Raw genomic sequence first — 144,179 nt, forward strand, 5'->3', positions numbered from 1 at the left:
GCATCTTTGTGATTAGCATGTTGATTTGGGTTAGCATTTCTAACTGTAAACATCAGTTTCTGATTATATATTACTTTGCGAATATGGATCTTTTCTTTTACTGTGATAATTTCAAAAGCCTACTAGTATTTCCAAATCCAGTGTGTGATATAACTGCTGGAGGTTAAATAAAATAAAATAATGAAACTTTATTGATCTCACAATGGAGAAATTCACTTCTGCATCTTAACCCATCCCCTAGGGGAGCAGTGGGCTGCCACTGTGCGCCACCAGGGGAGCAATCAGGGGTTAAGGGTCTTGCTCAGGGACCCAGAGTGCCGTGACTGGGGATCGAACCGGTTACTTGCATCCTTCCTTAGAGCAGCGCGCTTACACTCGGCCACAATACAGCAACTTTCAGACTTCTCTTTGTCGGCTGTCACTTCCTGGTTAAAACTACCAGGTTTAATGATCAAACTATATGCATCTGTAGAAAATACATTGCATTTTAAATAGCTTTCTCCTGTTTTTAATTTTTAAACATCTTGTTGATCCTGAGAAGGGTTAAAGAGTCCACTGATCAGATTTGATTAGCTAGTTATGGACCAGAGCCCTGAAAACTGTCTGATTCGGGCACATATCTGCACTACCAGTGCGTTTTCCTCATCTTAAAATCTTTATCAAATCCTGTTTTTATAAGCAGCAATTTCCTCGTTGCATTGAGTGATGAAGTAATGGGGGGGGGGGGGGACTTGTGACACTGAAAGCTTCTTATAACTGGCAGACCTTAAGTGTGCTCCTGTGTCACTGATATCTATGTCTTAGTGATGAGATCTGCCAGCACATGCATCATACAGTATCAGTGTGCCTCTGTGTGTGGCGTCCTCGGTTATGCCTGGCTAGTTGCCTTCTTCACTTCTCAGCTGTAATTAGTGTGATTGGGGAGCGAGGGATGGGTAGCAACCCAGGAAGAGATGGTGCTGATGAGGCTATTCACCCCGCTGCGTAGCCTGGCTGGCGCCGCTCCTCAGCAACAATCTGCCATATTTTGTCTTCATCGCTACTTCTCTCATCAGCGACGACTGGGTGAGAGTGCGTGTTTGTGTGCTCGAGAGGCAGAAAAGGACCCTCATGTAAGAAGCACTCATTGGAACAAAGTTGATTACACATTCATTAAAGCTCCAGTCCCTCTTTCACCCACTCCACTCGACCTGTCCATGGTGTAGGAGCACAGTCTGCAGTAAGGAGGCAGACTGAGAATCATTCCTGGCTTTCTGGTTATGATAAGGTTATAGTAAGGTGATGAGGTTACTTTCTGCAGTGCACGTTTGCAGTGTTCACTCCACTCCTACATTCCTCTCTGGCTCACCCAGCTGTAAATGATACTGTGAGTGGGTTATCTCATAGCAGGCCTATCACTGACTCCCACATTTGGTGGTCTTTTTCTGGTTGTCTAAGTCATATATCTGTCTCAGAAAAATTACTGTGTGGATAAGTTTCCCACAGCTTGTGGGCTTGTAATGAAATTAACCGTAACACAAGGCTTATAGTTTAGAAGCAAGAACAGCTACAATGGGCTCTAAAAACTGGTTATTATTAGGGGTGGGAGGTGGCTGGTTGAGTTTTTTTTCTGAAGTTTTGTTCCCCTAAGCGACCTCTGCAGTAAGATACTCAGGAATAACGAATTGTCCTTTTCATTCCAAAGGTCAATGCGCCTTTAAATTACCTGGTGTCTCAATAGACGTTTATCTTAGTGAATATATGCATTAGAATAAACTAACAAGAGAGTCAGATATGGTATTTCAGTATCAGATCAGTGGCTTGCCACTGAAGCTAGGGAAGATTTAACTCCTTATCTGAAGCCATTTGCATTTGAGACTGAAACAGGAGAGTGAAGAATCTTAAGTAGGGGAGAAAGTGCTAAGAAGGTTTAATGCTTGGATACATTTAAGCCATTTGACATGGAGCTGCCTGTCAAACAATCTAGTAACCGACCAATCACTGATAGCAATTTGTCCCAAAACGTCTCTTACCTGCGGGAGCTGCAGACCCTTTAGCTCTGACAACATTGCCGGAATGTTATATTGTGATCAGAGGGATTCTGTTAAAAAACATTGGTTTAAATGGTTCACTTCAGTGGGGAAAATACTACAATTCAGACACACGTTATCACAAATGTTTAGAGGGTGTTTACTCCTTACCCAAAACCTAAAATGAGTTTTGAAAAGTGTAAAAGATGGATATGCTGCAGATTTCATGAGCGGAACAGTGATCGACTGTAAATTAATTCTTCTGTATGAAAAATAATGGAAGATAGTTATTGTACATCTTACTGTACAATTTATTTATATAACACTTTTCAGTAACAAGACGATTCAAAGTGCTTAAGGGAAGAGTTGATATAATACTGTAACAGTAATATTAAGACCCAAATGTAGGTTGGGCATTTTATTCTATTTGAATACTGTTTAGCAGCATGGATTGTTTTATTTTATTCCATATGTGGATGAGATGCAAACACCATCAGACAAACAACAACTGAACATTTTCACTTATCCATTTGTAGCTTTGACATCCTTCAGCTTGGACTACAAAATCCCTACAAGAAATAAAAAGTGGGGATTCACGTAATTGGTAAACTGGAAGTCCATGACCTTTTTTAGCAGCTCTGCAGCAAATACTGTGATGTCATTGCAATAATGGAGAATAGAGAAAACTGAACCACTTGGAAAATAAAATCTCTGCACTCACAAAATGTATTTAAGGTCTAAAAAAGTGAATTTTACATTTTAGTCTAATTAGATTTGAGTCAGTGTTTGTCAGTTGTGGTTTATTAGGTATTATATCGATATTATAATATAGGTACAAAATATTTTAAATAGCACAATCTCATATGTAAAGCTAATAAATATAACAAACAGATTTAAAATTAGAAGCTCCATTTTATGATTATTTTAAGTTTCATCTACTGTATATTGATTTCTTGCCTCAGCAAATGTTAATAAGATGCATTCTGCACAACCATTGTAGTTTACCTACTGAAATAATTACATTAAAAGATTATGTATTTTCCCTTGCAGTTCCCTGACTGCAGATTATCCTAATGGGCTGGGGAAACAGATTGGTTTTGAGAATAAATAGCTTACGATGCTTGCTCTCTTTCCTGGCACAGACAATGTGCCCCTGGGCAAGGCACTTAACCCCAAATTGCCTTGCGAGCTGCGTCTCGGTGTATGGGTGTTGGCCTAGTGGTTAGAGCAGCGCGTTTGCACTCAGAGATGGAGGCAAGTACCCGGTTTGATCCCCAGCGCCGGCACTCTGGGTCCCTGAGCAAGACCCTTAACCCCAGAATGCTTCCCGGGCGCCGCACATGGCAGCCCACTGCGCCCCTAGGGGATGGGTTAAAAGCAGAGAACAAATTTCGTTGTAATGTATGTTTCAATGACAATAAAGATGATATTACTATTACAAGTCTAGGTGCTTAAATTGTAATAATGTTGAGCTTCAAGTCCTGTAGATGTTTTGAATCCCACCAATGCACAATAACTTTTATTTAAGAAAAAGTTCCAATATTATTGTTTCTGTTGAACAGAGCATGTCTATATTTCTTTAATTTTCATTATTTAATGTTTGAAGTCGGCTGGTCGCAGGTGAAAAAACTTAACTGTGAAGCACTTTCTGACGTCAAGGATGGAAACAGGTGAAGCAAATCAACGCAACTGCATAGAAGCAGGTGACGGATGTTTTCAAATGCTATGTTTCTTCTGAACAAAGCAAATTCAGCGAGATTATATTTTAGTATAACTTTCTTTTCATGCTGAGCTGTAGTGCATTAGAACGCTTGATAATACCATACCACCTCGTCTGTCATATATTATAGATTCTATCAAGGGCTTTACCCCCTTCTGTGGAAACAAGTGGGCGTCTTGGTGGAGTTTCTGCAAATACAACATACTGTTCCCTTGTGGTCTTTAATCAGCTAATATTTCTGGCAAGACAGCCATGCGTTTACCAGTGAATTAGACAGAATTGTTATGATAGGGACTCATTACAAGGCATAGAAATAAGATATTTTTAGAATATCATTGCACAAGAAAATGTTGTTTTACCATCCTTTTGTGATTTACATCTCGTCAAATAATTCAACAGGTGGGTTTGAGGAAGAATGCAAGTACTGTGCAAAACAACTAACAGAAAGTGTATCTCTTTACTTGTCGACTGGTTTTGTTAGGGTGTTCATAAGCATTTATCAGTATAATAACACTTAATGACATCCTTGAGACAAGTCTAAATTGTGGTATTGTAACTAAGGCAAGGAAGATATTGCACTAAGAATAATTGTTATTAAAGCATTTGTCAGTATAATAACACTTCATCTTTGCAACTAGTCCTACGTGTATAACTTTACTTGAGGTAAAGGTAAACATTAATGACTCTGTTATTAAAGCAATCCCCCAGTATAACAACTCTTAATGACATCTTTACAACTAGTCCTAGATGTTCCACTTTACTTGAGGTAAGGGGAAATATTAATGACACAGTTAAAATGTTCTCATGACAGCTAAAGTCAAGACCAATCACAAATGAGAGTGCAATATGATGTTAACACATACATCTAAATATCCTTTTAAAGGTTTATAATTTGACCTGTGATGGCATATTTATTATGGGTTATGATTTCTTGCTTAATGCCAAGATGTCAATACAGTTTTGCTTCTGTTAATGTCAAGCTGTCATAACGAAGACATTTCAAACAACGGCAACTTTGCAACAAAAGTGTCATATTTTATTGAATGACACTTGAGCTCGGACATAAACATTCATAAAGACTCCTTCGTGTTCATGACACGGGTTATGTCATTTTTCTGTGTAATGTCTTATGCACACCACTTCAAATAGAGTTCCACTGTATTTTGAAAATTCATGAAATCTGTGTACTTTTAATGATTAGCAAAACCCCAGAGTGGAAACTGACTAATGAAAGTAATTTACCATCCAGTGCTTCCACATGTCCTCAAGTCACCTTCATGTAGTTGAAGATACCCAAAGACAAGCTAAGCTTACTGTGATTTCAATAAAGTTGTACTGGCTTATAACTGTTTCATGACAATTATCATTCATTTATATGATGACTGCATTTTGGAAAAAGGGGAAAAAAATTTTTCTGTAGGTTTTATATACACATGCCTAACCAGAATGGCAGTGACATATTTTTGGAGCAGAATGATCATCAAGTCCTTATCTTAGCACTACAGCAAGCTGTGCAGCATGAAACTAGCGACTTTTACTTATGAATTTATCGTAGACTGCAGATGAGAAAGCTACAGGGTATGTCTATCCAATTAAAGAGCATTTTGTGGCACCTTTAATTTGCACACTATCGCACTGATTAAATATGTGTATTTTTTACAGTCCACTACATGCAGGGGTGTATCCATCTTCTCAGAAGTGAGGGGAACCAATTTTTCAGAAGTCTACTAAGTGATTTATCATCCTATCGCACCTCTCCTTAGTGGTTAAGGAACCACATAATCACCAACAGCCCCCGTACAACACTGGGGGGGGGGGCGACTTTAGTCCTTTAAACTATATGCTAACAAAACATACAGCTTTAGCTGGCAAACTCAGGGTGAGGTGACACAATGACCCTTGAACATGGGGTAAGTACACAAATCATTAAGTGCCAAATGAAATGTCTCCTCTGTGACTTTTTTTTATACATGTGGAAAGCCACAGTGAGCACAAGTTCCTCACAGAAATCTGAGAGGATTGGTTTTATTTCTTGCATGAACTAACAAGCAAGGGATGTAACATAGGTAACAACAATATTAGTATTTTTGTTTACCAGCTTAACATGATATATCATTTAGCTAACATCTGCATGTAACAGCATTACTCAACTTACTCATGAATACATTAACTGGATTATATTAACTTTAAAGAAGAATTGAAGTTGGTATCGGCAGATGCTTATTCCCAAATCATCTCATAAAATCCTGATCATGATATTCTTCTTAAAAATAACTGTGTGCCAAGTATAATCTGTTGTGATTTCTGTTTATGTGCAGCTGTTCATTTGTGACTTTTGCTGTTTGTTGCTATTTTGCCAGCAGCACTCATTTCAAAACAGAACGTAAGCCATTAGTATTTGTCACTTAAAATAAAGCCATTTCCCTTATGTGAATGAAAACAGATTTTCAAACGTTAATACCTCACTGAGACTTCTTACATGCACGGTCCTTTTTGCATTATGTGAGCTAATGCCTATCTAATGACCAGCTCTGCTGTTTAGAAAAAAAAAAAAAACTAATTGAGCCTCTGTTTGTTCTTTACCGAGCAAATACGTAACTCTTGTGGATTTAGCTGCTAAGCCCCCCGCAGGAAATTTGTACAACATTCAGTCATCGATTGATCCAACTGATCATTTGAGAAAATAAACAATCAGAAAACACAACATAGAAACCTTTTCCACAGATATCACATTTGTGAACAAGTAATACCATATTACATTAGACCATAAAGTCATTTTTTTAAGAGTTTGAGTGAGAATACTGCAACCAAACATAAATTCTACAACCACAGGTTACATATACTGTATATCAGCTTATAAGGGGTTGTTAATACTGTAGGATGTAACAGATTGTCCCAGTGGGTGTCTGCAACCCCTCAATACCCCCCCCCCCCTCTTCTCTGGACAACAGCAGTCTGAGCTGCTGCTGTGATCATCCCGGCCTTTCACAGACATTACGCTAAGCAGCAAGGCACATAGCTGCATGTTAAAGAGCTACAGATCAGTGACTTTCAACTTTCCAGGCCAGAACATCCTCAAAAACCTTCAAAACTGATATTTCCACCTACGTAGCTGGATTACACTTTGACACAGCGGCACTTTCAAAACCTAACTACATGATTATTTCCTACTCAAACACTGGATGTCAGAATTGCGTTTGATCATTTATGTAGCATAGAATCATTTAGTCCAGACAGCATATAGGGTGTAAATGTAAGCCAGCCAAATCACAGAAAAACACAGCAGCTACCTACTGTAAATCCTTCACAGTTTGAAAGTGAGGTCTACTCTAATGCCATAATTACATTTTGATAAACACTGCCCCAACAACCCTAAGCTAAGTTATTCACCAGCTACACGTTATTTAGATCTGGTGGCATTCTCGAACATTTTTCTTTGATGTGCAGTTTAGATTTAGGTTAATGCCATCAGCTGTTACTTTTCCAGCATTAAAGAAACCTTTGTGTTTTCAGAAATGGGGCTGCCAACTGTCAATGGTAATGTTTTGACAGATGAAAGATGAGACAATCGCTGCTGGTGTTTTCACTGATTGCCAGAACTTTGCAGAAAAGCCCACGGGGGATCTTTAGAACCATCTTTCAGGAAGATACACACATTCTGCAGGGTGAATTCTCGATGTGGTCCTGCTCAGAGTGATAAGAATTGGCATTTGGATCAAGTGGCACACATACATGCTGAAATTCTCAAAATTCAAGTTCAGAATTAATACTTTGATGCCAATGGTGGAAACTTCTGACTGCTCCTGTCGACACCAGCTTCCCTCAGCTAGAGGTGTAAAGAATGTCTTCTCTTTCAGAGAAGCCCCTCTGTTAAATCTGGGCCCTGTTATGTTCGCATCATACTTGTCTCATGCTTTATGGTGGCTCCAGTCCAAAATAGACTGTGTGAAGTCACACAGTTTGTGTCAATGAGAATGTGTGAGCCCCCTTTCTGCACTGAGAGAAAGCTGCGTTGACGAACAGAAGCTGTGAAGATATGAGCTGACAGCATCTGTTTCAGTTTGGCCTTCAAGCTGGAATGTGCTTATCTCGATGAAGTGCTCTTTGCTGCTGTTTGGCTCTAATGTACGGTAAACATTTACCCTTATATTCATTTTCTACAACAGCGCTGTAGGTGAATGTGGCACTCAGAGAAGAAGGACCACATTTTCTAGGATGATGTTCCAGTAAAATGCACTGAAAATATATTCCTTAGAATCTGACTGCCACCAGCAGATAAAGGCACACATTCTCTCTGTACTGCGCCTGAATCCCTTGAAGGCAAAGGCAGCGGTGTGAACAGTCAAACCACGCACGCTTACTGCTTTCTGGCAAAAGCCACATCTATTGCAGGTTGTTACTGGAGAAGAAACTTGACGTCTCAGATACAGTTTTGGAAACGCTCCGTGATGACGACCCATTTGAAGTGAGGTCCAGGGAGGAACTATGTGGTTGCAGCCCAACAGCATTCCCTCCAGGCCCAATACCTCCTTTAACTTTGACCTTGGGCTGCTCTGCTTCCTCCGCAGCATGAAGAACAGTAGAAACAGTGGTCTCCATTCGGCTTCCCTTGTAAACGCTGGTCTGGGTCTGCAGGTACCGAGTAGACTTGAGTTCCAGGCCTTCATAAGAGCCTCGAGGGACACAGGGGCAGCAACGGAATGCTTGTTTGAAACCAGCACGAAACCTGTAGACGAAAAACACAGAAAGTAGATACAGGTAATTAGCTGAAATCCACCATATACTGTATAAGTGCCACAAGGCCATGATGATAACATGCTTTGCTGTAAAAGCGGCTACTGACTGACCGAGTGAAAACTCCAAGTTAGCTATTTTCGGTGAGTGGGGTGTATCAAAATAAGCTATTTAAAAGAAAACTGTATTTCCTGCAACTTTGGTTCTCAAACAGTAGTATAAATATCTCTGGTGGTACTTGGACTGCCTTCTATGGAAGGTTTTAATCAGTGTGCGATTTGCAAAAAAACCAGAGGGGGGGGATCATTTCCTCGATTAATCACATAATGTCAATAGGTAACTCGAGATTATTTGCAAATTAATTGTATGTTTTATCCTTTTATTTCTGAAAGTGTAATAGCCTGTTTGGGCATTTTAATATGCAATTTTGCAATAAATGACACTAATAAAATACAAGCTTGTACAAAAAATATTTTTTTTTTGTTATTTTTCAAGCACTTTAATCTTGGACTACAATGGCTAAATGACTAATCATGACGCCCTGATGTTTACACAATGTGTAAATAACTGTGTAAATAAATACCATGCCGATATATTTTTTTGCCTCTTAAACAAAGATAGACATGGTATTAGGCATTAATAAAAATTTTACATTTCAATAAAGTCATAAGTTTTATTGTTCGTTTTTTCACTCTCTCTCACACACACATCTAATTCTGAGCTTTCACACCAACAATAACTTCTTTGAATATTTTTGCTTGCTGTTTATATCCATATTCATACAGTTTAAGCCTGGAAAAAGGTTTTAAATCTCCAGGTCATTCCAGTCTTACACTTTGCTTGAAACTGGGCAGGAGCTTAATACCCTGAAAGAGGCTGTTTAGGAACTGTTTAGTAACTACAGGTCCTTCGTTTGGCAACGTAATTCAGCCTTAGTTTGTCAAATACAGAGAAAACAAATTAATAAGCATTAAAGTACGGTTAATGGGTTGGGATTCTACAATGTTATCAGCATGTTAAAAATTCATCTTCAGAACCAATGTCTGCTTAAAATGGTGATCGGCACCAAGTAATCTACTTTCAGCAGTTATCACCGGTTATTGCACCGTAAACTGCAGAGTTGCTCTGTCTGCCTTTACTACCGTCGGTTCCTATGGCGGAGGGATAGTTCAGCTGGATACAAAGTGTCTAGTGAAGGCAGGTCTCTTAATAACTGCTGTTTCGTCACTTATTTTAGAGCCCAAATAAGCGATTTCACTTTCAGAAATGTGCCCCAAAAAAACGCTACCCGTGCCTTATAAAATTTACAAGCGCCTTTAGAATAAAAGAAGCCCAAAGTCGCATGAAATGAACAGTCTGTGTTCATTTCAGTGAACTGTGAGCGCGTGTGTGTTTTGCTACAGCCTCTAGCTCTCTTGAAACTACGGAAAGCGCCGAGGGTAAAAGAAACACAGTCCGGGAGCGCGGTGGGGAAAAACATTAGGGTACGGTGTGTGTGTTTTGACGCGCGATTAACGGCGACAAAAAAAAATGTCGGCGTTGTGGTCTTACGCGTTAAAACTGACAGCCCTGATTTATATACATTTTTAAATTCAGACCAGACGGGGGGAGGAATGTATCCCCCCAGGGATAAAACATGAATGACCAGAGGGGGGGACGTCACAAGCAGAGGGGGGGTAAATCCCCCCCATCCCACCCGGCAAATCACACCCAGGTTTTAATGCTAATTATTTGCTTGGTTCATGGGAAAAAAATGAACTCATAAGTAAAGCAATAAAAAGCACCATCAACAAAAAAAGCTTGGCGTCTCAGAGAGGCTCTAGATACTGAGGTCTTTGGGTGAGCTCTCGGCGACAGCTGGCAGGCCTACCTGAGCTGGAGGTTTATCCACTTGGACCCCTTTCTCGACGGACACTGACGCAAAAACTACAGGTCCCCCCTGGACCCCATCTCAACTAGTTCTGGTGGCAAAAACTGGATGCGGGTCCACCTGTACCACCTCTTTGACGAGCTAGGGTACATAGACCGGTCCGGATGCATGTCTGGACTTTGGTTTTATGGAGTCAAAACACTTTAAAATTTGCTTTCTAAGGCCACATCCACACGGACCGAGCTGTGGTGTACCCGCAAAGGTTCTCTGTCCCTTAGGTTTGTGTGCACATGGATGCTGCATTTTTGCAGACCACAAACGATCATTTTTAAAACCGGGTCCAAGAGTGGCTAAATTTCAAATTGGCAGTTTAATTTTTCCATGTGTACATGTGACCTGCATCTTTTCTTTAAAGATGACATAGGGGTTTCATAGCCTCTCTCTGAAACTAGCATCTGCCACTCTCACAAATAACAACAAAGATGGCGCCGTCCAGTGTTGTGGGTTTGTTATAGCCAGGTTTCTAGTAGCGTCCTCGGACCCTTCCTTTCTAACGAGCCCACTCTACACAGCCGGCCAGCCCACATAAAGATCACGCTGAACGTGTGTAAATGTTTGTGTCTGCTCCCCCGCCATAGGGCTGTGTTTAGTTCATATGAATTATCTACACATGCCCATTGTTTTTTGCCTGTTTCTTTGGCAACGTCACAGGGCCACCTATAGGCCCGGCATACCTACTGCAGCCTTTTCAGTTGTGTTGTGTCCTCTCATGTGGGTGCACATTTCTTGTTTATCACTTATGAAAATTTACCATGTTCATCTCAAACAGACAAGGCCGAACTCTCTGAAAACTGATAGATGTCAACAACTAGGTTTATCACCTATTGTTGAATTTCTCTGAATCTTTGCATAATGTTTTTTTTTTTTAGATTTTCTAGATTTCTTAAACCTAATTCGTATTGTCAGACTGCTTCTATTTAAGAGTTTTCTTGCAGTCTGGCAGTAACCAGACTTTGTGTGACTAGAGACAATGAATTCATGTTTCCAACAAAATGTGGTAAATGTGGTAAAATGTAAATTTGTGATTTATCAAAAGAGGTATTTAAGTTTTTTATATGGACCAATTTGGTTTTGATTGTTTTTTTTTTAAATAAATTAAATAATTTATTTATAGATAGCTTATTTATTTAGCTTTTGTGTTTTTTTTTTTTTGCTGGATCCAGTGGGTGATTTTTAGAGAGTTTACTAGAAAGCTTTCACAGGCTGGAAAACTCTAACATTATCATAATCTGGCTAGACTGTTTTCATTAGCTACAGCTTGATGAATTAGCACAGCAATACAGAGTTTAAAAGGAGAAGAGTAAAATGATTAAGAAATAACTAAAAGCAATTTTCCCACTAATCAACAGCACAAACAGTCCTAAAGCATCCTAATGTTGGGTAACACCTTTAAAGGTAATGTGAAAGAGGCAAACATAATTTAGACACTACACATAATCAGAGAATATTCAGAGATGACGAGAGAAACTGTGTATATGTAAAAGAAAATTTTCTATGAAGGATAAAAAAGGTAAAAATAATGATGACTGAGAAGGAAGGATGCTGATAAATCATGTATTTTGAAATGAGCCAAATGGGCTCAGACAAAACAACATTTGATAACCTGGATGAAACAGTGACTCAGTCTAAGCTCACTGTGATCCAACCCACATGTTTGCCTTCTTAGGACTTAATGAATTTCCTGAGAGAAAACAACATAGTGTGAAATCTCATTTCACCAGTAGTACCAAGACAAGCGGCTGAAACAGAGAACAATGGGAGACAATTAACACCAACAAGCAGTGACCATCTGTCTTTGTTTTGCAAGATTATCAAGACCGTAGATTGACATTTCAGAAGTTGGGTGCTAAAAACTCATATTAAACATCTACTGCAGACAAGTTAATGTGATAAATTACAATGTTCTACATTTCTGTCACTATGTTTTTTGTTGTTGTTGTTTTTTAGGACAATCTGACCCCATGGAGATGTTCCATGCAGAGTCTACCAGGATCCTCAAGTGGTCAGACACTGGTTGGCTGAAATAATCAGAAAGTAGGTTGGGTTGCCATCCGTTGGAGCCGTTCACGGACCTAGCATGCTGAGGTCAATGATTCTTCATCAGCACAGACAGATAACTTACATAGTGCAACATGAGATTATGTAATGTCATTGCAACACTGGAGTAGCACTTGCTTAAATAGCAGTGGCACATATGTTTGCAAAATATAGTGTCTCAGGTTTGTGAAGCTCATACCACATAATTTTTTAATTATTCCAATTTTTTTTATTATTTTGTGTAAATTGCAGAATCTTCCTCAGTGTTCCTTTATGGGCTATCTACAAAGCACAGTTATGTTGTATTAAATTATTATGGGCCTACCTTGGTTTGCAATGTTTTGGGGCAAGCAGCTGCTGTGAGGACTTGATGGAGGTAAAATCGGCTGCTTTGAAAATAACCTGTGAGACTAGAGTTTCAGTAGGAAAATTATTGCCCTTCCTTTGGTATTTCTGCTGCTAAATGGGACCTGTTGCTGGTGTTCTTGTGCTTTAACAATACCTTTCATTCTGGTTCCCACCAAAACCTTTGTTATGCCATCTGCACTAAAGAATCTCAATCTCAATCTCAAAGAATCTTTTTATCCCGCTCCAACTTCAAATACTGTATGCCTGCTGGGAGGATAAAGCAGTGATAGTAGGAGTAATGCATTGTTTGTTATGCTTCTTACACAGATTAATATCACTGGATAAATTGCACACACATTGAACTGTGCATCCTCTGTTTATGACCATGTTTCTTTACTGTTCAAAAGTATAAAATGTAGAGGAAGATATTGCTGATGGCTTGTACTGCTAAGCTAAGTTATCATGGTCACTTAGGTCAGCCTACAGAAATTCCCGCTTGTTTCTGAGTTGTAACTAAAAAGTTGGATGCAATTGACAGATTTGAGTTCACACTTTTGGAAAGCAGAATTTTGCTCCAAAATGTTACATTAGCTGGGGGCTTTCAGAGAGCTATTCTGACATCCTCCAAAAAAACACATTTCTCTTAAAAGAAAGAGATAAATGCACTATATTTCACCATTATGAATTAAAACTATTTATTATGAATAAGTTGAAGAACATCTTTGGCTTTAGAAATTCTCCAAGGGGACTGTAGGCCAAAGTCATGACCTCCAATATTAGCTACAAAGCTCCATATATTTTGAATATAAGGGGAACTGCAGTCCTTTTAACCTCTTTCAAATCAGTATCTATGTATATGTGGTAAATATATGGAGCCTTATGCTAATGAGTGACCAATAACAGATTTGCATTCTTGAAAATATGCATGTGTGAAAGTGCTGACAAACCTGTCATTTAAGCAGCAGTAGATGATGGGGTTGTACATGGTGGAGCTCATGGCCAACCACATGATGGCCAGATAACACTGCTGGATGTATGTTTCTTCAAACAACTCAGGGAAGAACTGGTGGAGTAGGAAATAGACGTGGTAGGGCAGCCAGCAGATGGCAAATGTACACACCACCACAATCATCATCTTCACCACCTGTTGGACAAAAGACAACACAAGTGTTTGACCAGGAAACATTTTTTTTCTGTTGGGTAATATCTGAAAACCTTGGAAACCTTGATTTGAACTGATTTGCTTTTACTGCTAACTTTGAGACCCCTGTGTGCCTTTTTGGGAAAAGTTTTCCTATACAGTTGAAGGTAGAGTCGGCACAGTTACAACTGCACATGCGCAAGACTGTCTTACTCTGCTCTTCTTCTCCTCTGGGGGATTGTGTTGCTATGCCATAAGCTGGTTGAATATGCTTATTATTATTATTAATTATAATTTGGTATTATAATTTAAATAATAAATCATTCAACTCAAAATTTCGCTATAACAAATATAGTTCAAATGGTGGTGATGTTAGCTATAAGCTTATAAGTATTTATACCACTAATGCATTAGTTAACTTTCTGTTATGAACTCATTTATGCTGGAATAAATGATCAGGTCGGACTGTTAACCGACCAGGTTTATCCAGCAGGCTGTGAGAACCCCAATGTAACTGCAATTAGAGTTTAAATCCTTATTCCTTATCACCATCCAATGATATTGTCTCTGTATTAATGTCAGATGTTAACTCCAAAGGAGGTTAGCTCTGATTTCTGAATACCCAGGCAACTGTGAATTGGACTGAACACAAAACAATGTCTATTCCGCAGTGGTTGGTTTTATTGAACCAAAAGCAATTCCCTGTTACAGTAATTCTCTGATTCAAACAACTTTGGAATTCTTACTCATTACTAAACTAAAACATGCAAAATATATATGTGGAAATAAAGAACAAAACAAAAATAAACAATGGATTAAAATGAGCGGTTAGCAGATCTTAACTTAACTCAAAGTTGTTTAACACCGCCCTCGAAACATCGGCATTTCACGTATCAGCATTGATAGACAGAACAGCTTCGGGAATCTCACTGGACGCTTTGATGTCTTACACAAAGCTAGTTCAGCTAAGCTACCTACAGTCCAGATACACGTGACCCTCCCAAGATGGCTGCTACGATGACGTATGAGGGGAGGTCCTAATAACGTAACCACGCTTACGCTGATGGGACAATGCCTCGTTTCGAGAGGGGGGGGCTAACTAGGAGTTTAAAGCAAAGCCCGCGACTTGAGCTCGGACAAAGAAATTAAACTGATAAGGAGCGAAAAGAGAGAGAGGGGGGAAGCAGGGAAGAAGATGAAAAGAGATAAATCGGTAACCCACGGCGGGGTTCTTGATGGATCACAAATCAACACAGCAAATCAATTGTAAAATGCATGCACATACAAAGAAAATGTTCAGCAAAATAATTCCAACTTCGTCGTGGAATAAAAGCATTAACCAACACCTACAAAGTTCTACCGCCTGCCCAGGCACTTCTAAACACCCTGTTGGTGAGACAGAAATGAAAGGGGAAAAACCCCGTTACTTTGAGTTGCCTCGGAGCTGGTCCGGAACGCTCCGAGTGTGGCTTTCTGGACGCGCTTCGACGAGCGCAGTTGTCCACAGGCTGCAGCGGGACGGGGAAGAAGCTGCTTCGTTTCTTCCTCCGGGTTCGGTCGCTTTGTTGGCCAGACAAAGCGGGGTCCTCTTCGATCAGTGGGAGATGCGGCGTCTCTCAGTCTTTTGATCAGAGGGAATTTAAAAGTACTTATTTAAGTCGACCTCCTGTTATAAAGCAGGGAATAACCGTTGCGTCGAAAAATCTCGGTCCAGCGAGCAATCGAACACGTGGCGTGGGAATCAGCTGTGCGTGTCTTCTCGGGTTGGCTAAAAGCCAGGGAAGAAGGAAGCTCATCGTGTGTGATCGGCTTTTATAGCTATCACCATAGCAACCTTATCTTGATCGGCGGCCATTTTGCCGTGTTGCGTGATGGGAGTTGGTGGCCATTTTGACCACATTGCATCATGGGTAACGCAGTCCGTTACGTCCCGAATTGATGCTGTTTCCTTGATCGGCGGCCATTTTGCCGTGTTGCGTGATGGGAGTTGGTGGCCATTTTGACCACATGAGTTGGTGGCCATTTTGACCACATTGCATCATGGGTAACGTAGTCCGTTACCGCTTTCTGTCACGTCTGAACTGGCACAACATACCCCCCTTTAGCTTTGAAGAGTGGGATGCTGGTCACAGTCTTTAAAGCTACAACCAAGTCCATTCTGGCGTGACGAAGATCCGTTGTGCATGAGTGGAACAACCTAATAGTCTTTCTAGTAGTCCATTGGGATTCATGCAGTTCAGTTCATCATCCAAGAGGAGGAAAAACAAAGCATTCATTGTGCCTGGGTCAGTGACCTAGCCTGGGCAGGACTAAGCTATAGCTAGTCATTTCTACTGGCTAATAAGGCAACAATAAAGTAATAATAAAAAAAGAAATGCAAACTTCACAATCACCATTGTCAATACATTCATTGGTCATCAGGTTTGAACTTTGAACCAAAGAAAGGAGAGAGGGAAAAAGGGAAAGGAAAGAGACAGTGGTTCGTAGTCTAATCAGCTTATGGCCTTCAAGGAGCTGGTGCTACGAACCTGGGAGCGACAAAGGTGAGGGCGTCAATCCTGGTTTGCAACTGTTTGATCTGCTTGTATGCTGCATACGCCATCGCGGTAGTGATGGCCCATCCAAATACAAGGAGAACCACAATAATGGTCATAATGTGAGTGTCGGTCGACTCTGTAGCTCTGGGGAAGCGAAGCAGAGGGACCGAGCTCAACGCTGATGGAGTGAGACTGAATTTAATCAGCTGGGTGCCTGCAAGTAAAAGCTGTCTTTCAATGCCGACATCAATGCTGAAATTGTATCCCTTAAAGACATCTATTATTTCAATCTCTGAGTCAAATTTGTCAACGTCAAGGTGATGCAGAACCATGTTTCCAATGTGGACTACAGCACCTTGAGGTGGGGAACAGAAAATGGTTTGGTTGGGCAGTTTTAGTCTAGTAACTGTGTCATGCTGCTCGTAGGATAACAGGGCTTCTGCCTCTGGGGTGCTAACGAGCCAGCGGTTACCTGCCCGCTCAATTTTGGTTTCCACACCTGCATCTTTAAGGGTCATTCTAGCCTGACAGTTCTGTTCAGGGGATTCATTCCTTAGACCACACAGGTAATTGGTAACGTCTCTGATAAATGGGTTGCTTGGGCATACCCAGTGGATGTCTTTGGTTTTGGTACACAAATCCAAATTAGGGACTAAATAAAGTTTGGGGTCAGCATCATGATAGGCCAATATTGAGGGAGTTTGTAGGTGTACGTGGGTCTCACCTTGCCAAAAACCGACATTCAATACTGATTTAAACCTATACACATTAGCTCTTTCAATGATGGGAAGGTTTAGCATAAATCCTATCTCCAAGTTGTCAGGATTTACAAATATCGGAATTGCACTACATAGGCTGTACGCCAGGTGTATTTGTGGTGGTTGCAGTGTTTCACTAGAGGCAGATTTGAAAACCTTTTCAACCAAATCTACTGGTACCAGGTACGGAGGAATCCGTCCTTCAGCAAGGCTATTTATGGATGAACTAACCTCTCGAGTGAGGTCCTGCATTAAATCTCTAACAACCTGAGTATACATCATGTCATTCTTTACCACTTCCGTGAGCGTTTCCAAAGCAATGCATGGCGTTATGGCTGAGTGTGAAATTATAGACGTGAAGTTATGTATGGACACTTGCTTTATTAGTGCATGTTTAAAGTGTCCTGATTGAACATGCACTTGTCCTATTTAATGCTATGCATTGTTCTCTTCGGCGGGGGCGGAGTTAGGCTCCGTTCCCTGTGAGGAGAGTTTGGTGGACGGTTTAATTTGGTTCGCATGAACCCATTTGTACTCTGGACTTTGCATGCGGGCTTCTAGGTTCTTTCGAGGCCACGCGAAAGTCGTTTGGAGACAGTCTTTTAAGTCAGTGACGGACTGGTGTGCAGTGTAGACGGTTGTCACACTGACGCCTTCGGGCTGGTAGATGAGATTCAGGGGAAGTGTCCTTAGTCTTCCTGTCATCATCTGGAAAAGTGTCGCCCCTGTGGAGCATGGTGAGATAGAGCGGACTAGCATTAGGACCAGGGGAAGCTTTGTATCCCGGTCCCTGTCATGGCTGCTGGCATGTTCCTTTGACATGCTGGCCACGGTGCAGTTCATTCGCTCCACCTGTCCGGATGACTGTGGGCGGTAGGTGATGTGGAATTTAACTTCCACGCCCAACATGTTGAAAAGCACGGTCATAATGTTTGACGTTCCTCTGTCCGAGTCGATGGACAGGGGAAGGCCCCACCGGCTGAAAACGTGATTTAGCAGCAGGGCTGCTGTGGTGACAGCGGTGTCATTCGGTGCCGGCAAACATTCGACCCATTCTGTGAAACTGCCTGTTATTGTCAAAAGGTATTTGTTATCTCTTAACGATTCGGGGACTGGACCGATCCAGTCAGTCTGCAAATGTGACCACAGAAATATAACCCCCCTTTGCTGAAGCAGGGCTCGGTTTAGTGGTCGTGTGGGTTGTAACTGGCTGCAGGTTAAGCAGCCTTGTACATACTCCTGGGCCGTTGAAGGCCGGGACGTCACCCGTTGGGGAGTTTTCAGATTAGCTTTGCAGCTTTTGTGTTCTCCTACTGGTGAGTCATGGACGTGTGTCAATGTGATCCCAAGTTCGTTTGAATCTTTGGGCTGAATGGTCTGAAACTCATAAAACAGCTCCTTAAGTGCTGTTTCCTCTGTTTCAGTAGTCAGAGCATCAGCTTTTCCCAGCTGTTGCATAATTTCTGTTTCGAAACCAGGGCAGGGCTCAGTGGGTGAGTCCCGGTTCTCTGGTTGATTTGGTGCTGGTTCTGTTGGGTTGGTTGTTATCGCATACACCAACAGATTTCCTTTAGCTTCAAGCGTTGCACCACAAATGGATCCAGCAGGCCGAGCTTCATGTCGCCTGATTTGGATCATGTTGGAAGGAAAAGTAAACACGGTGTCTGGAGAGTCCTGTCTGCCGGTCAAGGATAAGGGCAGGTCTCCGATGACGGGAATGCTCAGCTCAAAGTCGTGGAAAGAGCTTTCGATGAGCACCCCAAGAGGTTTCTTCGCCACCACTTGGATCGGCATGCGAGTTGGATTCTCCACTAAAAGGTAAGCTGAGCGGTTGTTCAGCTCAAGCAGGGGTGTGTCAGAGGATTTGGAAATCGGCTGTGTGGAAGGCAGAAATGGTGCTAAAAGTTCTTTGGGCTCCTCGGAGCATGTCACCTGGTTGATAGGGACGGACAGTCCACTTCCAGAAGTGAGGGGCTTGGGAGTCCCCACTTGGGCCCAAAGATGACCATGATAGCAGTCAATGAGTGGGGCTAACCTGTTCAACAGGTCCTGACCCACAAGAAAAGGTTCTGTGTCCAAAGTACATATGTAGATGGGGTGCACCAGGGTCATGTCACGGAAAGTGATGTCTAACCACGCCCGTTTGGTGATGCATGACTGATCCTGAGTGTAGCTAGTGATGCCCACGTTACAGGTCTCCACCTGGAACGGTTTCCCAAGAGACACCATAGCTCTGGTCACCTCATCAAACAAATCTGAGCACATTAGACTGATCTCGGAACCCGTGTCTAAAAGAGCATTTGCAGTTACACATCCTCCGATAACTGTCGAGCAGTATAAGCGGTGTGCATTTTCATGATGGTTTAGCTCACCTAGAAACCTTAGAAAAGGGGCTTTCTGATCACCTGCTGATGGGATCTTAGAAGGTTGTTGGTGATTTTTCGGTTGGTCCCCCCCCTTAATCAGATAAACTCTGTTAGAAGGGGAAGCCTGTTCCACGCCTAGTCATGCTGGCTGGGGTTTTGGGCCTGGCTTACCTGGAGGGTCGACAGGATTGGATGATGGCTGGGACGGCTGCGGCGCGATCTGACGCACTGTTTCGGCTAGCAACCTGCGAAAAGTCTCCTCTATCTCCTTTCTCATTGACTCCTTCATGCGCAGGTTCCAGCCTTTGTTGTCATGTGTGCTTTTCGACCTTTCTGGCCTGTCAGCTTGCTTACCGTATCGAGCTGGATCCGGCCTGTGCCATTTTTGAAACCTCTCACCTTCCATGCTGCCATGCTGACCTCTCCTATCCTGGGAAGCTTTCTTCTGCTGCGGCTCAAAACCATGTTGCTTCTTAGGGCCAAATCTAGTTTTAGGTTTGAAGGGAGGCATCTCATGTCCCTCCAGACCTAAACTCTTTTCTGGTTCGGCTTGAATCTGCAGAACCTTTTTATCACTATCGGCTCCTTTGTTGGGCCGGACACGTGTTTCCCATGCCACCTGCGCGTATTTCCTGATTTCCTGCATGGTAAGTTTCTTGGTTCTACAATGCATGGTAACCTCATAACGCACGCTTTCATGAAGGTTATGGAGGAACAAAGATTTGAAAGTGTGGTCTTCCTCCAAGCCGGGAGCATTTCGTCCCTGAAAGTAAGCAGCCCGCAAGCGACGGTAGTACTCTTTTGGTGCTTCAGTTCTCTTTTGCTGAATTGCAAAAGCTCCAAGAGTGGCCGAAGCTGGGTCTGTAAAGGCCGAATATTCTTCTCTTAAAGCCTGACAAAGAGCTGAATAACGGTCACGTGTAGCTGGAGGGAGGCTTTCTATGAAAACATGGACACTTCTGGACGTGGTCTTCCAGATAAGCTTCAACTTTTCTCGAGCTGAGGGGCTATATAAGTCTAGCAGAGAGCGCTCTACCTCTCTGAGATAGTCATCAATGGTGGATTCTGTATTGCTAGGATCAAAACGCTCTATGTCTCGGGCCAGGGACTCAAGTTGACGCATCCGCAGTCCCTGTTCAGGGATCGGAGCTGGTCCATCTGAGTCCTCTCCTGACGACTCTTGCCTGTGGTAACCACGATAGGAGGGAGGCTCCAGTTCTGACCACCTACCTGGCGGAGGCGGCCGTTCGTGGGACGCAGGGGGACCCCCCCTGTCATGAACTCTTGTCTGTGGACGCAGTTCAGAGGAGTGGGGTTCACCTGTGTCCCAGGAACGGTGCTCTCGTCGCCCTGGTGGGGGGAAAAGATCACAGCGGACCGTGTCAGGGGTCAGGTGGGAAGCAGGTGTTTTCCCATGATTTACATCATGTGGATCAGTTCTGATTGCCACCCTAAGTTGTTTAGGCATTTCTTTCCGTATCACACTGCTATATCTGTCCTGACCTTCGCTTACCCTTCGCTCAGAAGGTGTCTGGGGGCCCAGTTCATCCAATGTCCTCCAGGTGTGATCTCCATGTTTTCCTTTGGAGTTCTCACACTCAGATCCTTCTGTCTGCAAGCTAATGCGATCCTCCTCTCGCTCCTCTGTGGGATGACAGCTGCCCTGAACACTTCTCTGTTCTAGCTCCCTAACTCTTTCCTCAGCTGCGATCCGTATCTCAACCTCTCTGTTACGCAGATCGGTCTCTAGCGTTAACCTTCGGTGGTATAACGCAGTTAATTCACCCAAAACATCTGCTACCAATCTATGTTTAGGTTTGCTCTGGACCTCCTCCACCAATTCCTGAATTCTCCTCTCACAGTCTTCTATGCTAAACTGATTCAGACGGGTTTGTTCGTCCGGTGTCATTTTAAGCAGTGAGCTAATGACATCCTGGGCCTCCATTCCAATGGAATGGTTTGGACCTTCAGCTCCTTCAGCTGAAGAACCGCTACTATCCATTCTTTGTCAGCTATGGATAACAACACAACAGGTAACAACCTGTAGTTTAGCTCAGCGCTAAACAACAGACAACAAATAACAACGCTGTATTCTAGCTTAGCACTAGGTAACAACGCATACACTTAAGTTTAGCTCAGCGCTAAACAACAACTGCTAACAACAACTGTTAAGTGGCTTCACTTTAACTGTTAACAGCAAACACGCACTATGACTGGCACTTAACTGCAGTAAGTGGGTTCAAATACGTGCGTTTAATTAGGCTGCACAGGGGAAAATCAACCCTGCGACTTACAACTCCTTAGTTTTAGGAACGGTTAATATGCTTGTTTAACTTTGAGAAAATTAACTTTGAGTGACATGGACCACTAACCTTTCGGCCAGTAATTAAATGATAAAGCTGTGGCTTTGTTTGTGATGTAAGTTATTTCAGAACAGGTGCTCTACACATGTGTGGAAAATAGCAAAGTGTTTTGGAGCTTCAGAGGTGGCAAAGAATGACAGTTAAAAACCGCTAAATTGCAACCTTAGTTTCAAAATCACAGCTCAATTTTGACCACTTATGATGAGCAGAAGGGGATAAAGGAGAAAAAAAAAATATATATGAATAAAATAAAATTAAAGAAGACAAAAGGGCGGAACCGTAAGGTAAGTTTAAAGAAACTGACTTTCAAAACTGTCCCTCCGGGACACTGAGCGATCTAAGCTGTCTTTAAAACCGTGACTGCAACTACCTATCCTGGCCACCAGATGGAGGCAGGGTCTCTCTTTTCAAAGCAGAACACGACACAGACTCCGATTGACAAGTAGCAGACGCTGGCTGCTGTGTATTTCAATCTAGCTGACTTCCAGTCCAGAAATCAATATTCAAACCTCAGGTTAACAACCTCAAACCACCACAAACACGTATATATTTAGTAATGATACCTCCTTAATCAATTATGACTGAATAGTCCTTTTGGCAAGGTGAGCAGTCAAAATGCTGGAATATGGATTGTGTTCATTCAATTCATAAGTTGCTGGTTATTCGATTTAGTCTAAAGGAACGCCAATAAGTAGACTCCAGCCCACACCGGGAAAAGCCAATTTATGCTATGCCATAAGCTGGTTGAATATGCTTATTATTATTATTAATTATAATTTGGTATTATAATTTAAATAATAAATCATTCAACTCAAAATTTCGCTATAACAAATATAGTTCAAATGGTGGTGATGTTAGCTATAAGCTTATAAGTATTTATACCACTAATGCATTAGTTAACTTTCTGTTATGAACTCATTTATGCTGGAATAAATGATCAGGTCGGACTGTTAACCGACCAGGTTTATCCAGCAGGCTGTGAGAACCCCAATGTAACTGCAATTAGAGTTTAAATCCTTATTCCTTATCACCATCCAATGATATTGTCTCTGTATTAATGTCAGATGTTAACTCCAAAGGAGGTTAGCTCTGATTTCTGAATACCCAGGCAACTGTGAATTGGACTGAACACAAAACAATGTCTATTCCGCAGTGGTTGGTTTTATTGAACCAAAAGCAATTCCCTGTTACAGTAATTCTCTGATTCAAACAACTTTGGAATTCTTACTCATTACTAAACTAAAACATGCAAAATATATATGTGGAAATAAAGAACAAAACAAAAATAAACAATGGATTAAAATGAGCGGTTAGCAGATCTTAACTTAACTCAAAGTTGTTTAACACCGCCCTCGAAACATCGGCATTTCACGTATCAGCATTGACAGACAGAACAGCTTCGGGAATCTCACTGGACGCTTTGATGTCTTACACAAAGCTAGTTCAGCTAAGCTACCTACAGTCCAGATACACGTGACCCTCCCAAGATGGCTGCTACGATGACGTATGAGGGGAGGTCCTAATAACGTAACCACGCTTACGCTGATGGGACAATGCCTCGTTTCGAGAGGGGGGGGCTAACTAGGAGTTTAAAGCAAAGCCCGCGACTTGAGCTCGGACAAAGAAATTAAACTGATAAGGAGCGAAAAGAGAGAGAGGGGGGAAGCAGGGAAGAAGATGAAAAGAGATAAATCGGTAACCCACGGCGGGGTTCTTGATGGATCACAAATCAACACAGCAAATCAATTGTAAAATGCATGCACATACAAAGAAAATGTTCAGCAAAATAATTCCAACTTCGTCGTGGAATAAAAGCATTAACCAACACCTACAAAGTTCTACCGCCTGCCCAGGCACTTCTAAACACCCTGTTGGTGAGACAGAAATGAAAGGGGAAAAACCCCGTTACTTTGAGTTGCCTCGGAGCTGGTCCGGAACGCTCCGAGTGTGGCTTTCTGGACGCGCTTCGACGAGCGCAGTTGTCCACAGGCTGCAGCGGGACGGGGAAGAAGCTGCTTCGTTTCTTCCTCCGGGTTCGGTCGCTTTGTTGGCCAGACAAAGCGGGGTCCTCTTCGATCAGTGGGAGATGCGGCGTCTCTCAGTCTTTTGATCAGAGGGAATTTAAAAGTACTTATTTAAGTCGACCTCCTGTTATAAAGCAGGGAATAACCGTTGCGTCGAAAAATCTCGGTCCAGCGAGCAATCGAACACGTGGCGTGGGAATCAGCTGTGCGTGTCTTCTCGGGTTGGCTAAAAGCCAGGGAAGAAGGAAGCTCATCGTGTGTGATCGGCTTTTATAGCTATCACCATAGCAACCTTATCTTGATCGGCGGCCATTTTGCCGTGTTGCGTGATGGGAGTTGGTGGCCATTTTGACCACATTGCATCATGGGTAACGCAGTCCGTTACGTCCCGAATTGATGCTGTTTCCTTGATCGGCGGCCATTTTGCCGTGTTGCGTGATGGGAGTTGGTGGCCATTTTGACCACATGAGTTGGTGGCCATTTTGACCACATTGCATCATGGGTAACGTAGTCCGTTACCGCTTTCTGTCACGTCTGAACTGGCACAACAGTGTGAAAAAAATCTCCCTAGACCACTCTGGTCTTATTTCTTTATTCTGAGGCCTTCCTTTTCTTCTCATAAACTCGTAAGATAGTTTGTTTCTTGCAACTCTCAGCCATTTTCAAAGTATACGCACTAAGGAAACCATGTCACAGCGGGGTCCTTGGCAGTTGAAGGAATGCGCCTAACGGCTGCGTCCTTTTGGCATGCATGGCCTCAGTCAACCGTCCCCGATGGACGGTTTGTACTGAAACTGTAATTTTGATTAGGATGCAAATTGTAGTTGACAATAAAGATTGATTGATTGAGAACAATTAGCCCCAGTGGATTTTACCTCCACTGGAGCTAATCTGATACATAAACACTAAAAGTGCACAAGCGCGATTTCTGGTGTTAAAAAAATACAAGAAAAACTTGTTTTTATAGTAAAGGTAGGCTCAGTCCTATCCCTTTAAGACGCTTTGCCACGTGTACAGTCTGCAGTCACGTGACTCCACCCCATCCAGTCTGAAACAAGAACCGAAAGAGATGGGGAGGTTGAGGAAACAGAGGACATTTCAAATGTTTAAGCATCAGCTGTGGTAGAGCTGCTGGAGGAGGAAGAGGAGCAGCTGTTTAGCTCGTTGGACCCGTACATTAAATCAATGACAAATGTAAACTGCGCAACAGAGTGCTCGACACGGCATATTTTCCAATCGATACTGGGGAGATGGTTGGACCAGGTTTTGCTCTGTATGGGACATCAAGGAAGAGACTGTTGTCAGTATTACTACTGGCGCAAACATAGTTAAAGCTGCCGAGCTCAATAGATGGAAGTGAGTGCAGTGTTTTGGGTTGCAGGCTGCAATCGGTAAGTGTGCACATCTTAACGGAGTTACCTAAGGTGCAACCATTCAATAGTATAATTATTATCACTTAATCTTTAACCTATATGCGCTTTTAGGGGAATATGTGTAATTGAGATTTGCATCTATTTAGATAATTTAGTTCTGATTGTCCCGGTGAATTATACCATCAATATAACTGGCTGTGGGGTTGGGGAAGGGGTGGTGGTGGTTTGTGTTATCATCCATTTATCGTTATCGAGGTGAACTGCTCGATATATGACAATATTGATTTTAGGCCATATCGCTCAGCCCTAGATTAAGATGTAATTTTTTCTTAATTCTTAAATTTTTTTTCAGTTTAGAGGGCCTCTTTCCAATCACCCTGATCTTTTATTCCCCAGACAGACTCTTCTATGTGATTAGATTTAGGAATTTGGAAAATCCCAGATTTTAATATAATCATTGATGACCCAAGCGCAGAATGAGGAAAGAACAAAACAGGAGATTAATGATCAAAAAACTCACATATAATCCTCACACAGAAGTGCAGGCATGAAACACTAAAACAGAATAATGGGCAACGAGAAAGGAACGAGACACAGGGAGCAGCAAATCAAATGGAGTGGCAGAAGGCAAGAGCCTGTGGAAAAACCTGCAACGGAGGGAGAGAACCAGACAGTTTATATACAGGGGAGAAATGAGAAGGCCATGGCAAGAGGGTGAGCATAATCACATAAGAAATTAGCAATAGCTGAGAACCACGAGGGCAGAGAGCATAGAGGGAGTAAGTAATAGATAGACAGTGAGGAATATAGGGAAGAAATCTGTCTGAATATATTACCAAATAAACAAGAAAGAATAAAGAAGCTAATCAACAATTAATGAACTAAAATGGCAGCAACTAGAAAAAATAAGCAGGGAAAAACAGAAATCCAAAACTACAATCACCCCAGGATGTTCACAAATATTTGGACATAGAAACATGTTGGCCAGATTAAAATAATACTTTTGAGCAATAATATGTCTGTGGTATGCAAAAATAGAATTTAAATAAATTAAATTCCCTTTCCAGAAAAGTTTATAGTGTCAACGAATTAGATATACTCTTTTTTTTATCTCTTCTGTTATCAAACACACTGTTTATCTGATAAAAGAAGAAACAAAAAAAGAGAATAAATTAAATTTCCATTGAAATGGTTTTGGAAAATATTTTACAAACTTTATCCATGTGGCACCATAAAAGGCAAAAGATAAAATTTTAGAGCCTGCTTACCCAACAATCAAATGTACCCTAATTTAACCTACAGAAAGGATTAACATAATAAATCCCAATTGACTTTCCCATTTTTTTTCTAACCAGGTTAGTAATGTTGGCCTGTGATGAACTGGCAATCTATCCAGGGTACCCCACCTCTCACCCAATGACAGCTGGACAAAGCGGTTTCCTCAAAAGGAAAAAAAAACCTGTTAATGACTGAAAGATTTAAGAAACAAAAAATGGAAAATTCTCCCAACAAAGTAACCTTTCACAGAGTTAGACTGGAGACAACAGGAGCCTAAACCTTTGCTTGCTACTGAAATATTTCTGGATCTGAGGAAGAGAACTATTACCAACAAAGGTGTTACTGTTTGTGTACTCTGTTTTCTGTTTAAATTGTATTTGCTTCTGTATGCGGTATAGTGTGGTGCATTGATGTATTTCCAGGATTGAACTCTCACTTCCCGTATCCTAAGACAACCCTCTCTGTTGGCCTAATGTGTTGCAACAAAACTTGCTGTCCAGAAAAATTGATAGAAAACCTCTGGTGATTTGAACTCTCCACAAGATAAAAACGTTACGTCCGTAGGCGCATCATTAGTGTGAACAGACAATAACAGACCCTGCTGACTGTCAATAAACTGCAAATAATACTGAGAGACGAAACAGATGTGAGAGGCTGGCTCATTAGTGCAGAGCGTGGATCAGTGGCTCTAGCAAGCTGCAAAATGTGTGCATTCAAAGACGTCTAAATCTTAAAAAGAACAAATAACTATTTAAAAAGCGTAGCAGTTGTAGAGCTTTAGGACACAATTTGAAAAGAATAATTTACACTGGCAATGCTAATCTAAGCCATCTGATCACCAACGGTTTATACAAGTCCATTAGTCTCTACATTTTTAAGACCTAGAGAAAGTAAGGGCTTTGAAAGTGAGAAGTATGACTGGGGAAGAGGACTGACAGCAAAAATAGTGCATAAAGGCGTTGTGTAGTTGAAAGGACAATTGGTGGACTGGAAAATCTCCGGCATCACAAGAAGAAAGCAATGAGTGCAGGGTTTAGTTTTGTGGTAGGGACATTATTATCTAATCTTAAGGAGAATTACAACATACACCGCAATACTTTATCCTTCAGCCAATTTTTTGCTGAAAGATGAAAAACACGTCACATCTCAGGAAAAATATCCATACATTCAGATAAGTGCACTGATCAAGAGTACCTTGCGCTTGGCAGTGAGCTGCTCTTTGTAGCGGTCAGAGGAGTCTCCTGGGATCTCGCTGGCCCAAAGGTTCACGCCCACCACAAGGTAAGCACAGCCCATCACCAGCAGCGGAAGGAAGTAGATCAGGATGGTCACACAGACATGGTACCTGCAACACAAATCTCTGGTCAATCTTGAACTATACAATAGAACCAGAATGTTGTTAGGGCCAGGGATGATTATCTCCGTTTCGAGTGTGATTATTTGAAGCTACGGCATTAATTACCCAGGTGCAGAGAGTATGGTGATATGAAACACTACCTCTGTGGTGACATAGATGCTTGTTTATCTGGTCAGTGTTTGACTCCATATCTTTCCATCAAAACACATGCCTAAAACTAACTCTACCAATACACATCAAAAGTAAAAAAAATCTATTAGGTTTTACGAACGAGTGATGGTGCCGTATGTAATGTGGTAAGCCAAACAATGGTGTCAGCGTCATTGGGTCCACCAGATTCTCCAGAGACACAACCAGTTTGGTCTATTTGCACAGTTTTGCTTCGCTAGACAGGGCCTCTGATGGCCCTGTCTAGCTCTCCTTGTATTGATGTGCCATCCTGGTGGAGATGGAGTACCTGATCTACCCCATACAGAGGTTGTACAGGCAAAATCTGACCAAAGTACAAAAAAAGCTTTGTTCTGATTAAAAGTAACAATAGACAAATGTTGAGGTGCAATAAGGACATGTAGCCTGACTACATTTACATCAATTTCAAAGACATTTCACAATGTAGCATTAAGGAATGCAGAAAAACTGACCTTGCATGTAATTATTTGTGCGCAGATGTAGACTCTTCACTTTTCTGATCAAGACTTTTAAAAAAGTCTTCAGGTAACATCAAACAAAATCTTATTTTCTTTGTTATTCCACAGGCGACACTCTCGAGATGTTTAATATCCAATTGTTAGGATAAAAGCGATAAAACCTTTATTTTTTACTGAAATTTAAATGCATGTGAATACATGCCAAATTGACAATGAGTAACTCGGTGCAGGTCTCAGACCTTGATTAGAAATACACTGGCTGCAGACAGGAAAATTAAATTGTGCAAAATATGCAGTGAAGAGACAGAGGGCGGACACCTTTATATTCACCTGACACGCACGCTATACAAGAAACAAGGCTAATCAAATCAAAAACAAGTTTAAACAACTAGAATTTTGTTATGTTGCTTTATTCACTGGATCATTCTTTATTCTTTTAGTAAGATAGTTGTAGGACTGTTCACAATTCTAAATTCCAATAATTGCAATAGCCAAAGCACTCAAAATCCTTTCAGCCTGATGAGTAAACTCCATGGATAGACAGCGTGTGTGTGAGCCACTGCTGTCGATCCTTTCCAGCCAAGAGAGAGAGACGGAGCCAAGAGACCTGATGGAACCCAGAGCAAGAAGCCAAAGCTGGTTCCAGTTAAGGTCAGGAGAACTTTATTAATCCCTTAATGGCAATTTGTCCACAGCCAACCAGTCCATCTACGGTCTGCGAAGGGACAGACAGAAAAAGTACTCTATACATAAAGTAATAGGCGTCTGACCCAAAGTGGAGGTACGCCCTGCTCTGTCCAGTGATAAGGCTGTGACATTATCTGTGACCTGACCTAAAAGCCTCCCTCTGTTGGGACCCCTTTAATAAATCCTTCCAAAGTTTTCCAAAGTAAAGTGAGGTATTGAAAAATCCAAATATTTGTGTAAAACACCACTTTAAATTCCAAGCTATAAAGACTAATTTGATAAGGTTAAATTCTAAGTTAAAGAAAACCTGAACGTTCATTCACCAACACTTTAAGAATCCCCTAAAAGCATTTAGAATTCATCTTTAGGTTTTCTTAGTTAATTTATCATAATATTTTTGTAATTACCAATAATTTTGACTTCTTTGAGACTAGATAAAATATAATCATTCAATTTACAGCAGATGTGTTAATACTGTGATTCTTATAATAAAAGTATTTAAATTTTATTCTTCTCATTCCTTTCATGATATTTAAGCTCACCAAGACAATTTGCCCTCTAGACAGAATAGAAATCTAAAGAATTCAGACTGATAAAAATAACATTTAATGTGAAGAGACTGCTGTGATTTTTAAAACTTACTAGTGATGCTCATGCATGGTGTGTAAGCCTTAGTAGACATTTATTGAACCACCCCCATTTCACCACAACGCAGGTTCAATATTCTGGAGGACCAAATGTGCCGCACTTTGTTGAAAAAAACATCTAATTTTCACTTAAATAAGTTTAGAAGATTAAAAACAAATATTCACATAAATTAAGTAATTTTATTTATCATTTATTGACATCAATTCCTTTCATCTGATATATGTATAGTTGTTTTTGTCACGGTTAGAGAGGCTTTAGTGGAACCAAAGTTTAGACAGAACTTGGAAGTCACCTGATAATGAACAAATTAGTGGAGTCTCCTCTTTCAGTGTTTGTAATTGTCCTGCACCTTCTAGTTGAGTTATTCGTGCAGTCCTGGATTTACAAATCAGATTGCACAATGTACACAAAAACTCAAACATGGATATCAAGTCCAGTAGATGGAGGGAATGTTCACCTATTTTCAGGCAATAGTTATCCTCTCTTTAACCATAAAAACAGCAGATACAGAAGTCATCTAACAAATACTTTTGCTAATCATTAGAAAACTTAAGATCCTATCCTGATGAGGCTTTCCTCAAAACTTTAAGAACATCTGCCTGAATGAATCAGGTCAGAATCTAAACAGTAAAACACAGTGTACCACATTTTTTAGGCTATAAGTCGCTCTGGAATATTAGTCACATCAGTCAAAAAATGCGTCATAAAGAGGAAAAGAAGACATGAGTCGCATTTATTTAGAAATTCATTTCACACAATCCCAAGACTAAAAACTGACAAGTAATCTGATAAGCCAATTTATTCAATTACACAACTACATCTTCAACCTGCATATATATATATATATATATATATATATATATATATATATATATATATATATATATATATATATATATATATATATATATATATATATATATGTGTGTGTGTGTGTGTGTGTGTGTGTGTGTGTGCGTGCACATAAACAAGTAAAATGTCCTTCTTTGTGCACAGAATAAATAAGCTAATTCCAATTACCATCAGCTTTTAGTAGGTGGTATTTTTTTCAGCACAATCTGCCTACCTCAAAGGTCTCTGTTCTTTGACAATGCAATGGTATTGCACGCATAAAAATTATTTAAATATAAAGCAAAACGTGTCATTACAAAGAACAGACATTTGCTGAATATGTCATAATCCTAGGTCTAGGTGCAGGTTGGGTTTTCCCTCTCTCTTTCCTCAGCAGGGCTGGATGGGCAGGTGTTCTACATCTGAGCTGATTACCACCCTTCGTAAGGAGCTGGAACCAGGAGGAGGGCGTCAGTTCGTTAACGCTCATACGTTGGTACAGACCAATCAGCTTCCTAGCCTTGACTCCTTGTGATACCTGAACCTAATCCTGCTCTTGTTTCCTTGCTCCCAGAACCCTGGATTCCCAAGCCAAGATCTCTCCAAGACTTCTCCGAGACGTTCCTAGCCAGCTTCCTGGAATCCATGAAGCCTCGGACCCATACTCTGCGTAAGCCCTCCTGCCTGAGCTCGCCTGCCTGTCCACCCTCTGACAACACACCCTGGAGAACACTACCGGACCTGCACCATCCACCAACTCCTCTGGACATCACCCTCCCAAGCTCAAACCTAACCACCTCCTCAGTGAGTCCCTGCATTCCTCATTATTTTCATCATTCAAACCAGTCATCCTTCGTTAAACATGACAGAACGAACTGACCAAGCTGACTCTGGAGTACAATTACTCTGGAGTGCCGTTTCCCACCAAGGGTTACTGCTAGGCCAGCACAAAGCCCTAATTCAGACCATGATTCAACAACAGACACAAGTTATGTAGACCATGAACTCTCTAACCCACAAACTCCAGGATGTTAAAACCTTATTGAATACAACGCCACCTCTGCTTCTCCCTCAGCAGCCAGTCCTCCCGTAACCCCCGCGGTGTCATCTGCAACTGATATCAGGGTCTCCACTCCGGTCCCCGGGCTGTTCACAGGAGATCTGAGTAAGTCCAGGGGATTCCTTTTACAATGCTCTTTAGTTTTTAGTCATTCTCCTCAGTTTTTCCTTGACGACGCTCACAAAATCTCTTATATAGTCCGTCTTCTCCGAGACAGAGCCCTAAGATGGGTCGAATCTTTTATTTATGAGTCCAACATCGCTCTTTAAAAGAACGTTCTCCTCCTCCCTGAGCGAGGAGGAGGCAGCTAAGAAAATAATGGTCCTTCAACAAGAAAGTAGATCCGTTGCCAACTTTGAAGTCAATTTCCGCACTATTGCGGCTCAGACAGGGTACAACTCCCGTGCTTTAAAGGCAGCGTTCCTTAATGCCCTTTCTGATAAGCTGAAGGATGAGCTAGCCAGTCGTGATAAGCCCAACGATCTTGAAGACTTAATCAGTCTCGCTACTCAGGTAGACAACTGGCTCCAGGAAAGAGCTCGCGAAAGGCGGGGTCAGGACCAGCCTTAAGCTCGACGTCCAATCCCTTCAGTCCCAGTAGTAGCACACCAATCCTGTCCAGCCCCTATCTATAAACAGCCTACCGACGAACCTATGCAGATAGGTAGAGCCCGCCTGTCGGCGGAAGAAAGAGATAAGTGTATGAGGGATCAACTGTGCCTTTCCTGCGATGCCGCCGGGCATTTCCGCTTGTCTTGCCCTTTTCGCCCAAAAAGATCTTGCCCGCCAGTAATTCAGGGGATACTGGAGGAGATGAGTGGAAAACAGCATTCAAGACCCCTATCGGCCACTTTGAGTATTTAGTGATGCCTTTCGGCCTAACCAACGCCCCTGCTGTTTTCCAGGCTCTTATTACTGACGTCCTCAGAGACTTTATATATAATTTTGTATTTGTTTACTTTGACATCCTTGTTTTTTCCAAAGATCCCCGACAACATCAGCTGCATGTCCGCATGGTCCTCCAACGCCTCCTGGAGAACCGTCTCTTTGTAAAAGCAGAAAAATGTGAGTTCCATCAAGAATCCATCAGCTTCCTCAGTTTCATATTTGAGGGTGGACAGGTGAAGACGGATCCAGGAAAGGTTAAAGCAGTTACTGACTGGCCCACGCCCAAGACCAGAAAACAACTTCAGAGTTTCCTGGGGTTTGCCAACTTCTATAGAGTCTTCATCAAGAATTACAGTGTCATTGCTTCACCTCTTACAGCCCTCACCTCCACCAAGAAGACTTTCCTGTGGTCGTCTGAAGCGGACCAAGCCTTCAGGCTCATAAAAGAAAGATTTTCTCAAGCCCCCATCCTCACCTACCCTGATCCATCGGTCCAGTTCACCCTGGAGCTGACACGTCAGATTCAGGAGCTGGAGCTGTCCTGTCCCAGATGTCAGGCTCAGATGGGAAACTTCATCCCTGCGCCTTTTTCTCCAGGCGCTTCTCCCCTGCTGAACGAAACTACGACGTGGAAGACCGAGAGCTTCAGGCCATCAAGTTGGCTTTAGAAGAGTGGCACCACTGGCTGGAGGGAACAGAGTTGCCCATCATCATTTGGATCGACCACAAGAACCTCTCCAACATCCAGTCCTCTAAACGTCTGAACTCCCCGCCAGAGCCTGTTGATCCCTGTTCTTCTCCCGATTTAACTTCACCGTCACCTATCGCCCTGGTTCTCTTCAGAGTCATCCTTCATTAAACATGACAGAATAGGTATGGTAGCTCATCCACAGTTTGTTTATATTAGTTGATGCCAGAAATGTTGTCCTGCTAGATAACACTAATAAAAACAGTGAAACCAAACCTAAACAGGAAGTATGGCATCAGAGACAAATATTAATGAGGGTGCTGAACTCGACAATGTTACAGTAACTCCGTTGCAAAGAAACTCTGGTGTACTTGATAGCTAATGTTTTGAGGTCAGTGATGTTGAGACTTTCTGGTTAATTAAATGTCTCTAGAATTGTTTTTATTCAGCTAGTCCTCCAGATGCACGCACACAGATGTAGAGACAAACCTCTTCGTTAGAATCCAGGCCCGAATCAGTCCTCATTAATGTGTTAAGACATAGTTCGTCTTTGTAATTCAATTTGATATGTGGGGGAAGTCACAGCTTCTCAACAATGACTGTCCAATGAATTAAAATCCTTTATGGAATAATTAATCATGACAGTTTAAGTATTGAGCTAATGATTTGCTTATCTGTCATGGACACACTGTTTGATCCTGCTTGCTCAGTGGAAAGTGTGGGCTCTATATTGAGCATACGCGCATTAATGTCTATTAAAATTCGCAAAATTGTATCAAATCTTTCTGGGCTTCAAACAAGTATGCCTGTTGTGATTAACTTTGGAGGAAATGAGCCCCTGACTTTGGCAACCACAGGGGAACAAGGCAAACAGTTAATTTCTCCCCCTGCACTCAATATAAAGATAAGCCGATCAGCCCGTTTTTGTGTTAATTAACTACAATTATGTTAATTCCCACTAAATACCTAGCAACACAGATAAATCAAAGCAGAAATGGTAAAATGTTGAGGTGTGCACACACACAGACATTTAAAGAATGTGCACTACCGTGCTGAAGTAGAACAAAAACTGTGTACACACCTCAGCCTAAGGCTTCTCATTCTCACTTTAAACTTGTAAGATGCAAACGGACATGACTCTGCCTTGCAGGTCCAACTGACCTGTGCCTTTTTCACAATCAATCTCCAAAAGCAAAATCACTAAAAGATAAAAAGATAGTGACTTTACAAGGTCTATGTGGAAAACCTCCCAAAAAATAGCAGTGAATGTAACCTTTCAGGGGGAAATCTGGGTTTTACAATGGCAAATAGATCTATAAAGCTCTGACCCAATCCAGGGAATGATCACAGACTAAATGGAATGCAGCCCTACTATGGTGACAGAAGCGTCCATAGCGCCGGCCTACACAACAGCAGAACACGTTACACTGAAATCTTTGTCAAAACTCAAATGAAAAACGACGAATTGGAAAATATTATGCAAACCTTTTGCCAGAAATGTCATATCCATATAAGTGCAGATGTTTTCCTTAAATGTTGTTTTTATGTACGAGGAATGCAGTTTGGTGACATAGAATGGCTACATCCATAACAATCACTGTAGCGACGGTAAAAAAAAATCCAACAATCTCACGTTTTTTCTAGGAACACACTAAAACATTGGTGAAACCAATAAATTAAAGATTGTCTACATTGCCTGAATTAAGATTATGAAAATATTAGGCATATCCTACTTCTCGCTGGAAATTTTCTCTAAATGCATTCAAATGCAGATGCTTTCTTTAAAGCTACAGTTGGTAATCCTGTTCAGAAACACTTTTTGTTATACTGGATAAAATCGTCCTTCCATCTAGAAAATAGTTAATACAATATATATTCCTAAAAAGGAGGTTAAAAAATCATTCCCTGTGGGAGCTGCAGGCCTGTAAAAAATATAACCAATAGCTGCTGTTCGGTCCGGAGGGCTTGAATTTGTCAGAATTTTGTTCTTGCTCTCACCCATAGATGCTATATACTCACCCCTCTCTGCCTCTCAAGTTCCAGGGGAATCACCTTATCTATTGGTTGTTCCAATCATTCCGACACGCTCACGTAACGCCATACGCACCTAAATGACATGTAATGTAATTATGTGCACCTGAATTCAAGCGCAAGGCAGCAGCCCACCGAAGTGCTACTGGTCCTGTGTCATTAAAAACAAAAGAATATGAAACACAGCTACTGACTCTCCTATTGATTTTAATTGGGCCATTTTGGTACGAGTGGAAGGACATTAAATGTAGTGATTCACGTTTTGAAGGCTGGCTGCTGATAAAAGCCCCTGGCTCCGAGGGAAGGGAGGAGAGAGGAGCAGTTAGGCTATGTTCACACTGCAGCCTGAAGTGACCCAATTCCGATTTTTTTGCCCATATGCGACCTGGATCTGATCTGTGTATGACAGTCTGAACAACACAGATCAGATTTTTTCAAATGCGACCCAGGCCGCTTGGATATGTGGTCCTGAATTCGATACGTATCTGATGTTTTCGAATGCGACCTGTGTCTGTACGGCCGGGTCGCATTTATCCGACCTGTACGTCACCGATACTCGACAAACGTCACTATTCTGCGTCCTGCTATGCAGAAGCGGGAAGAAAGACGACACCCATAGCGGACTACAATGAGGAGAGCAGTCAGTGGAGAGAAAGCTCCAGTTAGAAAAGAAATTAAAGCAAAATGCTTTAATTTATTTTAATTATATTTAATTATAATGCTGGCGCAAAATGCGCGCCAGCATTATAATCCATGTTTACTTCCGCAAACACTGAGGACGCTTGCTACGTGTGACGTCATCGTGTCCTCGAGTGCGCATGCGGGACACTTAGGTTGAACGCATTCAGTTCACACAGGAGATCACATACAAGTCGCATATATTTGGAAATGTGAACGACCACGCAAAAAAATCCGATTTCACAAAAAAATTGGAATTGAGCATTAAGACCTGCAGTGTGAACGTAGCCTTAGAGCGTTAAGGCACGAAAACACGGGGCACGTGGTTAAAAATAAATGTAGAATTAATAAGAACGAAACTTATAAACAGACTAAGTGGCGTTTTAGATTGCATCTGGTTAGCAGAACTGTTTTCTGATCCAGCCTGCAGCCATGACTGGTTGTGAATGAAGGCTTTATCTGGGACCTGCTCTCCCCCCTTGCCTCCTGCTTCGCACTGATCGCTCTTCCTGTTGCTCTGTTAACATGAACTGCAACAGAAATAATTAGTGATGGCCACAAGCTGTGAAAGAAGCTGAACCAGCTCCGCAGAAGGCGGAGTTTAGACTGAGCTCTGGATGGACAAAGCTGTGAACGGATCACCCGCAGCCCTGATGTGCTTTGTTATTTTTATGCGTGAGAAATGCCATGTGTTGCGTGTGAGCGTATGAAGTTGGTGAAATGCGTGTGTCACACGGCCAATGCGTGTTGAGAGCCCTGGTTGTGTGTAAGTAAAAATGGTGGTATACACATCAGTCTGATCCACCCAAAGTTAAACGAAATAATGTTTAAATATTAACAATTGTTTCATATTTCACAATAAAACACACTGGAGGAGGAGACCATGACTAGCCTTGAGAGCTACCTGGATGAGTGTTTGGTCAACATCTTAATGGGGAAGCTAAAAAGTAACATGAACATACCATCAACAAAATGCTCCCGTTTGAGTTCAACCAGCGCAGCTTCCACCATATCTTCAGAAAGGAGCTACAGCGACGTTCTGTAATCCATAGAAAAGAAGCTAACTAGCCTGGATGCCCGTCTCGCCTTGGTAGAAGTCCTACACAAGGAATTTCACGCTCTGAGAGAGTCACTGGAATACAGCCAGGAACAACTAGCAACTAGCTTGAATCGCTGAGAGAGAATGATGTCCCAGTTCAATGATGAGATGATTCAGCTTTCTGGTGAAAATAGTAAGATCAAGGAATCGATTCTGGACATTCAGGCCCAAAGTATGTCAGATGACCTCGTCTTTGCTGTCGTCCCGGAGGAGCAAGAGGAGGATGCTGAGGTAACAATCTGTGAGTTCCTTGGCAGCAGCTGAAACTCCCGGCTGATAAGGTAAGAAACATCACCTTCCACCACGTTCACCGGCTCGGAGATAAGAAGCCCAATAAAACCCAGCCTTAGCCAATTGTGGCTGAGGCTGTACAAACAAAAAGAGCAGCTCAGAAGTTGGGGCAGAGAGCTGCGAGGAAAGAATTTCAGCGTCAATGACCAGTTTCCAAAAGAAATCCTTGATCGAAGGCGAGTATTATGCCCACTCAGGAAGAAATACATGGCTGATGGCGTCAGGGCAACAGTTGCTGTAGATAAGCTTTATATTAATGGTGGGCTGTTCAGGGAACAGAATGTCACTCCGTGGCTTTATTAGCAGCACAAATTTAATTTGCACGGTATGTTGGTTAGTGACGGATGGATTTCTGTGTTATGGGTTGTAATCCATTTTTTTTCAGAGGATGTTATATTGCTCTTTTCCTTTCCTGTTCTTTCTCTTTCATCTTTTCTCCCTTTTAGCACTTTATCTCATCTGTTTCTCTCCTTTTTTCCTATTTTACCTCCCTGTTTCAGTGTTCATTGAACATGAAATAGTCCCAGTGTAAAATCTAATAAAGCTTCTTGTATTTATAAATCAAGCAGAGCACTATGACAACAGCAGTAAGGCTCCACATGTGAAAGTAAAATCGTTTGGGCTCTTTTTGGCAGTAAGACAACAATTCTTAATGCCATATTGACAGGACACACACACACACACACACACACACACACACACACACACACACACACACACACACACACACACACACACACACACACACACACACACACACACACACACACACACACACACACACACACACAAAGAAATAAGACCAGAGTGGATTTGGGACATTTATTTTCACGAGAACCCCTTGAAGAGTGGAAGAGCAAGGTAAGACGGTTTTGCGCATTCAGTTATTCAAAAACGAACTTTGGGAAACTTCTAGAAAAATCGCTGACCCTAGCTTTAATGGGTAAATAAGCGCTTGCAGCAGTAATGCACCAATTTGTTGTTTGCCAACGACTAATTAAACTGTAGGTAGAAGAAGAGGAGGATAACAAACATGAATGATTTATCTTGGGAGCCCGCCCTGGTGTTAAGATATAAGTCTATGATCTCCCTTTTTAACATCTTTGATCCAGCACACAGTCTAGCAGATTTTTTAATGTGAATGTGTTTTATATGAAGGTTGAAAAGGGGCAAATTCACAAAATACACAATATGTATCAAATTCAGTTGATTGTTTTGATGGTAGGTTCATTCATTCGTTCATAACCAATCAATGTAAGAAGAATTCTTAATTGTTTACAACCAATGTAATGCTTTTTTCCCCCTAAATGGAATGTAATATATTAATATTTAATGTAATCTGCTTTGATCATGTATTCAATCAAATCATTATTTTCCCCAGTTTAGATTATTATAACCCCCTAATTTGAAAGAAAAAAATCCTCCACGTTATATTTCCTTGGTGTCAAAGACAGCACATATAAAGCTCTGTTGCCAAGGACAAACTGATCACAAAAGATGAAGTCCCCATCTAAACAGCACAGGCAGCCATTCAGGAGTGCTCCTCACTCCTAACTCCTTCACACAATGAATCATAGGCAGAGGTGTAGATCAAGCAGATAGTTGATGCATTAATTTCCCGATAACGTTGATTTGCATGATTGAAGTGACTTTCTGGATGGTTTAAGGGTTGGTGTCACATCTGCCATCCAATGTAGGCATGCAAGCATGCACGCTCGCACGCACGCACACACACACACACACACAAAATCTATTTAAAATAATGGCTTCACAATCTGCAGATAAACTTTGACACAAAATAAGTGACTGAGCAGTTGATATGACGATTTTCTTTCACACAAACTAGTTAATTTATATATTTTTTATAAGTTTTAAACTAAACTCTGTTACCAACATTTCAATATTTCCACTACACATTTTTGTTAACCCCCCGACAGATCCAAAGGAGTTTTTGGGTATTGCAGTTTTTCTCAATTGTTAACACACAACAGCTGATACTTGAGGCACAATCATCACAACCTGTAACTCATGTACCAACCGCTTGAACCAGTTCTGCTGGACTACAAACACAATCCCTGCTGTCCTCTCTAGATGTAGTCTATAGATATAGTTCTAAAACACACTTTTGTCACAACACTACATACACTTCTCATGCATTTAGCACAATTTTCACGAGGAAAATGTCCGGTTTTCACAAGGAACCCACTGTCATTCAAACTTCTAAAAGCAGTTGCCCTACATTGCACATGACACACAGTTTTCCATTTAGCAGCAGTGCAATGGAGGCCAACATTGGAAACATAGACAGTGCCAGAAGAGTGAGAGGAAGAGGAGAAGGAGGAGGACCCCCCCCCCCCAAAAAAAATAAATAAAATAAAATAAAATAAAAAATTAAACAACACACCTATGTACCGTCTGGAGCAAGTGAAACACCGAAGAGAAAAAGGCCTAGTTATGAACTGTGATTTCATTTCATCATAGTGTCTTACACTGACCACATCATTGATCAAATGGTTCTTATAAACATTTATTTTATTAATGATTTGTGTATCATTTGCAAACAAAATGGCGTCCTGGCAGGAATTAATTTTGTTTTGAAATTTAAGTTTGATTTTGCAGGAGAATTGAGGGGTTTTCAAGATTGTGTGGGTGATTTTTGAATTGTGTGTACAATTCTGAGAAAAAGAGACATGTTTTCAGAGAATGTGTGTAAACATCGAGAAACAAGAAGGCCATTATCGTTGTCCAAAGATGGTTGTTGAACTGAGTATATAGTCTGCTTGGGTTGAGGTGTGACCTTTCAAAATCCTAGCTTTGAACCATACTAGATTCCCCACATCAGAAAAAATAAGTCCATGTTAAACTGCTCGAACATGTTTATTTGCCTAACAGAATAAATCAGCTCAATTTCATCGTACCACTATGTGCAGTAAGGGGGTGAGTGTACCAATTTATCGACTTTTATACCCTTAATTTTTCACAAAAGTAGTTTTAAGATGTTTTTCAGCGAAAATGTCATCTGTGATGTCAGTTCATATAGATTAAGAGCCTATTTTGAACCTGCTTTCGGAGGTTTGGGAGCACCAGAGCTCCGTTTACAGGCCGGTCTCTGCTAAACTAACTGGCAGCTAGAATGGGAAACCCCAGTTACTGCAGCATTTAGTCAGCCAGGCACTCTGGAATTTCCCGCTAGCAGCTGAAAGTTAATAAACTTAGTAGATTTGTGGTGAATAACTGCAAGTACCAGAAATAAAACTTTTGATTTTTCACCGAGGTTTATTACTGTAACAGTTCGACATAGCTCTGTGGGAAACATCTTTTAATGGAGTAGGCTACTAATGAGAAGTTTCACGTTCCTCGTAAATAAACTTTTAAATATACATTTTATGTAAACCTAAACTATTGTTCTATTTTTCTCTCTTCTAAATTCCTTTTTCCTGCTATGTGATTGATGAATAGCCTGTCAGCGTTGCTGTGTCTGTACCATTTCTCTGGGTTATTAGATTAAATGTGTTAACACTATAGTTAACTATTTTGAATGTCGCTCCTCCAAAACCTTTTTACAAGTGGAATTTGCTCAAAGGGGAAAGAGCTGGGGTCCACCAAGCTGCTGACATGGTACGGTAACTTTGTTGGTAGTTTATTCTTGTATCCGTTAGATTCTGTTCCTGGGTTAGTCAGCTTCTGTCCATTATGGTTTTAGTAGTTCTGTTTGATCTTTACTTTCTGCCTGCCTGTCCTTAGTCTAGTTAGGTTATTCCTTCATATCTGGCCATTCTTCATGTTTCCTTCAGATTCAGTTCTCCCTCTGCCCCTGCCAGCTCACTACCCTAATCTGTGTTAATGTACTCCACCTTATCCTCACCCTGTAAGCCTTGTTAATGTATTAAATAAATCACTCATTACTCAATTTGCGGCTTTCCAGCTCTTGTCTGTGCTTTGTTCCCTAACAACTCAACACAAACCTGACAAAAAGTCCAGATCTGTGGGTGTACTAAGACCTTCTGTTAATTAAAAAAGGAATCACTGATGAAGGGCAGCTCTGTCTAGGCAAACATCTGTAGGAAACATTATTTTAAAAATAGCTATGATCATTTCAGAAAAAAAACATGCACAATAGAAAAAAAAAACCTCAATGCTGTTTTTAATCATCTGGTGTAATTTGCATGTTTTTCTGGTATTTTAATCAATATTTTCTGTTCTATTTTTATATGCCAGTGTTTTACTGGCTACCTGCGTCGTGTGTTTCTCTGCCTCTGAGACATGTGTGATGGGTGAATGTTTAATGGGAGGTTTCCCCCACTGACACTATTTTTTCAAACATTCAAATGGCTTGAAATCAAATATCATCATTGAATGCATTTAAATCGAATTGTGACACTAAATTCATCATTCACAATAAGACATCTGCAGCTGAAGTATTGCTCTTTAAAAGCAGAGAGACCTGCAGATAGGGCCCGTCTCCTCAGAGAGCCCCAGCAGACACCCAGCAGCCAGTGATGAATGATGCTTTGGGGAATGGAAGCTGTACGTCTTCACTTTGCTGACATACAAGAATCAATATCATTATACACAGCAGAGGTCACAGACACATAGTCACATTCTACACCAATCCTTTGATTTATCAGGTTCTTTACTTTTGAAAGCTGCTAATTCTTCTCTTCCTTGGCCAGACAAACAATCTTTAAAAAAACAGAGCAAGTTGCTGGAGAATGTGTATTTAAATGCGCAATTAGAGCCAGTAAAAACATGCTAAATAAACTTATCCGCTGGCAACAAGTTACATATGCACACTCTAAACTAAATGTCACATGAAAATGAGGACGATTTGATTTATGTGTTAAGTCCACACCATTTTACTTAAAGTGTCTATATGTACCAAGCACAGTTAAGCCCAAAACTATCCTTTCCACAGACATATTACATTTAAAGTATTCTTTTAACTGGTCACTAGTGATGTTTTTTCTGAGTGGAAAGTATATAGATCTGTACCATAATGTAATACTAAATGTGCCAAATATATGGCAAAAAAAAATAAAATGAAACATTTCTAGGCTTAGCTTGCATTTTGTGTAAATTGTGTGACTGTATGGGCGAAATTATAGCTTTCCAAACTAGTGTGGTTCCAAAGCATCCTAATAACCACAATTAACTGGGAGCAGCTGTTTTCATTAACTCAACGTTTGAAAAGCAGTGGCTCTCTGCAGTTGGTTTGTGGCAAGTCATGGCTAAAACCTGTGGTAGGCACAGCTAACCAAAAAGGTAGCTTTGCAAACACATATCCTGCAAACAAAAATATGAGTTTGCAACTGTTAAACCGAAAATACATAATAAAATTTGAGGAAGCTAACGCTAGCCGCTAACCAATAGCCACAGGTTGTCACTCACGGCACATGAAGGAAGAAGGTGCGCAGCACAGCATGTTTGAGGGGATATCTGTTTTAGTTCAGGATAAATGCCTTTTAAACTTCAACTCTTACACAACTGTGAAAGCTTATGATAAAAATATTCTATCCCTTTGTGCCCAGACTGTAGGATTTAAAAAAATGGTACGTGCAAGTCAGGAAGCCAAACGCCTGGAACACAATGCTAAGTGTTTATGAAGGTCCTGTTTCCCCTCTATCATCAGAAACATCATATAAATCAGTGGAGTGGTGGCCTAGTGGTTAGAGCATTGTGCTTGTGTCCCGGAGGTTCTTAGTTCAGCTCCCACATAGTGCCACTCTGGCTCCCTGAGCAAGACCCTTAACCCCCTATTGCTCCCCAGGGCCGCACAGTGGCAGCCCACTGCTCCCCAAGGGGTGCGGGGTTAAAAGCAGAGAACAAATTTCATTGTAATGTATGTTACAATGACAATAAAGACAATTATTATTATAATATTTTGGGTTACTTATTGTTGAAACATCCGTGATAGCATATAGTTAATGAGCACTATTTATGAATTGAAAAGCATAAAGATCGGTTTCATCATTGCTGTACAGAAACAGGTTTGTCCTGTTTTATATATGCTGGTTAAATGTGCCTTGAGGATTACCATAGGTCAGCCACCCGGTGTTTTGTAGGAATGTTTGAAAAAACAAAAGGTCCTGCCAAGCCATGCCACGACCCAAAAGTCCGGTGAAGTCTATCTCATGCAGTGCTCGGTAATTAAACGGATTACAGACATGCAGTGGCACACTTTCTCTAGAAAAAAATACGGATACCGGCATCTCTGTCTTTGATAAAACTTAGCTTGAATGATAATGCAATGAACAAAAAGTCAGCTCCACAATTATCTACTTTTGTGTTATAGTGACAGTGCCCAACACTGGCTAACACAAGAGTGCTCACTGAGGCAAGGCAAGTTTATTCATATAGCACTTAACAAGACGATTCAAAGTGCTGCATATGAACAGAAAAACATTACAGAGGGAGACATTACTGTAACAAAGGAATAAGTAAATCTTTGTGTAGACTTCTTTCATACATTAACATACAGAAAGCATACAATCACAGTACTTAGCAGTTTTGTCACTACTAAGTAGTTTTGTCCAACTTTTCTAAAGCTGCAACAAGAATAATTTATTTTGTTTCATTGTTTCACTGGAACAAGCTTCATCACTAACATTTCAAAGCTTAATTATTCCCATTCATATATTACCAAAAGAAAAACATTACATTAAGCTAAGTAAATCCTTGACTAGACTTGTACAAATTTGAAGCTTCATTGTTTCATATATTAACAAAATCCTTAAAGCTACAACTTAAGATCTCTAATCTGACCTTTCTGAACTACAGCTAAAATAGGAGGCAAACAAAGTAAAGGAAGAAAAAAAAAAGCACAGCAAATGCGGTATGTGTGCCTTATTGTAATCGTGTGTGTGTGCGTGCATGTCTGTGTTAGTGTAGGTCTGGGACAGATAGCCCTGGCAGCCACAGTCTTTGATAGTGATGGAACATTATCAGGCAGTTCAGCACCACTCTGTTCCAGGTCACGGATGTCACAGAGCATCTTGTTTATATAACATCCGGGAGAAATTAAGATCAAATGCTTTTTCAGACCAACACGCGGAGGCCAGATTCTGATAATGGCATTTGTCTTCGAGTAGAGACTCTTGTTTTTCTGTCTGTCTTAGAGTCTCACTGGAGTCCAAACAGCCAAATTTGTTCTTTGATTTCAGTAGTTAGTGAGTTCAAGTAGTATTATTTTACAGAAATAATTGCTGCAACAGGAAATGATTGGTTTAATAAATTTTAACTTTTAAGTGGGGTTGTCTGAGGTTATTTTTATATCAGTGATCGAATTGTTACCGAATACATTTTTTCGAGTTAACACAGATGTACAGTACATATTGACATTTTCACTTTGTTGTGGTTAATGGTTAGTGATTAATAATTCCAATTGCAATTATACATTAAAGTTATTAACATTCACTGATGACTAGTGATTAGAATAACACATTAATAATAATATCCAATTATAATCATGAATAACAACCATAATCAATGTAAAATTGCACAACAGTCCAAAAAATATTGAAAGTTCATCGTCTTGTTTTCATTGAAATGTTGATCTTGCTGAAACACTTGAAAACTACTACTAAATTTGGTGTTCATTTTACATTTTTTGTTAAATCAAAATTGAAACAATGACAAGTGCTATAAATCATAGTACTGTAGCAATCAATATGACAAATTATTTTAGCACATTTGGGAATAATGGTTACCTTTTTGTTTTGAATTACAAGCAATTGATTTATGCTATGCATTTTTATTTTACGTTTTTGAGTAAACATGTTCTGGCATGATATATTTACTTAAGGTTACTATACTGTGAAAGTCTCGCACTAGCCCATCACTACAAAAGACTGTGAAAAATAATCCCTGACACAACAGGACCCCTTGTTCCTCACTTCCTTTTCCGGGTCTTTAGAAAAGGTTAATGTCATGCAAAGACCTGCTTAGGATAAGGTAGTTCGGTCCATAATTGGCAATGTGTGCGTCTTAGTTTTACTCTATGTATAACCTTAATATTGGCTTTTGTTTTTCTTATGATCAGACATCTTCCAAAATCATCTGATTCTGTAATTTCTGCTGTTGTAATGTAAAATGGTTACAGCATTATTGGGTTATAGATTAAAAGGTGTTATAAGAGCTTTGTAATTTCTTGGGTTCTGTTATCAGGCAGACACACGGGGTGAGAGGCAAACTCAGTCATTTTGTTTTATCCTTGTTTGTATAAATTGGACAACAGCAGCTCCATCATTGCTGCTCCTTGCACACAGTATGTGTCCCGATGCCTCAGCACACTGCTGCTGACGAAGACAAAGAGGCTGGTTACAATAGAGTCACAGCTGTGCCAAAAGGTCTTGCCTGGCACCGTTTGCTGAACGACTAACCCACGTCTCCCACAGCAGCTAAGCAGCGAATCCGACCCTATAGCAAAAGTACTGCTATAGGAGATCTATTAAATTGCACCCAAAGCACAGGCAGCAACAGGTAAAGGGTGCCTACCTGTAGACAACCAGGGACCCAGCCCTGAACCCGCTGACACTGGCAAGGAGCAGTAGCAGGAGTTGTTGTGAAATATGAAATGTCCTGATCAGAATAAATTTTGTTCTTGGTCTTGCTACATTGCACAAAAATACAATTTCTCTGCTCTTGTGAAGTATGACCTTAAACAAGCGGAAGCAATGACTTACTCAGTTAATACACCACCAGGTTTACTGTCTTGGTATGACAATAGTTTTAAATTCAGTTTTAGTGCATGTTCCCTTGAAACTAACAAGGGAACATGCATGAGTAGAAGAAAAGTTAACAGAACCCATATGGTTACCTTTATGGTCTGCGGTGATGTAAAGTGAGGTTTATGACAAGTGAGGCACTGACGCCTCTGCAGTTGGATGTACAAATAAATGATTCCAAATAAGATGATTATGTTTTAATATTGACCTTAATTTAAACCTTTAGTTGATTGAAAAATGTTTCATTATATGTTAACCAATTCAACATGGTTCAACAATACATTAGTGAAAGAATATTTAATATCTGGTCAGATTTCATCTTTTAAAATACAATTGTTTGGGCTGGTCATGTTTTAAAAAATTGAAAATTCTTTGTTGTTTAATTTGTACATAAAGTCTTTGCTCCTTTCCTTCTGTGAATATCTCAATCAATCTTGATTGATTTGTAAAAATCAACCTTGTTGTGTGCTTTAGTTTTTAGAAGTTTAGCTGCTTCAATGGAGATAGTCGCCAAGGAGAAGAGTGGTCCTGGATTGGTCCTATACTGACTGTACGTTTTCATTCTTTTCAATGTGGACAAAATAAATTAAAATAAAATATTAAAAAATAAAAGACATGGAAAGCAGAAAGAGGCGTCATCTTGTAGCACAGCCACACAACCAGGCTTTTCAGGTGTACCACACCAGTTGAAAAGAAAGGGTTAGAGTTGGCCTTCCTCTCTAATACCTACTGTCTCGAGTAAAAATACAGTTTAGAAAAATCCTTGGTTTTGAGATGTAATCTTCCATTTTGCCAGAAAATTTTAAATGAGCTTAGACTTGTTGGTGCAACTCCCCCGCCTTCTGTGTAGCAAAGAGCACACAGCAAGATACACGTCTTACACATTGTTCTTATGGGGGACATCACTCCTATCTCTGCAGCATGATACATTTTGCCTTATCCTGTGCATTATCACCATATATCGCCAATTAGAAAGGCATAAATATGTCACACAAATTTGTTAAATATATTAGACAAATTGTGGGATGTCAACGCGTGGTGTACATGTGTAATCAAATATTAGCAATATAAGGAGAGACCGCAACAGGCATCTGCCAGCTGCATCAGTCAGTGTATGCGGCATGATGCCATTGTAGTGGAAGCCTCATTGTCTCACCTCGTGTCATGAATCAGAAACAGAGGACCCTGAATTCAGCCAGACAAGCAAAAGGTTGTAATTAAAAAGGTGATTTATTAACAAAGCAAAAAACCAAATAAGGGCACCAAGCCAAAAAGCAAAGGGGCAGTGTCCAAAAAACTTAAACAGTCCACAGCCAATAACCTAAAATAAACTGGTCAGAAGTCAGGCTGGTCTATTAACAAAAATAGCAGAACAGGTCAAATAATCCAGGTAAAAACTAACAGAATCAGGTTGGGTACAGGCAGACAGGCAAAACAGGATCAGACTTACCCCAGGCAGGAAAAAACACAAACACAATGATCGGGCAGAGTGCAAGGAACAGAGGCAGGCATAAGTAGGGGAGTGAGCAGGTGAATGGAATCAAACTAATTAGACTAGGAGGAGCTGATCAGGGAAGTGGCTGGAGATGGAACTGAACTACTGACATGTGAAAACAGGTTAAACTAAAAAACAGCTCAAGAACCAATCTAGAACACACAATAAATGACAAGGCCCAACCTAAGATGGAACCAAGACTAAAACAGGACACAAGCTAAAGTAGAAAAGAGCCCAAAAACAGAAACTAAACTAAGGCAGGAACTCAAACTATGACACCTCGCCCTTCTCCCATGTATTTGAACAGGCAATGCGTAAAGTGATTTTGACCATAAAACTGGTGAAATCAGAAATTCTGCATTCACTAAAAACGGCCGTGTGTGTCCTGGGTGTCTAGAGTGATTATAAGATTATAAGAAGGATTTGATCCTTTGACAGCAGCTCCCAAACGGCCAGCAGTACACACAGTTTACTCTTTTAAATGGGGCAGACAAAATCTTTCTTTCACCCATCTGCCGTACTCTGCTTCACCAAAACGTGGCTGGGTGTGCATGTCCCAGACAGTGCGCCGCCACTGCTGAGGTTCCAGCTATTTGTGCAAATCTCAGTGCGGCGCTCTCAAGAAAAACAAGAGGTGGGATATACTTTTGCATTAATGAAGACTGGTGCTCATATGTTACACTGCTGCAGAAATCATAAGGCGCAGTTCCACTGGCCCGCCCATTTTTGCCCACCCTACTCGGCTCCTCCCTGCTTGGATAATCTTCGCCCAGTTTAGTGATTCCACCGCCCTAGAAAGGCCTGGAGGAGGGGAAACGCCCCCTGGGCTTTGCTTTGACTGTGCTCGAGCTCCTTTCTCAGCAAAAGTACCCCTCTGCTCCCTCGGGTACTTTATACAGAAAGATGGTCTGGCAGCAGGGAATGGCAGACTGCATTGTATCACAAGAGGAGATGGATGGACACTTCAGAGACAAGACTTAACAGCTTTCAGTGTGAAATGAGAGAAATCCTCGATAATAGCTGAAGTGGCCTTTTTTCTTTTTTTTCCTTTAAACATGGTTTAGGGTTTGAAAATAATAAAAGAGTTTTTTGGTTTGACCCACTCGGTCTACTGTGTGGTCGCTAACATTAATGTTGTCGCCCTTCAGTTTTTCTGGATTTCCTTATAGAAAATGTTCTCATTTCTCCTCAACACGAGGCCAAGCACTGAAAAAAAAGGTGTGTTCACTCAAAACTCCTCTCGAGTCAGATACAAACAGCATGTTAATTAACCAGAGGAAAAAACACACATTGGCACTATTTTAAGAGACACATACAGCCCCATCCCTAATTAAGGGCTTGGACTCTCCAGTCATTGTCTGCTCCACCTCATTCCAGCCAATAAACAGAAGCTGAAAACCTTTAAGCCTGTGGTTCGGACTGTCAAAGCTGATGCTTAAAAGTCCAGGCATCCTCTGAGCTAAACCAACTAACTGGTGTTGAGATGTCATACATCAGCTACAGTGAGGACATCTGCGTGCAGACTACAAGCCTGCAGACTAAGACCATCTGCAGTTTCAACAACAATAAACTGTGGTTTTCCTCACATTTGAGGCAACTGTGTCACACCAAAGAAGACGCTGGAAGAGAGTGGAGACTTGACCCTGTATGAGCAAGCTTGAAACAAGCTGACAAAGGAGCTCAAGCAAGCTAAGGACATTTCGGCGAGAAAATAAAAATAGTTTGTCGAACTACCCTTATGTGGAGGAGCTTGACATCCATTAACAACTATAGGTCTCCTCCTCCACATGGTGTGACAACCCCCCACCAAGCTAAAGATCTGAACCACTTCTTTTTTAGTTTCGATCCTCATACTTTTTATCCCTGACTAAACTAGCCCTTTTACCTAGGGAACACGTGTGATTTGCGATAATGACGGAGATTTTCAGTGTTTTAAACCCCATACGAATGCGTCATATCAATATATTGTAAAGTCAAGAGTCCCCCACAAATGACCCACTATATTTTGCTAAACTCCGAGGTCCTGTGATAATACTAAACCAATGTGAATAGGCATCTCTGTGATTTGGACAGAAATGGGCGGGATCTGAAACGTGAAAAGGCAATTTTTTGTTTCCTAGGCACAAGGAGGCTGCATTGGAGTCTCTATGTGGGTCTCAGGCCAGCAAAACCCTATCAGAAAACAAGCCCAGTAAGCATCTCACCACAAAGTTCTACATTGCCCGTTTCTATACTGTATAAATGCATGCATTTAGTGTTGAATTTCTACCCACCCCGCTCGTAAAATTATCGGGTATAGGAATGGGGACAACCGGCTCTTGCTGCCTGTAAAACGCAACAACAGCACAAGGTCTAGCTCTCGTTGCACAGTGCGATAGACAGGAGAAGAGGTTCTGTTAGAGAAAAAAGAAAAGCGAAGATGAGCGACTGCACATTAAAAAACGAGCTCAGAAACTGTGACTCACAAAATCTACAGGCAACTTTAGAAAAAAGAGAGTCCAGAGACGCTTAGAAGCGGAGTCTTGGCTGCACTGCTTCAATTACACAGGCGCTCCTATGCTCAATAAACAGCAGAGATGTCTATACATTTCAGCAAATCTCAGGCTTTGGTTGTCCCATGCTAATGCTCCACATAAAATTCTGATGTAGGTGGGTAATTTATTCACTACATGGGATCCTAAGATAATGCTTATCCCAGGCGAATAGGGCTATTGTCAACCTACAACCGAACGTTACCTCTTAAAAATACTAAATCCAAAACTAACATGCTCTCAGTGATTTGAAAGTAAAAAAAGTGCCAGATAAAATGTCAGATCATATTTTTTCCTCCTTTCACTGTCTGTAGTAACAAAGTTAAAGAAGTGAATGAAAACGATGGTATACAAAATGAGTCCATTTCTTTAGTTCAGCCTCCAAATCTGGGAAAGATGGTGATAGGAGATGTGGTAGAAGGTCTATATATTCTTTGACTATCCTTTTTGAAGTGTATAACTTGATATTCCCACAGTTTTTATTTATTTTATTACAATAAAATAAATAGCAGAAAGAGGCGGCATTATATTACATGCAATAATGAATTATAGGTTACAGAAATAAATTGTATATTATGGTATCTAAAGGGAAACCAGATTCAGCTAATATTGGCATTAGCAGGTCAAAGCTTTACCAAAACTACATATGGATGATTGGTCACAAATCTCTGATTGGTGCACCTCAACACTGCAGAATTTAGAAAATACCTTAGTAGAGAAACCAAACTGAAACACCGTTCACAACACAGCCCAGTGATGAGCATATTTCCATCATCTAAAACAAACACAGTATTAAGTACTTATATTTGATGAGGCAAATTTACCATTATGCTAAAAGCATTGTTAACATAATACTAATGTTTTTTTATTTTGGGAATAAACCACTCGAACAGTAAGCCAGGATCATATTCAACAGCATATAAAAGGGCTTACAATTACACAGCTTATAAATAACTAAATATCACCAGGTAAGCAGAGTTAAAAATGCATTTATATCACATTTTCTTCTTCTGAAAGAGCAACAGATTCACATGGAAACACAAACAGACAGCTGGAAACGGTTCCCAGTTTTTCTGCTTTACTGCGTCTTTGCCTTTATGCAACAGAAATATTTTAGAGGTTGTTTAGGCCTGAGCAGTTGTCTGTGGTAGCATGCAATCACAAATGCACATCTATTAATATCCTCCTGTGAGACCCTGCTTACTAAGCCCCACTGACTGCAGGCAGGATCTCAGACAGGGTGCAGACACTGATGGTGGCGGCTGAAAGGACACCTGCGAAGAGCAACAGGTGGGGCATGACCCGGGGTCATCTTATATCAGATGTGCCATTTACAGCTTCAGCAGCTGAGCTGAATGACTGCTGTATTTTCACTCACCTCAGCCATAATTACAGTTTCATTAAAGTAAGAAGAGCAGCTGGCATTGCCTCACGAACACAGAAATTGCTGTCGTAACAAACAGCGGCTCCGCGGAGGAATGCGACAGACGCAGAAGATGAAGAGGGCATAACAGGTTGGCAGCGGAGCAGGGTAAACTGTGGAGCCGAGGAGCTGAGAGCGTGCCATCAGCGGAGCTGCCATCAGCGCCGCGCTGCTGTGTCTGAGTGCCTGCACATGTGCGTCAGCGTGTGGGTGCTGTTCCGTGCTCGCTCAGCTACTATCTTGTGTGTGTTCGGGGCAGTGCACCTGTGTTTCTGCTTTTATGTGTGCGTTCCACTGGGACTTCAAAAAGACAAACAGAAGAGAGCACTGTTTACAGGACCAAAGTAAAGAGCAAGCACGATGTTTCAACAGAGACAAACTGTTTTTCTAAAGAAGCTTCTACAGTTCGCCTGCCACTTTAAGACTTCAGCGGATTAGAGATCATGGGGAGACTAAATCAGAGCGCTTTGGCAGTGATTAGCATTCTGCTCTTGATCTTGCACAAGGAATACATAAATGTTCACATGATTAAGTGACTGGTCTGATACTTTGGGTTTATTTTAGCAACCGAGGGAAACATGATACTTGGAGGAGAGATGAGTTGTCAGCTCCAACTCTGTTGTCTCACCAAGGTCACATAAAGCTTGTGAAACATTCTCTGCACTTGTTGAACCTTGTTTCGCAAAACCTTCTAATTCAAAATATTCCAAATTCAGTCTGACAGATGAGAAAACATTAAAAAATAAACCTCTTTCTTACACTGTTATAAAAAACAGTATTTACCTTGGTGTTATAGACTTTTACTTTTTCCTTAATTCTTACATGTTTCAAATCACTGAACAGATTTTATTTTTAGATAAATAAAATCTGAGTAAATACCAAAGGCAGATTTTTGATTTATTATTGCATTTATTTAGGGCTAAAAGATTTCCAAACTAACCCTGCCCTGTGTTAAATTGTGAATCAACTGTTATTAACCACATTATCTGGAATGCTGAGTTCAGTTTTATGAGATACAACTAGCCCTAATTGCTGCTAGACCTGTACAGTAAAATAAAATAAAATCAATAAAAATCTGTGAATAAAAATCATGCCCCCCAATTCAAAAACAGCTGAGAGACATCTATTAGTCATCAAAACAGCTCTGGGACTCCAGTGAAGCACAGTGGGGGACCTAATAAAATTACTCCCTTACTGAATCGACAACTCATCTAGGTAAAAAGTGCCCAGAACAACATCTAAAGAGATGAGACAAAAGTAGAACCATGCCCTGTTACATTACGATTAAACTAATCTGGCATTTCACATTAAGAACTCCATATGTACATTCAGACATGGTGGTAATGGCTTCCCCAGGACCTTGAAGACTGCTGGAACCATGAAGTTTGCTCTCTAACAGAAAACCCTAAAGGTAAATGTTCAGCAATCATTTTGTTATTTCAATGGTGGTAGGAGAATGTTTCAAAGCACACCAGCCAGTCCACATCTGTATAGTAAAAAAAACAATGTTATGGAGTCACCTAGTCATATTCTGGACTTAAATCATAGGGCTGTTCATCAACCCACCCCCTATTAGCCCCAACAAACCTCTCTCTCCCCAGACCACATCCACCTCCCCAATCCCTCTGCACATTTTTCCCTCTTTTGAATTTAACTGGCATCATGAAAAACCTTGTTAGGATTGGAATCCAAATCACACCACACTCAAATCCCACATTTTCTCAATAGGACCATAAAGTCCAACCCTGGTACTAAACCAGGGCCTACCAAAAGTTGCCTGCCCCCCCCCCCCACACACACACACACCTCCAATACAAGGTCCTTCTCCTTAGCATATCAAGGATGACAAGCCTCCAGAAGAAAAACTGATATGGAAACCGTCCAGATGGTAAGACTACCAGGAGTGACTATTTCCAGGAAAAGCTTCTACCCTATTTGGGAGAATGTTGTAAAATCTGTAATAGGTCACAGAAGAAAGAAGATTAAAAAAAAACAATTGACTACAATTGAAAGTTAGGTAAGAAATTCCTGCAGTGCATCTTTCCACAGACGTTATATCAACAATCAAGTCCCAACAAACTGTTTTTTTTTTTACAAGTCAAGAAAGTCATTGTTGATTAACGATTTCACTATTGTGCACTGCAAAAACGGAACTAAAAATAAGTAACATTTTCTTTAAATGAGTGTATTTGTCCTTGATTTGAGCAGGTAAATAAGATGATTTGCCAATAGAATAAGATTTTCCCACTTAAAATAGGAACAATTCATCTCCATCATCTTATTTCAAGTGCAGGATGTCTAATTATCTTATTTTAGGGGCAAAAATACTCATTCCATTGGAAGATAATCTTATTTACCTGCTCAAATCAAGGACGAATACACTAACTTTAAGAACATTTTACTTGTTTTTAGATCCGTTTTTGCAGTGTGCATATTCTTTATGTTGTGTTTTCAAGAGAAACATGGTTGGAAGACTGAGAGCCTCTCAGTTACAATATTCCAAGTAAGAAAAGTAAGCATAAGAGGGGGTAGGGGTGACCATCTTGTTTCTGGATTCACTAAAGTGTTATAATGTGTTCTGGGGCAAATTTGACTATCTGTCTGTTCAGGTATAGGGTCATGGTTGAGCCATGTTTCTGAATGTTTAGAGATCTCTGAAACCCTATGCAATCTTTTTCAAGGATTATAATGACCTTCTAACTGTGACATGTGTTGACTTTGACTTTTTAATCACTGTGGGAGACTTCAACATCCAGGTTTCAAACCCCAAAGACAGAGGGACAGAAGAACTACTTGATACGGTTAAGGATTTGGATTTGACTCCACACACAAACGGGCACAGTACGGAAGCATGTGCTTTAATAAAGAAATCAAAACGAATAAAAAAAATTAAAAGGAAATTGCGTTAACTTGCATTTACTGTTACTGTACTGTTAACATTGAGAGTTTTTTTTCAACATCCACGTTACCAAGCCGTTTCCCATTGATCAACTTTCGACAACTACAGCTAATGCTCTCAGGGGGAAACGGATAGGAGAGAACTTGGTCTTTCTTCTGAAAGGAAAGTTGTCAAGGAGACCTGGTGGATGAACAAGGAAATACAAGACAGGAGTACAAAGAGATGCAGCATACAATGAAGGTAGAGGTAGCTAAGGCCAAGCCAAGAGCAAACAGTGACTTGCATGATAGGTTGGACAGTAAGGCGGGATAACAATTTATATAGGTTGGCGAAACAGAAAAGACAGAGATGGGAAGGATGTTTGGCATGTTAAGGTGATTAATATGGAAAGATACTGACAGGTGCAGCAAGAGTAACAGAAAGATGCAAAGAGTACTTTAAATAATTGATGAATAAGGAAAATGTATGAAGAACAAGGGAGATGTGGCAACTGGAGAAGTATAGCTTCATGCCAAGAAATAGTTACAGATGCAGTATTTGCTTTGAGGACACTGGTGGAGAAGTACAGAGAATGTCAGAGGGAGCTTCTTTGCTGTCACATGCTGGGGCTGTGGGCTGCCGACAACAACAGACTGAACAAAGTGATCAGGAGGGTGGGGGATGTTGTGGGGGAGGAGCTGGACACTCTGACGACCGTGGCAGAGAGGAGGATGCTGTCCAGGCTTCCGTCCATCTTGGACAATGTCTCACATCCTCTCCAAGACACACTGGCCCAGCAGATGAGCTCTTTTAGCAGAAGACTCCTCTCTGTTACCCAGATGCACCACAAGAAGTCATTCCTGCCTGTGGTCTTAAATCTTTAAAACACCCTCTGTAATTTAAAACACCCTCTGTAATTCTGACATGTATTCATTCTTTGCACTGTTCTTGCACATTAAAGCAACAGGCAGGTGCACACAACACATGCAAAAACAGACTCATAAAACATCCTCAGTATCGTCCCACAGATGTTAAAAAGACCTCAGCCCCCTCAGGAAGAAGAGTTTGCTTTGACCTGTTTTGTAGACCGCCTCGGTGTTTCTACTCCAGTCCAGCTTATTGTTAAAGTACACAATGTACAGAGGACGGATAGTGACTACATCGGTAAAAGGATGCTGAGGCTAGAGCTGCCAGGCAGGAGGCCTAGAGGAAGACCAAAGGGGAGATTTATGGATGGTGTTAGAGGTCATGAAGTTAGTTAGTGTGTGAGAAGAAGATGTAGAAGATGGGGTTAGGTGTAGACCCCTGAAAGGGAAAAGCTGAAAGAAGACAACTTCTGAATTCACACTTTTGTAACTGCTTTAAGGACATGAATGTTGCCTTTCGACTTGGTTTAACAATCTAAACACCATTGTCTGCAGGATAAATATTTTGCTTCTGCATAACATTCTAACAAAATGCTTACATTTTTAAGTAATGTATGTTAGACATTGTCTAAATGTGCATGATACAAATAATTTTTTAAAATTATTTTACTATGACTATAACCTCTAGTGTTTGTACATACATTTATTGAAATGGCACTAAAAACGCTCCATGGGCTTGGTGCATACAGTATGCTCGATAGAAGCTCAGAAGAGTAGATTTTAGTCAATAAAAGGGAGCACAGAGTAACACAAATAAACATTTCTCACTAGAACAACAACAATTTTGCAATGAATTAAAAGAGGAAATGAGCTTTGATATACAGTAGAGACCCTGCATGACCTTGAATAAAAAATAACACAAAGCATGCCTGCGGAGTACACTGAACTCCGGTTATAGTTTACAAAATTAGCATTCCGAGCCGCCCTCTGGCAGTCCTGTCTAAATCTGTTGTAATTCAGAACGGCGAATATAAAATCAGCTCTGTGTATGGCTTCTGAAAGGGATGACTGAATGAGCTTTTTCTCATTTATACAAGTAAAGGAGGTTTTTCAACACTTGGAATCAATAGCAGCAATATACAGAAGCCTTTCCTTCAAAACAGCCTGCATCCATCTGCTGTACCGTGATAAACAGCTGAAGTATGCCATACTGATTTCTGTTTACACTAAGCTTCTCATCATATTTAACTAGAAAGTTATTCGTTTTTTCAGCTTGCTGACTTACAGAAGGTTTGCTGAAATACATATCAATGACCTAAAATAAGAATCAAAAGCAGAGCAAGGTGGGACTCATCATTTTCAGTTCAAACATGAAAAGATGTTATTTTACACAACTGACTATTCTGGGATCTGCATGGAATCACTTTGATCAGTCTTAGATTTATTCTTTTTTACACATGCTTAATTTTTCCTGTAATTAACCATTTAATTCACAAATGTCTGTTTTCCTGTCTTTTGGGCTCCTGATTTTTGCTTTGTAAAGACATTTTTTAAATCATTCAGTAAATGCTCAGCATCTTAAACGCTGCAGAAGCAGAAATACAATTAAAATGAATAGTGTAGCTGCAGTCGGTTTCTTCTCATTTTTTGTCAGGTTCAGCTGATTGCTTTTTCCTTTTTCACTTTTGGAAATGTTATCAACCACAAAGCACGTTACACTTGCATCCGTTGACTCTTTCCAGTGGTTTCCCTTGAATACAAACCCTTCCAGCATTAGCTTCCAATCGAAAAGTTATTAACACTCGCTGACTATTTGAAAAGCTCCTACACAAAGGCACTCACATCTTTTTGAAGTCAAACGTGGTATAATCAGGCCACTCGATGTAGCACACCACCCGGCCGGGGAGCTGGTCCGTGGTAGAATAGTAGTACTGAGGAAAGGCCAGGAGCAGAGCCAGAACCCAGATCACGGCCACCACAACCTTGGTCTCTGTGGATGACATGCGTTGCTGCAGAGGGTGGATAATGGCCATGTACCTGTGGAAGCAAAGACAAATTACAATGGCTTTTAGCGCAACATGTTTGCTGATTTCCGGGTATTACCTGAATATTACAAGGTCCAGTTACTTAAAGGAGCATGTTGCGGGTTTTAGAAGTGGAATTGCCAATAGTTAGTCAAACAAACATGACGTATTTTATAGAAGTGGGCACATCATATTTAGTATGCCAAGTATCATCAATTAAAATAACTGAATTAAGAGTTTACCTCTATAGCCACAGGTGAATAAAATCCAGCACCTAGCAATGGAGATCATTTCTACAAATATTTCTGAAAGAATGAAGGACTCTCAAGAGTTCACTGAATTCCTTCCAAAATGTACGTATTCTACAGTTGATTAACATGGGTATTTTATTATGTGTATTATAAAAAGTGACAGCTATTGGAAACAATAGCAACTTTGCTAAGAAACTGTAGGCCATGTAACATCACAGAGTCAGGGTCTGCCACATCGGTTCATACAAGAAGGTGCAGAGTAGGAAAGGTGCATTCAGTTATATACAGTGAATCATGCCTCTCTGTCTAGCAATCCTACAGATGAGTCCTGGTTTGGCAGTTGCCAGAATAACTGCTCTTGGCTGACTGTATTTTACAGGATTTTATGTCATAGAGTAACCCAAAATAGTACAAATGTCTGAAGCGAAAATGATAGATGGTTTTCTAAACTCTTCTGTACAAAGATCTGAAAAGTGTGGCGTGCATTCACTTCAGCTCTCTAAGTTAGTACTTTGTAGTACCGTCCTTGTTGCAACTTAAAACAGCAAATCTTTAAATTATCTCCACCAGCTATGCACATTTTTTGCAAATTCTGGTATGTAATCTGCAGCTCATGCTCAGGCAGCTTGAATGGAGAGTACTGTAAACATCAACTTTCATGTCTTGCTATAAAGTTAGATTAATGAGTGGGCTTTCAGTGGGCCACTCAAACACACAAATATGCCTTAATCTAAACCAGTGAAGTATTGCTCTGGCTGTCTGTTTAAGGTCATTGCTCTGTTGAAACCACTGTCTCAGTCTTAAGCCTTTTTACAAACCAACCAGGGTTTTCTTTCAAGATTAACCAGTCTTTAGTTCCATCCATCTTCTCATTAACTTAACCTAGCTTCTCTGTCCCTGCTCATGATAAGCAACCACACATAAAGATGCTTCTACCAGTAAGTTGTGTGAAGCTGTGCTCAGGGTTTGTGTTGATCTTACCAAATAGCATTTTAAATGTAGGCAAACAATTCAACTTTGATCTCATCTGACCAAACCACCTTCTATTAAAGGTTAAATGGTTTCCCAAGTCGTCCACGTAAGGACTTCTTTTGGCATTCTTCTTGTGTTCAGTTTGTGGACAGTGCTCAGTAAAAAGTTCAAAACTTGGGATTTTGTTTTATATCTCTTTCACATAAAATCCCAGGAAAATACATTGAGGTTTATGGTTGTAACAGATACCATTGATGCAACTATATAAAACTAGAAGCATAGCATTTTCATGTTATTAGAAATCAACCCTGACAGTGTCTGATGAAAACATGGTGGACTAAAACTTGCAGGATGATAACTTTTCATGGAGGACTTCTCACTGTCTGACTATCAGAAAGCCAGTGGTTTCAGGTACAATAACATCTATTTTACAATTGTGACATTTAATTTTCATCTCAACTAAAATACATGTTTTCTGAGCAAAGGATCAAACACTGTCCTCCCTGGAGAGAAATTGACATTGGAGTTTTTTTGTAAAAAACAAAACAAACAACAACAACAACAACAAAAAATATCTGGCTTATAATAGACTTTATGCATTCTCATCAAATCATTTCCCAGAGCGCCAGAGCAATCATTTCACATTTTCATAACCATAGTTCTAATCAGATAGACAATGGGGAGCATGAATAACTTATGACAGACCTGTTACATCATTATCAGTGAGACTTACTGAAAATTGTGAGTAAAACTATTACTTTCAGGAAATTGATTATTCAGTACAATGGGTCAGCAAAATGAATAAAATAATGAATTAATCATTCATTCAGAAAAGAGAAATTTGTCATGCAGAGGGTATTTGTATTGTTTACTTTTAGTTGTGTTATACATTTTTTATTGTGTTATTTTTTTATCCTATTTTTATCTTATGCTTCTATGGCACGAGCTTTAGATTTGATATCTTTATTGCATGGTAGTTAGTGCCTTTGCATGAAACTGCTTCAATCCATTGTGGTCTAGTAATTTGGTTAAGCACAGTAACATGTGGAAGTGTTGGGTTGCCCTGGGGAGGCATATCAGCTGGCAAACAGACAGGCCGGAAAAGCTGGCTGAGCAGCTGAAATGTGCAGGATGCAAGAATGCAGGGAGAGAAGGATGGAAGGAAGATGCAAGCAGGAACCAGAAACCGGGCCAGAAGCCCACAATACACAGCATGGTCACAAGTTAAAGTGGTTTACATGGAGCCTAGTCCACCGGTGCGACGGGGTGCTCATCCCCACAGCAAAAACTACAACTAGTGGTAAGCAATGTGCGTTGATGACGACAGCTGGGCAGGTGTGAAACCTCTGCCCATATCAATGAGTAACGCTTTCCACTGCTGTATACTGGATGCAGCATTTCTGAGAAGATTAGTCAGGGCTGCTTCACAAGCAAAGATGCAAGTCAGTGTCTGTTTTCACAGGGCAGTGATGCAAGAGAGGCCACTAATATGACAAGCATGAGGCGCATGCCGTAGAAAACAGCTGAGAGACGGCTGCGAGACAGGAAGGGTAAGTACCTCCTTGTCATCCCTGTCCTGTACTATTTCCTTTTAAAGAAATTGTTCTTCGTTTGATCAAAGAACGGGCTGCCCCTGGATTTTGGCATTTCATTGACTGTTGTCATTGACTTTTAGATGAGGAACCCTTTGTATTTTTGTTTTTTAAAGAACACTTGAATGTGCAGCCAGACATGTTTTCCACCACTCTCTGTTCCCTGGGTTCTGATCCACCTGCGCCCACTTGTTTAACAAACCTCCTGGTGTGCCACCTAGCCACATGTTCCACATGTTCATCAAAATGGTTCAATACCATTGTATAAGGCTTTAATAATAGTGCAGATGTTTAAATTTCACCTTTCACCAGGCATGTATCTATATTAAATAGCATTAAAAAAGACACCATTACTGCAGATATCTAAAGACTTGCAGTGTATTTTATTCTTGGAATAGTGCGTCATTTATCAGTAAGATAATTTCTTTGGGATCCGTTATAACCAAAGGTCATCAGTCAAACACCGCTGTGAGCCAAATAGGTCTAATTAAAGGCTCAATTCCACTAATACCCCAAATGAATAAGTTAACTGGATGTTCTCAGTCTAATTATGTCAAACACACAAAGAGCTCCTTCAAATCAAAGGCTCCCCATGGCGATCTGAAATTTGGAGATCACAGCCGTGGCTTTACTTTGCCTTGACCTCAAACACAGCAGGCAGCCATGTTGCTTTGTCTTTGTACAGGTGAGTCATCCAAACAAGCTGGTGTTGATTTAATCAAGCACATGCCTGCAGAGGACAGCTTAGATCATTGACACTCCTGCTGGTAGGCAAGCACTTTGTCTATGTATTTACCAAATCATAGATGCTAGCTCAACAGAAGTAAACATTTAGTCTATAACTTGAAGCATGTTATACATATTCATTTGGGGCTTTTAAAAACTTCTATAAGGTGATAATTTTACAATTTGAGAACTGCAGTCCCCACAGGGCCATTATTCCCATTTAACTGTGGATTAATTGAGGAATAAATGCAGTTCACTAGGACTTTTACTTATTTTTTCTCATTTAATACATAAACTGTATTAAATATTGTTTGTTTATATGGAAAACCATAATTCTTTTGCTTTTGCTGAACTCCCAAACTGTTTCATCCAGTCATGGTGACATGTTCCTTTATCTTACAACCATTATGTACAAGTAATTTGTCTTCACACATCATGAAGTTAACTTTGGGAATTAAATGTTACTTGTAAACGTATATGGTTTCCCACTGCATTTTCTCACCTAAATTCTTTTTGCAAAACCCAGTACATATAATATTATTTATTCAAATAAAACCTGAATCCAAGAAGGAACCATCTGCTGATATCAATGACAGGTCTCTCTTGTGAATGATAAATCGTATTTAAATGAGACTACCTGTATAAATAACAGTTTAATAATAATAATAATAATAACAATAATAATAATAACAATACTACTACTACTACTACTACTACTACTACTACTACTACTACTACTACTAATAATAATAATAATAATAATAATAATAATAATAATAATAATAATAATAATAATAATAATAATAAAAGAACATCCTATAAAGCAGGGGTTAAAGCAAAAATAATCAATATGACTGAAAAATGTTTCTAGTCAGCCCATATATTCCCAGGGCCACTTTACAATTTCAAAACCCTCCATAAACTGCAGCTGATTCAAAAGACAGCAGCTTGCATCATTACATCTTCTTCACACCTGTACATTAACTCCACTGTCACATTCAATATAAATCAATCCTATGATCATACAAGGCCGACAACAGCCATGGACAAAGAGGGACACATAACCAACACTATCATGAGATCATACATTTTAAATTGACACAAATTGCACATTACAATAATCAGTCTCTGCTTTGCCCGTTATTGAAAACCAATTAATTATCACAACTCATGAGTTAATAAAAAGACATTAACTTTTTTCAAGTTTATAAAAACGGTTATATTTTAGCCCAGTGACATGTCCAGGATGGACTCTGTGTCCCCACCTCTCGCTCATTGACTGCTGGAGATGGTCAACAGCTCCTCCACGACCCTGTGTTACGTCAAGCCGCGTTTTCCAATCAGATACGGCATGACGTAACACCTGTACGGAAAAGCAGGTATAGAAAATCCACGGATGGGAGGTAAAATTTTTTTAAATATTTAGTAAAATTGCTTAAAGTTTATCAGAAAAAAACGTAATAACTTTTTTCATTAGAAAAATGTTATTAAACTTCTGCGTTAAGTTAAATATTGTTGAAGGTAATCTTGGCTGGTGTAGCTTGTCTGTCTGGCAGGTGTTTTTAGGTTGGAGTAAAATGAGTCCATAGATCCGCAGGAGGCTTTTTCACATGTTTCTGGTGCGACTCGCTTTTACAGTGTCGCTTCACATCGTGCTCCAATCCGTGTAAAAATAACAAATAACTACAAAAACTCTCTGAGAATCGCCTTTCTCTGGTCTCACACTGTTAGAACCCGTTCTCCAGTCCATGTTGTAGCTGCAGTTTATTTGTTTTATTTTTGATGTAGTTTCCTTAATAGTCTGTATGCATCAAAATCCTTGTGATTTTATTTAACGGGTGTCCTGGTTCAGCTGCTCATGAGGTGGAGCTGCTGCTTATTGACTGACAGCCGCTCTGACTGCAGCTCTGCCTTCTTTGTTACAGAAAAGCGCAGGTGGAATAATATTTATGATTTTTTAAACTTTTTCAGAATCAGACCCAGTCAAACCTGGACATCGTTTCACGTTCCAATCCTTCTTTAAAAAAAAAAGCGCATCATGCTAAATTAGCCGAGCTACCGCGTTACTCTTTCAGTTTTAAATAAAACATAACAGTGAATCATGGGGAGATCCCTGGTTAGTCGCCGCATTTATCAGCTAAATTACTGGAAGCAGGGGAATAAACACTGACAGGCGACGTGGCCACAGGTGGAAATAACTCATCAATTAACTGCAAGAGCAGCAACAGACACACTTACCGAGGGAAGTTGTTGTCAGCTGTTCTATCCACTGAACTTTCTGACCTGGTGGTTTGCATAAATCCAAAGAAAACCTTTGTCCACCGCTACTTTCATTCATACCGTATGTGGTCAGTTTGAGATGTTCTTCCAAAAGTTAAAATGATTGAACACCAATAAACCTCAGACTGGCAGATCTCCGCTTTGCAAAGACCCGCCCTACTCTCTTTCTGATTGGCTAATGTCCTGGCTCTGCCAGATTTCATTGGTTGAGCGTAGCTTCTGTTTAAAATCTTGAATAAAAAGTCTACACTGAACATTTTGCACTCATTTTCCAAATGACGGAAATCCGTCGCAGTAACGGAGAACTTTAACCCCTGCTATAAAGCTCAAATCAGAAGTTACCACAAAGCTAAAACCTTATGGTAAAAATTCTGACTATGCTCAATTAAAAATAAAGCATATACAATTATTCTGACACAAGTATGAAACAATAAAAAAGTTACTACAAAATAGTTTTTTCTTTGGTTTGTAAACAGGATCAAAATCACAAGATGTTATTTAAATTTAAGTTTTCCATAAACAATCCTTCCAACTCTTTGACAGTTGATTTACATCATACGTCATAAAATCATGACCCTGTGTCATGATTTTATGCCACTGTTTATTTTCTAAGACGGAGAAGATTTAGTCACATGAGGGACACTAGAAGCAAACACATAAAGTTAAATGGGAGATAGCACAACCTGCCACTGCTTTTCTCACACTATACACAGCAGCAGGAGTCTGATTAGTTACTATGATTACACCACTGTGTTTCTACCACTCTAAACATAAATGAGTTGAGCAATTAAGACATTTAATAAAATAAGATGCTTTTTTTGTAGTTTTAACATATGGTGGTGCTTTTGAAAAATTTAACCTTCTGGAATTTGCCTGTAAAATATTTTTCATTATTAATATTTTTTAGAATAGGATTTGTAATTTTCTTTTCTTTTGGTTCTTGTTCCCTTTGTTATTTTCTAAAGCTCTAAACCAAGATTCTGAATGGACACTTTGTTTGGCACGGGCCATACTAAGTTTTACCAGCCAGTTGGCACAATCTTCGCTAAATTAGTCATTACATCCCTTGGTATTTGTGTTTGCCAAGTCTGCTTTTCTCTTTATCTCTAACTCTGTTTCTAGATACTCTGTATATCATAAGTCATAAAAATTTTATTTTCCTCATCCATCTGCCCTCTACTAATGAGCGTACGTTTGGGTCCTCTTTACTCCTCTCACCCAGAAACTGAAGCTGGGAATAAAATAAACAAGTTGCACTTGGCTTAAAATCACTGCATACATACAATATTCTGGAGAAATTGGATTTTGAGGTGTAACTTTGTGAAAACTAAGAATAGTTGTATCATCCAAGACAGATTGTTTTACAAAATGAATATTTTATATGCATGAAATGTTTGCTTTTATTTGAGCATTATATGTTCACTGCTCAAAGCCTTCTGTTGCTTGTTCCTTCCATTGCCTGATCTGGCCAAATTGTACACTGCACTCAACCATCCATCCATCCATCATCAATGCACAATTATCCGTCATGGGGTCACAAGGGGTGCTGGTCCCTATCTCCAGCATTCAACGGGTGAGAGGTGGGATACACCCTGGACAGGTTGCCAGTCTACCGCAGGGTAACACAGAGACAGACAGGAAAACAACTATCCACGCACGCACTCACGCCTAAGGAGAATTTAGAGAGGCCAATTAATGTAACAGTCATGTTTTTGGACTGTGGGAGGAAGCTGGAGTACCTGGAGAGAACCCATGCATGCACACGGAGAACATGCAAACTCCAACCCAGCAGAAATACCCAGGAAAATAGTACCTGCTTTTTTAAGTGTGTTTACTAATGAACGTCTGACAAACCAAGTTTTGAACAGTTTAGTTTTAATCCTGATTAATCAATTATCCAAAAATAAGAAAGGTATAGCATAATATATAAAGACATGTCCATCCACCTACAGTGACACGAGACAAGGATAGCATTTTTATTAACACTGGAGGAGCTGCAGATATGAACAGCTCAGAAGGAAGAATCTGTTGACTGAACAACTGAATGCCAAAAAGAAAGGCTTTGTTGAAAATAAGCTCAAGTCCTTTTTGAAGCTTGCCAAATGGCACGTAGGGGGTCAAGGAAATGTGTGGAAAAGTGTGCTTTGTTCAGAAAACTAAACATTTTGGCCCTGCAAATCATCATGAAGTGTGGTGAAGGTAGCCTCAAGCTGTGAGGATCTCTTACTTCATCATGGACAGGGAAGCTGGTCAGTGTTGAATGCACAGCAATAGTTGAAGAAAACCTTTTAGAGGTGGCAAAAGACTTGACACTGAGGAAGAATTTTACCACTTCCAGCAAGAAAACAACCCTAAAGATAGAGCTAGAATGGTTTAGATAAAATAATATTTAATTTTGAATAAAACCATGTTTATTTACTAGGGGTTTTGCTCGGGGACCAGAAGTGACATTATTTGGGATTTGAACTGAGGCATTTGTAGCCTTCCCAGGATGCAAGCACCCTGCTTTAAATTGATAGTCTGTGAGGGATTCTGTTATTCCACCAATGTCCGCCCCATGAGGATAGCAGAATTCATCCCTTACAGTGAAGCAGAAGTAGTCTTTTGGGGCTTCTGCGGCCTCCTCAGACCATTTCCTCACTGTGGGTGTTACAACTGGTTCTCTGTGTACAAGGGTTGTATACATAGGCTGAAGGTGAACCAGGTTATCATCTGAGCCACCTAGGGGAAGTAGGGTAGATGAACTGAATCCCAGCTTGCAGTTTACATACAGTCCAGTGTTTTATTGTTTCTAGCATTGCAGGTGACATACCCATTAAAAGGTAGGAGGGGTGGAGGACAGGGATACATGGTTAAAGTCTCCTGAGGTTTATAAAAGGGGTTATCCTACAGACACTTTAAGACAATATCAGATAATTAATGTTTACACAAATCTTCCATCCAATCTGACCAATATTTAGCAATTTTTCACAAAATGATGGGCACATGTTTGTAAGAGATTATTAGCACTTACTGGGAAACAAAAGATAACTTACTGACGTCACAGATATGGCATTCTGTAACAGACAAGGACAACTTTGGACCCAAAAATAATCAGCCAACCCACTAAAAGAAGCTGTTAACAGTCTTTATTTAGAACCCAGGGAAATGGCAGCTCAGGATAATGGATTGCAGGAACCACACAGATCTGGAGCAGAGAGGGATAGTCAGAGTGTCATGCTGCAGCCTTGCTTGCTGCACCATGGACATTTCAGGGCACTATTCACCCTCCATACATCCCAGTCTCCTCTCCACCTCAGTAATCATCTACACCTGTCAGCCTCTAATCAAGCCAGAACTCATCTCACCTGTCATCCTCTCTATTTAAGCTGCCTGCATTCAGTCCTTCCTCGTCGGTTCGTTCTGTTTTCTCTTGTTGATTTTGCTCATTGCTGCTCACTTCATCTGGTTCTCGTCCAGCCTGAGTTCTCCGCCTGTCTGCTGTGATTCTGGTCCTGCTCTCACTCCAGTCGTGCAAGTATTCATCCAGTCGTGCTGCTGATCAAGCCTGGTTTCCAAGTCTCCATTCTGCTGTTCTGCTTGTCAAGTCTCCATCCAAGTCTCCGTTCTGTCATGCTGCTGGTCAATTCTCCATCCAAGTACCCATTCTGTCGTACCACTGGTCTAGCCTGGTTCCAAGTCTCCGTTCTGCTGTGCCTCTGGTTATGCTGCCTACGTGCTCTGGTTTCATCCTGCTTGCCAGCTCCAGCCATTAACTGCTTGCTGATCCAGCCTGGTTCTGTCTCTCTGGTCTCCTGCTTCCACTACTCATCATTCAATAAAACTCACAAACTAAGCTCTGTGTGTGGTTCAGTTTGGGTTCAGTACACAAATCATGACACAGAGGCTGTGTTATGGCAGATTGGCAAAATCTCATTTTATTCTGGAGGAACCAACCTGTCAGGGTGAATCCAGAAGGAACATCAGAGACAGTTTGTGAGCTGCAGGTCCAGTTCTGGGTTCTCAGGACCCAATTTCTGATGACACACACAAGTATCGTGGGCGAAAACAGGCAAGGGTCAGAAACCATTAAATCAGTCACGGTAGCAGAATCCAGGCAAAAAGCAGGGGTCCAGAAGGCAGAAAGTAAGGTTGCGATAATTGTTGATTGCCCTGGCTTGACAGAGGGCTCGATCTCTTCAACATGAAGCGTCAGATAATCTGACAACCTTGGTGAGGCTTGAAAAAGCTTATATCCAGGAGAGACCAGGTGGAGCTCGTTAGGCAGGTACAGGTGAGCATGGTTCATTGATTGGTAAGGAGTGCGGTGAATGACAAAACAGTCCTGAATATACATAAACAAATGGACAGTTATCTCTATGCTATTTCAGTCTTAACAGTGACAAGTCTCCCACAGACAACATGGAAGGGATGGACCGTTCCTGGAGGGGCGTGTTATTGATCCATTTATGTCCCGCCATAACATCCAGGAGAGTTTTGATAAGCGGGAACCAAAATACAGTTTTGAGACTAAGCTGCAAAAATTTTCCCTCAGCCTTAAAGTCTATGTCCCTGGGCTCCACATGACAAATCAAATATTCCAAAGTTGTTGGGCTTTTCAGCCTTGAAGCGAGCGTGCACATCCAAGATTTTATCCCATCTCACTTTTGAGTTCAACCACTGCAGCCAGCCTGCGTTCCATCGCACCCAGCTTGCAACTCTGCTCATCCAGTTTATGGTTCTGCTCGTTCACAGCCTTTGTGAGTGCATCAAATGCGGCCGACAGCTTGATCATGGTCATAATTGCCACCGACATCCTCTGTAATTGCAGATACATCAGGTATCCTCCAAATCCAAATAGAAGAAATATGAGTATCATGAATCCAAACATGCACACATCATCAACGTCCTCGACTGACAAAATCGGAAAAAAAAACCCACAAAATTTTCCACGCGTTCTAAGAATCTAGGGTGTATCCCACGAAGTGTGTCTCGTCAGGACGGGATGGGTCCCCTTTACCCTGCCTTCCTCTCGAATTTTTTTTTATCAATGCATTAAGAGACCAGATCCATAGTTTTCAGAATTCGGGCGATATGAAGAGAGGGCTCAGAAAGACAAGACACAGCAAGCAGGGACAGAGGTGGGAGGTAGTGAGCAGCAGCAGGAAAAAGCGACCGCCTCCACCAAGAGACAGTACTGAATTTAAGCTGATGTAGCTGAGAGCTCGGGGCTCTCGCCTCCCCATTTTACCTTTTCCTACAACGTGATCGATATGAGAGTCCAGTACTGAAGCCGTACCATTCCTCTGGCTTGTTTAGATTAAATGTGTTAAAGTATAGTTTCTGCCTTGTCTTACTTAAGAAGTCATCAATAAAAGAAGACCGCTTCACCAGGGTAAAGACTGGGAGGACCACAGACAGGGAGTGGTTAATCTTACAACTGGTGTTTCCGCCAGTTAAAGGCATACTATGCAGGTGGTCTGTGGGGGAAATACCGCACTTGCAATTGCAAGAGCTCTCGGCCCGCACCCACAGGCTCAGAAGTCTCGTGCAAGACCGCGAGAGTCGGTCTTGCTTTACGGCGAGAACTCCATGTGTTTTTGCCCTGCCATTCACTATATGCACGTGCGAAAACAACAACAAAGAACCGCGTGTTAACGTCAAATAAACATGCAAGCATATCGAGTTTTATTATTATTATTATTATTATTATTATTAATTTTTTTTTTTTTTTTATGTTGGCGAGACGCTACCGCGGCGGCGGAGGCGAGGCGGCGGCCGCTGCGGCCGCGGCTTGGCGAGGCGGCGGCGGTAGCGTCTCGCCAACATAAAAAAAAATAAAAAAAAAATAATAATAATAAAACTGGCGGCGGTAGCGTCTCGCCAACATAAAAAAATAAATAAAAAAATAAATAATAATAATAATAATAAAACTGGCGAGGCGGCCGCGGCCGCCGCCTCGCCAAGATAGCGCTGCGGGAAGCTTGATGTTCATACTTTCACTGTGTTAGTCATTGTTTGTACTGCCGTTTTTTCCACTTTTTGTTGCGTTCGCCTGTCTGCTAAGCTCAAAACAACCGCGCCTGGCTTGACGGAGAAACCAGAACAGCTGAGCATCTTTACAACAGTGCACTTTTACTTTCGCCCTCTGGGGGGAGCCTCGCTGGAAAATCAACCCCGGTTGCATAGTATACCTTTAAAACACCGCTGTACACAGTTGATTTGCCCGGGGGACTATGCTTCCAGTCCCCTAAGAACGCGTCAGCCTAGAGGAGTAGGTTTAGAGCACCTTCTCCAGAGTAAAGGACTGGGAGGACTACGACAGGTGGCGGTTAATATTACATGTTTCAGTCTCTAAAGATGTTCAAAGCTGGGAAAGACATACCCCAAAGACTTGCAGCTGCCATTACAGCATTGGGTGGCTCTATAAAATGTGGATAGTGAATAAAATGCACTACTTTGTGCTCATCTATCCAATAAATTCCCATTATATATATATATGAAAACTATCAGTACATGGCAAATAGTGGAAAGGTTCAACGGGTATGAATAGTTTTTAGAGGGACTTTATGTCACCAGGTATATCTTCCCTGTGGTAAATTAACACTCTCAGAACTTGGCATTTACCTGTGTTAAAATGGTTATTTTCAATATAATGTGAAATTGCATCTTAGCAGTCGAAGCTTTAGCTTAATGCCTGTTCATTTGCAGAATGAGCAGGCATTATCCAACAACATTAATAGTAAAATTGTTAGGAATCCCTCATAATGACAGCAGGAACTCAAAAAGGATACCAGTTCAAAATGTTTGAATTAAAAAAAATATTAACATTTTAATCTCATGAGTGGAATCACTGATATTTGCCCTAGACATTTAAACCTCATTCTCCTTTTCTCTCTCTTTCAGTTTGTTTCAGGTGCTGCTTGATTTTCTCATTGAAACTAATCTATGCTCCTACAGCATAACTCGACATGAACAGGCCATCTAATAAACTAAGAAGTTAATCTGCTACAACTGAGAGACACTTAATTTTTATAGATCTGATGGTAGTATTGTTTTCACCTCTCCAATCCTCATGTTAAAAAGAATTCCTCTGAGACCTTGTACTTCAAATATCTGAGGGTAATATCTGAGTATGCACAGACGGGTGGCTCCCCACAATATGTAAGCAGCTTGGGGAGCAGTGCCAGATTTTATGGGTGACATACACCTCCAATTACCTACAAATAGCATCTAAACTGCCATGGCAATGCAAAGGTTCGATATAAACACCATGAGGCTGCTGCACTGTTTTTTCTCAGATGTTGGTGATTAAGAAGGAAGCAACAGAAGCGACAGCTAGAAGTGCCTGCCTCCGAGGTTGCCAGTGATTTTTTTTTTCTTTCAAATTGCATTTGATTCTAAGCTGGGGTAATTTAATCATGAATTTGTTTCCTCCGGTTTATTGGCTTTTCAATGGTTTGTTGTTTTGTAGAAGGATAGGTGGAATTACCAGCAGTTGGAAGGAGATAGGCCATGTGGAGGTGGCAGTGCTCCAGAACTGTGTGTGTGAGGTCTCTGAACTTTATATTGTAGGAAAGATTCCGCTCCTAAAGTCGCATCGATAATCAGCAAACCCTTCAGTGCAAAACCATTATCCACCTGAATGCCACAGCACAACCTCTTCACTGATGTGTGTGTGTGTGTGTGTGTGTGTGTGTGTGTGTGTGTGTGTGTGTTAAAATACAAATTGAGCTGCGTGTTGACTTGAAAAGACAACAGATGAGTTTTTTTCCTGGTCAGACTAATCCAGAGGTACACACATGCTTGTGGCAATACAGTCATTGTGTCACGTCAAATATTAAAAGTTGAGGCTAAATCAACACTTTGCTAAGAACCTGTCAAGGTCCCTTCTCACGCTGCATTTTTAAACTCCATTCTTTGTCTGACTCACATTTTCACATTTCATATTCGATTTTGTGGATCCTCTTTGGTATGGAAAAATAGTGTGCATTCAACGTGTATAATTAAAAGACCATGAAAACCCCAAAAGAGGTAGTGGACGGATCAAGAGGTAATGTCAATGTTATGTTGTATCCGTCTTTCGGTTTACATTCAATGTAACATTACTATCTTAAAACTCAGGAAATTTAAGCGAGCAATGTCAGATGGTGAAATGACTAAAATACCTTTTTGCATCCTATATGTACAGGTGAAAGAAAGATGAATAAACAACAGCATAGCAGTGTTTTTTATGGTTGTTATTGTTGGACTACATGTTCTGTGCATCAGTTTGGTCATATCACCCAAGGTGATCATTACAGCACTACAGAAGGATAAAAATATAGTCAGGTGACAAAACTCTTAGTTCATGTGAAGATTAGTGGAGCCACTTTTCTGTTTTATCTACTACAGAATAGTTATGTTTATTCTCTTTTGGCTTATGTGAAATTAGGTTTATCTATTTTTTTATATCTGCTTATTCATGTGGGATCGCAGAGTGGGCTAGTGTCTATCTCCAGCAGTCATTGGGGGAGTTGTCCCACATCTGGTCCCACTAGACATTCACGTGGGTCAGAATCAGAATCAAGTTTATTGCCAAGTAAGTTGGCACTTCCAAGGAATTTGACTTGGTGTTGATGGTGCAGACAATATATATATATATATATATATATATATATATATATATATATATATATATATATATATATATATATATATATATATATATCAGTGTTGTAGTACTCGAGTCCGAGACTCGAACTCGAGTCCGAGTCATTAGCTAAATTTAGAGACTCGTGACTTGACTTGGAGTTGAGCACTGATGACTCGAACTTGGACTCGGACTCCTACATTCAGATCATTCTGACTCGGAAATTGAGAAAAAGACTCGACTTTTTTTATATCATTAGGCTATAATTTTAATATGTCATTAGAATATTATTTGGTGTATGATTTTAATATCTAATTGTCGTACCGCGCACGTGACGTCACCATCTCATGAGCAACGCTCCTTGCCGCTAAGGTTGGGCAAACAGTGTGAGAGCGCTCGTAGCAACCAGCCGTTACACATGCAACAAACACAACGATATGACCGACTTTTCTGCTGTTAAACTTTCACAAGAGGATGTCCAGGCGCCCGTTTTACTGGTAGAACTGTGGAACAACATATCAACGTTCAGCTCAAACGATGGATTGAGTGTCGAGGGCTCGGAAAGACGGGCCGAGTTGATAGGAAGGTAAGTCGTTGTTTTTCTCCTGCTCGGCGTTCATGCCGTCATTTGCAGTTTTTTTCTGTTTGTAATCACCGTCCAGGAATCAGTATACATTTTCCGGCCCGCCGAACAATTTAGTCCGGTCCGGTGGCGAAATGCATTATCATTATCAAACGGCTGTATCTCCTCGCTGCATCGACCGATCTGCACCAGATTTGTTGTGAGTCATGGGGGAACGCTGCCGAACGCGTTTGTGGGAATCGCCCGGTGGACGGGCGAGGAAAATGCGTGAAAGCATCTGCGGTGGCGGGCGGCCGGCGGTGCGCGAACCCCGCCCGCCGCCCGGAGCCGCGGCGGTGTGCGAACCCCGCGCGCCGGCCAGCACCGCAGCGGTGTGCGAACCCCGCGCGCCGGCCAGCACCGCGGCGGTGTGCGAACCCCGCCCGCCGGCCGGCCGGCACCGCGGCGGTGTGCGAACCCCGCCCGCCGGCCGGCCGGCACCGCGGCGTTGCGCGAACCCCGCCGGCCGGCCGGAGCCGCGGCGGTGGCCAATAGGCTGGAGTGCGCTTGGCTGCGAGGGCCGATCGACGCCGCTTGCGGCTTTAACATCCTTCATATGCGGCCTATCAGCGTACCTCGAGTCGCTGTTGCACGTTCCATAACAACAATGTTTAAAAACCATGGTTAGGAGACGTCTTAGACTTGGAAAAAGCAGTCGTTTTACCGAGTAAAACCAAGGGTAACTACAGCGAAAGAGTTATTAGTGCAATGGAATGTTACTGCTTCATGTCATACATCACACGTCAATAGTGACTCGACTCGGACTTGACTCGGATGAGTAGTGGACTCGACTCGGACTCGACTCAGATTTTTTTTTTAATGACTTGGACTTGACTCGGACTTGAACACTGGTGACTCGAACCTGGACTCGGACTCGAGGCATAGTGACTTGACTACAACACTGATATATATATATATATATATATATATATATATACAGAATCTAGAGCTATATACAGTAGACTGTGCATCAATGTAACGCAGAAGGGTCGGCCTTAACCGTGCTAAGAGGCTGCCATTGAAGTCTCTTTCCCTCTTCTCTCTATCTATCATCTCTTTGGTCCTCTTGCTACCCGTCTGTGGGCCAGATTTATAAAATTTCGGACCCCCAAAATCGGACAGCAGCGCATTCAGATCAGAAGCGCAAAATAGCTTGCGCTGTCCCATTATGTTGGCTTCAAGGAATATAAAGTACCGGGCATTTCGGTGCAAAGTCGTCAACGTGGATGCAAATATGTTTATTTAACAAGCAGTGTGATTCACTAAAGCTGCAAATAATTGAGCTCATTGTTTTATTTTGTGCATCCTAAAGGCAGGCACAAATTACAACAGCACTGCCCACAGATGGCAGGTTTAATCACTATGAAGAAGATGCAGGCCAAGGGGAAGGAGAAATTACCTTCTCTGTTCATCTGAATATCTTTGAATGGCGTGAAGGAAAACAATAATCAGACCTGTTACTTAGAAGATGTCTTGGAGCCGTAAACACAGCAAAGTAACTTCTGAATCTTTAATAAATGATGGCTGCCTGTCAAGGTCATTATTTCCGTTTCCGAATGCAATGTCACTCAGAAACGGTTGACACTGGATCATTGATCCAGACACCCAGGAATCACAAAACCATTTTTTTAATCAATGGGGAACGTTTGCTTTTTCCTTTTCTTTTATTAAACACAATATTACACATAATAGTTTTAAAATTATGGTGAAAATATGGTTGTTTTGCCAGCAGATGTCCTACAAAAAACAATTCAGCAATATAAAGACAACACAATCTTTACTTAGACAAATGTTACATTGGACTATAAAAGGAAGAATCTAAATAATCAGATTCACATTGGCAATGAAAGCTCTCCAGATTATCATTAACTACAGGTTTATCAATGTAGGCCTACAGCGTCATTTGTCACTATGGCTGAGTTTCATCAAGCCTCCCTAAAGTCAGACATTTTTCCATTCTGCTCCGCCACTTGAAGCAAACAGGGGTTATGCTGTGTCATTATGCATTATCCAGCTGCTAATTTGTTCCCTTCTGTTCTGCTCCTGCTCTTCTAGACTGTTACAGTTACACCTTTGTCATTACCTTTCACATTTTCAAGTTTGTTATCTCTGCCTCTGCTTTGACCAGACATTACTTCTCCTGAATTGCACAAAGCGCCTCAAAGTGCACAATTACGCATGCCAAAGTTGTTTTCAGTGCTGATGTTTTGTGTTTGTTGTCCGAATGGATCCTGTAAGGCATAGACTACATCCTGCTTCACCTTTTACCTACAAGCTATAGTCTTATAGAGCAAAGCCTTTAGGAAATAGCACTTTTATTAACGTATTGTATCCACATATAGGCACAGCCTTTTAAGCTCTGTGCTTCACTAGTTCCTAAATGTCAGTAGAAAAAAACTATTTAGGAACCAATTAATCGGTCCCAGCATAATTTAGTCTCAATGATACTAGGTTAAGGTAGTGAAGTGGATGCAAACATTTCTTTTTTACGCAGCTTCTAGTCAAGCTGGTTTCTGCATGCAACATTTCGTCTCGTCAGCTGCTACTGGTCAAGTCAGTTTCTGTCAGCTATACCTGGTCAATTCTGGTTCATCAACACCGCACCTGCATCGAATGGTCAAGTCACTGTTTGCCTGCATCGTCTGGTCAGTTCTGCATCTCCCTGCGTCGCCTGATCGTCTGCACGCCTCTGCCACATTCTCCTGGTTTAACCTGGCTGGGAGGACTTCAGTCACTCAGTCATGCCTGTCTCATCTGCCACTTCCCATCTATTTTACAATAAACTTCTTAAACTTTGCCCTGAATTGCCTTAATATCGAGTTCTCCATGTACATGTGCATTACAAATAAAGTATTTTTGAACTTAATTGAATTGTAACATAGTGGAGAAAATGCATAAACACAGACTGTGAAGGACACTTTTTTTAAAGAAAGAAGAGGAGGAATGAGGGGTCTGAGCAGAAGCCCCCAATGTTATAAGATCCTAAAAGTGCTTCTTAAAAGCATGCACGACTTTACCATGTGACGATATTTATTTTGTGCATCTGAATTTAAGCGGAAGGTGATGCAACAGCACCATGGCCCCCACAGATACTGAAAGACGATACTCTCTTTAACTGCAGCGTGCCGAACTGAGCAACATGAACTCAATGCAACTATCTCTAACAATACTGGACTGTGTTCTACATGGGAGTCGATGGCTTGCTGCATACTAGACACCAAGAGGAGACATTTTAGGTACCCTGCTTATAAGTCCATAAAAACCCTGTAGGGGGAGTAACGGTACACAAAAATCATGGTTCAGTACATTTTCAAGGTTTGAGTGATACTCTCTGAATCTATGGTTGTCAAGGAAGTGGCAAATATAATGTCCTACATTTAAAATGTGGCACTGCAGCAAAGCAATGGTAAAACCGATAGACTAGTAATAGTATGGACTTTTGTGACATACACTTTAATATACCCAAGTGCATGGTCAAGAAAAAGTAAGAGTGAGAGTCTTTTAAAACAGCTCTTTGCTAAGTTTATATTAGTATTTGCATTATTAACAGTTTTTAATTAACAGTGTGTGTAAATGGCTGCCACAGCTATCAGCTGCTCTGGAAAACAAGAACAAAAGGTCCCTCCTCGTCTCCGTGTTTCTGCCTTTCAGCCATTACTTACTACATGAGATCCAGTCACAACTAATTTAGTTTCTCCATGCTCTGCAGCACATTAAGGGAGATGAGCTGTGATGTGGAGTAGATTCATTATAAAGACAAAGATATGTCATTGAAGTCAACAGTTTTACAATGTGCCTCTTGTTACAGTGAGAAACTTCAAAGAAAAATGCTGAACACCTTTTGTACAGGTTGATATGATCAGAAGTCACCCCAAAGACTATTAGATATAAAAGGTAAACCCAGCTGAAACCCATGGCAGAAGACATAATAGCAATGCTAGTGCAAAGAATGAAAAGTTGCTCTTTCGGCAAAAGGGTTCAATAGATTTTTAATGAATCAGCTTGCTAAGTTTCTAATTCTCCCTTTTTACTACCCCAAACACCCTTCTGATGTGTTTTAGTACACCTCATTAAAATTTATGGATAAGAAATGACACTATACTGCTTTTTCATGGATCTGATTTCTATGTGGCACAATACTCAGCAATGTCAGACAGATACATATTTAGTAGTCATGTAGGTATTGTTAAACCTGAAATTATTCAATCCCAGTGGCAAATTAGGTTTATTGACATGAATTTGCATGAATTGCATGTTTGCAATAAAGATATTACTTCAGACTAATAATAATTCTAATAATACTTTGTTACATTTATAATTGACTTCTCTGTTTCAAAATCTCAAAGTTCTATCAGAGGAAAAACAGTGAGTAAAACAAAATAAAACAAGCACTAAGCAGCAGGATTAAAAGAACATTTAAGAGCTATAGAATTTTTAAAATAGGAAAAATCTTTAGTTTGTCCTGCAAATGCTCACCCATCTGTGACATCCTCAGATATTCAGGTAGAGTGCCCATGGTGCCAAGTTTAGTCCAAAGGGGATTGTGTCAAATACTTATGAGTAGGGAGTTCCTTCACAGAAGATGTAGCATGTTCACATATGTGTTGATGAAACGGCAGGGACATGTTGTATTCTATATGGAATGTTAGAGGGAGCCAGTGGAGAGACTGAAGGTGATGTGTCCATGTTTCATTTGTCTCATCAGAATCTGGGCTGCACTGTTTTGTATGTACTTGAGTTTTTTTCTATGTGTTTTGTTGGTGCTCCATAGAAAAAGTGCGTTGGATGTAATTAAACAACAGATAAGTTTTTCTTGATCAGGTTAAAGAGAGCAAATGACAGTAGGTTTTTGAGATGATAGAAACAGGTCCTGCAGAAGTGTTCAACGTGTGTGCCACATGTAAGTTGAGCATCGGATCTTACAGTGAGGTTACCAACCATAGAAGAAAGGGGAATGTTCTGGCCAAGGAGGGTTATAGTAGAGATGGAAGTTGACTGAATCTGACGAGAGGTGCTGACTAGCATGGTTTCTGTTTTTGAGGTATTTAGCTGGAGGAATTTGAATTGAATTTCTTTATTTGTACTGTACTGAATTTGGAGTTCATCCTGTGTTGTTACCTCGGTAAAGGCATGTGCTGAGAGTGGATACTGACGATGGTGAGGCTGCAGAGAGCTGTGAGTACATTTTCATGTAAAGCTGTCCGTCGTATGTATGCAAATGAAATGAAATAGTGTGGTGAGTAATGCTCTGAGCGAAGGGAGTGTGCAAAGGTTGAAAAAAGGTAGGCCCACAGATGACAGTGTGAGTTTCCTCACTGGAGACACATTCCGATAGCTCAGAAGAATAGGAGCCAAACTAATCCAGAGCAGTGCCAGTCAGTCCTACAGTGTCAATTGATGCTGTCAGGTTGAAGATGACAGGCAGCTTTTGTGAACAGAGAGTTTAGAGGTTATGTGATGTCTTTCAAGAGCTTGTCCAGCTGCCTTCTTGTGTTGCAGCTCACAGTTCAACCAGGGAGATTAAACCAAAACAGCCCTGGTTTTTGCAGGTCCATGTAAGTCTAGGAGGTCAGTCAAGGTTTTATTGAAAACATCCGCTGACTCATTAACTGATGAAGAGTGAGCAGAGAGGTGATGACGTAAACCTGTCCTGATGAGCCACGTAGCGGACCAAAAGCCCAGCTGTGAGTCCAGTCTCCTTCTACCTGATGCAGTGCCAGTAATGAACCCAGACAACTTGGTTACATTACTAATTAAATGTGTCATGAGACTTCTGCCTGAACTGTTCAAGATCCCAAAGAGACCTGCATGTGTAACAGAAGAAGACGTCACACAGTAGCAGATACCGGCGTCTGTGTTCTAGAGCAATGGGAGCCGACAATATTAAGACCGCATCATAACAAGAATAAAGGTAAGAAGAAAACAGCACAGCTATTAAAAATATTTTTTGTGGAGCCTTGAATGCTACTGCTGTAGAGAAGTCTGTGTGGATGTGTAGTGAGAGCCAGGACTGTCACGGCAGATTAATATCTTGTGAAGGTTGTTAGCGTACTCACAGGTACTGAAACCCAATATGGTGGAAGCTAACTGGTCTGCAACCAGTTTCTAAATTTAGCAGGAACAATAATGCGATGGACAGAAAGTTAGCTCGGCAATTGTTTGTTTTTGGATTAACGCAACAGTGCCCACCACTGCACATTAGTAGCACTCTCTGTTCTGCACATTATCAATCTGGGTCTACGGCCATCAAATCCTTTCAGGGGAAGGAGGGAGGTTCATCAGAACTTTAGGAGTTGATTGGGTGAAGCGAGACCAAAGGTTTGTTTTAGCCGATCATGGTATCAAATGAATATGTCATAAGCAGCAGGTGCCATAAAAAACTACAAGTTACAATGGTCAAGGCATGCTTATTTGCATAGTAACACTTGTGACAATCATGCATTCTGACAAAACAGATCTGTTAGCAGCAGCTATGCGTATGTCCTCATGCACTGCCATGTTTATGTTGATTCGTCTGCACCTCTTGCTGGTATGTCTAATCTTAAAGGTCATGACATGACATGACATTACTGTATAAACCATTTCATGTTGTTGATATTACTACATACGTAAATTCATCCAAAGAATTTCACAAAAATATAACGTCAGCTTGTTGTTTTGTCACGTCAAATGTACCTCATCAGTAAAAGGGTTGGGTACGGTAATGATATGCAGCTCCACCTAGTTGACTTCACTCTGATTGGCTAAAACCATATTTGAAAAACTGATCCAATGTGCCCCCACACCCCTTCTCTCCTCCATCCCTCCTCAGCGCAAAACTTGGTCACAAATCCTTTATTATGGTGTTATGGCTACAGTAAATATTTGCGTTGCAGGATGTCAGACAGGCGAGGCCAAGCTGACCAAAGGCTTTAACCTGGCCCCGCGATTCATCATCCACACAGTGGGTCTACGGTCCATGTCAGCAGGACAGTGAGCCCTCCACCGCAGGGCAGAGAGCAGAGCACCAGTTTCCGCCATGCTCTGCTCTCTTCCGCAGATTTAACAGAAATAAACACTTGAAATGACTTAATGTGTAATGACTATATATGATATATGAATTAAACTTTTTGAACTGAACGACTAAATTAAATCATTGTTTTGATGAGATTAGAATTTGTGTCCTGGTCTCTTCCGCGGTGCTCTACTTTCTGAGGCAGACAGCGCTCATATGTTTATCATATGAGACAGCATTTAGAAATGAAATATACTTACGTGTAATGACAGTGTTTGTGGTCGCCACCCACAGTATTAGTACAGAAGCGTTTTTCAAAATCAGTTTGTTCAAAATCACCAACTTGTATACACTTCAGTAAAGTGCGCTGAACATATGACCATAACACAGTCTCGTTTTGGGCCGCGGTGAAGTTGGTTTTAGGTTGGCTATTAGATATCCCTCTATGTGGTTTCAGCAGCAAGCGAGCAGACAGAGAGCGGCAGCGCCAGATCAGCCTCCCCTTATCGGCTTGAACAAGAGGCAGCCACAGACGAGGCTGAAGAGCACAAATATCCAAATTCCAACCTAAAAGTAACTTCACCGCATTTCAAATCAGGGTTATAATTGTGTGGTTCTTCTTCACAAATGAACTTGAGCCACTCTGATTCGCTCATCCTTAGGGAGTAAGTGGAAACTTCCACCCGTTTCTGAGCAGCCTCGGACATAACAGCTCCCCTTTCAGTAGCCATCCTCTGCTTGAGTGGAGCAGTCAGACATTGTTGTGCTCCCTTTATTTTGGGTTAGTTCTTTAAATGGTACAGCCACCACAAGTATCCAGTAAAGGATGAGAGGAGAGCTTCAGGTCCAAACTTTCTTTAATAGAGCTGAGAGTGGTCTACAAGAACTACATAAAACAAAAATGAGAACTAATATTTCGAATCGCTACAAATAGCTATTTCTAATTTGTCCAGCAGGTGGCAGCAAGAGACCACAAATAACCTACAAGCCACGTTATTATATTAACTCTTTAGGTTGCTAAATATATTTACATTGCACCGATGCAAATCCTGCCTGATAACTGACAGAACTTACTCTTATTCATTTACACACTCTCGTTCATTTACACAGCTCTGAACGATCTCCAACGACCACCATGTCAACTTTCTGCTCATCTAACACTGAACACACGCTCTTACAACAGCAATGGCTATTGGCAGCTTGAGATAACAATAAACCAATCACAACAAAGATTATTCAGATGGCTTCTTGAGCTCTTAAAGTGATACACACGCAGTTATACTAGTCCATTTTCAACAGACATGCTAGTACGATTCACACCATTAAATGAGCCGGCCAGTGAATCAGCTGGGGGGAGGATGGGAAAAAGAGAGGGGAGGGGGAAGGCTGTTTGCTTGATGGTGTGCTCTGATTGGAAAGTCTGAATTACGCAGAAAGATAATAGAAAGATAAACTGTTTTCTGATCTGACTGTTTTTGAGCAAAGAAACAAAGCTGACTGCCCATGAGTTGGTCCTTTGGTACCCACTGTTGACATTTACACGGCCTTATCAGTGCATAACAGACCTTAATATAAAATTTGAAATAACATTTCTTGCCATGGCCCCTTTAAACCATAATACTGCAATGTGATTTGCCTGACCCAGTTTTTCTTTATTTTATTTCTTTTGTGCAGCACTTTGGTCAGCTTCTATGTTGTTTTTAAAGTGCTCTAGAAATAAAATGGTATGGTATGGTTTGGGCCTGAACGGTTAAAGTGGGGGTGGGACAAGATGGATTCTCATGTTTTTGTGAATCCACAACTACCGTAAGAATTCAGCTTACAGGCAGGGTTACTGGTGGGCAAGTACAGATAAAGAAATGTATGTCACACTTTTGAAATACCATATTTGCTCATAACAAATTGTTCTGTTATTTTAGCGAAACTTTCGTTGATAAAACCTACAGAAAACATTGTTTTGCTTCATAAACTTGGCGCTTTGCTTTAGTTGTAAAATTTCTTCTTCCTGCATACCTATCTCTCCCACACCATGGTCTATGGGTTTCTGATGATAGCCCACAGAGCACGTCACATGACACAGACCAACAGGAGCCCTCTCTCACTCTCAGTTCTAACCCTTGTCACACTATTGTGGACCTGGCTTTTATTTTAATGGTACAGAAAGATACAGAGGGCATAGGAAAATAATGCTAAGGCATCACTGTACTTTGTTTTTAACAATGTGGCATAGACAATTTGATGATCCGATAAGCCAGGCTGCCAATGGTGTGTTTGGACATACTGAAAAAAATCTCTAACTTGAGCTTCACAGCTCTTAATGTCACACCCAAAATATGCGACAGAATCAACCTAAGTGCGACTCAGATGTCACAGATATGATCAAATATTGACTTTATTAAATGCATTGTATGACTTAATCTCATGCTACAAAACACTGTCTGCACTGATGAAAATTCACCCATTTTAGCATGTCAAATCCATTCCTACTTCTACTGATTATTTAACTCATAAATATTTGGCCACTTGGGGCACTCAGAGCTCTCGAACTTAATTTATAGACTGATACTTCATACCTATGAAAAATGACAAAAATTAAGTAAGACAGTAAAATCACAATTTACCCTGTCCTGAACAACAGTGTGACTTTTATACTCTTGATCCCGACATATGCAGCATTCTGAACAGGAGCACATCAAAAGCAACACATATGATTCAAAGGATCCACAAAATTCCCTTCATGTCCTTCCTGTAACATACCTTTTTAGGAAAGCTGCCATATATGGAGCGAATGTGTCTCAATGGGCAAAGTAAAGTTATTGTAATCCGAAAATTGCATGTTACAAAGCACGTTAATCATTGAACAGTTATGGTTAGATGTCACATGTGAACAGCATACACATTAATGAATTATCTTCTAGCAAAAGTTTTTTTTCCTCATGTTTCTGCCCAAAAGAGCTACTAACTACAATGAAAAGGGCTTGCTGGGGGAGCTGAGAGTGGAGTTTGCTGACTGGACAGCAAAAAAGAGCTGAAGCCTTATAATAGTCTTGACAGGAGGATTAATGTAATGTATGGTAATTGTCATTTAGTTTTCACTTTACAATCTGACACGGTGAAGTTGCCAGCTGCTTCAAAAATCTGCTTAGAAAAACAAGCACTTGGGTTATTTAAATGAGAACCCTTCATTAAAAATGTTAGATTATATGTGCATTTGGTGGAAGGGTTTTTCTTACAATAAATGAGATTTGTGTTGATGATTCAAGGATTTTCCTTCTCCTTGACAGAGTAGCAGTGAATTGCATGGATTGTATCTCAGATGTTTGTTGTTATCAATACTGGCTGAACTGATGAGTCATGAGTGCTGCAGCTGGTATGTTTTCATGTCAGGTGCTTTAAGAGAGCTGATTGTGACATGCTCTGAATTTATGTTTATGTCAAACTCGATGTGTATATCTTTGTCAAACTATAGCTATTTGAACAAAAAGAAAAGCCTTCCTTGTATTTTCAGCACAGGCAAAGCTTTATTCAGGGCTCAACGTGTGAAACGCCTGAAAGCTTTCCTTTAAAATTTTGCTAAGAGTAAAGAGGTTTCCTTGCACTGACTTTTAAATCAAAGAGTTCTTGGCAGGAGGTGAACTTATGGACCTGTTTTCATTTTTACTGTAGCAATGCCTCTTTTTCATCATCACATAATCTCATTGTAGTTGGGGGGGGGGGGGACCTTCCTTTCTCCTTTTCATGCTCAGGGAACAGATTATGGAGAAGCAGAAGGATGGGACCAGATTAACTTGCTCTGATAGCTCCTCAGGGAACAGCAAGGAGGAAAAGAAGAAGTTGAAATTAGAAGAAAGAGAGCGTTTAGTACAAGGCGTTCCTCGTATGTTGCGCAGTGTCTGCCTCGGAGACTTGGTCCGTCTCTACTGTCTCATTTCTGCGGCTACTCTTGATAAACTCAACCTATTAATGTTTCATCTGTTAGAAAGTAACCTGCCAAGTAGAGTAAAAGACGCCCTGCAATGGCTCAGAGGTCAGAGACGTATGCTAGTGGGCAAAGAGCTGCCAGGTTTGTATCCCCATGGCGAATGGATTATTCTATGAGCAGTTCTATGAAGCTGTGAAATTCAGCACACTGCAGGGACCTGAGAGAATAGACAAAGAAATAATGTGTTACATATGCACTTTTTTACTAGCCAGCTTCCTCTACAGAGTACTTATTTATTTTCCGGGTAATAACAGAGGTCAAGGTCAAAACCTAGAGGTTTTGTCTACTGTCCCATCTTTCAATAGCAATATTGTTATTTTACAATTGATTTATTTTCAGTGCAACTCTGAATAAGTCTGTCATGATTGGAGTTTTGTTATTGGTTTGTTTTGTACTTCTTTCTATTTTACGGATTCTGTCTTAGGTTTAGGTTCTGTCTTAGTTTTGGTTTATGGAATAGTTTGAGTTTTGTTGTGGCTTGCTTTTGTTCTTCGTTTTATATTATCTGTCAGGGTTCTGCAAGCTTTTAGTCCAGTTCTGTTCACCTGCCAGCTCACCTCCCTGTTTTCACCCAATCAGTTTGTCACTCCCCTGTCAGCAGTCACCAACCTATCAGTTCGGTTCTGTCAGTCACTTCCCTGCCTCTGATTAGTTCCACCTGTTTTCCTGTAATTAGTACTACGCAATTCACCTGCTCACTACCCTATTTATACCTGCCTCTGTCTCCTGCACTCTGCCAGATCATTGTCTTTCAAGCCTATTGGTGAGTCTAGTCCAGCATTCACTGAGCTCTGTATTGTTTGCCTGTTGACCTGACCCAATTTGCCTTTTTGACCTCTGTGCCAGCCTGATCCTGATCCTGTTTTTTCCTGCCTGATTTTTGCCTGTTTACCCATATACCAGCTAGTTTTGGGATTTTTTGAGTTTGCCTTGTCCCTGCCTGTTTTTTCCTGCCCGCCTGTGTACAGACTTGGAACTGTTATTTGACCACTAAGCCTGCATATTCCCTGACTGAACAGTTTGAGCTTTATTAAAGCCTTGTTATTGTCACCCTCATGTCTGGCTGAATACTGGGTCCTCAATCTGTCTCTGGTTCATGACAAAGTCCTAGTTTGTCTGTGAAATTAAGTGTCACGGGTAGATGGTGACTGCAGACAAGAAGTCATACAGAGAACACATCTTTTTGACACGTTGAAGGAAAAATAATTATTAGCTCGAAATGTTATAGTCCCGATTAAGGCATCTTTAGGTGGTCTGAAGTATAGTCCTTGACCAAAATCTGTTGTCTGTGATTTTATGTCACATGCACCTCCAGCTCAGCATTCCAATGCAATTTACCTGAATCATCTTTAGAAATCAGCTCTTTCCATTTGCACCGCTTACAAAATTGTACTTCACCCTATGCACATTATTTTGTTCATCTAACTAATCTGAGTTTTTCCCCCAAACATCTCAAGTTTTTTTTTTTACCCTTTCAAAGTGAGTCTGAATGTTAAAGATTATCTGCTGCAGCTTCCTGTCTGTCATGCAACCTTCACTGGACATTCTGCGTCCATCCCTTCCAAAAAGACACCCCCCCCCCCCAAAAAAAAACCCCCATTGTAGACATTTTTTAAATACTACTGTACTAATGTTAAATAAAAGTGCAACTGAAAAGTTGTAAATGTAAAATTAGTTTCCTAATTATTAAAAGATCTTGACCAAGAAGTGGTTTGGTCCACATGCTGTTTCCAAGGGGCGGGGCTACCGACAGCTACTCTTTGCAACTCCATGATGTTTGAGAGACAGAGAGCGACACCGCACTCATCGATGGGAAGAGTGTAAAAGTCAATTATCAAACCACTTGTTCAACAAGCACAAGGTTGTACCACAAAATATGACATTTCTCCCACTTTGTGCAGAATTGGGCTCTTTTTTAGCAGCTTTCTAGTTAAGCAAATAGCCTAGCTTATGATGGTTAACAAGCTCAAATTACAGTAGCGGCAGTGACAGGACAGATGAGTGAGGATGGAAAGTAGAGGAAGGTAGAAGAGAGATCACCGAGGACTGAGAGGAAAATAAATGAGGGAAAAGACGAGAAGAAATAAAGAGGATAGATTTTTCAAAATGGTAATGTCAGATATAAGCCTAATTTATATTTTACTGACATTTTAGATTTGTTCTTAGAGAAAAAAAAGCATGTCAATAAGGTTTACTTATTTTTGTAACATCAGTGATATCATATATTTAATGTGCACTGTTTTTGAATTGAAAAGCATAAAGATCGGTTTCATCACTGCTGTGTGGAAACAAGTTTTTCCTATTTTATACATGCTGGTTAAATGTCCCTTGAGGATTGCCGTATGGGCAGCCGCCCAGGGTTTTGTAGAATGTGTTTGAAAAAACAAAGGGTCCCCCCGAGCCATGCAGCAACCCCAAAGCTCAGCTCCAATTCCAGTCTCCTTTGGTAATTAAAGGGATTAGTCACACAGAGGCGCACTGTTTACAGAAAAATTGTGGATACCGGCTCCTCTGTTTTTTGAGCAATGGAAGCGAACATCGGGACCCAACCACATCATAACAAGAACAAGAAAGGTAAGATGAAAACAGCACAGCTATCAACAATGTTTTTTTTTTTTTGTGGAGCTGTGACTCGTACTGTTGTAGAGAAGCCTGTGTGAATGTGTGATGAGAGCCTGGACGTTACGTAGATGGCAGATGAATATCTTGTGAATGTTATCGTACTTACAGTTATCAAAATCCAATACAATGGGCAATAACCAGTCCACAAACAATTTATAAACTTAGCTTGAATGATAATGCGATGAACAAAAAGTTAGGTCTCGGTCTTGTGGACCTGTTCCTTACCAGTGGCGTCTCTGGCATGATAAGTTGAATGGGGCACCAAAACCCAACTCCTATTAGCAGCAACAATTTATTTTGTGATGCATACAACCTAATTTGATCAATGTTAAATTAAACAGATAAATTAGCATAAACCAACACTAGACACTAGCAATGGCATCTTATATAAAATAAATGTCATTTATTTTTTATACATAAAATTACAAATAAAGGCTTAGTCATATTGTTCATTTATTGAACAGTTCACATCAATCCTTCAATGAGCTAGCAAGGACAACCAACACTAGATTATTTGCTTTCAGTTTACATTTTCCTATGTTTTATTTTGTTTAAATTTTACCTACATTTTAGTCCAACTGTTTGTTTTTTTTACTTGCTTTTATTCTATTTTTATTTTCCAATGATTTCTTTGTGTAAAGCACTTTGCATTGTCCTTGTACTGAAATGTGCTAAACAAATAAATTTGCCTTGCCTGGATGTTTGCACGCTATCCAGCAGAACGTAAACGTAATGTGTGCAGTTCAAATATTTTATTGGAGGATCTGAGCTTGGGGTCAGAGGATTTGTGCCCCACAGCTGTCTATTGAGAGCTTGTTGGGCATGTGCACTGCGATTTCAGATGTTGATTATTTAAACAAGCGTTGGTGGACCAGCCCCAATATCAAGGTATCTCAAGAGGATTTAGCCGACTGAGCTGGTCAGTTTTCTGGCAGACTTGGATATATTGACTAAAATGAGAATCAGTCTTTTTTTACAATATTACTCTATTCCCCACTGATCATTGCGAACAAAAAGCTCCACAGCGACATCTGGGGGGACAGGCACCACTGGCACCAAATGCAGAGGTGCCACAGTTCCTTATACAAAAAGAGTTAGTTAAATTATTGCCTCATTTAGATTTTTTTTAACACCATGTGGGGACAACTGATTTCATCAATAGAAGGAATGATAAGGTAAGATTAGCATCAGAATTAGCTTTTGAAGTGGTGATGTTGAATATTTGTTGATCTAGACCTATATTTGATGTTTTTTCTGGAACATTTTAGTCAGCAAAAAGGTTCATCTAGATCAGGCGTGTCCAGCTCGCAGCCCAGGGGCCATTTGTCACAATGTGCTGATTTTGTGCGGCCCACCAACTGCATTTCAATAAAGATTTGGCTGACCATCACTGGTGGCTGGTGCAGAAGGAAAGTTTTAACTTTGAATTGGGGGAAAATTATTACAGACAAGGTAAAGTCTTACACTTGAATGTTAGGTACCACACAAAACTGTCATTAATTAGGTTTGTTTTGCTTTGGACTTTTCTGGACTTTTCCAATCTGCCTGTCACCCCTCAGCCACCAACCACTATCCAATCAGCTCAGTCACCAGTCAATTAGCCCTCATCAACTCCACTTGCTGCTAGTATTTATATTCATCTCTGGTCACCTGTTCACCTGCATACTTACAACTGCTTTAGCCAACTCATCCCTGCCAGAACGTCTCTTTTCTTCTCGTCCAGTATGTTTGCCCTGCTTCTACCAGTTCCTTTGTGCTCAGCCAGTTGGACCTTTTTTTTTTTTTTTTTTTTTTTTTTTAAAGTTACCTGTTTACCTGTGGGTTCCCGCCGCTTGCTCTCCCCGTTCTGGTGGTTCCTCAGTCCACATCACCTGTTCTGGTCTGTCACTACCTGCATCCTCTGGTCTCCTGTTCATCCCTGCCTGCCTGCACCATCAGCCATTACTCATTCTGTCAAGTCTGATTCTGCTTGCCTGCCTCACCTGCCAAAACTTATTCCCTTCAATAAACCTTTTAAAAACGTAACTCTGTGCCCGGCTGAATATCGGGTTCACCAGCATCTTTCATTACAGAAACATTTCTGAGAATTGACTAATTGTTTTTATCAGTTGTGCCCAAAGGAATATGTAAACCAGATGACCACCTTTTGACAAGGCAAATATGTAAAACTCTTTGGTGCATTAAAATTTTATTGGAATTCATTTACTAAAATTGGCTAAATGCAGATAGTCTCAATTGTTTATTTAAAATAGTCATATTGTGTAGAGCAGGTTAAAACAATCACAATTGGTTAAGTTATAAATTTTTGGCCCTTGAGTGCTTTTGACTTGACAATTTTGGCCCACGAGTTAAAGGTTAGACATACCTGTCTCGATGCTGCTGATTTCCATTAGCTCAGACTAATCATTATGTCTTTTTGAGTTTTCAGCCATTTACTCTCCCTTAAAGATGAACTGAAATCAAATTTGCAAATATTGACATTGCTGGAACATCATTTAGTGAGGCACTTCCACAAAACATTCAAAGGACCGATTTCTTTAACCTCAAACTTGAATAACTTTTTAGCATCTTTGTCAATAATGGCCAAAGTGGGCTTATTTCGGTGGGCAGAGCTGCATGACGTCTATTGAGCTACAACAGAATGCTGAAGAACAAAGAATATGCCAGAAGATTTTCTGGGAGATGTGGGTCTCTGTAGCAACATCCTCCTCTATATCATTCTTTTAAAAATAAAAATAGTCCAGTAAGCTCCTAGCCCTGGCAATAGCTCCTGCTGCTAATGGTTAGTTATGACCAACACACCAGAAGCTCTTTTTTAATATCGTATCCTTAAAATGTAGTTAGTATAATTGTCTTTTAATTTATGCCTTTTATAATAAGTATATTTAGTGCTTCTATTTTTAAGTGATGTTAGCTTCAAAACACTTTTTGGTTCACCTTTAAATGAGATACTAGGCACCCTCTTGAAGACAGTGTGGGCAACTCAGTTAATGTCATGCAAATTTGCATATGAAATAAGTACTACAAGTGTACTCTGTTGCACCCCTTTCCTGTTCTCTGTCTCATTCAGTTGCTAAGGGGGAGGTAAGAAAGCCTGGTATAGAGCTGTGCAGAGAGCAGGTGAAACAAAATTTGAAGAGGTTCAAAGCAATGCATGACATTATGTAAGAAAGAGAAAAAGGGTATATTCACACCAAGAAAGTCCTTTGGTCTGCTTCTTCGGTAAAAATTGGACTCCAGTTCTTTCATTGGGTGAGGTTTGCTTTCACATTGTACTTTTTACAAGTGAACTAGCTTGTAAATAAAGCCACGCATGTGACGATCATTGCTCCCATAGGGCTTTTCACGAACAATGTCGCATTTGTACGGAAAAAAAATCGAGTTTCCGGGATGGTTTGGACAAGAAGAATAGAAATGTATAATGACAACACCTGGAATATCACTAACTTTGACAATGTCCCAGGAGCTCAATTTCTACATACGTAAATCAAGAAACACAACACAGAATAAGTTAAACATTGGTTCAAATGAGGAGGCTTCAAAATGTGCAGAAAGAAAGCAGCATTAATAGAAAGGTACAAGAGGCTGTCCTCTCATCTAGCACAACGGATCAATCATGAGGAAAAAACCCACTGAGTGCGTGTAGATTTACAGCTAATACAAAGAAAAATCTAAATATTATTACAGGCCTATGTTTCAAATTATTATAGGGCTTGGATTGTATTTAGCTGTAAGAATAAATAGTTCTGTGGCACTATTTGTGTATATATATATACACATTCATTTTTTGAGTGACCTATGACCTTTTGGCAATGGTTTCATAGCAAAATAATATTATTTTGTCTCACATTATATATAAATGAATCCATAACATTTAATAAACTAAGTAGTTGACCTTTAATTTTTAACGAAACATGATGTTGAATTTCGGAGTTAGGGATACTGGAATGCATTACAGCAGGGTTGTCCAAAGTAAGTCCTCAAGGGCCGAAGTCCCACATGTTTTAGGTGTTGTACTGGTTGAACACAGCTGAACCTAATGAGTGCTTCATTAGTAGTCCTCTGTAGACCTTGGCTCGATCTGAATACCCTTAATAATAGCTTCTAGCTCCTCTTCCTAGCTCCTGTTTCCTGGCCTTTCACTGGATCAACAGTAAGAACTATCGTGGGGAAGAAAGGAGCTTTGGACTGCTATGCCAATTTCAGACAGCCTTTAACTCCAACGTCATTACATGAAACGCAAATGGATGATGCGAGTTAAATTTGGGCCTACAGTCTTTTGAAAATGAACTACAAAATGTACAATCTCTTTTCTCTGTACATTTTCATTGATTTCCTTGAGGGGGCTGTGCTGATATGTCATGTCACACAAAGGATTGTGGGATTCCTTAAGGATTTTTAGCACCAGTAAGGGACGTTGTGAGGCTCCTACGCAACACTAGCTGTCGGAAGGAGCATACAGGCTTCTTTTCCTACCTCCTTCCTTACTGACTGCTCTATTCGGAAAGCACTTATCATGGCGACCACTGATGCACTTCCACTTTGACTTAAGAGTCCTTGGTCTATAAGAGTATTCGGCTCAAGCTCTTGATGACAGATGGAGAAGGTAAATCATTTGAATCAGATGTGCTGGAGCTGGGACAGATCTAAAACAGGCAGGGGACTGGCCCTTCAGGACTGGAGTTGGACATGCCAGATCTACAGGAACTCTTTTTCACAACATCTGTAAAAGCTAACAGTTTACAATGCAAATGATCAACAAATTTGAGAATTGCCCTGAACACGGTAACCTGCCAACTTTTTTTCTACATCAGTTAGTCTTAGACTACAGATTGTATGGTAATGTTTCAAAAATAATATACTTACAGATTACAACCCTGGTAAACAGAAGGCTCTATTATGTTACATGGAGCTATACTAAATCACAGGTGTTCTTCACAAAAATATTTATGTTAGAAACTAACTGCTTAGTTACTGACTAATTACACATCCATAATTGTATATTTGGCCCTGATTCTGAAATACTAATAATACGGTATAATTAAAATTAAATCCAATACAATGTTTTATTATGATACACCTATGCTCCGGGTCACAGGGGTTAGCCCCTCCAAGCTGCTATCAGGTAAGATGGTACATTCTGTCTAGGTTGTCAGGGCCAAAACAGAAAACCCCCCAACTATGCAGTTTATGATCATAAGCACAGATCAAACCATTTAACTAATATATTGATTACTATAAAATATCACCAGATGTGCTTGAAATTATTGTCCGCTTGTGTTAACAAAGGTTATATCCAAAAATGTTGTAGCTGCCATTGCTTTGAAACTACATAGAGAATGCTTTGCCTCATTGCCTGAACATGACCATCACACTATACCATATACCATCTGTCCTTAAAAACAAACTGCATTCATAAACTTTAAAGTTATAATCTATGAGGCCAAAGATATTTATTATCATGGGGCCAAATATCAGTGGGTCAAAGAGTGGTGTTGAGATACTCTACCACTTCTTGTAACCGTCAAAATGGCCTAAAATGCTAGGTATTATCCTGCAAGGAATCATGCAACAGTTGTCCAGATCCTTAAAAACTGAGGTTAAGGTGTAGTGAAGAAATCTCCAGCATATCTAAGCATGTCAATCAAGCACAAGGACAGTCTCCTAAAGACTATAACACAGAATCGAGTTTTCACCATTGCAGCACTTGCGGGTGGGTATTAGTGCATCTGCATGCACAGCAAAATGAAGAGCACCAAAGAGGTTATTCCTGTTCACGGAAAACGTGAAAATCCTGCAAAGAAGAAGAGCAAGTTCTCTATAAAGAATCATCTTTATGTAGCGTGTTTGTAATGGTGGTTGCCATAACACAGATGAGACGCAAGATGTACTGCTCGTTTAATGCCCTTTAAAACAGCAAGTGGTGTTCAGTTAGTGAACACACCATAAGGCACAAATGCAGCTCTCAGTGTGGCTGCTCGTCTCAGCTGTGGGGAAACATAGGAGCAGCGCGCACATTAGAAAAGGGGTGTGTGACACTAACTATGGCCACCACAGGAACAGATAACAGGGAACCATATATTACAATAACGGTTGTTGTTTTTTTACATTGATACGTAAATTTTGTGATTCAAAACCAAGAATCACAATAAAAATTATTTTCATTAATAAAACTAAAAATCATTAATTCTCATGACCCCATGAGGGATAAGGCGAGTAAGAAAATGGATAGATGGATGAAAATCATAAAAAATATTTACTAATGTTTTCAGAAGATTCACTCCAAAAAAATCAACTCGCTACACTGAATCTGAAGACATATCTGAAGAACAAGAGTGCTACAAGAAATTCTGTGTTGTCCAAGTAGTGAAGCATTCTGATACAGTCAATATGTGGGGCTGTTTCTTATTTGAGGGAGAAGGCCTACACGTCTGCCGAAGAACACTTCCATGGATAAGCAGCGAGAACAAAACATCAGCCATGAGCAATTTCTTTTGACATTTAACGTATAATTCAGTGATAACGTGCTTTCTCCAGGATGACAGAACACAATGTGACACAACAAAAGTGAGAATGAATTAATGTAAAGGTAATGACACTTTGATGTTGAACCACTTGCCAGAAAACCAAAGGTAACTACATTTAAAATAGACTAACTGAATGCTAAGCAAATAAACATGGTGTTAGGATATCAACAAGGTCAAGTGGAACGAGCTGTTTATCCCAGAACTGCATGGCACACTTAGATGGCACTGACCCAAAAGATTGGCACATATCTATCAGATACCACCCTGGAGGTGACGCAGCTTCCCTGCTGATGTCACAGTTTGGATGTGTACCGCCCTTGTATGGGTGTATCCCGAGATCCCTTTATAATGTTTGCGTGATGAGCACTCGAGGCCTCCTGCCGATCAGGGGCCCATCAGCGCTGGTGTGACTGTAACTATTTCTCTGTCTTTACTTAGATAAAATATAACTAAAAGCATACTTGTCTGTTTTATGCGTCCTACATTCAAGGTAAAAAGTAAGTGGGAGTCGCCTGACTGGGTAAAACGAACTGGGTCCACCGAGGGTGCTTCACCGTAGTCACGGCACGGTGAAACAGTAACAAAATGGTGTTTCCGCCCGGACCCAAAAGGCGGCATACCACCTTCCGTTTTCCGGCCAGGACGTCATTCCGGAAGAAAAACACACACAGCCCGCGGCCGCAAAAAAGGTAAGGAGATTTCATTCATCTCCTAGTGTCTTTTTCTTCCTGGAGGGCCGACTTTTTGTACTCCTAAAGGCAGAGAAAAGTTGAGGATAATTGTTTGCAAACGTGTCGATAATCGATAAGAATTTGGGATTTGCGTGCGGTCACAGAGGTGAGAGTCCGGGAATCCTTGGCCAGGGTTCCGAAAATACTGTGCACCTTGAGAATTTAGGGTTTAAAAGGTCCCCTTGTTAGGCACAGAGGAAAATACGTGTTCCTCTGTGCGTAGCATAAAAGCGGCCATTCTGACAGACACGCCTGTACGCGTGGCTTCTTAAACATCGTGTAGCCTAGAAAATGTGGGTTTAGAGCTCCCTTATTTTCCGCGAGGACGAACATAAAAATCTTCGTCTTTGCGGTAATATAAAAGCAGCCTTTTTCGAAAAACGAGCGCGTATGAGACTGAGAACACGCGTGGCTTCTAAAACATCGTGTAGCCTAGAAATTGTGGGTTTAGAGCTCCCTTATTTTCCGCGAGGACGAACCTAAAAGTCGTTTTTGCGGTAATATAAAAGCAGCCTTTTTCGAAAAACGAGCGCGTACGACCTGGCTAATACACAATAGTATGAATGCGGTGGTTTGACGTTTTGTTAAAACCCCGATTACAGACGAATATAGAAAGAGAAAAAAGCCAGTGGACGCACACACAACCAGCAGGACCGGAGGTACGTACTGAGTTAACTAAAGATTGGCCAGAGAGTGTGAGTGTATGTGTGTGTGTGTGTGTGTGTGTGAGACACGTTACTACATTGAGCCGTGGAAGTGAAGGGTATGGGTGCACCTGTTCAGGTGACATATGACCGGCTCTTCCTGAGTACACTGGCTCATTGAAACTGCCGTGCAAAAACACAATTATAAGGCATATAGGAACATAATAAGTTTTGGTGTCTGAGAGATAAAAAATAAGCTCTCATTGGACCGGGGACAGGACGCTGTCCCAGCAGGTTGGCCAAGACGTGTGAATGCTGGAATGGCTGAGAATCAGGCAGAAAATGAGCTCCAGGGGGGTTCTTTAGGAACACTGCTGGAGACAGGAAAAAGGAGCATAATGGCAAACTTCCCACACAAAGATGCTGAAAACCATTTAAAACAATTTGAGGAGTGGTGTGAAAAAATGAGGAGAGACGGGGTTTTTGGTGATACAGAAGGGTCACCACCAGAGGCCGAAATGTGCACTTACTATTTGCAGATGTTAAAAAATAGATTAGCCCTAGCACAAGTAGAAACGGGTGATGCAGGTGAGTTTGCTCGAGAAAAATACCAAAAAGAGGAAATCAAAATAGCAGGCTTGATAAAACTAACTGAACTGTATTTCAGCATGTGCTTCTGAGGCCTCGACAAACAACAAGAGAGTGAAAATCTGCAGGGGGTAAGGGAATCATCTTCTTTCAAACAAGAAGGTAAGTACACAACTATGCAAAACAATCTGCATGGTGATAAGGGAGAACTGTTATCCAAGGCCAGGAGTGTGGTGACTTCATCAGACCCTTCGGTGCAGGTGCCTGGTATGGTGTTATGTGGGGGACAGATAAGCTGTGACGTAAGACCCAGATGTAACCTGCATTCTAGCGAAACTGATCTTTCTTTACCTGCAACAAAACAAAGTGTGCAACTGCCATTGTTTCAGACTCACAGTGCTACAGGACAGGTGAATGCAGCTGTTTACAGCCCTCTTTCATGTGCTGACAACGTTCATCTGAGGCACATGTTCCCTGATCCCAGAAAAGGGGCGCACCTTTGGATCAAAGCATTCGTGGAGACTTTAAGCGGGTATGTATTGGCTATTGGTGATGTGAGGACTGGCTTATCAGCATACCTGGAACCACAAGAGGTACATGCGGTTGAAGTCTCTGCTGGAACTGACGTACTAGGAACAGCTGCTCCTTTGGCCCCAGTGGCACGGCAACTTTGGAGCACATTGAGGACATTTTTATCCAGTAAGTACGGATTCTGGCCTTTTTAAATGACACTACACGTTGTGCAGGGGAGTCGGCTTCAGCATATGTGAACAGAATGTTGAAAGTTTGCGCGCAAGCTGTCTGTCTGATATTGTTGCCTTCGTCATGTCTTGTACAATATATTGTGTCTGTTGAAATGAGATTATTGAGTCAGAGTGAGTGGGGGAGAGACTGCTTGGATCCGCGGATATTGAGTGTGTCTGTGTGTGTGTGTGCAAATGGGTCTTTGTGTGTAAGTGAGGTTACAGATAAATGTATTTGTGTTTTGTTTTGTTTTGGGGGTTTTTGGCGCAGGGGGGTGTTCAAAGTGCAACCAGTTGGTCGGGGCAGTTGGATTAATAAGAAAAAGAAAAGCGAAAGTTTTTAATAAAATAAAAAATAAAAAGGAAACGGAAACGGAACTAAAAGGGCGTTGCACCGGGGAAGCGTTTACGTGGGGACCGACTGGGACTTCCGTTGTGGATAAAATTGTTCGTAACTATTAAATGCAACGTATAACTTTCAAAAAGGGGTAAGCGTCCAGGTGTCTGCGAGACACAGAGTTGTATCCTTGCGGGGCTGAAGAGTAAAACCGTGTTTGGACGAAACATTCGGGGGTCGTAGCCAGCGCAAGCTCTCCACTTTTAAACTAAGCGGGAACTTAACACGTTGAAAATACATCTTTCGGCGTTGCTATAGACGTTTAAAAACTATGAAAAACATAGAACTATTTAAGACAGTCAGAAAAAGCAGGCCTGCACGTGTTTGTCTGTCTGAATGTCATCTTTGTATGTAAATGTATGTATTTGTGTATCGTATGTAACTAAACGTTCGTCTGTGTGATGTTCATGGTTTCAGAATGTTCATTTGTTTTGGGAGAACTGCAGCTCCGTAATTCAAATGACGTTTTTAATCATGAACTACGTTAACTAAAAGCTGAAGAAAGGTAAAGAGAGATTTCAATAACAGTTTGTTTTCTTCCCACATTAAACATCCGGCCAAATTCAATTGTTACACTGAGAGATGTTAACGTGTCTTAAACAGAAAATATCCCAGGGCTGTAGGAAATACTTGGGACTGGGGATAAAGTTTTTTGTTGTTTGGAGCTTAAATATGCAGTACAGCAACCAGAGGCGTTAGGGCTGTATTCAGTTATGCTATTAGATTGCGTTTGGCTTGTGTTTGTCAATGAATTCATGACAGCTGAAATAATAACAGAGAAAAAGCTTTTATATTGTAATTTTAGAACATTAATAAAATGGCAAACAGCATATGGGGAGCATATGGGAGAATGTTTGGGAGAAAAGGATTTTACAGCTGCCTAAAAAGAAGAATTTAAGAGCACTAAGATATACATGATTTTTGATTTAAATAGATGAGACAAACTGCTTTAAACAGACTGTATGGGACTAAATATGGTTGCTTTTCTAAGGGTTCTGTATTAATTTATTTTATTTCTTTTTACTGGGGATTTGAATGCAGCTAATGAGAAATTTTGAGAAGTATCACAAGGCCACATTAAGCATGTCATCGGTTACAAAAGCATCTGATGTTATTAGTTATGCTGAGCTGAGGCAAGCCTCAGAGGGTCAGTTTAATCTGAAACAGGACAATAGATATGATAAACAAATCTGACCATGATGTAAACATCTGAATGTTATGGCAAGGCTGGGTCTGTGTGTTCTGGCCTGGGGGCACGAAAACTATGTCAGAGGGAAAAAATAAAATAAAGCCAGCTTGTGAAGAGTTAGATTATACTTCTAATCTCTTTGTTTTTGGGTAGCCTTCTCAATGTGCTGAATTACGGGGAAAACTCTTATCATGTATAGAAAATCACTAGAAGCTCGAAAGCCTGAAAGAGAAAATGGTTGCTTTAAAGTTTCACCCTTGACCAATTTAGATTGAAAAGTTATATATGAATAAAAGTATTACTAATAGCAAATACACGTGGTCAAAGGACCAGAAGGATATCAAAAAGTTTGTAATACGTCAAAAACCTATGTCATATTGGAATAGACATAATTGTGCTCCTTGGAAGACAATTTTGTTTGTTTTTGTTTGTTAATTTCTTTTGTTTTTTGTTTTCTTTCTGTTGGAGGGGTTCTGAACGGAGTTCAGGGGAAAGGTGAGGAATAGATCTAATTTCCCAGGATCAGCAGAACAACATCACGTTAAAGTGACACTAAGGGGACCAGGGTTTTAACTACATGCTATTAACACTCTTGTTTTTCTCTGAGTTATTGCTTTCAGAATAAAGGAGACGCCACCTTTCTGCCAACGGGGGGCTCTGAGGAGACAGTGCGGTAAGGAGTTATAATCAGATTTGGACACTAAATTATACTTAGTTTTGACTGAGGAGACCTTCCGGCAGGAAAGGTGGTGTCTTAAAATTGTTTGTTGCTTTCTGCTATTAACAGCTCTATCTTTCTGCTTCTTTTTCTTTGCAAAGAAACCTGGTCAATATGATAGGGATGTGCTAACATAGAGATTTAGTCTCATTTTAGACATTCTCAGATGCGAGAGAATACAGAAACAGTGCCGCAGTGCCATGGGGGCTGATCCTTGGGACAAGGAGAAAAAGGTGATGTACTTGACTCCTGCCTAAATCCAGTTTTTAATCAAATTTTGGACAAAAAATCAGTAATTTTTGCAGAAGCTGCATAGAGGTTTAATGGGGAATGTGATGCTACAAAGTTAAGAGAAATGTTTTTTATTAATGAACTTATACAAAGAGGTTGAACTGTCTGTAAAATATTTTGCTTGGATAAATTTTTAAGGGATCAAGATCTGGGGTAAAGGTGAAAAACTTCAAGAATAATTTTGTTTCAGAGGGAACGATGTGGTTGATTTTGTTTTGAGACAGTTTTCTTGTAATTTTTGTTTTGATTTTTTTTCTTTTCAACTTATTTACACTACACTACGGATGAAGATGGACAATTCTTGTATTAGACAATTTGATTTTGGACGAAATCCATATTGGCAAAATGCTGGCAGAATTCTTGTGGTTTCAGACACAACGATGGGAGAAAGAAGATTCATGGACAATGCTCGTCCCGGAACGATGTTCTGGTGCTGAACTGAGACATGAGGACTGAAAATGGACAACTAATTGCGGGGACAAAGACAGAGGCATCGGATAACCTTCAATGGACCGCAACACGAAACAAAGATGAGTTGGCAGACACCCCTTCTGCATTTCACATCAGATTTTCCTGCACATAATTAAAACACGAAACACACATTAGAAACATACACATTGGCGGATGCGCTTAGAAGAAAACTTTCAGATTAAAAGCAATCAAGATTATTATTAAACCCCTAGGATGTTAATTGTTTTAAGTCAGAGCTGTTATTAGCGAGCGATAAGAGGGTCAAACGCATTCGGACAAGTGGTACTGGTCTGGAAACAAAGCTGGTAGAGATTTTGGGCCGCTGATAAGAAGGATTTTCTTTTACTTTTCTAACAAAGTTTTTATTTAAATCATTTAAAATACATATAGATATGTTTTGGAATTTTATTAACCCCACAAGGGGTTTTGAAGTAGATTCAAAGAGGCACCTTTAAGATACAATAAGCTTCATAAAATACATCATGCATGAGAAGAAATAGGGGGAAACTGCTAAAAGACATCCATTTTGCACCAAAATATTAAGTTACGGGATGAGAGCATAGAGCAGCTTAAGTAATTATGCTAAACCTAAAAGGTTTGACAACTTATATTGGGGATTACAGTAAGGGAATTACATAGAGGGGCCGTTTAAACGTAAAAGGAAAGTGGATAAGAACAATGTATGCTATTACATCAATGGGCGATAATTATGATCATGACAAAACTAGTGGGCGAAAAAGTTAAAGTAGGCATTACAGCAACAGGTAATAGCATAACCGACTGAACGAACGAGTGAGCAAGCTAATTTTTCAATATAAGCAGAATAACTGCAGGTTTAGAATAATGCCTTATTCTAATAAATAACTTGGGTAAATTAGGATTAAAGCACCAGTGTAAATAGTTTGGAATTGTACGCAGTTACCTAAAAGGTGTGAGGAGACTTAAAAACTATCTGTTTAAACACAAAATAGCACAATAGTTGTTCTTTAACTAAATGTTAAAACATCCAGAAGAAAAGAACACATAAACATAGTTTAGCCATCTATTAACCTAGTGGTCTTTTAGACCAGGATAATCTAACGATCGTCCTCTTGTACATGCAGAAAAGTAATGAGGTCAATTAGATTAGTTGGACGTTTGGTATCTGGTCAGGACAGCAGAAGCACTCCTGGACACAAGATGAGGATAACAGCTCCAACATGATATCAATGCATGAAGGTTGGCTCTGAGGAACATCAGAGCTGCAATGGCATCAGACAGTGACACTACTGCTGTGATAAAGAAAATCTTGAAAAGAACTATGCATGACTGCTTTGCTTCACAGGTGATGGAATTCAACTACAAGGTTTCACGAACATGACATGGAGAGGTTGGCGTTCAGGAAACGTACCTAGAACACACTTTTGGACTCTTTGGGGTAAATGGGCTCTAAAGGGGGACACTTAACAGGAGATGAACTGAAAGCCTGGGCTTACGACAAGGGGACATTTCACAGACAGGGGGTGTGGACACCCAGGAATTGCTGCTGTGGTTTGAAAATGTCAGAAATTTGTCGCAGGTGGTGGAGTGTTTCGATGACCCAGGCGCTTGGAACAAAGGAGACGACGTCGTGTTCCCACAGGGATTACCTATAACCTAACACTGACAGTGAACATTTTTGTTTTTGGGTTTGCTGGGGTTGCCAAAAGGAGCATCGGAGATGACTTTCTCTATCCTGACCAGGTTCACACTTAAAATGCAAAGAACAAAATTATAGAGGCCAAAACAAATACGGACATAGAGAAGTGTTTATACAAAGAATTCCACTATTCGTCAATTTAAGGTGCAGATACTAAGGCTAAACAAAGAATTAGAAGAAGGGCAAAACTTAAAGCTGATCATTTACCAACGGGTGGTCAATATTTAAGAGGGTTTAAAGGAACTGCACAATTTCTTCAATAATCACAACAGACAGTGATTGATGAAACAAAAAAGCAAATTCTAAAATGGGAATTTTTAATCTGCTGGGACAAGACGGTGCAAACATAAAATAAGGATTTATAGATCACTGGGTGATATAAGATCACAAAGGTAATAATAATAAATGTATGAAAATGTAAGAAAATCACTCGGAGTAATGTCTGCTTAAAGTTTTTCAAGGATAAACTAAACACATGAGAACAAGAACTAGATACTTGTTAAAGGGTTGATTTACTCGGGGATATAATTATGCTTGGATGTATTATCAATTAAACTAATGTTGAATGACTGAAAAAGGTTTAAAGACCTAGAGCAGTATGGAGCTACTTACATGGTCAGGGGGCGATGTGTTTAATAAGCAACAATGAGTTACTGCTCAAAGCATACTACAGTTTAAAGGTTTGTTTCAAACAAGATTCAAACAGGGGGACATAAGATAAAAACCAGGGTCGCTTACAAAAGCTGTCTGTTAAAACAAGCAGAAGGGATTAAAAAATCAAGAATTAATGGGGTTAGAATTGCTCTTCGCTTCAGGTGGAGGGCGCATTCAACTAAAAGTCTTTTGGGTTGATGCACGTCAAGCTGAAAGTGATTCACAGAACTACTTCCTGTCTCCGCCCTGGGCTACACCCACTTCCTGAATAGCAACCAATCACAACTCCGTGTGGGCGAGGGGCATGCACACACTTCCTTTCTCTTAGCTGAGCTTTTCAACATAAGACAAGAAGTACATAGGGCTGCTTCTGATTAATATCACAACATTATTCTGCAAATATATATAGTAGAGCTTTCTTTTACAAACTTAAGGGTTTTTCTGTTGGTCTTGTTAGAAAAATGTGAAGTATTTTAGAGCTGGTTCAGTAAGAAGTTTCTGAAAGGTTTTAATACAATTCCTTGTGTGCTAGATGAATTGAGATGAACCGTGTCACAGTAGCCATGAAACATATGATGATAAATTTCTATTGCAGAGATCTTTTCAACTGTTGGACAATTGTAAGGTGAGACACACATGGGAAAGAATTATAGAGAAATGCTGCTGCAGATAACGTTGAACTTTCAGATTTTTCTTTTATATAAGGGTAATGCAAGATCTAATGATTACAGTAAAGGAGGTTAAGCTAAAAGCTTAATGATTGTGAACGGGAATATCTGGATGTGAAAGTGTTTGAAGAAGGTAAATGAAAGAAGGATTGGGAGTCTTGATAAGAACACTAATTACACCTTGTTTCTGTTATCCAACAGTAAACAAGGCTTGGTGTCTGCCAACCATCTCAACAGAGCATTTTCCTGGGGATAAAATGCTTCTTGCCTGAAAAAGGACAGGACTCTCATTACCATCCAACTAAATCGTTTTTGTCCATGCGGAGGAACCAAGAAGAGGACTGGGGATGAAGAAGCCAGTGAACTCTGATTCCTTATTCTTCAACGGGAGGAGTTGCCTGAAGAGACCCTAAGCGCGATTAGATTATTTTCTGCCTTGTGCCTGAATGGCCTGAAGGCTTCCTTAACTTTGCGTTATTGACGTACAGACTCTTTTTATATCACAAACCTGATTTTTTCCTTTCTCTTCTCCACTGACTTCCATCACCATGTTTGATTTTATGTGTTATGATGTTTATACTGTGATGTTGCATTATGTTGATCACTATGGCTTTATGACTAAGAATGGAAACTCTCTGTTACAGACACACACACCAAAACCTGCAGTTCTTGCAATCTTTTTGCTTTGTTATATAGAGAACCAGGATCTGATGGCTATCACAGATCCATATATTATTCGGTAAGGCTAATTTTTAGATTCAATACAGGGTGTCTTCTCGCTCAGATTGGCCCAGAGTGGGAGTGCCCTTGACTGGGGCTCCATCACTTTTTTGCCATTTCTTAGAGATGGTTTTTTGTGATGAAGACTCAGCCTGCCCTATGATGCCCCCTACTGGTACTCCTGGATTTGTGAGGTGTGAAGATGATGGATCGTTGTCCATAGGAATGGAGAGTGGAGGACCGAGTAGGAGGTTTCTTGGGGTGGGGGTAGAGTAGACGAATTTGGCCTTGATTAAGGTACACCTTTAGCTTATATAGTCTAAAGTAAACTTAAAATAATGTGCGCATAGGAACCTAAAACAGGCCTAGCTTGAATAGTTGAACCCTAAATTGTAGATAAAATGCTTGGACTGTGGGCTTGAGTAAAAAAGGCTGAATTATGAAGTATTCATGCTGATTGATGCTAAGATGTTTCCATTGTGGTTTGTCCGGCCCTTTTCTTGGAACTGTTTTCGTTGTGATGTGCCTTTGGGGCACACCAACAGGGGGGGCTAACGGACAACTGGACTGTTTTTACAAAGTGCTTTTCAGTCACACCAGCAGAGATTGTGTGACCTCAGAGACTGAACCGCACTATCGACTGCCATGGAGATCACAGATGGATGGACTCTGGAAGCCGGAAGCTGACGTGCTTGGATTGCTTGGACTGGACGGAATGACCGACTGTTCTGGGAGAGGGACAGACTGAGAGTTGTCGTTCCACTGGTTGATCATCTTTGGTGATGTGCCATAATGACACATCATCAGGGGGTCTGTTAGGATATCAACAAGGTCAAGTGGAACGAGCTGTTTATCCCAGAACTGCATGGCACACTTAGATGGCACTGACCCAAAAGATTGGCACATATCTATCAGATACCACCCTGGAGGTGACGCAGCTTCCCTGCTGATGTCACAGTTTGGATGTGTACCGCCCTTGTATGGGTGTATCCCGAGATCCCTTTATAATGTTTGCGTGATGAGCACTCGAGGCCTCCTGCCGATCAGGGGCCCATCAGCGCTGGTGTGACTGTAACTATTTCTCTGTCTTTACTTAGATAAAATATAACTAAAAGCATACTTGTCTGTTTTATGCGTCCTACATTCAAGGTAAAAAGTAAGTGGGAGTCGCCTGACTGGGTAAAACGAACTGGGTCCACCGAGGGTGCTTCACCGTAGTCACGGCACGGTGAAACAGTAACAATGGCTAACCTTAAAAGTGATAGATATCACAAAGGTCACTGTTTCAGCTCCAACTTACTACAGAGGCATGTACAAGACTGAGCTGCTTTTACAACCCACGGCGGCAGAGCTACTGATGGCAGTTTTTCTCAGCCAGTACTAATACTGATTGAAAATGCAATTGCAGTACACTCGTTAAACATAAGGAGGGCGCCACACAGATGGTATAAAAGCAGAATTTTAGCAAAAGTGCAGGAACATGTAAACAGCACTATAAGACTTCCATGTACACAGTTTCATAGCAAAACAGATAAATATGGCTAAGATACCCTTTAATCAGCCACCAGAAACGGTTTGGGTCTATTTCTGATTTGTCTCTTTAGAAATAGTAGTTCCTTTGAATTTGTTGGTTAATTAACCATTCCAGTTAGCCTACTTAATGCTAACCTGCTTTGTTCATTCCATTCTGTTCTGATGTGTTTACTGGATCATTGTCCACATGTAACACCAAACAGTGTCTCCATTACCACCATCTAGCTGTTGACATGAGGTTGAATAATGAAGGGGTAGTTCTCGGTCAATGTTTTCCAACCTCTTCGATTAATGAACCAAATACCAATTGCTGTACATCAGCATCTTCCTCAACATAAAGCTTCCTCCTCTTCCATACTTCGCTGCTGGTACATTATTCTTGCATTTGAAGGCCTTAGTTTGTCTTCTCCAAGCCTTATTGAGACAGGCCAGAATCCTTTGTCTCTTCTTATCGTGCAGCTCACGGGTGATTCTTGCTCGTCAATACGAGCACCTGTAAATTAAAACCAAGTTTGAACATGTCAATTTTGTGCTGTTTTTTTTTATCAGCACCCTCTTGAACCATGTTGACAGTAAACTTTTTTTCACTGGGAACAGTTCCAGCATTTGTCAGTTTCTAACCGTAGTTCCAACACATCCTGACTGATGCACATTCATTGGAGGTGACAGATTAGGTCAGAAGAGTGAAACTGTGACATAGTTTGATGTTTTAAGCGGAAAATCCAAATATACAGTGGGTACTGAAAGTATTCAGACCCCTTTAAATTGTTCACTCTTTGTTTCATTGCAGCCATTTGCTGAAATCAAAAAAGTTAATTTCATTTCTCATTAATGTACACTCAGCACCCCATCTTGACAGAAAAAAACAGAAATGTAGAAATTTTTGCCAATTTATTAAAAAAGAAAAGCTGAAATATCACTTGGTCTTAAGTAGTCAGACCCTTTGCTCAATATTGAGTAGAACCACCCTTTTGAGCTAGTACAGCCATGAGTCTTCTTGGGAATGATGCAACAAGTTTTTCACACCTGGATTTGGGGATCCTCCGCCATTCTTCCTTGCAGATCCTCTCCAGTTCCGTTAGGTTGGATGATGAATGTTGGTGGGCAGCCATTTTCAGGTCTCTCCAGAGATGCTCAATTGGATTTAGGCCAGGGCTCTGGCTGGGCCAGTCCAGAATGGTCACAGAGTTGTTTCAAAGCCACTCCTTTGTTATTTTAGCTGTGTGCTTAGGGTCATTGTCTTGTTTGAAGGTGAACCTTTGGCCCAGTCTGACATCCTGAGCACTCTGGACGAGGTTTTCTTCCAGGATATCTCTGTACTTGGCCGCATTCATCTTTCCTTCAATTGCAACCAATCGCCCTTTCCCTGCAGCTGAAAAACACCCCCATAGCATCATGCTGCCACCATCCCCTCTCCCTACTGCATCTCTGGAGCTCAGCCACAGTGATCTTTGGGTTATTTATTTTCCTCTCTCACCAAGGCTCTTCTCCCACGATTGCTCAGTTTGGCTGGAGGGCCAGGTCTAGGAAGAGTTCTGGTCTTCCCAAACATCTACCATTTAAGGATTATAGAGGCCACTGTGCTCTCAGGAACCTTGAGTGCTGCAGAACTTCTTTTGTAACCTTGGCCAGATCTGTGCCTAACCATGATTCTGTCTCTGAGCTCCTCGGGCAGTTCCTTCGACCTCATGATTCTAATTTGCTCTGACATGCACTGTGAGCTGTAAGGTCTTCTATAGACAGGTGAGTGCCTGCCCTAATCAAGTCCAATCAGTTTAATTAAACACAGCGGGACTCCAATGAAGGTGTAGAACCATCTCAAGGAGGATCAGAAGAAATGGACAGCATGTGAGTTAAATATGAGTGTCACTGTAAAGGGTCTGAATACTTTGAATGGTCAGTATCACTGTGGTCAGTATGACTGAAAAAGCGCTATATAAGTTCAGTCCATTTACCGTTTTTGTTTTTGAATAAATTTGCAAACATTTCTACATTTCAGTTTTTTTCTGTCAATATGGGGTGTTGAGTGTACATTAATGAGAAATAAAATGATCTTTTTTGATTTCAGCAAATGGCTGCAATGAAGCAAAGAGTGAAACATTTAAATGGGTCTGAATACTTTCCGTACCCACTGTACAATATATGGTTTCAAATGGGTAAAGAAGGCTAATATTATGCCTCTGGAGTGATTCCGGTCTCTATGGATAATGCTTGAAAAGCAGGTCTGGACAAGAAACCCTTGTTAATTAATTCATTAATTGATTAATTGTGCGTCTTTTTGGCTGCTCTTTTATTAAGAGGTTGCCACAGCAAGCCATTAAAACTTACTTACACAGTTGGCAGGGTTGGCATGGTTTTTGTGCCAGATGCCCTTCCTAATAGAACTGGGTCCATAAATAAAACTTTGTTTAAACTCCACACTCTGAATTGCTTCATTTGGTAACAAGTAATTGAATTAAGTTGTTCCAACTTAATTTATTTACAACAGTTTAACTTGACAACTTACAAAATAAATAAATTAAGTAGGATCAACTTTATTCAATTACTTATTACCGGTTGAAGCAATTCATTTAAGATGGAGCTGCATTCTCTATTCGGAGGGCAATTCGTGGCTGTTACTGCATTGGAAAAATGGTCAAATATCCAGCTAGAACTCTACCAGGACAATGCTGTGGTTGAAAAAAAACTTGTTTATCTGCAACTCTCTGTTAAGGGACATTTAAACAAATAAAAGAGACGTGTATATTGTTAGCAAGTAGGTACATTTTTCCCTGTGTGGACTAAATTCAAAGTATTGCTCCTAATTCTTGTAAATAAAACTGGCTAGATTTTTTCTTCATAATTAGTCCACCTTGATAAAAAAGATTCTGCCCAGTTCAAATGCATAATTAAAAGAATTGACATATATGTCCATGATGAGTGCTGGTACACTTCTGACCAGCACAGTATATTCCAGCCGACATGGTGTCCTGGAATGCTGCTGAATATTTAATGAGAGCTTCACAATGTAATTTGCTGAAGGTTCGACTCTACAATGAGAAGCTGATCCAGAGCGCCTCATCGTCACAACGGTAGTATGGGAGTGTGTCAGCACATTTAGAATGCAGTGTTAAAGCCAATTTTAGCTTGTGTGAGAAGCTAGCTGCTGCAAACAAGTCACATAAATACCATTATGACAGTGTAATTTCCCTGCATAATAAACATAAATGGATGCATGTATGGGTTATTTCTCTGTATTCGGCCAAATCTATCAGATTCAAACAATAAATCTGTTAGATTAAACAAATAGGGACATAATAATGCTTACTTATAGCTCCTAACTTGCTCATTCATTCAGAATCAGTGGCGACTGGTGGTGAAATGGGAGAAGGCAAGGGGGCAAGGCTATTAACACCTTTAGAAACTAATAATAAAAGTTTTAAATCTATCCTAAAATTTATGGAAAGCGACTATAGTGGAAAAAAATTGGTCTCAGCAATCACTTGCCTGCTGCTGGATTTTTAATTCTGGTCGGTCCAGTCCAAATCCCTATACTGCTTTTTTTCTACAGCAAGTGTTGTGAGATTATTGTTTTTTTTTTAATTATCTTGTCGTTGTAGTCTGACTTTTCTGTTTGTATCATATTTGAGTGACATTCGTGCCCACAGTCTAAACTGCCAGGGGTGCCCCTTTGAATGACAGGTATCCTGGATTAATCTGACTGCATGAAGAATGTTGCAAAAAGTGCTGATTGACCACAGGCACAGAGAGCTTACCTGACTCCGCCAGATAGATTTGCTCCGCATATCCATCTGGAAACCTTCCGTTGAAGTAATTTTGGGAAGGGGCGAAAATACTGGTTAGCTGATTGGCCTATGTTGGTGATAGACGGGCCAAATGAACCAATCAGATTCGTCGTCGCTCTGTTACGAGCGACGACGAAAACACAACCACAAGCCAAGCTACTCTTGCTGCTGCAGGTAAAGGCTCGTTAGCTCAGCAGAGAAATACTCTGTAATTCCGATAAAAGTTGCTCGATAGCCACGCTAACGCTAGTTTCATCGGCTGAAACCGCCATGTTCTTTAGACTGAACTGACGCGCTTCCCGTTGCGTCACACCTCAACCCGCCTCAAAGCCAACGCTGATTGGACGTTCGTTTGGTGAACGGCTCCAAATTTTCTTTAACGGAGGGTAGCCAGACTGATCTGCGAGTGAAACCTTGAAAGCTCGCGAGATCAGGATGGTCTCACGAGGCTAACAGAGAGCTGCACCCCTAGCCAAATCTATAAGTAACCAATAGGGTGTTTTCACTGACGTCACTGGCCAACTTCCGGTCCGCCATATTGGGTGGCACACTTCCTTATCTCTAGTTGTCTTACACGTATTATCGTATCGCGAATGGATAAGTACGCCAGCACGCTAGAGCGACCAGATAAGGACGTATATCTGAGGAAATGTTCCGTGATCGACCATATGGACCCCTATGCCCTCCACGGTGCCTTGTTTAGCCGTAATCCAGATGCATTACCTGGTGTTCGGTGAAAACCCTCTGCACACTCTTGAGGAAATGAGAGCTTACAAGGGTCTAGAGGCTCACAACCAGTTCACATCTGGTTATGTACATCAAGGAAATCGCCATCATACGTGGACGGGTGAGTTTTAATAAGATGGTAAAAATGTAAACAATCCGACGCAAATGTGTCGCATGCTTCTGCGGTGGCTGGCGGCCGGCGGCGGGCGGTGCGCGAAGGCGCTTGGCTGCAAGGCCGATCGACGCCGCTCGCGGCTTTAATTATTTAAGCAGAACAATGACCAGTGCAAAATTAAGTTGTATTTACCGTATTGGCGCCGGTAGGAGCTGCAGATCATAAAGCCAGCAAACAGTGGGAACACAGCAACTCGTTCAAAGGTAAGCTGCGCTTGGACGGGCTCTGGCCCATGCTAGTTTAGTAGCTGCTAACCGTCAGTGCTAACAACCACTCGCGCATGTAATGTACTTTTAACTTGCTGCTATGTGTTTCAAATGTTTAGAACACACTCTCATTGACATCGGGATACTGTGGAAAGTTATGTTCGGTCGACTTGCAGCCGCTATCCAAGCGAGCCGACGATCTCTTTGTTATCTCTGTAACTCGTTCAAAGGTAAGCTGCGCTCAGACGGGTTAGCACATGCTAACCGTTAGCGCTAACAACCACTCGCGAATGTAATGTACTTTTAACTAGCTGCTATGTGTTTCAAAGGTTTAGAACACACTCTCATTGACATCGGGATACTGTGGAAAGTTATGTTCGGTCGACTTACAGCCGCGATCCAAGCGAGCCGTGGACTCTTTGTTATCTCTGACAGTTGTTCTCCGTGGTTGCGCCTCCAGGCAGGAAAGCGGTGGAAAATTAATCTGTTTCTATGTTTTTCCCATGGCGATCATGTGTTGCGCTGTTACAGCCCACAATACAGCAACGGTTTACCATGGTTGAAATCAAGTTAAGGTGAAATTAATCAAATTAAAACACGGCTGAGAGAGGGAGTACAGTATGCGGTAGTAATAGGCAGTAGAGGCGGCGGAGGCAGTCAACATGACAGCCGCGGAAAGTAATAAGTCATAACGCCCAAGCCCTATTATTAATATATTCTTCTTACATGTTTTAAATACTTAACAGTTAATTACCTGTGACAAAGTGAGCACCGCAGACTCTGGCGTATTCCAGCTTAACACCGTCCAAATCGGACCTGGATATCCGTGTCAGCCATAGGTGACGGCGTTGTTCAGACAGCTGTTTTTTTTTTTTCACACTGATTCACTATTACGGCTGGTAGGCGATAGAAAGAGCGTTGATCTCCACCTCCACGGGCCGTGCAACCAACCATTAAACACGTTTTCCCCATTGTTCACTTCCAATACTGCCTAAGGCGTCATACAATGCAGGTCAACGGTGCGAAACGACTGCCACCCAATATGGCGGACGCGCTGAGTAGTCACGTGAGCGTGACGTCAGCTGAAAACCCTCCATTAGAGACCAGCGTGAAATTGGATGGAAGCCAAAAGGTTACAGGTATACATACACACTTATTTATCTGGTGTCCCATTCCGTTAAAACATATGACTTACACAAAAAAAACTACCTAAATGGAATTGGAATGGTGAAAAATCTAGTCAGACTCATTTTATCAGAGAAAAAAGATATTAAAGCTGCAACCAGCTTAGGGCCGCTTGGCCTGTGTCGCAGCCGCAGGGGATCAGCATGGCTCCCTCCATGCCTTCAGCAAGAAAAAAAATCCTAATTTATGTTCAGTGTGTCTACACGTTTTTCTCCTGTAATTTCAAACTAAACATCAAGAGCAGTTTTCAGAAACAGCTGACCACAGGATTGATATTAAACACAGGAGAACAGCCTCCCTAAACGACAGCACTTCTTCAATGACTAGTAGATGAGGACTATTATGATATATATATATATATATATATATATATATATATATATATATATATATATATATATATATATATATATATATATATATATATAAATACATACACACACACACACACACACACACATGCGTATATGTACCAAAAAGCAGTCTTCACCTTACATCAAAGTCCTCCATTACTAATGAAATTAGCAAACATTTTCTTACTCAGCATCGAGGACAGGGCCACACCTTTCTTGGTAACTGTAAGGGGACCAGCTCATTGCACTGTGATATTGCCAGCAGAAGGAAGTGTACGAGTTGTTCCATGGTGCAATTTTAGAGCATCATGGTGGGTAAATTTATACCCTCTGGATTTGGACGCTCAGTAAAATGGGACCTGACAAATGTACTGCCTTGCACCTTCTAGAACTCAAAGAGTATCTTGCTCTGACAAGTCCCTTATCTTTAATACAATGCCCTTTAAAAAGTATTCATACCCACTTTATAATGTTGCAAGAAGTTTTTTTTATATTATTATTTGTACAGAAAATAGCAAACAAGTTTTCAACCCCCCAGAGTCAATACTTTGTAGAACCTACTTCTGCTAGGGTTAGCCTTTCAGTGTGTCCTCACCAGCTTTGCACATCTGGAGACTGGCATTTTTACATATTCTGTTATGTAAATAGCTAGAGCACAGTCAGTTTATAACATCTGTGAACAGCTATTTTTAAGTTCTGTGACAGACTGGCAATGGGATTTATGCATAGGCTTTGACTGAAGCATTAGAACACATGGATTTTTGTTTCTAAAAGCAGCCATTCTAGGTCTGGCTGTGTAGGGCTGTTCTCCTGCTGAAAGGTGAATCTTCATGCTTTATTCTCCGTTATTAGGACTTTTGAAAAACTTTTTCAAAAAAGCATACCAAAAGCATGATCTGTGATGAAGGCATGTTTCGATACAAATTTACACGGGTGAGTTCAGTTACCTGGGGATAAAGTTTAATGGATAAAAGGTCCTGGTCTGAGTTAGGACTTTCCACCTTTCCCTGGGATTGAAGAAGGGGCGGGGATTGTGTGCTGCAAAGCAAGGCACTCTTCCACCAGGAGGAGTAAGGAGTAGTAAGAATCAAGTCTTTTTGTTACCTGACCATAATGAAATAGGTGAGTGTCCAAATCTATCAATTCTATGCCCTTAATTTATCACAAAAGTAGCTTTAAGAGGTTTTTAAGTGAGAAAGTACACTTCAAAACTTCCTCTGTGCAGAGAAGCGGACCAGAAATAGTTTCAACAATACCTAAGAACCTAAGGTGGGGTAAAACAAGGATCAATATTGGTGATTTGTTTGAAAGATAGAGGTCTGAGAGACCAAATTAATTTTAAAATGGAGGCAGAGTTGACAAAGTTTCTCCTCAGCAGGTAAGCACCATTTTTTCCACCTAATTTACAAAGTTATATGGTCTAACAACAACTTAATCTAGCTGGATCATCTTCACTCATCATCTTGATTTGTGGAGTGCACCAATACTGTAATAGTTACCCTGTTGACAGATTCCTCCACTTTAGCTGTAGATCTCTGCAGTTTCTCCAAAGTTAAAATGGGCCACTTGGCTGCTTCTCTGATTAATGCAATCTTACTACTGTTTTGGGAGGTATGCATTTGGGTCATATCTTTTTCATCTTTGATGATGGTTTGAACAATTCTCTGTGAGATGTTCCAAGCTTGGGATATCATTTTATATGCAAACATATGCTATGTATAATTTATCAGTCTGTTATTGAAAATATTTAGACTTGTTTTTTAATCTGATGGTTTGTGGTATTGTCAGCGAATAGCAGGAACTGTCTCAGTGGCATTGTCAGGGTTTGCTCCAAAATAATTGCCGTTCAGTAGAGGGACTTGTACACCTTGTGGGAGAGACAGATGGTAAGAAAAGCCAGGGGAATAGTCTCCCGAAATAATCACAGTCGGTCTACAGACTTTACCTTAATGCCCTCAGGCCGACGCTTTGTAGCACCTCCTAAGAGCACCAGTAGATTTTCAGATTATTTTATTCCTTCTGCTATTAGTCTGCTGAACCGTGATGGTAGAGCCATGGAGTTATTTTAGATGCAATGCACCAAACCACGCAGTAGCTCAGGAAATGTCTTTTGGAGGTTATTTATTTTGATAATGCGTAGAGTAGTGTGTTCTTTTTCTGTGTGTGATTGTGATTGTATGTACTACCCAAGTGGACTGCTACACTGAATTGCCCTTTTTGGATAAAGTATTCTGAATCTGTCAAACTTGTTTTTACAAAATATAAATAACTGAAAACTATTGCTCCACTTTGCACTGGTCTATGACATAAAATACCAATAGAATATTAAATTTGTGATTGAAACATAACATGGAAAAAGTTAAACAGTATAAGCAGTTTTGAAGATTCAAGACACAATTAAAAACAAATTTAAGAATGAAACCATTTTTCACATTACGTGGTAATGTCTCTCACAAAACCAGCATATTTGGCCCAGCATTGTTTTTGCCTTCTCCTTTTATTGTTGGAAAAAATGTCTCAACTAAAGCTGGCTGCCAGAAAGCATGCAGAGCTATTTTCATGTCTCTACAAGGTTCAACTCCAGATTCGCTGGGTCACTCCATGACTCAGGGACATTGTGCTACTGCCTCCCTTCCAGAAATAGATTCCCAATAGCTTTTAAAAGACGGTAGCACTGGCTTGAAGGTCAGTCACTGGTTTTCTCCACAAATTCTGTAGTAAAATATTCAAGTGGTTCACAAGTTTTCAGATTTAGCTTTTCACAGACGGAAAGTCATTCTGGTGCCTTCTGGCAAGTCCTCAGCAGGTGGGCATGTGCTTTTTAGAGATGAATGCCTTCTGTTAGGCCACTTTGAATGAATGAGTTCCGTGCCAATGGCTGATATTTTTGTACGGTTCTACCATTCCCAGAAAATAAACTCTGGATGTACATTGCCTTGCATAAGCGGTCAGGCACCATCAACCTTTCTTGATATGTTAAAACTACAAACATCAGGTGTTTTACTAGGATTTTATGTGCAAACTAGAACAAAGTAGTGCATCATTTCATAGGAGGATGGTAAATTATTTACAAAAAATGTGAAAAGTGTGATGTATATTTACTTACAACCCTAAATCCTGCTATCCCCAAATAAAATCTGAAGCAACCAATTGCCTTCAGAAGTCGCCTAATTAGTAAATATAGTCCATCCACGTGTCATTTAATCTGTCGTTTTATTTGAAGGCTAGATCAAGGGTTAAGTTGGAGAAAACTTTAAAGCAGGGTTAGAAGAGAAAAGAGTGTGCCAAGATTTAGATGTTTGATGGACAATATTCAATTCATTATTAAAAATTAAATAGGGTTTGACACAACTGAATACCTACCTAAGACAAGGTTGTCCATTCAAACTGACTGGGCCAACAAGGATAAATTGAATCTTTGAATGATTACTCTGTAGGACATCCAGAGGTCCATAGCTCAGATGGAAAATCTGTTGAGGGCCCCAATAACAGTACTATGCTCCCCAAATATGATTTTAAGAATGCATGGCTGGAACAAAGCCATTGTTGAAAGAAAGCCCATGGAGTTATTTTTGTAGAGATTCAAAGATTAACATGTTTTTGGACTGATTTTCCACTGCATGACCCAAGTAAGCTTGAGCTTCAGGTCACTGAATGGACGGACAATGCAAAGTTCCTTTAAACAGAGTGAGTCTTTCAGTTCCTGAAGCAGCAACGCATCTGTAGACATTCATTGAGAGTGTTCTTTCTTTAAAATGCTGTGTTAGTTTTAAACCAGATGTAACAAAACCCCCAGTCAGTCATGGCAGAAGGGGTGTTTACACTGAGCCTGGTTCTGCTGGATGTTTCTTTCTGTTAAAGAGGAGCTTTCCTATCCGCTCTCACTATATGTTTGCTCGGTATGAAGGATTGCTTTGAAGTCAACGACACAAAACAAACAACCCAACCACTGTGGCTACATGCTCCTCCAGGACAAAGGAATGCTGCAATTCAATGACTTGATGCAATCTGCTGTGTTTCCTAAAATAGAAAACTTTTTAATCAATCGTTTTTTTTACCAATCAAAGGAGGATGAATAAAAGTTCAAGGGCCTGGACATGTACAATTACATCCCCAGTTCTAAATAATAATTGTTTTCACTATTTTACTTTTCAGCACAAAAGGGATCAAATAACAAATGCCTTTAACACATTAGTGACAATGTTGCACAAAGGAGATCGAAAAAAGTATTTGATGTCCAGACTTCACACTGACAAGTTTTCATTTAGAAATCAAGGCTGGAGTCTTGATTACCTAGAATGTTTCATGAGAAGTGGACCGCTGCAATAAGAACAGCAAGTCTGCTTACAAGATAATCAGAGGATTTTATATTTAATCTGTTCACTGAAGGGTGAAGTATTTGTTCAGTCAGAAAAGAAAGAAAATGACCCATATCACTACAATTTAAACATCATCCTTTTATTCAGTACAACTTGCTGAAATCTTGTCACTGCCCTTGTAGTTACTGCTGTAATCCGTAGCAGCCTGATATTTTTTGACTGTCGATTTCTACATCACACCAGCCCCCTCCCTCACCACAGTCACCACCCATCATGAGCCTGAATGCATCTCAGGTGGGTTATTTCATTAAAGCCAGCGCATCGGTGTCAGTGCTCGGATGTGCTTCTGATCTGTGAATTGTGCCAAGGAGAAACACCGCAGGCCTGATCGCAGCAGTGAAGGAGATGACAAAACTTGCTCTCACCAGGTAACTGAGACGAGTTCCCACAGATGTGCTCTCTATTTGGCAGAAAAATGTCACATGTAGGAAGGCAAGGAAACGCTTAAACTCACACAACAGAAGAACTTGTGAAATATGAACTCGTACCTCAGTAATAGTGAGAGATAGGACTGCAAATGATGGGTTCTCTGTGGTTCTCTCTGTGCCTTTGTTTCCACGTACATTATCTTTTATTATGGCTTTATACTGCAAAGCCATGATGCAATCAGATTCAGATTATTGCTGTTTTGCATCTTTTTTGTATTTTAATATCTGTAGCAGGGGTCACATAGCAGAATTCTTCAACATTTCCATAAACAGCAAAATGACAACTAAGCAGATCCTGTTGCCCTAAACACTGAAACTAAAGTGGGGTTCTGTTAAAACGTTAGAAGTGAATGTCATAGATTATCTTAATTGAGATTAAATCCAGATTAGTTTGTTCCAGAGGCTGAAGCTAACAGCTAGTCCACTAAGGTGGGGAACTGAGGAAGGCACAAAGCAGAATATTTAACGATACAGAAATGAGAACAGAACAGCAGCAGAATCTTGACAGAACCCCCCTCGTAAGGGCGGATTCAAGAAGCCCCAAAAAGATCCTAAACAAAATCTACCCAACCAGGTTGGGTGGAGAGGGCCTTGGAAGAAGGGCATGAGGCAGAGTTCTGGAGAGCACCCTAGAGGTCAACAGCATAGGACGAACCTAGGAGGTCGATTGCACAGGAGCCCGGGGCTGGACTCTGGAGGCTGGAGCTGGGGGCTGGACTCTGGAAGTTGGACTCTGGAGGCTTAGAAGGAGCTCTTTCGACTGGAATCCATGGAGTAGCTCTAAAAAATGATGTGGAAGTATGAAGAAGATAGGAATGAGCTTTGGAGAATGGTGTGGAATCCTGGAGAACCTTTGACAAGCCTCTAGAGATTATGGCAGAGGCAAGTCCCTCATCTGAGAACTTGGAAGAAGAAACAGGAACTTGAGGCTGGAGTGAAGTTGATAGCTGGACATGAGGTGCAGATGGTGATGACAGTATTGAATATGTTGGAGTCGGCAGTGTAAAGCCCCAGGTCTCTGGGGGACACTGGAGGGCACTGAGTCTTTGGGTCGTTGGGCTGACCCTTTAACATAGCTGGCAAAGATGAGAAATAGAGACATGGAGCTGGCACAGGCAAGACTGGGGGTGTAGAACAGGCTCTGGAATGATGTGGAGGCATGGAGAAGACTCTGGCACTCTGAGGTGGAGTGGAGAAATGGAGGCATCAGCCCGACCCTCTGACCTCCAACCCCACGACCCCCAGAGAATGGTTGGAGGCGTCGGCCAGATGGGGATGGGGCACCATTAACAAAATGTCTGGCTTTGCCCCTGACAGCACAGCCGAATGAGTCGGCTAAGCCTGTTCCTCGGTATCCGGGGAGCTGGCTGTGGGGACGCGCCAACCCTGGTGGACAGACGTGTAAGGTGTCAGCCTCAGAGGGTGCCTGCGATACGTGCAGGCACCCTCTGAGCTACAGCTGCTGTACACAACAATTCAACAACTCAAGCTACAAAATAAAAGTCCCAAACATCATGACAGAACTGCCTCCTACATATATGCTTCTGTCAAAATAAATATCCAATGCAAATGTGAGGACGGTTTAAATGTTTGTAAAATACCTTTTTCGTATATCAACGTGGTGTATTTAAGACAGTGGAGTTGTTTTAAAAATGGTGGATGTTTGCTTTTGTTTTTACTCGGGCTAGTAATTAGCTTACCAATCTGGATTTATTCTAAATGAAGATTCCTAAAGAAAATTATTTACTGCATCTAAGGTATTAATTACTAGTCTTAACAGTACCTGACTACAGCAATTTCCCTCTTGGATTATTAAAGTATGTCTGATTCTGATTCTGATTCTGATTAAAAATCCTCAAATTTCCCTTAAAGCTCGAGAAACAGTCACAGTTTCCTGCTAATACGGAACTGAACAAACTGCCCATTGATTGCTTAAGCTGGCGCACATGTTGCTATGACAACAAGTGCAGGATGTCTTTCGAAGAACCAAACGATCCAAGATCATGCCAAATCGTCAACAATCAAATCCTGCTAACTGAGTTAGCGACGTACGAAGAACGGACCCCAGGTAAGTCAAATGTTTGCTAATGCTAACCATTATGCTAATGCTACTGCACCTGGCAGCCAGATGGCAAACATTACACTTCAAGGTTGGAATAAGAATAGGTGAGCGTGAGTGTGCCACTTACTGGCCTGAAGGCATTAAACCTGCAGCTATCTCCTTTAAAATAAAGTTTTTGTCACATCTTTATTTTAAAGGAGATCTAGGTTCTGTATTGGGCCCTTCTTCAAACAGAGGCAGCTTTTTGAGTCTAAAGTATTAGTAAATAAGTAATTTCCCCCTGGGATCATTAAAGTATGGCTGAGTCTGATAAGTCTGGCCAGAAGCGAATTTATTTAGTAAATTAAATTAGTTTATTTGAGTGAAATTGACCTTAAATATTTGTTAGAAATTAAATAGTTTAGTTGAGTAATTGCATTTTAGTACTTTTTTGAGGGGGGGGGGGGGGGGCATCACAACAACTCGCTTGTATTAATATTAAACAGATACCGTTCTGTCTGTTGTTATAAGAATTTATAGCAACCTTTTTTTAAATAATGTCACAGATAAAGTGTAGCTTAGGCTATCTATCTGTCTGTCTCTATGGATATCTCCCTGTGGCTCTACGGTTCTTCAGGAGTGAATGCTGCTTGTCGGGACTTTGATGCAATCAACTGGTTTCCTTATATAGGACATTTTTGACCAATCTGTATAATCTGACCCAATCTGTATAATATGATTGAACTTGATTTTGTAAAGTGCCTTGAGATGACATGTTTCATGATTTGGCGCTATATAAATAAAATTGAATTGAATTGATATTGTTGCATGGGTTCCAACAAATATTAGCAAATAATTAAATTACCAAATTACCATGCATTCAGGCTTTATATGTATTTAATATATTTGGTGACACTTTAACAAAGTAGAAACAGTTATTTTGATGCTAAAAAAGCATATATATATATATATATATATATATATATATATATATATATATATATATATATATATATATATATATATATATATATATATATATATGGGACCTATATTTATTACAAACTCAAAGCATAAAGACACTAACAGTTTTCAAATTGTTTATTTCTGTAAGTCCAATTATTATTGCAATGTTCACCATTATTTTTTATATATCATCACTTTGCTAAAATAAAGCCCTACGCATTATTTTGCAACAGAAAAATTGCCTAAATCAACATAATAACTTATTGTCGTATTATTTTGTGTTTTATGAAAAACCTGAAAAAAATTACTTAGGCCATTGTTTTAGGAAGGTGAGGATATAGCATGTTAACCTAATAAAGCCCAATTATAGCAAAACTTGAACGGAACAAAATTCTGGGTATTCATGTGTGGTAGGAAAAAAATATTCAGATAAAAGATAGAAGGTGTCAGCATAGATTCCATTAAAATACTTTTCTGGGTGTGACAAAATGTAGTTTAAAACCTCAAGTCTAACAAATTCAAAACAAACTTTTTCAAAGCACTTTTGTTTTGTCTAAAGCTTAGCATTAACAAAATTATCTTTTGATACTCTACTATTCTTTGGTGGTAAACTATTTAAATACTGTGTAGTTATCTGGGGAAAATTCAGACAACCGCTGTAATGACTGCAAAAGGTAGCAATAAGAATTATATAATGTGCCAGATTTTGTGAACACACTTAATGCATTTTTACAGTCACAAAACTTTGGATCATCCAGACTGAAAACAGCACTGGTTTTGTTTAATGTAAGTAACAAACCATTGTTATAAACCTTAGAAAACTCTATAATGAAGGAGGCGAGGATGATAATTAGGGCACACATTACATCAAAAGATGCACAGCATTCAGGTGGCCAGAAGAAGATTTTTACGTAACACTTTAAATCCATTTGAAATATAAAATTGTGAAACAATGTTGTCTTGGTTTATGTGAACATTGGTTTATGTAAACATTGTGTGTATGAATTTATATTGATGCATACACTGTAGGTAGATCATGTTATATTGCTAGTTATTTATTTGTAGTCTCAATAACTAGCACTAAAGGGGTTGGGATTAGGGAAGTCTGCATGACCATTTCACTCATGATCAAGCTTGTAAATTATTTTAAATAACTGGAATAACTTTCATCCTATTATTTCTATTTACATGTTGTAAATAATCAGTCAATCCAAAACGTGTTTCTAATTTACACAATAAACTGAATCCTCCATCTCTCAGGTTTGTTTTTTTTTTTTCTCCTTTTGAGCAGATGAGACTCCAGCTTTTAAGCAGGGAGTACTGCTACATTTTCACAATATCTCTCTAATGTTTTGGGCTTTTCTTCAATTATTAGTCAGGTTCTTTGACTAATAATTGACCTGTCGACCTGCAAAAGGGGTATATGTCATCACAGCAGCTGCGTGCCATGCTCTGCAGCGTACCTGTCTAGTGCGATGGCAGTCATCGAGTAGATGCTGGCAAAAACAGCCGCGATGGGGAAGAAGTTGTGGAAGCGGCAGTAGACCAGTCCGAAGTACCACTCGTTGTGCACCGCGTAGGCGAAGTTTACCACCGTGTTAAAGGCGGACATGGATGCTTCGGCGAACGCCAGGTTGAGCAAGAAATAATTGGTGACGGTCCTCATGCGCTTGTGCGCCATGATGATCCAGATCACGGTCACATTGCCTACCACTGACACAACCACTATGCAACTGTACGCAATCGCCCACAGGACGATTCTCCAGACTGGTTGCACGAACTGGTTCCAGTACGCCGTTCCGTTGTCGGTGCCGTTGGAGCTGACTGGCGCGCTTGGGGCATCGGTCGTATTGAATAAAGGATCCATTCTGCTGTTCCGAACGCAAGAATCACTGCACCACTACAGGTTGCACCAGAATTATAAGTCCAGTTTCAAACGGGAGAAATAGCAGTGGGGAGTTTTGCGCCACGCTCATTTAGAGCAAAGCACTTTGTAATTAAACACGCACAGCCGGTTACGTGTCCACATACAAAATCTCCCTCTATGGATTGACTATAGGTGCCTGATATAGGAGTTCAAAAAATATCCCCACTATGCGCCGTGCGTAAAGACAAAGGCGCGCCTTTTACGCACATTGATAGTGGCAGATGTGTGCGCTCAATCAGCTCGGTAACTGAGAGAGAGAACTCTGCTCTGCCTTCTAGTGCTGTCCTCCTGCTCCTCTGCTCCAACTGAGCCGCTGCACAGCCACTTATGGAGCGAGCTAAAGCGCATCCGTCCAATGGGCAGGCTTAGCAGTCATGATTATGGATGAGCTCAGGTAGGTTATTCATTTCATCCGATTCAAGCCCCTCACAGAGAGCCCAAAGGGATTATCATGCCTAAATACATTTTATCTGATTTAATTTGCTTACTATTCCCGTGCTGGCGGTAACAAACAGAGCAACCATGGATAAACAGATCAAATAATAATAATAATAATAATAATAATAATAATAATAATAATAATAATAATAATAATAATAATAATAATAATAATAATAATAATAATAATTGCTGCTGGCAATAATACCTGCTGGCAGCAGTAATTTTGCGGTTAAAATATAATTGCTATCTAATAAAAACTATTTCTCCGCAAGACGTACTCTGTACTGGGATGAGATGAAGAACCGCATCAAACACCCCAGCCTTCCCCATTCACTGCCCCCTCTTGTGGTCTCACAGTATGAAACGTGATTGGAAATCAACGAGTCTGTGGAGAAAATACACTCAGCAGACTGTAAGGACCGGAACACATTTCACAGTAAGCTGTAAAGCTCACCCTTAAGAACAAATTACTCTATTCTGGAGTGCGTGTGGATAACACACTTAAGGAGGAACGGATTTGGTTTCAACCAGTATTCATGCCCATTGAACTATGTTACACACAGAAACTTCAATGTATTTATTGGGATGTTATACTTTGCTTGACAGATCAGCACAAAGTAATACATACTTGTTAAGAGAACATTGTTTAAAAAAATTTTCACAAATAAAAATCTGAACGGTGTGGTGTACAACTGTATTATGTTCAATGTTCAGTCTCAAGACTTTTGCAGCCTACAATGGGTTATGTTTCAGAATTGGACTGTATTCAGTTCTATCCACCTTCCAATGAACTCCTGTACCACTTAAAAATAATTGAAACATTAATTTATTGACAACAAAGACAGAACACATGTTTGTATGTTGTTTCACTGTTTCAGTCTGCATTTACACAGCAGAGTGTTGTGTGGTGCAGCTCGAAGGGACGGCTCAGACTACGTCAGAACCCTATTAAAAGGCTGTATGTGAAGCTAATAACAGCAAACGCTAGCTTACAGGTCTGTTGTCTAGGTGGTCTAAAACTTTGCTGATGCTCGTAAGCTTTATGTTGCTCTCAAACATCCATGTCGTACTGTTAGTTTAGCATGTAGTACTGTTACACTGAAATGCGCCGGCAAGAACCTTGCCAGTTGGAGTTGCTAATTTACTCCATTCATCCTCCCAGATATGTTCCATGTTATTCAGCCAGTTGTGGATGCAGCTGTGTAATTAAATAAATTGGTTGACCAGATTAAATGACAGTATTTAGTCTTGGGTTGTGTGAAATAAATGTTTAAATAAATGCGTGTATTCCAGTGTGACTTATATTCCGAATAATATGGTACTTGGCTTGTGGCAAACTGCTAACTGGACATCCTATGCTTCCTAGCTTCTGTATGACAATTACTTTCTTCTCTGCACACTCCCATGATGGGTAGATCTGCAGAGCGCATGACAAATATTCCACCTGTGGACAGATTTTCCCACCTGATCTGTGGATCTCTGCAGCTCCTCCACAGTTACCATGCTCTCCTTCCCTGTCCTGCCAGCTAAGGTTCACAGTAATGTTTTAGTAGGTTGGCAGTTGTGCCATACACTTTCCATTTTTAGATGATGAATCAAACAGAGCTCTGTGAGATGTTCAAAGCTTGCAATTTTGTTTTATAACCTAACCATGCTTTACATGTCTCCCCACCTTTCTCCCTGCCCTGTCTGCTGTGTTCCTTAGTCTTGATGCTATTTGTTCTCTGGTGTTCTATAACAAACCTATGTGACCCTTACAGAACAGCTGGATTTATACAGAGATTAACATGACACACCGGGGATCTCTGTGAACTAATTAGGTGATTTATGAAGGCAAATGGTTTCACTGGATTGTCTTCATGAGTATCAGAGTGAAACGAGGGTTAGTACAAATGCTTTCCACCATTTTTGAACAAAATTGGTTGAAAACCATGTGCCCTTTTCATTTCACCATTACATTATGCTTGTATGTTGTACGCATAAAATCTCAATAAAACATTACATTTTGATGTCTTAATGTGATAAAAAATTAAAAACGTTCAAGTTGTCTATATACTGTTGTCAGACAAACCTATGTGTAAACCTTGAGAGAAAGAATATATAGACCAACAGGGCCTAGAAAATAATTTCCTCAGGAAAAGTTACTCATTGCTGGAATGAAACTCTATGTCCTACATGCTGTATGTTAAGCTATATTTAGGTCTCGGTATCGTAGAATTAATTAAATCAGTTAGGGTTTGTAACTTGTCTCTGATAATATACAAAAACATAAAAACAACAAAGAAACTGGAGATTAACTAGGTTAAAGGGGTCAGGTTGAGATTGTGTTAGTAGCTTATGTGATGAGCAAATGAGAACCAAATATATACATTTTCAGTTTTAATAAAGGTTACCATGTTTTAAACTAAGATATAAGCTAGATCTAACCCAAGGTATAAGCAAACAAAGCAGTGGCTTAGGGTCCCCAAACAAGCAGGGTGTGGTTATATTAAGGAATCTACATACAGTTCTGTAAAGAGAAACTAGGACACCTGACCTTATTAAATATTCAGTTTCTTAAAACATCAATGATTCCACATTTTTTAAGAAAACCTGATCTATGTAAATGCAGGATATCCCTGAGATGCTGCACTGTTTTATCCTGGTATCTTAAGAAGAAATCTCCTTCCATCACTACACACTACAGTAGGTTTCTGCATGCTGCCTTCTCTGTCACTCCTCCACAATTGGGCAGTGTACATAAAGATACAATATGCTTTAAAGAGTGCAATCTTCATTGGAACAGTGAATATAACCAAATATATACCAAATTTAAATCCCAGCATATTAGTTTGGAGGCATATCATCACACAGGTCATCAGATCATTTTGAAACATGTTTAACATCCGTCCAGAATTAAAGAACAATACCATGCAGAGAGAAGCCAGAAAATACTAAATTCAGGTCCAAAAGTATTAAAGTATTATTTTTCTTGGTATTATATTAAGGTAAAACCTTAAACAATATTGTAGCCAAACTCTCAATTACTGTTAAAGACCAGCACTGCAGGTACATCAATAAAAACATTTAAATATTGTGAAAAAGTTCAATAATTTTTTTATATCTCCAGAAAGTGAAACCTGTAGATCTATATTACACACAGAGGGGAAATTGTCAAGCATTTACTTTTTTTGATCATTATTATTGTTGCTTACAATTCATGAAAGTCTTAAATTCAGTGTTTTGAAAAATTAGAACAATGCAAAACAAAAATTAAACTGAAAATGTTGATGTGTAAATGTTATACAATGGCCATAATAAGGACAACACAATCATTGAGATGACTGCTGACTGGACAGATGTCCAGAAGACAGCCCTCCACAAGGAGGGGAGGTCACAGAAGGTCATTGCTGAAGAAGCTGGTTGTTCACGGCGTTTCATGATCTGGCCTTTCTGCTGTCTTCATCCTGCCACTCCTCCCATGCTCTATTAAGCCTCATGCACCAAACCTGCGACTCTGCCTCTCCGATGCTCTACAAAGCAAGCGTATACCACAACACCCGTTTCTGGACTTCGACCTTATCTTCTGACCAATGATCTCTGCCTAGAACTCGGATTTGTCTGCCCTATTTTACCCTTGCCTGACCCGAGCCTGTCCCTTAGATTTTGATCAAGCCTTTGTCATCCTGCCTCAAGCTTCTACAGTGAGTAGCCATCTCTTTTCACTGCCAGGTCACCTGCTCACTCCTGGAGAGGTTATCTGCAGGGCTAACGGCAGCCTTGAAAGGATTGTCAAGCAAAATCTATTTAAGAATGTGGGGAAGCTTCACAAAGAGTGTACCGAAGCTGGAATCAGTGCATCAAGGTCTATAGCTTGTTTTCCTAGTGTCAATCCATTCCTGAACCAGAGACACCACAAGTGTCTTGACTGGGCTAAAGAGAAAAATACCTTGACTGTTGCTCAGTGGTCCAAATTCCTCTTTTCAGATGTAAAGTTTACATTTGATTTGGAAATCAAGGTCCCGGAGACTGGAGGAAGAGTGGAGAGGCACAGAATCCATAGGTGTGTCCCAATTGAGGGGCTGCATCCTTCGTAGGACCCAGTCTATGTGGGACGGGTCATTCATTGACCCCGAAAAAGAGAAGACTAAAAGAGATCAGCTTGTGAATTGGGACGGTCTAGCCTTCACCGGCTGTCCCCACCCTTACCTCAGCGTACCTCCTGTTGCCTAGCAACAGCGACACCGTTAAGCTGCTGTGAAGCCAGACAAATAAAGCTGATAATTAATCCCGCTGTAAATAACAGTTTTTATTTTACTCTTTAGATATTCATTATGGCTCACAATTTTTTATGTTGCATTATCATCTTTCATTTTGTGCTAATTCATTAATCAGTCAAATGTTTAGTAATTTGAAGTTGACAGAAATATACCACTAAATAAAACTAATTTTTGACTAATTCATGTAATTTATTAGTAAAACATTTTTACAATTTAAACACTGACCGCGTAACTTTCTGAGCAAAGTTTAAATCAATTTATTTGCAGGGAGTAATAATAATGAACCAGCTCACAAAGTCAGAAAGCAATGTGCCGGGAGACTGCCGTTCTCTCTCAGGATAGCGCATCAAGACCACCCGGTCAGCTGAAAGCCGACGAGGTGAGCCAGCTGCAGTGCTCCTGCAGCGCATATGTCCGGGCATTTTTTAAATCAGGCGATATGTCAATACACCGAGCAGATATTTCGGGTCTACACTCCTCGCTGAAAACAGTTTCAAAGTTACTTTCATGTCACACAAAGTGGAATATATCCAACTTTATTCAAAGCTTTTCACACCTCTGTCATTTCTGTTTTTGTTTGAATAATTCTCTTCAACTCGCAATGAATCATGGGATAGGATGGGCCATGAAGGAAACACCGGACCCATCCTTCAAATCAGGAAAAAGAAGGACTCATTCGTCGGGCACATTTGAAGGAGTCTTAAAAGGATTTGTGAATTGGGACAGCTTTTGTCACTGCACTGTGACGTAATTGGCCTACAAATGCGGCCTTCTGAGGATGCAGCCCCTGAATTGGGGCAAACCACATGTTGCTCTAAGTCCAATGTGAAGTTTCCACAGTCGGTGATGATTTGAGGTGACATGTCATCTGCAGGTGTGGTCCACTGGGGTTTTTTGGAGTTCAGTCAACATGGCCATCTACCAGGAAATTCTAGAGCATTTCATGCTTCCTTCTGCTCCCAAGCTTTATGGAGATACTGATTTCATTTTCCTGTAAGACTTTGCACTGACCTACCATGCCAAGGCATCAAAAGCTGGTTCAGTGACCATGGTGTTACAGTGGATAATTGCCAGAAAACTGGCCTGACCTGAACTCCAAATAGAATATATGGAGTATTGTCATGAAGAAGATGAAAAACACCCAAACCAACAATGCAGATGACCTGAAGGCCACTATCAAAGCCACCTGGACTTCCATCAACGCTTAACAGAACCACAGGCTGAACACCTCCACGCCATGCCACACTTATGCAGTAATTCATGCAAAAGGAGCCCCGACCAATTGTTGGGAGCATGGAAATGAACATAATATTCAGAAGTCTGACATTTTTCTTTAAAATACTCTTTCTTACATTGATCTGATGTGATGTTCTAATTTTCTGAAACACTGAATTTTGGATTTGCATCGTCTGTAAGCCATAGTCAAGAAATTACAAAAGATTAACGCTTGAAATAGTTCACAGGAAATATTTTCATGTGTAATGGATTTATATAGTATTATTACACTGCTCAAAAATGAATAAATAAAGGAACACTTTTTAAGCAGAGAATAATATCAAGTCAGTTCAATCTCTGGAATAATGATCTGGTCTGTTATGTTGTAGAGGAGATTGTTAATCAGTGTCAGCTGTTTCAGCATCAGTGAAACTGACAACAGGTGCATTAAAGGGCCAAGAACGAGACAGCCACAAAAACACCAATGGCTTGGTAAGTGGATGTCACAGACAATTTCCCTCCTTATTGTTTGACTATTTTTCAGTAGTTTTGCATTTGAGGATCGTTGGAGCTCCTTAACCCATCAGCAGAATTGGTATCTGCTCAATTATGCAAGGAGGAACAGGCTGAGTTCTCCCACAATGGGCCACTGGTATGAATGTCTCTGATCAAGCCATTGGAAAAAGACTTTGTGAGGGTGACCTGAGGGCCCAATGTCCTCTAGTAGGCTCTGTGGTCACTTCACGGCACTGTGGAGCTTGACTGACATTTGCCAGAGAACACTGAAAATGACAGGTCTGGCCCTGGTGCCCTGTTCTGTTCACAGATGAGAGCAGGTTCCCTCTGAGCTCATGTTACACATGAGAGAAGGTCTGGAGAAGCTGCCTGCAACGTTGTTCAGCATGATGGAGCGAAGGGGGAGTGCTGCTCTGGGTCATGGAGGGATGCACGGATAAACAGTGGTACCCTGACTGCCATTAGACATCAGGATAAGGTTCTTGGACTCTGTTAGACCCTTCGCTGGTGCAGTAGGTCCTGGGTTCCTGTTGGTGCATGATAATATAAGAGTATGCAGGCTGTTCCTAGAGGATGGAGGAGCCGATACCAATTACTTCTACCATGTTTCACTGATCTGAATCCAACAGAACATCTCTGGGACAGGATGTTTAGGTCCATCCGACACCACCAGGTTGCACTTCAAACTGTTCAAGAGCTCTGATGCCCTGGTCAGAATCTGGAAGGAGATTCCTCTCAGACACCATCTGTCATCTGATGAGGAGCTCGCCTCCATGTTGTCAGGTATGCATACAAGCAGGTGGGGGCCATACAGATTACTGAGTAGCATTTTGAGTTGCTGTAATGACATTTCAGCATATTAGACTAACCTATTGCATCAGTTTTTCAGTTTCAGTTTCTTGGTGAGTTTGGATTAAGCTCTCTGTGGGTTGATCATTTTCATAATGATCAAATAATGTGGCATCATCTTGCAACACTTCCCTTGGAATGTTAACTTTTGAAGTCTCTGATTTTAGAGGTGTGCACTTTCATCTTCCAAATATCTTAGAAAAACATAGGCCACATGCTGTTGCCGAAATCCTCTTTTTTTCCACATGGCTCTCTCTGTCACCTGTCTTTCAGTTTGAAAATACTTAATTCACTCATTCATGGAGGAGATGGTGTTTAATTTCATAAGCTGAGCACACGAAGAAAACCATTTCTCTTTTAGAAAAAGAATGTTCAAACTTTTTTGGTCATGAATTTTCCCATGCTATTAATTGCAATTGCTTATCAGAGATTATGTTAATTGAAAGTCAGAAAGAAATGATAGAATCCTTTTTCTGTACGTTTCCTTGTCTTATCCCTTGAAAATCTGGCGTGTTCTTTTCTTTTATTCTCAGTGGGGGGATAAATTCAGTTTGCCACTGAAGTCAGCCGTGTAAACAGCCACAATCCTCTAAACATTTTCCATCATAGCAACTAGTTCTAAACCTTTACCATTTATGGGGTTGAAACCTATCAATACAGTGGGTCATACCCATAACTAAACTCAATTGTATCAAATCACTGGGATTGGTCCATATTCAAACCAAATAACAAAAATAGATGGTCTGTAACCCTCCAGCTTTTATAATACTCACCATTTACTCTCACACACAAACATTTTACACATTTCCTTCAGTAGCATTTTAATCATACAGGTACTATTTAAGTTTTTATAGGCGCCATGTTTTCACAGTTCATGTTTCATCCCTAACCTTGATTACTACATATATGATATTTGCATGAAAATGAATGTGTTTTTTTTTTGCATTAATTTTACACAGAATATTTTCAGACCAAAACTAAAGACACCATCATAATGTCAAATAAGACTTATTGACAATATATTACAGTGTATGAAATTATTCATGTAGTTGTCATGTGCAGTTCCACTTCAGTTAACCCCCCCCCCCTCCCCCCCAAAAAAAAAAAATTATTCAAACAACAACCAAGAAGCACAATTGTCAGAAAAAATGGGTAAAATACACCTTATTTGGCGGTTCTTTTTCATTTTATGTTGAACATAGCTAGTAGACAGTAACAGTCAGTAAACGGGACGGCCTGTTACATGTAGAGCCTACGTTAAAGCAAAGATGCTGGAAAGAAAGGAGAAAGAAATTAGTAGAGTAGAGAAAATGCGTGCAGGATGCAGCCTGTGTGCAAAATCAACCAGTTAAGTTTTTACTGCTGTTTTTTAACTGTGGGACCGGTGTGAGGTCAGCGTGATTCCAGTCAGTCAGTAACGGAGCAAGCGGCATGACTACAGGTTAGCAAACACTCCATACATGGTATCATTCCATCCTAGGCTTGGCAGATATGAGTGGATTTAGGATTTGTTCTGGGGACACAGAACATTAAAGGTTACACTATATGTGCATAAATAATTACTCTGCTTTATCAATTATTATGAATGTCAATCCATACTGGCTGATCAGGAACAGAAAGACATCACAGGGGAGATTCTGTATTAAAAGGATAATATTTTAATAACTACAGGCTACGTCATGTTTTCTTGTGTTTCTACATTAAATATTTTCACAAGCCCAAGAAAAATAGAAATTAAGCTGAAGGCGCAAGTTCAATTGAAGAAACTCATCGCCTGCCTCCATTCAATCAGAGTCCGATACGCCTCTGATGTGAGCCAATCAGCTACGAACCGCACCTCCATGAAGCCAATCAGCATCCCACGCTCATCTTAAAAGCAACTTCAAATCCACGTCTCAGCCTGCTAACCAGCAAGCACAAACGGATTGCATGTTGGATTTCGAATCAGATGTCCGATTCAACCCACCCCCAACCCCTTCTCCACCATCATAGCTGAGTTCATCTAGCTTCCAAGACGTTCCTCCATCCTCAACCTATCAGAGTTTTTCTCCCTTCAGTCTTCATCACTCCCTATCGCCTGTTATTGGTCCGGCAGAAGACCACCATGTTGGGCCCGGTTCTGCCAGAGGTTTCTTCCCAAAGGGGAGTTTTTCCTCTCCACAGTCGCTTCAAGCTTGCTCATCATGGACAGTTCATGCAAACCTGTGTTTATCAAGTTGGACATCTATCTTAAACAGATCACCATATGGACTGAACAAACTTCTTCTATCTCCACTCCACCACCAGTTTCAGACCTGGGGGGGAACATCCCTGTTCTCATACATCTACTTATGCATATTAAAGTATAATTCAGCATTAATGTTCCTGCCGAGGTCTGAGCGCCAAAGACTTAAAATATTGTATCAATAAAATCCTTCTAATTGCCATTTCTTTCTCTGTGAGTTTTTCAGATTGAAATAATTTGAGTAATTCGCTTACTGTGTTTTTTGTTTAGTGCTTTCCTTATTTTGTTTTTTTTATTGTATTTGTGTTCTAACGCTGTGCATTCTTAATTGTTTATTATTATTGCTGTCATTGTTAGTTGTAGCTGAGGAGGTTGTGGCACTGCTGCAGAAGGACAGAATAATGCCAGTCATAGGAGGGAGGAGGGGGAGCCTAAAAGACAGTGACAGGTGCAGGGTTAGGTTGGTAATAGGTGTTTGCATTGATAAAAAAAAAAAAAAAAACTCAGAGGACTGCCCTCCAAACCAAGGATTTTTGATATGTTCTAGTTAATAGGCAGATGAGGTTGAGTAAATTGAGATCTAGCTTGTATTTGAAGTTATACCTGTAGTTAATATTTGCTTCGATATATAGGCTATATGTGTGTGGGGTGTGGGTGGGGGGTGTCGTCACGATGCCACCATCAAAATTGCAGGAAAAAAAGCATAGACACAGTATACATAAAATAGCTAATAAAAAGTAATTGTAGCATCTGTTCCCTCATTAAACGTGTCTGACTGTTTTGACGTTTGAGAATTTGCATTCCATTCAGGGTTTCATTTTTTTGTACTTTTATGGCTGTATACCTCCTAATCTATAGCTGTGTCCAAATTCAGAGGCTGCATTGCTCAAGGGACAAATTTGAAGTCATAGCGATGCAATAAAGGCTTTCTGAATTCAAATGCAGCCCACACATTTTCCCCTAGATTTTAAGGATGGGTCCAGTGTATCCTTCTTAGCCCACCCTATCCAATGATTCATTGCAAGTTGAAGAGGGTTGTTCCAACAGAAAGAGCAATGGCAGAGAGGAGTGAAAAGCTATGATTAAAGTTGGATATATTATGCTTTCTGTGACATAAAAGTAACTTTTAAAAGTTTTTAGGCAAGAATTAAACTGCATAAACCTGAATACCAATATGTCAATAGATGTACGTGTTGACACATCGCTTAATTGCAAAAGTGCTCGGTCACGTTCATACGTGTCCACTGGCTTTCAGCTGACACAGTGGTCAAGTCTCGCTATGCCGAGACAGAAGGCCTCTCACATTGATTTCAAACTCTTGTTGGCTTTCTGCAAGTAGTAAAAAAGCAGAAATAATTCAGTCAGATGATATCTAATGTTTTATTGTTATTCTCTATAAATAAAGGGTTTCTGACTTTGTTCAGGAAGTTAGGGTTAGTGTTTAAGTTGTTAAACAATTTACTAATATTAAACAAATGATGTTTGTCATCAATTAATATCAATTAGTGGTATATTTCTATATCTAAAGATATAAATGACTCTTTATGTTAAATGGCTGATCAATGAATGAGAGTAAAATTAATTAATAATGAAGACAAGCACATTTTTAAACAAAACATCATTAAGCCATCAGGCATGTGTAAAGGAGAAAATAAAACCATATGCAGTTATTGTGTGGAGACTGTGGGACAGCCTTCGGGCTCCATTAGTTCAGCTTATCAGTTGTGCTTCCTGCTGAGGTAAGGGTGCCAGTGAAAGCTACACCATCCAAATTCACAGCCGATCCCTTCTGGCCTTCTTGGTTTTTTTTTGAAGGGTGCAGTCCCTAAATTTGGACGCATTCTATGTCTGTGTAACCTTTTGGCTTCCATTTAACTTCATGCTGGTCTCTAATAGTTACTTAAAGATTCTCCTCAGGCCTGTGCCCGTGGCCAATTCTTGTTTTTGTGTTATTGTTCACCAATCAGATTAATTCCTGATGTGTATCAATCAAAGTCTCACCCTTGGCTGCTTAAATGTGCAGGCATGAATGTCACTCAGACATGAGGTAAACAGAAGGGTCAGACTACAACGACAGGACAGGAAAGAATGGTGCTGTGAAAGAAAAGTAGGACATATATTTACAAAATAATAATAATGTCACAAAGAAACATGGACTGGACCAGCCAGATTGAAAAATTCATTAGCAATAGTACATCATCTGACTTCCTGTATGTCACCCTGGGGGGCATGCTGAACAGAGTAATAACCAGATAGATACTGGAGTGACTAAAAAAGGTGACAGTTGGTATGCAAAATTAAGTCTTAGTTGTTGTAAACTCTGGCTTTGAAAGACAAAGAGGTGAAAATAAGCATTTTGTAATTTACAGCTCGTGATCATGATTCAGGATGGTTAAAAGAGGAACTATCAGAATAAAGACAGCCTGGTTATCAAAGATTTACATGATTTTATACTACACCATGTCCATGTCTGTTCATCATTATAGGTTTCCCTCTGTTGTTCTTACTGTCACATTTCCTAATGGAATATTTTTTAAACACCAGATTAGTCCTTTGGCTACTTCAATGGTTAATTCTATAAGTAATATTTTTATAGATGTAAGCTTAATTCAGTTTCAATTCAGTTTTATTTATATAGCACCAATTCAAAATATGTCATGTCAAGGCACTTTACAAAGTCAAATTCAATCAAATCCTACAAATTGGTCAAAATGTTTCCGATGAAAGGAAGCACAGCAGACTGCATCAAGTCTTGACAAGCAGCATTCACTCCTCTTGAAAGGGTGTAGACTCACAATGACAGTCGTCTGCATTGTTGATGGCTTTGCAGCAATCCCTCATACTGAGCAAACACGAAGTGACAGTGGAGAGGAAAACTCCCCTTTAACAGGAAGGAAAACCTCCAGCAGAACCGGGCTCAGTATGAACGGTCATCTGCCTCGACCGACTGGGGGTTACAGAAGACAGAGCAGAGACACAACAAGAGAGACAAAAAAGCACAAAAGCACACATTGATCCAGTAATCCTTTCTATGTTATGTGATAATGGTGGATGATTTGCCTCCCCTGGATGATGTCACAGCTGACAGAACGCCACACCAGGTGTACGAACTATGAAGAGAAAAAAGACAGGACAAAAAGTTAAAAGTTGAAATAACAAAAACCATTTATATTGCAGAACAGTAGGAGAACTTGGCAGAGTGAGAAAAATAGACCCTGATGTCCTCCAGTAGCCTAAGCCTATAGCAGCATAACTACAAAGATGGCTCAGGGTAACATGAGCCACTCTAACTATAAGCTTTGTCAAACAGGAACGTTTTAAGCCTATTCTTAAAGGTAGACGGTGTCTGCCTCATGGACCAAAATAGGAGAAATATGATCCCTCTTTTTGATTTTCATCAGAACTCTTGCTGCAGCATTTTGGATCAACTGAAGACTTTGAACTGCATTTTGTGGACTTCCTGATAGTAAAGAATTACAATAGTTCAGCCTTGAAGTAACAAATGCATGGACTAGTTTTTCAGCATCACTCCTGGAAAAAAATATTTCTAATTTTGGCAATATTCCAGAAGTGGAAAATGTTTAGTATGGGATTTAAATGACATGTCTTGGTCAAAACCAACACCAAGATTTTTTACGTTACTACCAGAGGCCAAGTTAATGCCATCCAGATTAAGTGATTGATTAAGAAGTTTATTTTTTAAGGACTCTGGTCCAAAGATTACAATTTCAGTCTTGTCAGAATTTAAATGCAGGAAATTTAAAGTCATACAGCTTTTGATGTCATCAAGACATGCCTGTAGTCAAAGTAATTGATTGGATTCATCAGGATTTATGGATAAATATATCTGAGTGTCATCAGCATAACAGTGGAAATTAATCCCATGCTGTCTGATAATTTTGCCAATCGGAAGCATATATATAGTAAATAGAATTGGTCCAAGGACTGAACCCTGTGGTACTCCACAGGTGACCCTAGAGTTTGAGGAAGATTTATTATTAACATGAACAAACTGGAATCTGTCAGACAGATAAGATTTAAACCGGCCTAATGCTTTCCCCTTAATCCTTACAGTATGTTCAAGTCTTTGTATGAGAGTATTGTGATCAACTGTATCAAATGCAGCACTGAGATCTAACAGGACAAGTATTGACACAAGTTCATTATCTGAGGCCATGAGAATCATTAGTGACCTTCACCAGAGTTGTTTCAGTGCTATGATGAGCTCTTAAGCATGACTGAAACTCCTCAAGTAGGTCATTACTTTGTAAATGTTCACATAGTTGATTAGCAACTACTTTCTCAAACATTTTAGATAGGAAAAGAGGATTAGATATAGGTCTGTAATTTATTAGGTCATCTTGATCAACAGAGGGTTTCTTAAGTAAAGTTTTAGTAACAGCTACTTTAAAAGCCTGTGGTACATATCCATTTGCTAAGGATAGATTCATCTTGTCTAAAGTGAGGGGCATTAATCAAATGGAATACTTCCTTTAAATAACTTGGTTGGGATTGGATCTAACATACAAGTTGAAGGTTTAGATGAAGCTAAAATCTAATAACTGCTTTTAACACTGGCTTTCTCTGATATTCCTCCATGTGTTATCATGGTTACAGTTGTTGCTTGTCCTTCAAAATCATGGCTTGTGAACCCTGTATTTTTAAAGGGCTGCAAGGTTTTCACTAATCCAACAACCCAGTGTCCCAGTGTTTACTTACAACATCTGTTCCAATGCAATAAACACAGCATTTTATTTTATTTTTTCCTAAATATATAATCAAACCAAGTGTGTAGAATCTTTTAAAACACATGTCCAGTAGCAAGTTCCATAGAAAGGCTGAAAAAGATTGCATTAGTACTGCTATCCTAACGTATATTTATCAGTGCACATTGAAAATGCCCAATTTAGACCTTAGGCATTGTGAGAGTTATACATAAAATGCCATCACACTAAGAGTGAATAGCTATTCAAAGATTCAACTATTTTATCAGGCACTTTTTCTAAGATTTTAACAAATGTCATGTTTAACAGAACAATAAACCCTTCATGTGAATGAATACAGCTACAACATTATCATCACTTACAGCCACAGAATCCCACACAGTGTATGGATCTATTGAAATGACACAGCAAAAGAAACACAAGAGTTTTTGTGTCGTTTACTCAGGCCATAATTTACTTTGTCAACCTCACAGAGAACCAAAAGCCCTCCAGTTTACATCTTTGACAGTCTGTCTCTCTCTTTGCAGCTCTCATTGACTGCTCTGCAGGCTATTGCTTTCATCTAGGCTCAGTCTGTGGTAATACCAGCAACCCAACGTCTCTTACTTGTAGGATCGTGTTGGGTTCTGCTATCTTTACTAAGACTCAAATTCAGGGAAAGATGGTAGTTTTATAGTCGGATGCTGTTGTGATCAAACATTCTAATCCATCTCCATATGTCCAAAATGCTCAGTTCTATGGGTAAAGATACCATCTTTTACCATTTGCCGGATATTGATAACATTTACTTATCGTTTTACTGGTATTTAGTCAGAATGTTCCCTTGACAGATTTGCTGGTCTATTAAAGTTCTAAAAGCCATTTTCCCTGACATTTTTGCAGAGTTTATATTCCTCAAGGGTCTCCTGATCAAGGCTTTAATGATAACATCAGGTCATTAATCTGATTTGCTCTCTGGATATTTCTCCAAGGTGATTAAACATCCCTGGCCTATAATTTTCTATAGACAGGGTAAAAGAGCAAGTCTGTGCATGTAAGTTTATTTTAAATGCCAATAGACTACACGCTTATCTATGGTATTAGACGGTTTAAAAATGAACTCCTGATATGTGGAGGTCGATATTATTATTATCTTTTTTCCCCCATATTTTGTTATTTTAAGTGCAAATGGTTAATTTTTTCTCACAGAAATTGATATGTTTGACCAATAAGATAACCACAGTAAATCTCTTGCTGATGATTTCTCTGTAGGTTGTCGTTGGCCAGTTTTTCTTGCATTTAAGAGCCTGTGAGAGGTGAATAGGATAATCACAGACGTCACAGTGCAGGAGAAGAATATTTTACTGACTAGTTTTGTAAAGTTAGTCTTTTACAAAGAAATGAATTAGTTGAGAGAGAACCAAACAGCCTGAAATAACTGATTATACAAAAATTAGAAATCTAATTTCCACCTCACTGAGTAAAATAAGTATTTAATCCCTTACGACCCCGTCCTGGTTGTGGCTCCGACAAATTGGTTATGTACCCATTTGGTCCACTGATAACAGTGAATAACAAACTGCTAAGTAGCATGAGGCTGGAATGGGCTAAAGAAGCTTGCTGAGAAGGTGACAGCCGCTTTTTGGAGAAATGGAAGAAACAAAACAACCATCAATGGACCAAAAGTTTGTCATCAAAATCACCTTAACCACTGGTCTCCAAGTCCAAGGCAAGGCGTGCTTATTTGTATAGCATATTTCAGTAACAACACATTTCAAAGGGCTGTATGAACAGAGCACAAAAGAAAACATACAGGAAAGTACATTGATTTAAAGGATCTCAGGGTCTCAGCACTTTTATAGTCTTCTGGGAGTGGTCTTGAGGGTTGATACACTGACAACAAGTCTGTAATGTATTTTGGTGCTAAGACATACAGTGATATATAGACTTACAGAGGTATTTCGAAGTCTATTCTCTGAGATACAGGGAGCCAGTGAAAGTGCTTCAGATCAAGGGGGTGTATATATATATATATATATATATATATATATATATATATATATATATATATATATATATATATATATATATATATATATATCCTGGAGTTTCCCAGACGCCCAAACCCTGCTACCCGGCCTGCTGACCGAAGAGTAACCTGCTGGAGCTGCAGCAACCGGCCAGAAGCAGTGACGAAAACACGGTCCCACCCTATTAGAATTAATTGACCAACCAGTCCAACGCAATACTTGCAACAAGAATACTCTGCGCAAAGGAGGTCGCATCGCCAACATGCCCAAACACTACCAGACCAATGGCTCAGAATAGACAGAGCACCCAGTCGCAGGCATGTGTTGGAGCTATCTCTCTGCTCTAACACATTTGAGTATAATGGCTAAATCTCATTTACATGTCATTACAGGCAGACATTTTTGCTTCAATGGACCATAAGACAGGTTTTCAAAAATTAAATTCTTTGATGTATGTGGCATTAGTGAACTGTCATCTGGCTTTAGGAATCTGTTTTTGGTGTTGGGAGCCTTTCATGCAATTTTGTTGCAGACATGAGTCCGTGTGAATAATGACAGTCTCACCAGCTTCAACCATCATCTACAAAAGGTATTTTGTTTCTTTTCTCAGGTTAATACACACTACACACATGCACTAAACCACACTCATCTGAGACACATAACCGACTGGACATTCCAGTGGTATATAATTTGAGTATAATTGTTTTTTGTGTGTTTAGTGCAGTATTTCAGATTGTTTTGTTGATTTGATGTACTTTTTTTGTAAAGTGTCACTGAGTATTCAGAAAAGTGCTTTTAAATAAAATGTATTATTATTATTATTATTATTATTATTATTATTATTATTACTAACAGATGAACGTGGCAGCTGAAAATTGTACCCAAAGTGAACCAGACTTATGGAGCTCCACATGATTTTGCTGAATTTATTAAAATACATGAATAGACCTCCAATAACTCAAAATATGTGAATTTATCAATCAATCTTTAAAAGCCATCTTATTGTCAAGTTTTCTCATATCATTTGAAGGCATATTAATCTTAGCTTGTGTAAACTTGACTAGGGAAAATACTTTCTCTAAATCAATTAGAAATTCTTTCTTTACTCTGGCATTCAGCAAACATAAATAATGTTGGTTATCATAGCTGATCTTAAATAGAAAAAGTTTTGTGTATGTAAATATAGGATCCTGGTGTGAATGTGGGTTTTTGTGTTGTTGTGAGTCCTCTTTCCCTCAGAATATCTGCCAGCAGGCTGTGCTGCTCCTGACTACACAAATGTCAGTAATTCTCTCATTCGGCTGCTGCGGGATATAAAGAGCTGCAGGATGATATGTCTTTGCCTCATGGTCAACCTCTGTTATTAGTATATAGCCTCTATAGCATGTGTCAAACTCAAGGCCCGCGGGCCGAATCCGGCCCATGAAGGCAATTTATCCGGCCCCCAGGAGCCAAAAAAGGAATATCACGTCATAAAGTGGAGGCATATATCTTTTAAAGTGTATAAAGTAGCTAAAACTGTGCGTCTTGTAGTGAAAGTAGATTTTTCTTTTAACTTTGTAGTAACAGCATCCTGCCACTAGATGTCCGTTTTTCCACAACACATTAAAAAACCCAGAATTCAATTCAATTCAATTCAATTTTATTTATATAGCGCCAAATCATGAAACATGTCATCTCAAGGCACTTTACAAAGTCAAGTTCAATCATATGAGAATGAGTTTAAAGTGTAACTCACCCGTATATCAATGTTCTTTTTGCAGAAAATCTGTTCAAATAGGCTTAAGGGTGCTAATTTTATGTTATTTTGAATTTCTTTCATATTTTTATGTGAACTGGAATGAAATTATTAAATCAAAAGTTTTATCTATATACAGGGGTTGGACAATGAAACTGAAACACCTGGTTTTAGACCACAATAATTTATTAGTACGGTGTAGGGCCTCCTTTTGTGGCCAATACAGCGTCAATTCGTCTTGGGAATGACACATACAAGTCCTGCACAGTGGTCAGAGGGATTTTAAGCCATTCTTCTTGCAGAATAGTGGCCAGGTCACGACGTGATGCTGGTGGAGGAAAATGTTTCCTGACTCGCTCCTCCAAAACACCCCAAAGTGGCTCAATAATATTTAGATCTGGTGACTGTGCAGGCCATGGAAGATGTTCAACTTCACTTTCATGTTCATCAAACCAATCTTTCACCAGTCTTGCTGTGTGTATTGGTGCATTGTCATCCTGATACACGGCACCTCCTTCAGGATACAATGTTTGAACCATTGGATGCACATGGTCCTCCAGAATGGTTTGGTAGTCCTTGGCAGTGACGAGCCCATCTAGCACAAGTATGGGGCCAAGGGAATGCCATGATATGGCAGCCCAAACCATCACTGATCCACCCCCATGCTTCACTCTGGGCATGCAACAGTCTGGGTGGTACGCTTCTTTGGGGCTTCTCCACACCGTAACTCTCCCGGATGTGGGGAAAACAGTAAAGGTGAACTCATCAGAGAACAATACATGTTTCAAATTGTCCACAGCCCAAGATTTGCGCTCCTTGCACCATTGAAACCGTCGTTTGGCATTGGCACGAGTGACCAAAGGTTTGGCTATAGCAGCCAAACGTGTATAATGACCCTGTGGAGCTCCTGATGGACAATTTTGGTGGAAACAGGAGAGTTGAGGTACACATTTATTTCTGCCGTGATTTGGGGAGCCGTGGTTTTATGTTTTTTTGGATACAATCCGGGTAAGCACCCGAACATCCCTTTCAGACAGCTTCCTCTTGCATCCACAGTTAATCCTGTTGGATGTGGTTCGTCCTTCTTGGTGGTATGCTGACATTACCCTGGATACCGTGGCTCTTGATACATCACAAACACTTGCTGTCTTGGTCACAGATGCGCCAGCAAGACGTGCACCAACAATTTGTCCTCTTTTGAACTCTGGCATGTCACCCATAATGTTGTGTGCATTGCAATATTTTGAGCAAAACTGTGCTCTTACCCTGCTAATTGGACCTTCACACTCTGCTCTTATTGGTTCAATGTGCAATTAATGAAGATTGGCCACCAGGCTGGTCCAATTTAGCCATGAAACCTCCCACACTAAAATGAGAGGTGTTTCAGTTTCATTGTCCAACCCCTGTAGGTGCAACTGGCACTTTTAATGACTACATCATGCCAAAGTGACCCAATATAGCACTGAGTTTGACACCTCTGCTCTATAGTCTCATTTCCTTATAAATATCCTAGAATTTAACAATACACAACTCCCAGAAATATTTGAGTAAATATCCTTTACTTTACAACTGTTACTGTCACCTTGTGTTACCATAATGACATTTTTGATGAGACAGACACCGGCTGAGAATGCACACAGATTACACATAACATGCAGTAAAACCTCTTTTCTAATTTCTATAAACTAAGTTGATTGCACTGACTAACAACACTTCCTGAGAAGGTTACAGTGTGCAAATAGTCTTATAACTAATTTTTCAAGTAAAAAAAAAACAAATCAGACAGCAGTTCCTTTACGGACGTGATAGATTACGGTGCAGTTGCATGATGAAGGCAAACAGACAAACAAACAGGCAATGAACAGGGGTTACAGTGTTGTTGTTTTTTTATTGTAGTGTTCAAGAGAGATAAAATAAAAGATGATTCAAAAGTTATTTGAGCTAGTTGTCCTTCATGAGTCACAGATAACAGGTAATAAGGTGTTTATTGTGCAGTGAAGATTCAAGGCTTCATTTACAGAAATGTGCATTTAGATATTCTGGGATGACGGTGATGATGAGATGATAAAACAAGTATAAGCAGGAATAATACCTAACTAAGATAATCCAGTCTAAAATTCCAGGTGATTTATACTGGCGTATTGACAGTCATGAAGTGTGATTAATGATTGAATCTAAAAGTGGCAGGAGCATGTCTCTGTTTACTTTTGCTGATTATAAGCCACTCATTGTTTAAAATCATAGGGGGTTGGTTTGATCAAATCATGGAGAGAATAACAATAATAGTCTAAGGTGACGCAAATGCAGATGATTTAGAAGAGAAGTTGTTTACCCCTCCCAGGGACATGATCCAGTTTAATCAGCATGTGCTCGGCTTTCTGGATATAAATTCTTCTTTTGTTACAAAAGTTATTATGCACAAAAACAATACTTTAAAAATAACTTTTGTTTCCTGGAGCTGTCAGCGGCGTCACAGCTGGCACTGTTTTCCACCAAGCAGTAGTGATAGAGAAGGGTGTTGAGTCTGATGTTTGTTAAAACAAGCAACAGATTCCCTCACTTGAAGGAATAAGGTAGATGAGGGGCACAAAATGTAACAGATGCTTAGCTTGTCTAGGAAAAGTATATTGCCCATAATTACTTTTCCACCTTAAATTGTCTGTCATCCATTAACATCAGTGTTAATACTTCATATGGTGGGTAGACATTAATACATGACGTTGAAGAATATGAAACTTTTATTTTGTTTTGTTAGTCACTTAAGATAATTGGTTTGGCAAATGTAAGTGTGGCTCCTCAGCAATCCTATGCTAGTTTTGTACCAAAGTGTCCAACATCCAGTTGAGATTCCAGTTTGTTCATTGGTGGTTTTAAGAAGCCCGGTTCCATCAGAACTGAAAGAAATATTTCAGTTTCCAAAGTTGTCCAATTCAAAGAGGATTGTTTTTCTGGGACTCGTGAAGGTGAGAAAGAATTGCTCTGGTTGGAATAGTTTTTTAACACAGCCACTAAAATAAGTATTGAACACGTCAACATTCATCTAATATTTAAAAACCCAGTTTTTAAGAAATACTCACCTGTACACTGGGATCGCACACTGTCTCTTTGTCCTGCATTGTTTTACATCTCAATTGTTGTACTGTTAAATCACTGCTGCACTTTGCCCTGTAACTTTATCTTATCCCGTAATCTAAATTTCAAGCTGTATGCAAACGAAATTTCGTTCTGTATGCACTCTGTGCATACAAAATGACAATAAAGTTGTCTAAGTCTAAGTCTATTTCTAATGGAATTAAACCCATACCAGATGTCAGCATCCAACAACCCAGGTAAATTACACATACAAAGAACTCAAAGCAAATTTGTCCAAAATAAATACAAGAGATTGAGACAGAGAATAAGTATTAAACACACAGAAAGAAATATCTAAAATATCTTGTAGAAAAGCTTTTGTTTGTATTAAAAACTTCAAGGCGTCTCCTGAATGGAAAAACTAGTCCCATGCATTGTTCAGGTGTTATTTTGACCCGTTCTTCTAGACGAACTGTCTTTAAAGGTTTAAGGTTCTGGGGTTTCTTTCTATGTAATCTGATCTTCAGTTCTTAGAGTTTCAATTGGGTACAAGTCAGCTGACTTACCTGGTCATTCCAGCAGTTTGACTTTCTTTCTAAGAACCTAATTAGGAGTCCTCTTGGCTTTGTTTGACAGTATTGTTTAGCTGGGAAATCCTCACACTTTCATCTTCAGACTCTTAGCGAGAATGTTCCTGTACATTTCTTCATGAATACTTACTTAGGTAAATAAATTCATCCAGAACCTTAAGCTTTAAGCCACACAGTGATGTTCCCACCTGCAAACTTCACTTTTAGTCAGGTGTTTTTTGAGTGATGTGTCGAACCACTCTTCCTTCAAACATGGTGTCTGCTGTCCTCTTGTGTAAGTGTTTCACTACAGAATACAGTTCAAGATTTCACAAAGAATTTTAATGGTTTGGCACCATTAAATTTGTCTAAACTGTTGCTTTCGGTTACATTTGCTTTTCTTTTGCCCTTAAGTGGAACTTAAGGCTCCACAAATCAAGTATTGTTAGACACTCCCAGATTACGGCTCCTGTGGAACAATCTGCCCTTTCACATTGCTAAGCTACACAGACTGTTGATTATTTTAATACTGAAAACAAAACAGAACAATAAAAACTCACTTCATTGGTGAAAGTATGTAACCTGACTCTTGCCAAATGTCACACTACAGGCACGAATGGAGTAACTGAGCGGTTGGCAAGGTTAGATGGAGTTTAATGGTTCTCGGTCAGGCAGGCGGGGGTCAGATCCGTGGCGTCAGTCTGTGTTTAGGGGCTATCCTCGTAATCAGGTGTCAGGCAGGCAGGAGGTCGTTACCAGGGAGTCCAAGGCAGCAGGTGAGAGAAAGGATTCTGGTAGGCAGACGAACTGGACAAGGGAGAGAAACAAGCAGGTTAGAAGGGAGTCAAACTTGGCTTAGTCAAACTAGACTTGAGCGGACAAGATGACCTGAGAGTGTTACCACTGGGGTTAGACAACAATCTGACGCCTTGAATATGGAGGCTCCTTTCTTATATGGCACCAGCTGCTGATCAGGGGAAGACTTGCAGGTGTGAGGGTCACAGCAGCTGATGAGACACCAAATGGATCTACAGTAGTTACGCAGTGCTCCACATATCCATTGGGAATCGTTGTTATTGGGAGGCATTTCAATACCACATAAAATGGACGAGCCAGTCGGGATCACCGGGCAGGATTTTCGTAGATGCGACGTGTCAGAGAAGCAACTGTTTGGATTCAGACAACAATGGCGGGTCGCAGCGAGGAAGCAAGGGTGACCAGACCCCGAGTCCCTGTTTTGAATGACCCGTCCCCGGCAAAACCTGTTCCCAGAAATGTCTCTGATTACAGTGTATGATGATGGAGTTAAAAAGTTTATCCCAGCAACAGGCATTCACCCACTCCTGCTGCTGTCCCGACATAGTAGAAGAACTGAGCCAAATGCTGCCTCCCCGCCCCGTTGACACTGCAGATCGGGCTAAACAACCAACCAACCCCCTCCCCCCCTCCCCAACAGAGGCTCTGCGCCTGCCCACCTGCTTAGCAAAATCGGTAATGTCTACCCAAAAGTCAGGATTTTTGATCCTCTGAGGTTAGGATAATTTTTTTTTTTTTTTTGTTTGTTTTTTGAACTGTAACAACAATACAGGTTTTTAAGTACTTGGCTCTGCTGTTTTTTGCATGAAGCATCAACATACAAAAAAAAAAAAACGATTCAAAGGCAGCTTCTCCATCTATCCATCCATTGTCTAAAACCACTAATCATGGTAGGGTCGAGGGAGTCCTGGTGTCTGTCTCCTGCAGTCAAGAGGCAGGGCATCCCCTGGACAGGTTGCCAGTCCACCACAGGAAATTACAGGCATGCAACCAGGAAGCCACACACTCACACCTAAAGGCAGTTTAGAGATTCCAGTTGTGTTTTTGACTGTGGGAGAAAGCTGGAGTTCCTGGAGAGAACGCATTCATGCACGGTGAGTACATGCAAACTCCACGCAGAAAGACCCCAGGCTGGGATTCAAACCCAGGGCCTTCTTGTTGCTAGGTGACAATGCTACCAACATGGTCCCCTGTGCAGAGCCCAAGGAAACTTCTATGTGGGTATATTCATCTGTACAGGTTTTATATCCCCCAACTACTTCTTTTAACCCTTTTAGAAGTGTTCACATTGGTATTTGTAATTTGCTAAATGGACCCCATGATTAAATCCAGTGGTCGCAGCATAATGCTGTGGGGTGCCTCTCCTCATCAGGGACAGAGATGTTTTCCCATTCACTCTGCAGGTATTTGTTACAACAGCAACAATGTTTTTCAGTCCATTTTTTGTGTTCTCTGCTCCCTGCTGGTCAAGGCAAACGGTCAAACTTCCTAAGTACGGTGGCCCAGAGGTGTCAACACCAATACAAAAGCCGTTATACGTGACAATAGAAAAGGAATAAGAAGAGGCATCCCCGCAAAAAAAATCTATGAAGAAGGAGCTTTGGTTGCGGACTCACAAGCAAATATTTCCTGTCTGTAAAGAACAACTCAACGAGTCTATGGAGATGATTTAAACAATTTAATCAAAGTATACAATACAGCTGGAGTTATAACTTCCAAATTCGGGAGTTTCTTAGCGATAAATTCTCCGTTTTATGCACCATACTGTCGTTAAGCAATGCAAGTTATTTGAAATTGTCTGACTCGTTTCCATGGTAACCACTGACTTGCAAACCTAAAAAGCTATGTTTCTCTCTTCACAGGGTTGACAAACCTGCAATTGTCAGTAAACCCACTTTCTGGCATAGCG

General features: G+C 40.4%; 1 protein-coding gene across 1 annotated transcript; it reads right to left on the reverse strand.

Moving 5' to 3' along the window:
• Positions 1-8,112: 8,112 nt before the first annotated feature.
• Positions 8,113-120,125, reverse strand: tacr1a (tachykinin receptor 1a). Its single transcript, XM_012849446.3, has 5 exons — positions 119,375-120,125; positions 57,282-57,476; positions 27,813-27,963; positions 13,726-13,922; positions 8,113-8,455 (listed from the first exon to the last, which is right to left on the reverse strand). The coding sequence occupies exons 1-5, from the start codon at positions 119,776-119,778 to the stop codon at positions 8,113-8,115; spliced, it is 1,290 nt and encodes a 429-aa protein (XP_012704900.2). The 5' UTR covers positions 119,779-120,125.
• Between the last annotated feature and the right edge of the window lie 24,054 nt (positions 120,126-144,179).

Source organism: Fundulus heteroclitus, chromosome 12 (genome assembly GCF_011125445.2).
Source record: "Fundulus heteroclitus isolate FHET01 chromosome 12, MU-UCD_Fhet_4.1, whole genome shotgun sequence".
Lineage (NCBI taxonomy): Eukaryota > Metazoa > Chordata > Actinopteri > Cyprinodontiformes > Fundulidae > Fundulus > Fundulus heteroclitus.

What these genes read in the sequence shown, in the direction of transcription:
- tacr1a (XM_012849446.3), bottom strand. Translation starts at nt 119,778, where the DNA reads ATGGATCCTTTATTCAATACGACCGATGCCCCAAGCGCGCCAGTCAGC. An exon ending in ACTGCCATCGCACTAGACAG is followed by an intron (nt 57,477 to 119,374) that starts GTACGCTGCAGA and finishes TTGCTTCCACAG; the next exon opens with GTACATGGCCATTATCCACC. An exon ending in AGCTCACTGCCAAGCGCAAG is followed by an intron (nt 13,923 to 27,812) that starts GTACTCTTGATC and finishes TTTGTCCAACAG; the next exon opens with GTGGTGAAGATGATGATTGT.